The sequence below is a fragment of the Lepus europaeus genome, chromosome 1 (genome assembly GCF_033115175.1).
Source record: "Lepus europaeus isolate LE1 chromosome 1, mLepTim1.pri, whole genome shotgun sequence".
Classification (NCBI taxonomy): domain Eukaryota; kingdom Metazoa; phylum Chordata; class Mammalia; order Lagomorpha; family Leporidae; genus Lepus; species Lepus europaeus.
In genome coordinates, this window is record NC_084827.1 from 108,233,248 (window position 1) to 108,376,323 (window position 143,076).

Here is a 143,076-nt window from a genome sequence, read left to right on the forward strand (position 1 = left end):
CCATATGGCTTCAGATGTGATACTTATAGTCTGTATGTCTCATCTTCTTCATCTGCAAAGTAGTAATGGTTTCTGTATCGAGGGGTATTTTATAAAAATAGAATACTGTGGTATATATATGCAATGGAATATTACTCAGCCATAAAAAGGATGATATGTTGTCATTGGCAACAACATGGATAGAACTGAAGGTCTTTATGTTAGTGACATAAGCCAAGAACAGAATAACAAATATCACAGGATGTCACTCATATGGAATTTAAAAAAATAGGTGATTGAATAGAAATTAAAGATATAATTGGGGTGGGGCTGGCACTGTGGCTTAACGGGTAAAGCTGCCCTCTGCAGTGCTGGCATCCCATTTGGGCACCGGTTCAAGTTGTGTCTGCTCCACTTCCCATCCAGCTCTCTGCTTTGGCCTGGGAAAGCAGTGGAAGATGCCCCCCCCCCCCCCATGTGGGAGACCCAGAAGAAACTCCTGGCTCCTGACATCAGATAGGCACAGTTCTGGCCATTGCAGGCACTGGAGGAGTGAACCAGCAGATGGAAGATCTCTCTCTCTGCCTCTGTCTCTGCCTCTCTGTAACTCTGCCTTTCAAATTAAAAAAAAAAATCTATATTTAAAATAAATAAATAAAAAAGATATAATTGGGATTACCAGAGACTGGGGAGAAGTGAGAGGAGGGAAGGATTAGAAAAGATTAAAAGACAGGGAGTAGGTTATGGTTATATAGGAGTAAGTAGTTCTGGAGTTCTATTGCATTGTAGAGTGAAGATAGAAAATGTTAACAGAATATTTATCTACAAAAATTCTAGAGGATAAAATTTTTTAATGTTTTCACTATAAAAAATGTTAAATGCTTGCCCTGATTGAATGTTACACAATGTATACATGTAATAAATCATTACATAGTGCCCCGTAAATATGTACACTTTGGACTGTGAAAATTTATGTAATTAAGACATTTTAAAAAATGATCTGATGCATGCCTGATACTTTATACCGCTTATACATGAAAGCTAAAATTAATGCTGTTTCAACACATAAGGCTTGATTCCCTGATGTTGATAAGCTCAGTGTAAGCCTGTTGTTACCAAGTAACTTGATGGAGAATCTTAGTTTTCAACTAAGTTTTCCAAAAGTAGAAACCTACTAGGATTTTATTGGAGGTCATATCTTGGTAGTACTGAGCAGCTAATGCCTACAAATCAAACAGGACAAATAGAGAAAGCAATCACCATGGCCATCAGGGTTCAAACTGAATGTGGCTTTATAGAAAACTTGACTTTTTCAAACTAGAAGCATAATCTCCAAAAAAAATCTTCAGATATGATGTGGCAATATCTATTTTTCTGAGCTCTTGTTTTCCAAATTTCCATCTTTGTGCCTTTGCTCTACATTTTGACTTAGGCGGCAGTCGTTCACCTATGCTGCAGCTGGAGTTTCTGTAAACTGTGAGCTTTTCAAGGGGGAGCCTGATACACATTTAGTGCCCAAGAAATGTTTGCTGAGCCAAGGCTGTTAAGAAACATAAAGAGCCTAATTCTATTTAATGACATAAACATGCCAATTTGCTTGAATCATGAAATGATCTTTGTGCCACAGCTTCATTTCTATTTTAAAATTCTGGTGTATAATGGTGCTTACACACATTGCGTCAATTGACTTATTCATAAGGCTTTTGAAAAGAAATTTAGAAAATACGTTTATATCTTTTTCTTATGAATTATTTTAGTAGCAGCATACCTAGAAGGACTTTTGGTAAATACACACTGTTACCAAGTGTTGGATAAACTAGAGGTATATCATCACTTTTTGCTTTTTTTGGAATTTGTTTAAAAGGAGGGACTTCTCTCAACAGTATGTATCTGACTTTTAAAAGACTGTATGACTTTGGTGTGACTATTCCTAGCATGAAAAGTTTTAATTTGTGCCAGTAGGACATTCACTGAGACTTGAAAATCCAGGTATTTAATTTTGTGTTATATATTATTTTTACTAATTGCTGCTTAATTCAATGTCAGCTGCAGGTTGAATAACTGTTTTTGTTCTGCCTTAGAGAGTAAAAATCCACATTTTGCCTCAGGTAGTGATTCATTTTAAAGAACAGCCAAAGTAGTTTTTTCTACTTGTTCTAATTTTTGAATTTTTTCTATTTTCTGCATAGTATCATTAGTAGGATCCCAGTATTTGGGTGGGAGTGGTTCTTAAGCTTGGTGATATTTTGCTCTGACAACTATTTCAGAATACTTTTTGAGGGAAATCTGTGTTTTTTGTTTCTTTTCATTTACACTGTTTTGATTTCTCTGAAGGAAAAAGGATATCATATCTTTTAAATACCCTTTAATCAGCATTCACTAGTTGATCTACTATTCAGAAAATAGACTGAACTATTTTATTGTTCAGTCAGTAACTTTTTTTAAGATTTATGTATTTATTTGAAAGGCAGAATTACATAGAAAGGCAGAGAGGCAGAGAGAGAGAGAGGTCTCCCAACCACTGGTTCACTCCCCAGATGGCCTCAACGGTCAGAGCTGAGCCAATCTGAATCCAGGAGCCAGGAGCTTCTTCCAGGTCTCCCACATGGCTATAGGGGCCCAAGGACTTGGGCCATCTTCTACTGCTTTCCCAGGCCATAGTAGATAGCTGGATCAGAAGTGGAGCAGCAGGGACTCAAATTGGTACCCACGTGCGATGCCAGCACTGCAGGTGGCAGCTTTACCCTCTATGCCACAGTAAAAGTCCCAGTCAGTAACTTTCTAAAAAATTGAAAATAAATTCATTAGTGCTAAGGGAGAAAAAAAAAGTGTTATGTCCCACTGCTACAACAATAATAATGCTGAGTTCTTCCACATCTGCAGTCTTTCTCCTTAATACGATAAGTCTTGCCAAATTAGGCTAAATACTGTTCTCCAGTTTTAACAGCAAACATATAAAATAAGCAAAATTTTCATTGGTTTTACTTGACGTTTGTTCTTAGAGTACAGAAAGTAATTTTACAACAGGCACTTGATCAATTGTCAGCAGTCTTTTTTGTTTTGATTTTTGACAGGCAGAGTAGATAGTGAGAGAGAGAGACAGAGAGGAAGGTCTTCCTTTTTGCCATTGGTTCACCCTCCAATGGCCGCTGCGGCCAGCGCATCTCGCTGATCCGAAGCCAGGAGCCAGGTGCTTCTCCTGGTCTCCCATGCGGGTGCAGGGCCCAAGGACTTGGGCCATCCTCCACTGCCATCCCAGGCCATAGCAGAGAGCTGGCCTGGAAGAGGGGCAACCGGGATAGAATCCGGCGCCCCACCCGGGACTAGAACCCAGTGTGCTGGTGCCGCAAGGCGGAGGATTAGCCTGTTAAGCCACGGCGCCGGCCAATTGTCAGCAGTTTTAAAAGACTTATTGTTGTCTTGATTGGTGTTTCTGCTCTGGCTAGCTAAACGAGCCACCTGATAGCTAGATTTAGGGTCAGATTTTTGACTCCGAGACCCTTATGTGTTCCATTATACCATACCGCTATGGAATGGTGATCTATATTTAAAGCCAGGAGGTATCAAAGATGCTTTCTTATATGAATACTAATCCTAATGGCACACAAGTACAAAGTAACATGGAGAGCTTCTTGGGACCCACAAGCCATACAGTCATAGTGAAGGCCTTTACCATTAGCTATCCAACCCTAAATTAACAGGCCATAAGTCAATTTGGCCCTTATGGTTTGTACACAGTGCGGGAAGAAGATATGAACTTAGAGGCACTCCTCTCTGCATACAGGTCACATTTTTTGTACTTTATTCTCAGGTAATAGGAGTTGCTATGCATTTGAGGTTGTTTTCACTAGGCTATTCCACACTTTATCTTCTAAGAAGTGGAAACTGAGCCCCAAAGAAGTCATACTCTTTATGCTACTTGTTTATAGCTGATGCAGGATTAGACTCTAACTGTGACAATTCATTTTCTGAACAGGTACTGGGATACATATTTTGTTTTTTTTTTTATTTTTTTAAAGATTTATTTATTTATTTGAAAGAGTTACCCAGAGAGAGGAGAGGCAGAGGGAGACAGAGAGAGAAAGAGAGAGAGAGAAAGAAAGAGAGCTCTTCCATCCAATGGTTCACTCCCCAGATGACCGCAAAGGCCGGAGCTGTGCCAATACAAAAAGCCAGGAGCTTTTTCCAGGTCTCCCACATGGGTGCAGGGGCCCAAGGACTTGGGCCATCTTCTACTGCTTTCCCGGGCCATAGCAGAGAGCTGGACAGGAAGTGGAGCGGCCGAGTCTCGAACCAGCGCCCATATGGGATGCCAGCGCTTCAGGCCAGGGCATTAACCCACTTCGATACAGCACCGGCCCCTGAGATACATATTTTGTCTACAAAGAATGCTACATTCAGATGTAAGAAAACATAGAGTAAACCAACAATTACTGATAAATACATGGACCAGGTGCTATGAAATCAGGAACATCATTTAATGCCAGTGTGATCACAAACTATTTCTCAGAGAAAGAGTGGGTCAACCTTAAAACCCTGAGTAGGGCCGCACAACAGGCTAATCCTCTGCCTTGCGGCGCTGGCACACCGGGTTCTAGTCCCGGTCGGGGAGCCGGATCCTGTCCCGGTTGCCCCTCTTCCAGGCCAGCTCTCTGCTGTGGCCAGGGAGTGCAGTGGAGGATGGTCCAAGCGCTTGGACCCTGCACCCACATGGGAGACCAGGAGAAGCACCTGGCTCCTGGCTTCGGATCAGCGCGGTGCGCTGGCTGTGGTGCGCTGGCCGCGGCGGCCATTGGAGGGTGAACCAACGGCAAAGGAAGACCTTTCTCTCTGTCTCTCTCTCTCTCACTGTCTACTCTGCCTGTCAAAAATTAAAAAAAAAAAAAAAAAAAAAACCTGAGTAAATGATCTAGATGTCTGATACCTCAGTTTCCTCTGTTAAAACTACATTGTAGGCTTTGGGGGGACACTACAGGGAATGGGTATAAAGTATCTAACCCTACTATGGGACTCAATAAATCCTGGCTGAAGTTACTATAAATAGAATGGTATTATCCAACCACCTGACCTAGAATCATTTCTGTCAAGTATCAAAAATCAATATGGATCGTCCCTTTGAGATACAATGGGCTCATCTGGCCAACAGAAGTTGAGGGAGCTAGAAAGGGCCCTGTCTAGGAACTGGGTGACCCTGGTGGTAAAGGGAACAGAGGCAGGAGCTTCTGACTTTTCTGATACTTTGAACTATCATGTTCACGATGAATTGTTCCGCCGGATTCTAGGTAATCCACCAAGGCTCGGGAAATCTTATAATCGCCAGAGCAGAGGTTCCTGACCTGGCAGTCCAGGAATAGATGGCATGTATTTGTGTTTAGGTCTTTTTCCCCCCCTAGGGGAAACATTCTTTTTTTTTTTTTTCCTTTCATTAAATTTTCTCAAACTACAAATCATCAATCTGCAAAAAATATTAAGATCCACTGCACATGAAGCAAATCAAACCTTTAACTCAAAGTCATAGGCAACTCTGGCAGAAGGTATTCATACATAATTGGGGAACCCCACAATCATTATTTCTCCAACAAAAATATTTATTAGGTCAGAGTGCTCCCAGGGTTTTTGGCTTAAACAGACACCTGGACAAGAGAGGTCCATTTTGGCCAACTTGCACTTCTCACACTGGCATTCTACCAGCAGCATTTTTCACATTGGTCATGACCCGTGGAAACACCTTGCAGGATTTTACCTTGTAAAATCATTGCCAAATCCCTCTCTTCTTGGCTGCAGATACACTAATTTCTTGCCAAATGGGTTTAAGCAGAAATGGCCCTAGTATTTTGGAGGAACATATCTCTTTTTTTTCCCCAGAGAAATGCATATACATTTCAGAATTATTCTGAGTGATAAATATTCAAGAAGTATTTCTTTTATTCATTTGTAATTATTTGAGTGACCTAAGCATGATGGTTTATCTTCCAACAAATAATTACATTAAATACTGCTGCTGAAGGAGCATTGCCCCCACATGCATTTTCACTTTTTACTTTCAGTAAAAATAGTATGTGTTGTAGTTACCATCTGTGACTTGTTTGAGAAGATCCCACTGCGAGAGAGCCTAGCATACAAGAACTGAGTTTTAATCCTGACTTGCTAAGAGACTGAAAAAGTAGATAATCTGCCTCAGATTTGGTTTATTTAACTTCAAATTAGAGTAATATTTCCAAGATTCTTGTAAAGTCACTAGCACATAGATCTCAAGAAATTGAAGTCTTCACAAGCTAGGATGCAAAGAATGTGAGAGTTCAATGAATAAGAAGAAAGAAAAGAAGGGGAAGATTTAAAGGTGAACACAAAAATCTTATAGAAAGCAGTGCAAGGCTTTGAGAAAAATTGAGATTTGTTCAGATATTATGAAGGCTACCAGGAAAGCAATTTCCTTTAGAAGAGCAACTATTTTAAGTAGTGATTATTCTACATAGCAAAGCCTCTAGACTATCCTCAGTGTTTGATTAACATAATAGTGTGAGGATAAAACATCACAAATTGTTCAAAATCATGGCTTAATAAAATTGAAGATGACGAGGATTTAATATAGATTAACTTCGTTAAAAATTTATCCAGATATCGAGGAACAGTTGGGTAACTGAAGATAGTACCCAAAAGAATAAAAATTACATAGCATATTAATTTTTAACTGAATTCTTCTTTCTTGGATATTGGAACATAACCTGCATACTGTCCTCTGTCTGGCCCAGTAGACAATCTGGTTAATGATATTGTCAAGAACCTTTTGCCAGTTTAGCTTTTCTCACTTGTTTTCACAGATAAGTCACTCACTAGCATTTACATCATCCTGTTTGAACTGCTTTCCACCTCATCATTTAAATTTGATGAAGCAACCAGAAGTATCAGAATTTTCATTCTGGAAAAAGCTAAAGAAGAAAAGCTTTTGTCCTGAACAACCCAATCCAGACACTAATGTTTCCTGAGCCCTGAGCCCATTACTACTGAAATGAGCACTCTTAACTTTTCAGGTTCATTGTAATAGAATATTACCATAGTTTTTAGCATTTTGTGCTGGCTGGAAGAATTTGTTGGAAGATTGCAAAGTAGATTATTTTGTAATTTGACAAATCATGAAAAAAATCCCTCTCCTAGGCCACATTCTAATGCAAGTTGTTTAACATACCCCTTTGTCTATGCCACAACACAAAGGTGAAAAAAATCCTTGTTAATGACCTTTGCAGTTGAAGGTTGCTTTTACTTTTTTTCACTTTTACTACAAAATTAGCAAAAAATAAAGCCAGCATCCCAGTAAAAGTGAAAAATGGGACCCTAAATGTTTCTGATAGATGATAGATTCTCCGATAGAATGACTCATGCACTAAATGGGAAAAAGAAGTCTGAAGCCATTTGGATAAATTCGGAAGTCCTCACTCCCTTTCATTCATAGGCCTTTCACTAAAGGGACCACCTCATTATCATACAAAGAAATTCTTGCCATACCAGAGCTACTTTCCTTGAAGTTCTTGACTTTTCACAGTAGTGAGAGATAGATCTGCCTCTAACCCCTTAACCATAACCCACTTCTTCACTTTTTCCAGTTGTTGTGTAAATTCATGATTCACTCTAAGGACCTTACTGTTTGATTTACTGGGTTTCCTCTGATTGATAAAGGGCAAAACCAGAGGAATCATGTAAATGGCTCCAATTGCTTTTCTTATGTAGATGTTTTTCTTGTTTGCGATGTTTTTCTTTATCATCAAGAACATTAATTAGGGTTGTCAGTTAATATGTAGGATGCCCGGTTAAGTTAGAAGTTCAGATAAACAATTATGTATGAATAGTATGCTCCAAGTGTCATTTTAAAAAAAAAAAAAATCTGAAATTGTCCGCCTCAGCTCATCAGGCTAATCCTCCGCCTGCGGCGCCAACACCCCGGGGTTCTAGTCCCGGTTGGGGCACTGGGTACTAGTCCCAGTTACTCCTTTTCCAGTCTAGCTCTCTGTTGTGTCCAGGGAGGGCAGTGGAGGATGGCCCAAGTGCTTGGGTCCCTGTGAAGTAGGCAGGCATACAGGTTAAAACTGTTAAATTTGTGAACTGGAAGACCACGCCTTTGCCACGCCCCTGTGTGACCTCATGCCCCTACCTGATGCCTTTGCCACACCCCTGAGTGGCCTCATTCCCCTACCTGGCCACACCAGTGTGCCCACCAGCCAATCAGGTTAATTAACCACTTCCCTTTGGAGTGGGTTAAAAGCTGGGCCACAGCGTGGCCCGGCCTGCTCTTCTTCCCTGGCTTCTTGCCAGGACAGGGCTTGCTGTAGCCCTGCGCCTCCAGGGCGCATGGCCTTCAGGCCATGTGCTCTAGGCTTCCTGGCCTAGATGCTCATCCATGTGGCTGGTTTCTGGTGCTCAGTATGAACCCCCATTCACTTCTCTCCCCTAAATAAAGCTCTCACTCTCCTATGCATCTTTCTCACTAAATAAAAGCTTAAAATGTACCATGCTACCTTGTTTATCTGTGCCGGTATTTAGAATTCTATTCTAAATATTAGGCAAAACCCTTTTGGGCCTATTAATATCGGGAATTTAGTAATAAGCCCATGGTGAAATCGTAAGGCACCCCAAATTCCAGTAGCGCATGTGGCACTCCGGATAGCATTTCTATGGAACTTTAAGGGGCCACATTTCAGGGTAAATTTTAGGGGGTCTTGTCCGATTTCACCTGCACCTGCATGGGAGACCAGGAGGAAGCACCTGGCTCCTGGCTTCGGATCAGTGCAGTGCCAGCCATAGCAGCCATTTGGGGGAGTGAACCAACGGAAGAAAGACCTTTCTCTCTGTCTCTCTCTCACTGTCTATAACTCTCTCTCTCTGCCTCTCTCTCTCTCACTGTCTAAATCTGCCTGGCAAAAAAAAAAAATCTGAAATTGTAATTTGATTCAGTGTTCTATATTTTTAGTTGCTGTATCATTGCAGCCATAATGTGGTTCTCTGAAAATAAGGTAGCCTGCTCTTCAGAACTGAGAGTTGGCAATATTGTTAAAGCACATTTTCTGTAGTCCTTGCCTTGTGATAGATGACAAAACATTAGAAAATAGGGACAAATATAAGAAGAAAAATTGACTAAAAATGAGATGAAAATGAATTGGGTAATAAGAGCCCACTGAGTTACCTATGAAAGCTGCAAACATTTTAGGCCATCAAAAGACAGTGAAATATATAAGATTCCAAAACATAAGCAACATCTAGCTTCAGTCATTCTTCCAAAGACATTAACATGTATGCTTTATCCGTCTTCTTCATGTGGTATTTTTACCCAAACGCTGTTGCTTGTTGTCTCCTTATGCTTTCTGGTTTGATACTTTTCTCTTTGAGTTCACCACTCTTTTTTCTTTCCCATTAGACTAAGACTAGAAATGCACTAAATGAAAAAATGGGTCCAGGGGTGAATTTATGAACTCTATTGATAAGTGAAAACTAAGATAAATCAGTGTAGGACAAGCAGAGAATGTTGACTTTGAAAGGCAATGCAGTGTATTAAAGCCCGTGAGTGACGTTCTCTGGAGTAGTCCTGAACTGGAAGGCCCCCTGTTCATAATGCTTCCTTTTCTGCCTGCTGGTCATGTAGTGGAAACTGCTTAGCTGTTAGGATATTAAATTTAAACCAGGAGACATACAGAGAAATTGCTGGAGCTTAGACCTGGTAGCCACAGAACTCTAGAGAGGAGATCAGGAATTGCTATAGCCACGATCCTTTCAAAAGGCTGTGCTGAGCCCTGTATTTCCTAAGTTTTAGTCTTCAGCTCTATGTTAGATTGCATGCCACAGTCCAATATTTTTCCAGCAGAAGTCTTTTACTCAAATTAGTCCAGAATTGGTTTTTTGCAAACTGTGAGCAAAAACTGTATGACACTTGAGGTCAATTTTAGTTTTTATTTTGATTCTCATCCAATCAAATATCCCAGATATATCTTAAGTCATGAGCTGACAAGATGAACAAGAGTTGTACTGGCATGGAGATTTCAATCTAGCTAAGAAAACAGACATGACAAAAGTAAATGAAGTATTACTATGAAAGGATGTCATTTATTAACAAATAATTATTGATCACCTATTAATATAAGGCACTGTTCTAGGCCTTAGAACATCAGTAAAGAAAACAAAAATACCTTCCCTTGTACTTGTTATCAGGGGATGAAAATAGTATGTAGAAACATAGAAATAAATTTAAAAATACTATATATTTAGAAGGTTGTAAATACTATGAGAAAAATTGTTAAGGAAATCAGAAGGAATGGTATATCAAATGACCTAGAGGCCAGAAAGAAATGACAAGTTAGAGATATGAATTTTTTTTTTTTGACAGGCAGAGTGGACAGTGAGAGAGAGAGAGAGAGAGAGAAAGGTCTTCCTTTGCTGTTGGTTCACCCTCCAATGGCCGCCGCGGCCCGCACACTGCAGCCAGCGCACCGCGCTGATCCGAAGCCAGGAGCCATGTGCTTCTCCTGGTCTCCCATGGGGTGCAGGGCCCAAGCACTTGGGCCTTCCTCCACTGTTCTCCCTGGCCACAGTAGAGAGCTGGCCTGGAAGAGGGGCAACCAGGACAGAATCCGGTACCCCGACCGGGACTAGAACCCGGTGTGCCGGCGCCACAAGGCAGAGGATTAGCCTATTGAGCCGCGGCGCTGGCCGAGAAATGAATTTTTTTTTTTTTTTTGGCTATTTTGGTCCTCATTTTTTTTTTTTATTAAACTTTTATTTAATGAATATACATTTCCAAAGTATAGCTTATGGGTTACAATGGCTTCCCCCCTCCCATAACTTCCCTCCCGCCCGCAACCCTCCCCTTTCCCGCTCCCTTTCCCCTTCCATTCATGTAATGATTCATTTTCTATTCTCTTTATATACAGAAGATCAGTTTAGTATATATTAGGTAAAGATTTCAACATTTTGCCCATATAGCAACACAAAGTGAAAAAACTACCATTGGATTACTAATTATAGCATTAAATAGCAATGTACAGCACATTAAAGACAGAGATCCTACATAATTTTTTTTTCAAATTAATTAATTTTCTATGCCATTTCCATTTTAACACCAGGTTGTTTTTTTTTTTTCATTTCCAATTCTCTTTATATACAGAAGATCACTTCAGTATATAATTAGTAAAGACCTCATCAGTTTGTGCCCACACAGAAACGCAAAGTATAAAAATACTGTTTCAGTACTAGTTATAGCATCACTTGGCTTTAGACGACACATTAGGGACAGATCCCACATGGGGTGTAAGTACACAGTGACTCCTGTTGCTGATTTAACAATTTGACACTCCTGTTCATGGCGTCAGTAATCTCCCTAGGCTCTAGTCATGAGTTGCCAGGGCTATGGAAGCCTTTAGAGTTCGCTGACTTTGATCTTATTCCGATAGGGTCATAGTCAAAGTGGAAGTTCTCTCCTCCCTTCAGAGAAGGGTACCTCCTTCTTTGATGGCCCCGTTCTTTCCACTGGGATCTCACTCACAGAGATCATTCATTTAGGTCTTTTTTTTTTTTTTTCCATGATATCTTGGCTTTCCATGCCTGCTATACTCTCATGGGCTCTTCAGCCAGATCTGAATGCCTTGAGGGCTGATTCTGAGGCCAGAGTGTTGTTTAGGACATCTGCCATCCTATGAGTCTGCTGTGTATCCCACTTCCCATGTTGGATCTTTCTCTCCCTTTTTGATTCTATCAGTTAGTATTAGCAGATACTTGTCTTGTTTGTGTGATCTCTTTGACTCTTAGACCTATCAGAGCTATCAATTGTGAGCTGAAATTGATCACTTGGACTAGTGCGATGGCATTGGTACAAAATGAATTTTTATAACTGAAATATAAACCATAAGGCCAGTGGCTCAAAATGAGCATCAAGACCTTACATTGTTAAAGTCTTTATAAGTCATTCTGAGGATTTTCAATTTTATCCTAAAGCAATCTAAAGCCACTTAAGTGTTCAAACTATTGACTGACATGATCAGTTTTACATTTTAAATTTATCATTTTGCTTGTAACCTGAAAAACACATTGCAAACAAACAGCGGTGGGTTACTGAATAATTAGGAAGCTGTTGTCTTGTCCATGAGAGAAATGGTGGTGCCCTTAACTGGTTTGTTGTTCACAATAGGCAGTGGTAGAAGTGACAACATGGCTGCTAGCCAGGCTTAGATTTTTAGCTTCTCACATTTAGAACAAATTAATAGGAATGCAACTTTATCTTATATTCCTTGGGATTTGATGCTATATAAAGCCAATCTGAAATGTTTACCAATTTTTCATTGGCTTCATGGTTGCCAAGTTTAATTGTGTCTCATCTTTAGGAATAAAAGTATAATCTGTAAGTATTTAAGGAAGCATGGCAGCAATGAGATAGACATTGATTCTACTCCTCTGTATTTCTGTCTTCCTGGCCCCACAGTACCATTCTCAGATTCCGAGAGAAACAACATAAAGCACAATCAGACCAAGTATACACCACTTTATTGACAGGCTCTTCCCTACATCCTTGTGTTTGTTTTTTTTTTTTTCTCTAAGTCAGATGGTATAGATGATGTAGGAGAAAATTACATCTCCCTTTATCACTCCACTTTTTTAGTCTAGAATAAGGGTTACATGCTGGAAAGCAATGGGACGTTTGGCCTCCATATCATGTTAGGACATTTTATAATGCTCACATAGTATTTTTATTTTTTTAAGATTTATGTTACTTAGTTGGAAGGCACACTGACAGAGAAAGAAAGAGACAGAGTAAGAGATCTTCCATCAGCTGGTTCACTCCCCAGGTGATCACAAAAACCATGGTTGGGCCAGGCCAGGCCAAAGCTGCAGGAACCAGAAATTTCATCCATGTCTTCCTTGTGGGTGGCAGACATACAGGTACTCAAGCCGTCATCTATTGCTTCCTAGAAATATTAGGGGGAAGCTGAATCAGAAGTAGAGTAGGTAGGATGCAAGCCAACGTTCTGATAAGTGATAGGGGCATCGCTAGAGGTGACTTAACCTGCTGCACCCCAAAAACAGTGAAACCAGACAATTGTTATGGTTTATTGCTGCAAAAGCAATTTATCAGTTAATCATTTTGGTAAGTAAGATTATTTCCCCTCAATTATTTAGTTTAATTTCTAGCTTATACATTGACCTCACAGTAAGCAACCAATACTTCACTTCCATCTGAATATAGCTCAGGCTCTTTCGGTTCTAAAGTTAACCTTCAATTCCATTGAATCATGCCCTGCCAGTTCCAAATGTCATTAAAAAGGGTGTGGGGATGAGACATTTTTTAAATTCTCTATTACTCCATAAATTTCTCTTACCATTCTTGTAGACATGAAAAACAAAAAGTACTGTATGTCACCTTTTGTGATATTTGGACATGGCTCCCTATAACCCGATTGAGTGTCCTCTATTCTTAAGAAATTTACCTCTCCTAAGAATACTCCGGACTGTGGGATGGGGAAGTGGAGCTTAGGAGCATAATAATTTTTTACTATTCCCATTGTACTATCTTATTATAAAAATGTACTTTTTAAACATGGGTTCCCATCTTGTATTACTTTGTGTCTTGGAGTTTCTCCCTCATGAATTACTTTGCATCTTGTTTGAAGTGAACCATTTTAAAATTTATATCCTGTCCTACTTTTATTTCAAGACTTTACTTAAAATATCTTCTTTTCTCTTCGCTCTGCTCAGATATGCATGAACATTTTATGCATTTCACACTGCTTGAGATGGAAAAAATAATATGCTAATCGGAGGAGTGGTAAAATCAGATTCAGAATAGAGATTTTATTCCCAAAAGAGTGGACAATGATATATCAGTTATCACCATTGTTAATATAACAATCATGCAGAACATGTGAATTAATAATATCAGAATGTAGAACATCAATTTGGAGGGCTATGCTCAACTTCAAAGAGCCCAACAAGGTGGTTGTTTGCTTCTTGAGGTCAAGGAACATGTTCTGACTTCATTTAGTATCCTCTACTCCACCCAAGGAGTCAAGCATCCATATATGCTTAGACTTAGATGAATGAGTAAATTGAAATTTAGAATAAATAGGAGACATTTAATCCTGTACTTAATTTTGCTAGAAATCATAACACAGATGGCCAAAGAAAAGGTGTTGACTAGGAATTAAGTGCTGGATTAAAGAATTTTGTAAGGTGGATGTGTGACCCCACCAAGGCAAGTAAAATTTAGGGCAGGAGATGCTGAGAGGCAGGCTAGAAATTAGACAAGTAGTCCTCAAATTTGAGGATACGTCAACATCGCCTGATTTAATACTTCTGAAGTGGGGCCGGCGCCGTGGCTCACTAGGCTAATCCTCTGCCTGCAGCGCCGGCATCTCATATGGGCTCAGGGTTCTAGTCCCGGTTGCTCCTCTTCCAGTCCAGCTCTCTGTTGTGGCCCGGGAGGACAGTAGAGGATGGCCCAGGTGCTTGGGCTCCTGCACCCGCATGGGAGACCAGGAAGAAGCACCTGGCTCCTGGCTTCAGATCAGCCCAGTGCCGACCGTAGTGGCCATTTCGGGGCTGAACCAATGGAAGGAAGACCTTTCTGTTTCTCTCTCTCTCACTCTCTATATCTCTATCTGTCAAATAAATTAAAAAAAAAAATACTTCTGAAGCACGGAGTGTTGGGCTCCACATCCTCAGAATTTCTGTTGATTTGGGGTAGAAACTGAGAGATTTGCATTGCTAACCATCTGTCTCCCAGGTGATGCTGTTGCTGCTTATACAGGTAGCACACTTTGAACACAACATGTTAGTCCCTGGGGATCAGAGCAGGCAACTTGCTCTGTGATCTGCACAGAGAAGGATGATTTCAGAGATTTTTGACTAGTCCTGAAATAACGTTATTAAGTAAATCTTAGAGTAGTTGAGGATCTTTCTTCCTCTATATCTGTGGGACTGATGACCATACTCTGGCAAGAAAAGGGAAGAATGGCTTCAAGAACTCAGACAAGAGTTAAAATTGCCTCACATAGGTGTGGTAGAATATAGAGTGTGTAGAATTGTCTTAGTAATACTTTCAGCTAAGTTAACCTAATTTAGTAATGTAAGATCACATATATTAAAGCTAATTTATATATCACTTATCCATTAAAACATCCTTACACTGCAAAGAAAGTTTCTGAGCTTCAGCTGACTGTGCATATGTCAAGGTAAAACGGGAAAGTGGAGAAAGGGCAGCCCAAGGAGAGGGGAAAAGCATTCATCCAAAAGAAATGACTTAGAAAAAACCACATCCACTGACCATCCACAGCCCGCTCCCAGGCAAGTTGCCTTAGGAAGTTTCTGGAAAAGCAGCAACACTTCAACAATCGGTTAGCAAGGGGATGTTACCTTACTGCAATACTGAAGTGAAAACTACCTAAAATTCAAAACTGATTTCATATGCTTTGTTGTGCTCAATTTGGGGGTCTTGAATTTTAAAACTTGAATATGATGGAGACAGCACTGTTCTGTGGCAGGTAAAGCCACCACCTGCAATGCAGGCATCCCATATGGGTGCCAGTTCGAGACCTGGCTGCTCCACTTTCAATCCAGCTCTCTTCTATGGCCTGGGAAAGCAGTGGAAGATGGCCCAAGTGCTGGGGCCTCTGCACCCACACAGGAGACCCAGAAAAGGCTCCTAGCTCCTGGCTTTGGATCAGCTCAGTTCTGGCCGTTGTAGCCAATTGGGGACTGAACCAGTGGATGGAAGACCTCTCTCTTTCTCTCTCTCCTTTTCTATGTAACTCTGACTTTCATATAAATAAATAAATCTTTAAAATAAAAGAATAAAAAATAAATAAGAAAAACTTGAATATGAAGTTTCTGTCTACTTTTTTCCAGATAATCTTATATCAAGCAGTAATCATTTAGGATCTTAGATGAGTTGACATCTATTTTCTTTACAGAATTTCTTGAACTAAAATTTCCTCAAGTTGCCAAAAAGAAACAGTGGTATTTCATTCAAATGAACTGTGTCTAAAAACACTGAAACATTTTGGTAACCAAACACCAATTGGATTTTATTTTATTTTTGTGAACTTCAAAATCGAAAAAATTGTGCTTAATGATCTTATAAGGTAAAGCCATAGCTTGGCTCGTGTCTAAAGAATCCCATAAAAATTACTCTGGAGACCTTGGCTGCACATTCAGCGGTCACGTATTTCGGAGCTTCACTGCTCTCCTTCCTGTTACAGGTACATGCGACAGCACTGCAGCTATGAGTGGAATTTTAAAGAGGAAGTTTGAAGAAGTTGACGGCTCCTCACCCTGCTCCTCTGTGCGGGAATCGGATGATGAAGTTTCCAGCAGCGAAAGTGCTGACAGCGGGGACAGTGTCAATCCATCCACTTCTAATCATTTTACCCGTGAGTACTGAAACCGTATCTTATGCTCAATCGCTGCTTCTGCAGCGAAAAGAATTGTTTCATGTGGGTCAGTTTTATTTTTATTGCCTCTTTTGTCAATCAAACACAAAGAAAAAATAGCTAAAAATGACATGTTTTTAGAAGAACTCTGTGTATTCCTATTTAGATTACTTTAGGTAGTAGATTGATTATGTTAACCAATGTGATTTGATTAAGGTTGAATTTTTAATATTGTTATTTTTCTAAGGAGGAGCTCAGGGCTCTGGAATTGGTAGTGAAATACGAAGTAAATCCAAGTTCAAAAAAAAAAATCTTCTCATAAACTGAAAAAAAAAAACCTCTGGAGGAAACAAAGGCTATATTTAGGAGTAAGACGTCTCAGTTATGATGAGAAAGGACTTAGGCAAGCATTAAGAGTTGTGAAAGCAGCAAAACTCTCGTAAATGTGCAAGTGTATGTAGTCTACTGCCTCTTCCTTGCTCAGCCCTTTACTCTGTGTTCCCCAAGGATAACATGTAAGCCTAACAAGAGAAAAAATGCATGCTTTTTGTTTGATTCCTTTTCTGCCGCACTGTCACATCACCCATTCCTGTCAAGCAAGGTAATGTGAGATTTAAAGGACTGATGTGAGAAATTCTGAAAGCAATATAATCTATAACCCAAAGAAAACTCAACAGGAATACCTAAGTAGTACTTTTAAATTTATGTTCCTTTTTAAAAAAATAGTTTATTTTATTTATTTGAAAGAGTTACAGAGAGAGGTAAAGAAAGAGAGGTAGAGAGAGAGAGAGAGGTCTTTCATCTGCTAGTTCACCCCCTAAATGGCTGCAATGGGCAAAGCTGCGCCAATCCAAAGCCAGGAGCCAGGAGTTTCTTCCAGGTTGCCCATGTGGGTGCAGGGGCCCAAGCAGTTGGGCCATCCTGTGCTACTTTCCCAGGCACATTAGCAGAGAGCTGGATTGTAGGTGGAGCAGCCAGGACCTGAACTGGTGCCCATATGTGATGCTGGTGCTGTAGGCCAGGGCTTTAACCTGCTGTGCCACAGCGCCAGCCCCTATGGTTCTTAAACTTGAAGATTTTACTGTTACAATATCAAGATAGATAACTGGTCTTGGTTTTGTATTTTAATATTGATTATATAATACAGATTTTTTGGGGGGGATTTCCTTTTTTTTATTTTTTTTTATTATAAACACTTTTATTTAGTAAATATAATTTTCCAAAGTACAGTTTATGGATTACAATGGCTTCCCCCCCACCCCCCAAGTAATACAGAATTTTATTCTGGAAGTGTGGCAACTCAAAATCCAAATGTTTCAAGCATATTTCTAAGAAATTATAAAGAAACCAATAACTGTTGAACACAAAATAAATATATTAAAATCAACATCATTTCTTTAAACAAGCACAGCTAGTAGAAAATATAATGAAAAATAATTATAGCTGCCATAGAGGAAAACAAGTCATAAAAAATTCAGGGATGAGCTTCTTGGGTGGTATAGGTGGCCTGCTAACACACTTACATATTCCATGATGATGTGAAATGAGCTCGTAGTATTGATTCAAAAGAAGATATATGCCTACTCTTGTGGTCTTAATAGTAATAATGATAATAACAGCAGCAGCAGCATGTCATAGTATTTTGTGAAGATGAAGCAGAGAAAGTGAGATAATACATAGAAAAGAACTTTGTAAAATGTCAAATGCTGGTCTCAGATTATGCTAAAAACTGTGATCATAGCTAACATAGATATGTTATGCTATGCTATGCTCCAATAACTATAATGAGGGACCCTCAAAAATTCGTGGAAAATGCATGCCCTAAATGAACATTTGCATGGTTATCAGAATGTTTTATAACAAAATAAACTTATTTTTATAAATTTTTAAACATTGGCTTGTCAGCTTTGTTTTTACTTGAAAGGTAGAGAGGTAGCAACAGACAGAAAGAGTTCTTGGCAACCACTGATTCCTTCCCCAAATGTCCACAACAGCCAGGGCTGGGCCAGGCCAAAGCCAGGAACTCAAAACTCAATCTGAGTCTCCCACATGGGTGGCAAGAACCAAAGTACTTGAGTCACCTGCTGCCTCCCCAGGCATGCATTAAGAGGAAGATGGGATCAGAAATGGAGCCAAGATTTGAACCCATGCATACAACATGGGACGTGAGTTTCTCAAGCAGCATGTTAACTGCTGTACCAAATACCACCCCAAACTCTTCTTTTAATTCCAAGTTTTGAAAAAACATTTTGTTGTACCTGCTTTTATATTACCCCTGCATTTTATGACAATCCTGAAAGTAAATAACACCTCCCCTAGTTTACAGAGGAAACAATTGAAGCTCAAAGAGGCTAATCATCTTCCCTGTATCACATGGATTGGAGCCCAGATCGGTTGATCCCTCTTTCCACATAATATATGTCCTACTCCATCATCGTTGACTGTCCTATTATTTCATTCTGCCCCCAATTATATAATATTGGGTGTATCTTTAAAATATTATTTACTGCAAATTATAACAGAAGATTTGAATTATTGAAGTGGCAGTTTATGTTTCTGAGTAGAAAGATAAAGCCACTATACTTTCCACATTTATTTATAAGTATCTGAGTACATTTTCAACAAAATACTCCAGGTCAGTGTTATAGTGTAGTGGGTAAAGCCTTCTGGTTCCAGCTGCTCCTCTTCTCATCCAGCTCGCTGCTAATGGCCTGGGAAAGGCAGCCAAAGTCCTCGAGCCCCTGCATCCACATGGGAGATCAGGACAAAGCTGGTCGTGGCTTCAGCCTGGGCCAAGCCCCAGCCATTGCAGCCACTTGGGGAGTGAACCTCTCTCTGTCTCTCCCTCTCTCTCTGTAACTCTGCCTTTCAAATAAATAAATAAATCTTAAAAAAAAAAAAAAAAAAAAAAAAAAGGCCGGCGCCGTGGCTCAACAGGCTAATCCTCCGCCTTGCGGCGCCGGCACACCGGGTTCTAGTCCCGGTCGGGGCACCGGATTCTGTCCCGGTTGCCCCTCTTCCAGGCCAGCTCTCTGCTGTGGCCAGGGAGTGCAGTGGAGGATGGCCCAAGTCCTTGGGTCCTGCACCCCATGGGAGACCAGGATAAGCACCTGGCTCCTGCCATCGGAACAGCGAGGTGCGCCGGCCGCAGCGCGCTACCACGGCGGCCATTGGAGGGTGAACCAACGGCAAAAGGAAGACCTTTCTCTCTGTCTCTCTCTCACTGTCCACTCTGCCTGTCAAAAAAAAAAAAAAAAAGAAAAGAAAAGAAAAAAAAGAAAAAAACAAAAAACCTCAAGTGGATTTTCTTAGAAGGTGGTAAAATCCTCTGGAGAAATGAGCCAAAGAGAATAAAGGAATGTTTTTTAAAAGAAACCATACATGTTGAAAAGTCATTCCAGATATCAAATTTGAATAGAAAGAGATTTGGTTGGATTTTTTGTACAATGCTTTACCTAAGAAAACAGAAAAGTCTAACATGTTAATTATAAAAATTCAATATTATTGAGAAAATGAGCATTATAAAATAATGGAAAAGAGAATAATTATTTAATAAATGTTTGTAATGGTAGTAAATTTGAAAAAGAAGTAATTTAAACTCACATCTTATAACATATGCCAAAATATATTCCAAATGTATTAAATAAATATTCTTTTTTTAATCATGAGGAAAGTTTAATATTTTGTTAGACATTTGATGGGATCATTATGTAACCTTTGAATTAATAGGGGAAAACTCTCAGAGGAAGACACTTAACATATTTAATGATTTAAAAATGTTAAATTTCTCTGTTACAACAGAACATAACCCAGAGGAAAAGAAAAAATTCATATTGGAAAAAATATTTGTAATTAATATGCTACAGGGGTTTTTTTTAGATAGAGTATAAGATACACATGTCAATTTTGAAATAAGACCCACCTCCTCAAAGATAATTTACAAAGGAAGAAATAATTAACAAATGTTTGAAAACACTGAACAACATTAAGAATAAAAATGCAGATAGAAATAATACCACTGAGATTTTCTCCCTGTGAAATTAGTATTTCTTCCCCCAGTTAAACATTGATATTGAACTGGTGGTCAAGGTCACAGTACAAGTTGTGGCTTGCTACTAAAGGCAGTGAAATTTAGAGAGCACATTGGCAATATAACAGATATTTAAAAAGTTTTACGTCTGCATTTAAGACAATTTACCTGAAGGGAGAAATGCAGTAAAAATGCAGCTGGTTAAGGGTAGTACCAAAAAGCGGAGGTGGTATAGAGGGGAGGGGTGGGGAGATGAAATGTCCAAGAGTTAGTTGATAACTAGTTCGGTTCATTTATTTTTGTGGAAGTAACAAAGACTTCATGGTATAATATGTCTACTGTTTTTGAGATAATGTTAAGATTAGCAGAACACAAAATTTTATCTGTACTATCAGGTAAAAATCTTTGCATACACAGAGGCTAACAGTGGTGGAGTGTCCTCCAAGTAGAAAACAATTCTACTTGTTGAGAGATTAGGCTGATGGGTGAATTTTTATATTTATGAAACTTATTTTTGCTAATATTATATTTGTTCTCACAACAAATACATTTCATATATATATTTTTAATTTTATTCATTTGAGAGGCAGAGAGACAGAGTCAAAGAAACAGAGACGGTGATCTCCCAACCATTGCTTTACTCCCCGGATGCCTGCAATAGCCAGTAGTGGGCCTGCTGGAAGCCAGGAACCATGAACTCTGTCCAGGTCTCCCACATGAGTGGCAGGGACCCAGTTACTTGAACCATCACTTGCTGCCTCCAGATCCACATTAAAAAGAATTGGGAGTGGAGCCAGGACTCTAACCCCGGCACTCAAAGACACAGGCAATGCAAGTGGCTTCTTAACCACTACAGCAGACAGCACCCCAAATTTCAAATTTACACGTTTACAAATGGCAACTGCTGTTCACTTTATATTTATGTGTGCAGAGCAGCAGGTGGAAATGGCATGTTATGGTAACTTGTATAATACTTCAGCCAACTGATAGATGTTTTATTAGTTATGTCCAGAAGAGATTATTTTCCCATTGGAGAAAATAGGCTTATTTTATGATATCCAAGAAGTTATTGAAATGTTTCAGCTCATCATTTAATATCAGTGTTAATAGCAGTGCTTAGATTACTAAAATGCTGATTTAATTGCGTATTATTAAATAGAATCTGGCAAAGATTTTTCATGAATTTTAAAGATAACTAAATAGATTGTTTAATAAAAAGTGCCCTTTTCATTTGATAGTGTGCTTTGTTCATTATCTCTGCATAGTGGAGAGCAATATAAGGTGGCAGAAATAACATAGAATGAAAAAACAAAAATTCTACCTAGCTTTTAGCTATATAAAGGATTTGAGCATTTTAGTCAGTGTAACAAGGGTAGTTATAAAGGCTTCTTGACTCTAGAAATGTATTTGTTGGTCCAAATATTGGTATCCAAATTTTTAGAAAAAATTTTACTTATTTCATATACATAAAGGTATTGTCTTATCTGCAGTGATCTTATCAGATGTGACTCTATGGGCATGAACCTTCAGAAATGTTGTTGATAAATCCTATTTCTTTCATCTATATTTCTACTTTCAAAAGTAAAAATTATTATTTCTCTGAGTAGATTGAATATTGAAGACTATCACATTTCTGTAATGTTAGGAAACAATTTAGCTTCATGTTGAAATTCCACAGCATGCATTTTCCTTTACTTAAATCTCTCTCATCACAGGCTCATCTTTCAAATTGAAAATAGCCCAGGTACCCAATGCTTTGTAAGCACTAAGCTATTGTGCAACATGACTTTTTGTTGTTGATACAAACACAGAAATTGATAAGATTATTTGGTACATGTCAGCAGCTATGGTAGTAGAAAATTCCATGCTATACAAAGCTTCCTGCTAACATATTCATTTTGAGCACACCACATTATGATAATAAAAGCTTCGAAATGTAAATCAATAAGGGTATTGTGGCTGTTTCCTTGGACTTCTGAATTTTGCTAGGCAACTAGCGTACTTACCAGTAATCAACCAAGGTCATATCTTGTGCTTCCCTTGAGATAGGAGCAGCAGATTCTGTATTGCTGTGGAACGCTTTGTTTCACAAATCCCTATGGCTCTATAACCAATCAGCTTGTACTTGAGCTCTGTCAAAAGGAGAGAAACTCTGGAGGATGATTTTTTTCCTGTCCTCTCAAGGTTCTTGGCACTTCACATGAGTAATGAGAAGCTGTGTGATGAAACATGGTCCCAAAAGGAACACAGGATTTTTCCAGAAACATGATGTTTCTACAAATATATGTACAGTATTTAGGAAGTAAAAATATTTAAAAATAAAAGGAAAGATACTTTGTAAATTGCACATCAAAGCAGATAGTAGATGTCTTGCATATGGAAAGGATTTTCTGATTTGTAAAACAGCTTCACATTCTTGAGTTATTTAATATCCAAAAATTGTTGTGTGATTGGGAGGCATTATTATGTCCATATTATAAAAGTAGAAATTAACAATGTGAGATGCACTACAATTTGTCCAAGAGCTGAAATTTAGAACCTATGTCTCCACCCTTCCCTCCCTCCCCTTCTTCCTTCTTTTCCTTCCTTACATCATCTCCCTTTTCTCTCATTATACGAGACATAAATATGCCACCAAGTGCATCTGAGTCCGATCCTTTCACCAGCATTTCCTCCCACCGCCTCTACATTTCATAGTGCTGTTTATCGTAAAAAATCAATAAAAGCAATTCTATAAAATAATGAAAGTTTGCTGAAAATATGACTGGAACATGTCTGTTCTCTTTACCTAGCAATTAAAATACTTTGAAGATTTAGATTCAGTTTTGGAGTGGGCATTTGGTGTAGTAGTTGTTATGTTGCATGGAATGTTCACACCCCATATCAGAGTGTCTGGCTCGCCTTCAATTCCAAGTTCAGGCTGATATGCACCCTGGGATGCAGAAGGTACCTGGGTCCCCACTCCTCATGTGGGAGACCCAGATTGAGTTTTGAGGTCCTGGTTTTGGTCTGGCCCAGATTTTGATGTTGCAGGCATTTTGGAAGTGAACCAAGCAGGTAGATTTTGCTCTCTTCCTTTCTCTCTCTCACAAATAAATAAAAAATCAGAGTCAATTTCAACAAATTCAGTACACCTCATGTTGCACACTCTTTGCTCAAGCCTTTCAGACCCTCCAAGTAGAAAATATGGGGGATCTTCAAAAGTTCACAAAGCATGCATATTATAAAAAAACTGCATGAATTTAAGAAACTTTTTGCACCAAAATAAACATTTTTTAATTCCATCTTCCGTGAGTTTTTTTTTTTTTTGAAGTATTTCACACAACTTGGAGACACAGTGAGAGTTCACATCTACCCTGTATTGTGGTACTAGAGTGAGAATTTATTTTCTCAAAGACAAGAGTAGCAATCAAACTTAAATCAATGATTTAAAAAAAAAAATCAAGGAGCATTTAGGCAGAAGCTGAACACAGGAGTTTCAGAAGTCTTTCCTGAGCGGGAGATAGGACCCCTGACCCTCAAAAGCTCCTTCCTCTGTGATAATGTGATTCCAAGAACAAGGTTCTAAAATGGCATTGTAAGGTAAACACTGAGTAAGAGAAGGAAAGCAGTGTATATGAAGATAACTCTGAAAAGATACTGTTGAATTAAGAGATCCTCAGATCCTTTGTAGCCTTTATGTTGCAAAAGAATGAAGACCTTGGGTTTGTGAGTTGAGACCTGGAACCAGCTGCATATTACCTAGGATCATACAGATCTTGACAGGGCATGTCCAGATCTAAACACCAGATATGGACCAGTGAAATCATTAGGTGGGAAGCTTAGTTTGTTGTAAATAAGAGAGTGATGTTGGGATAATCATGAGTGGAGGGAGATAGGTATGAGCCAGTGACCTTTTTAGAAAGTTTTCACTTGAATGTGCTTTAAGATCTGTTGATTGACACGAAAGAATTATTATCAGATTATTTCATCTAAGAGATCATGAACTTCAGCTACTGCCTCTGACCTTACGCAGATTCATCCTTTGGGCTGAAATGTCTTTTCCTCTTTCTCCCAATCCTTGACTGTTTAAGTCCCATACCTTCTAAAAGGTTTATATTGAATATTTCTTTCTCCATGAAAACATTACTAAGTCACTCATGTGCATCTTTTTCACCAACTCCTCAGAATCTCGTGGTGTTTCACCAACATTTCAAAGCTTTTCAATGGTTTTCTTTCCTTCCATGCCAGTGTTTTCCACCACTAACTGATGTTAGGAGCCGTATGACAGCTCGTTGAAACCATTAGCCTCGTATTTCCTTGACCACTTCTATCCTAGATTCTTTCCTTTTATTTCATTCACATCATTTACCACCATTCCATTAGCTGCATTTGTCCACAGCATCATCCACACACTCTTCCAAACTAGAAGAGCTTCAACAATTTCAGTATTCCAAACTCAGATCTTGCACCACCCAAGTCTGTCTGACTGTTATCTCCGCTGAACCACTGAGGAGCCTCCTAGGTGCTCCCTCAGCTTCCCCTCTTGGGTGAGCTTCAGCCTCCTCTTCATGCAGAAGTTCTACAACCATTTGCAATCCTTCAGTCACTTTTAACTGGACTCATTACTACAGCCTCCAAAACCCTGTAGAGCCTTGTATGACTAAGACTTTGCTCTTCTGCTTTTTCTCCATCTCCAAACTCCAACCACATGAGTCTTTATTTGATTCTTTGAATGTAACTTTCTTAAGATCTTACCTGGAAAATCTTCCCATAACTGAATCCTTACATTTCAGATTTTAGTTTAAGTTTCAGCTCTTTACTTGGAGCTATCAATAGTGATTCTATCTAAAGCATGCAGGTCCCAAATCTCCTACCTCTCTCTCTCTCTCTTTCATATATATGTGAAAGTTTTGACAGGAAAAAGATAGGTATCTTGAAGCTGCTTTCAAATCACCCAGCAAAAAGAGAGGGAAATTTAGATTGAAAAAAAAGATGCTGATGGGTTGCTATAATACTCTCTACATTTTCTTAAAATATAAGTTTTCCATAATGTAATAAAAATATGTACATTCACTTTTTCCTAAATTACTGTGAAAAAATGGGCAACTAAAAATTTTTCAAAGAGTAAGGAAGGGAGTATATGTATGTGTACTTACGCTAATAATAGATCATAAAGTTTAAAATGCTGAAATAGTTAAAAACCCATGGAATCAGCTCAAGAGTCTGCACATGGAACAAATAGAAACAGACCCGCATTTAAATGGCAACTTGGTATGTGACAGAGGAGACATTGCAAATGAGTTGGGAAAGGAGGAACTGTTCCAATAAATGACTTTTTAACAAGATGATAAAATTAGATTCCTACCTCATACCATATGTGAAAATACAAGTGAATTCCCAATGAAGCAAAGATCTAAATGCATACACACACATACACACACACACAAGTCAAAATTGTATTGGGCAGGCATGTGGTGCAGCACTTAAGATGTTGCTTGGGACACGCGCATCCCATATCAGAATACTAGGGGTGTGAGTTCTGGCTCTGATTTTGACTCCAATTTACAACTTCCTGCTAATGCACACCCTTTTAAGCAGCAAGTGATGGCTCAAGTTGTTAGGTCCCTACCACCCACCTGGGAGACCTGGATTGAGTTCATGGGTCCTGGCGTGAGCCTGATTCAGCTCCAGCTTATGTAGGCATTTGGGAATTGAACCACCAGAAGGGATCTTGATCTTTCTTTCTGCTTCTATCTGCCTTTCTGTCTCTGTTTCTGGCTTTCTGCCTCCAAAATAAAAATTTTTAAAATAAGCTTAGAATTTGAATAGATAATACACAGAAAAAAAAAGACTAATATGTTATGGACAGATGTGCAACTCTGTTAGGGAATCAGGAAAACTGAAATTGAAAAGAGACAAAATTTCACATATATTGTATCATTATATTAGCAAAATCTTTAAGTTTGACAATGCCATGTGTTAACAAGCTTGTGCTGAAGCAAGAACTCTTCTCATGCCAGCTGAGCGAGCATTGGTTCAATTGCCTAGGCAACCCAGTCATGAAAAGTTAAGACAGACTAATTGTCTATCAGTATATGATTGCATAAATTATTGTTAGTTCATATAATGAAAAATTGGATGATAGGTTGAATGAAATAGCTAGGTTTACACGCATGTACTGTTAAGTGAAATATACAAGCTGCAAAACTCTGTAGTCTGATAACATGCATGTAATTAAATCACATAGTGGAACAACTCAGTTTTATAGAAATGAAGCTACACATAGGAATGGATGATACACAACAATGTGAAGATGTATACCTCTAGAGAGCTATGACTTTCTTTAGAAAATTTCAGTTAGAATATTCCTTTGTGCTCATGAAGTGCTCCAGAGCGAACATGTCGACATTTTAGCTATAGTTAGCTTTCAAGATAGTTTTTAAAAATCATTAACTACATAAATACTTATTTCTGAAATATTTAATTTCCAAGGAAGCTATACACACACACACTCTTTATTACAACCATCATCACTTATTTGTGCTCAATCCCATACATTGGGTACCTCCAATTTTTCTGTCCCTAGTACTTCAGTTGAACTTGATAAAAACGGGACCCACTGCAAATTCATTCAATTTGCTATAATGTAAAAAGCCACTACCAAGGAACCAGAAGATCCTCATTCTTGTTTTAGTTCTGTTACAATTAGGTCCAACTATGGTTAAATTATTTAAGCTATTTCATCACTTGAAAAATATGAAAAAATGCATGAATGAGAGAGACAGTGCACTTTCTTATTTTTATTTATTTTTTCAAAGGAATGATCTGAAGTAAATATGGCAAAATATTGATGCACATTAAGAATGGTAATGAGTACATGTTAATTTGTGAAGTTTGATGGATATTATAATTTTAAAATATAAGATTTAAATTTTAAAATATAAGCCTTAAATAAGTTTAAAATATATGTGGTCTAAAATTCCATAGATCACCCCAGTATCCCCATTATTTTCTCTTTAAGTAACTTTCCCTTTTTTCCTACCTAATACATATCACAGTTTGCAACTATTTTCTAGTACATTAGCTTACTTTTGTGATCTGTGTTGTTTACTGTTGTATTCCTATTAGAGAAAGGCATGAGAGCTCTGAAGCACAACATCAGAGACTCCTAGACCAAACTTGGTTCTTAACTAGAACTAAATTTAACAATTTATTTATCACCCTCCTCTGTGTGCAGTAATAACCAAATGACATTGTAAAATCTTTGAAATCATTCACATGTATTCACTGCCTAAGTCTTAAAGTATAGGGAGCCGTATCTTTCTCAGATGTTAGATTCTAGGCCCTATAGTGACATTTAGAAAAATTATCCATAGAAATTGCTTCTGCACTTATAAAATTCACTATAAACTATCACGTTATTGACATAGAAAGTCTCACATGACATTTTCTTCCCTGTAATGTGTTGAAACAGAATATTGGGTTTTTTTTTTTAAGATTTTTTTAATTTATTTGAGAGGTAGACTTATAGACAGAGAAAGGGAGAGACAGAGAGAAAGATCTTCCATCTGCTAGTTCATTCTCCTGGTGTTCATAACAACCATACCTGAGCTGATCTGAAGCCAGGAGCTTCTTCCAGGTGTCCCACAGGAGTGCAGGGGCCAAAGCACTTGGGCCATCCTCCATTGCTTTCCCAGTCCATAGCAGAGAGCTGGATCAGAAGGGGAGCAGCTGGGACACAAACCAGCACCCTTATAGGATGCCAGCGCTGCAGGCAAAGGCTTAGTCCACTAAGCCACAGCGTTAGCCCCAGAATATTGTTTCTTTAGTTGGCCATCAGTGATATGGTTGTCTTGTATTTGAACACTAAAGTAAAAGTATTTTGTTATGATTTTTCAGTCCCAAGTGCTTCAGTTGAACTTGATAAAATGGGACCCATGGCAAATTCGTTCATTTTGTTATAATTTAAAAAGCCACTACCAAGGAACTAGAAGATCCTCACTCTTGTTTTAATTTATTACAATTAGTCCAACTATGTTTAAATCATTTAAGCTATTTCATCACTTGAAAAATAGGAAAATTGCATGATTTTCAAGGTATTATAATTTACATAAGAATCAAGTATTCTCTGCTTTCTCCAAATAAAGTATGCCTCTCAGAATTCCTAATGCTTGAATTATTTTTAGTGTCATATTTGAGGACATCTTTGTGTTTTCAGTCTTTATGCTGTGTACTATTAATATATCAGACACTTATATAAATCCAATAGAATATTTCATCTTGTGCATTCAATTTATGGACACCACAAAAAAGTGAAAACGTATACATTTTTTAATGGATTTTGTTCCAGGTTAACTAAATTAAGCTAGTAATGAACTCAAAGCATAATATAGAACTGTGAAAAAGATGGTTTAATTATATGTGACTGAGTACAGATAAGTGGTGATGATTGTAATAAGGAGTTTGTGTGTATGTAGCTCCCCTGGCAATTACACATTTTAAAAATAAATGATTTTTAAAAACTATATTAAAAGGTATCTTTAGCTAAAATGTAGAATGTTCACTCTGGAACATCTCATGAGCATAAAGGAATATTATAACTGAAATTTTCTAAAGAAAGTCATAGAAGAATGAACTAGAATATATGTTTTATCAGAACCATTTTTAAAAACACATAACCATATATCAGGAAATGTACTTTACAAAACTAAATATCTCCTCTTATTTATGTGCTAATTGTTTTAATATTATGAGCTCAATCCTATTTATCAACAAAATATGCAAGTATTTAGTCCGTATATTTTGAGAAGCTATATCCATCCTAAAATATCTTTAGTGAAATGGATGAAATCCCACCGTTAACATTATCCCTTTGGGATGACTATAAAAATCCAACATAGAAAGCAATCTATCTAGTAGTTAAAAATGTAGTATGTGGAGTCAGATTACTACATTTTCTTAAAACATTATCTACTTAGAGGCAATGCAATATCTCTGCCCTTTCATTTACTCATCTAGAAGCACTAATAAATATAGTACCTGCATCATAAGCTGAAACAAGAAAATACAGGCAAAATGCTTTACATTGTAGTTTATATTTAGAAAATGCCCCAGAATGGTTAGCAGTGATGATCACGGTGATGATGATGATGATTCCAAGAAGCAACAATCCAAATTTTATTAATAGCTATTCTGAAAAACTAGACAGAGGGTGGGTCTCCAGACAAAAGAGACATATGACAGGTATATTTTTGGTAGAGTGGGAGAGAAGCCTGGAAAAGATCTAGATTAAGGATGCAAATTCAGCGATCATCAGATGCAGGCAGATCATGCAACTGTGAGCAGCCAGGTGTGTGACAAGAGGGAGTGAATCACAGCACTTAAAGAAGCAAGGCCCTTGAGAGTTTACTCTTGCCATTCTTGCTGGCATTAGTCCTAAAGAAATCATGAATTCAGAATAATCATCACAGCAGTAATAACTGGCATTTATTGAACTTTCATTAAGCATTCAACGAGACAGCACTGACATTTTATGAGCATTATCTTACTTAATTAGCACAACCTATGAGGTATCTGATGCTTGGAAAGATTTAATAGCTGTACGAAATCACAAAGCTAATAAGCGGTGGGACCAGCTTTTGATCCTCTGTTAGTCTGACTCCAGATCCTGTACTTTCATCCATTATATAATAATGTCTCCCAGGATGATTCCTGAAAACAGCATTATCAATCTTTCTTCCTCTAGCATCACCTGTCAAACTCCCAAAAACATCTCATAACATTATCACTTCATTCAGAAAATATAGTAAAGTTTAATGAACAAAACACACCTACATTCCATTTTCATTGAGAGAAGCTCAACAAATATTATGGGTTGGGTTCAAACTGAGTATGTTCTATTTGCTTAGTAACTCTCACACATACAACATTTTTTATTGGTATCATAAACGTTTGTATTCAAACGTCACGGCTGACAGAACTTTGGCCTCTAAGATTTTTCTGAAGCTAAATCACCCCAGTTGTTGTTCTGTTTGTTTGGTGTGAGTAGTATTTTCTTCCCATTGCTTCAGGGTGAGAGGAGAAAGCAAGTGTTTTGATGGAGGAGTAAGGCTGGGCATTGTCATACCTTGCAGCCAGGCTCACTCCTCTGCAGGAAGTGCTCCCGAGCTGTAGAGATGGAGGTGTTTTGGCAGCTGCCTTCCTCTTTATTGACCACATCAGGCTTTAAAAATATCCATGGGTTCATTAGCATCAGCCATTTGCAGAACTCTGTTGCAGACCATCTTAATGGAAACGTGAGAGCTTTTATGAGTGCACTCCAAGGTATGATTTGTGGGAAATAGGCACAGCAAGTGTTTGCTTCATGTCTTTTAGACTCATTCCCTTGAACTCGAGGCACCATCAGAGCATCAATAAAGCGTGACTTTTGTGTAAATACCAGAACAGAGGAATAAGTGTTGGCACAGATACTTCTGGAAAATTTTCTATAACATTTACCAAGAACAATTTGCTGGAATAAGCAGGTAGTAACCTGATGCTTGAAAGTCAGAGAGGGAGGGAGGGAGAAAGAGGGGATAATGCACTTATTGGACTAAAATATGTATTTATATGCTCAGGAAAAGAAAACAGTTGCAAACAGAGGAAGCATTGCAGAATACAGACCTGTCTTGGCTCACACACACACAACACACAGCAACTAAGTGGGTGATAATAATACAAATAATAAAACCAATTGCTATGGCTTCAGTTAGCCTCTCTCAAAGTTTCCAGTTAAGAGAGTGAGTCTGTGCATTCTAATCACATAATAAGGCTGAGTTTCTTTTCAAATGATAAAAAGTTTTAAAAAACTGTTTGCTCTTACACTTCATATACATTCATATATTTCATTCTCATTGCAGTTTTGTACAGTGGGGACTATTTTAATACTAATTCTCTAGGTGAGAAAACTGAACTTCCAGGAAGTTTGGTAATGTTCTCAGGATTCTGCTGTTAGCTGTGCAGTCAAGTTCAAAGCCAGGACAGCCTCACTCTTCCAGGTTCGAACTTCCTCATAAGCTTTTCTTTGGGAGACACAAAGTACCTACACAACAAAGCCTATGTTTTTTCTCTGGCATGCAATTCTTAACCCAGGCTTTATTTTAACATTTAAAGAATTTTATGTGGGTGTAATTTATTTTCTAAGTATAAAGTAAAATCATTATCAAACTATGTAATTAAAGAAAGTCTTCCTTATAAGTTTTTATTTATGCTACCAAAAAGTAAAAAACAATTATGATTTAGCATGTTTGCTCTGCCTTTAACTTTTTCTGTAAATATTACCTTTATGTTGTCTAGGTACTATATATATAAAATCGCAAGACACCAAAGGATTAAAGGCGTTTTGCAATATGAAAAGGTTTTCTTTAAAACATTTTTTCCTGTAGTTATTATTGGTAACCAATTAGTTCCTCAATTTTTAAAATTATATTATGTGTAGAGTAGCAAAATTAATTACTTCCCAATTTCTAAATAGTATAACAATGTATGTGTTTAAAATTGTGTGTGAAAAAGTTCTGTGTGACCTGCATTCATCTTGTCAAAAATTGAAGGACATTTGAATGAAAACATCAGTTATAACCACCAGAACAGAGAAATTCTACAAGAACTTACTTTGTACACATCAAATAGCTCCTTTCCTTTTGTCTTTGTGCTTATTTACCCTGAAAAGCACTGAAACAGTGCATCCATTTGGCCAGGAGGATGCTGGACAGGTCTTTTACTGGCTGGCAATAGCCTTTGTTAAATATCAAAAATATTGTTAGCTGGTTATTATGCATGGTCATATTAAGTTTAAAAATTTACAGTTAGGGGCCGGTGCTGCAGCTTAGCAGATAAAGCCACCGCCTTCAGTGCTGGCATCCCATTAAAAAAAATACTTACAGTTAGACTAATTTATTTATATAATATAAAACAATAAACACTCAAACTAATAATTTCCTATTTTATTTGATTTTGCTATTTTATATACTTGTGAGAATATTTGCATCCTTTATAACATCTCAATGGGGAAAAAAGTAAACAACACTATTGGGCATATCTTCCCAACAAATCAGGTTTGATTTGTTGTTTATTAGATTGTAAACTTAAGAAAACAAGGTGAGGAACCTGCATTGAGAGGTAGCAGGTAAAGCTCATACCTGCAATGCAAGCTCCCATATAGGTGCTGGTTTGTTTCTGGCTACTCCACTTCAGATCCAGCTCCTTGCAAATAGCCTGGGAAAAGCAGTGGAATACAGCCTAAGTGCTTGGACCCCTGCTACCCATGTAGGAGACCCAGATGAAGCTCCTGGCTCATGGCTTTACCCTAGCCCAGACCCAGACTAAGCTCCTGGCTCATGGCTTTGCCCTAGCCCAGCCCCAGCTGTTGCAGTTACCCTGGGGGTGAACCAGCTGATGGAAGAATCTCTCTCTGTCTCTCCCTCTCTCTCTCTGTAACTCTTCCTTTCAAATAAATAAATAAATCTTTAAGAAAAAACAAGGTGAATAATGCAAATTAAGGTTAATTGTTTTCACTTCTGTAGCTTTTACTTCCTGAATTGCACAAAAAACTAAATAAATATTCTTCCAGTATTCAAAAAATTACTACCCTGTTCAGCAAAGAAATCATTCACATCATTGATGAAACAAGTGATGTTTCAGTGTTTTCTTCATTTCATTTTCTATTTACTCACTCACTAAAATGAAAATGTCAACCAGTATTCACCATCCAAAGTAGGCTTGCTTGTCATTTGCAACCAGAAATTTGCTATGAAAACAAAAATTTGGCAAAAATAAATTGAGTCTGTAAAAATTAATCTATATGCATCTCACTTTTATGCAAATAAAATTTGTAATGAATATATGTACTGGGGGAGGGCACCAGTTGTTAAATGTTTGCCTGAATACTGCTGGGTTAGCTCTATCATGCTTATTTTAACCTAGCAGTTATTTCTGTTTGATTTGAAGTTTTTCTGTACCTTTTGCTTTTAAATGCCCAGGTTCAAGATTTTAGTGCTTCTTAACTAATGTTATGGCATGTTGTTAATTTTCATAAATATTAACTCATTGCAAATTCTTAAAATCATAAGAATTAGTGTTATAATTTAGATGTATTTTTATTCAATTTTTTATAAAGTTTATCGAGTTTTTCTTTCTCTTGTTTCTCTACTGTTTTCAATTTTCCTTTTCTGTAAGCTTTTGTCTGGTTTGTGCTCCATTAGTGCAGTTAGTTAGAATTTGAGTTTCAGGTCAGAATTTGAGTGCCAAGGTCAGGTTCACTTCAAGACTGACCATTTGATGAACTTCTTTCTCTTCCACTGGCACAGGCCAGCCCCAATTCTGAGTGAGCTGCAATATCTATTCTTTAATACCATAGAAACCTGCTAGAATATAGATAAGAAAGTGACAATGTGTCACCGTAACTGGAAAACTCAGTTCAAAGTAGGTGGTGCTCAATAATCTTTGTACACAGAACAAAGTCACGTAGGATAACAAAATGCTCCGTCCGTCAGTGATGGCAGGTCTTTTAGCCAGGCTATTCAAAAAGAAGCTTGAGACATTAAGTGTCTTTATTTTTCCTCTCTTGTAAATTGAAGTATATTGTTAGCATACCTGTCATGGTCATCAGCATTAGCTGATGTTACTGCCCACGGAAACAGGTTTGTCGTTTAATCGGGGTCTATAAAATCCACAAAATTAGGCATCCTTGCTATTGGGGAGTATCAGCAGCAGAAGACACTACGAACCAAGAACAGCTGGGACACACACATTCCCTTATTGTATATAATTAAGTAGCCAGCATCCGCAAATCTGTACTTCTTCCCATTGTCCAGAGCCCACAGGGAGCAATTCATACCGGCGGGAGGATTGCGGAGTGCTAGAAAGTAGCCTTCACTGGGGTGGGAAACGCTCTGAGTGAGTTACCAACAGCATTGATAAGAGGGACCATATTTCACACTGGGCATAAAGAATGATTTGATGATACGCTAGAAGCTGGAGAGGGTAGCATGTAGCAGGCTGAGCTGTTCTATCCTTACTGATGTGGTTACTGATGCGGTATGAATTTGGGAGGCTATTCAGACTGCTCTAACACATTAGGAATGCACTTTTATTTTCATTTACACACATCCTTACCATTCCTTCTTCAGGGATGGTTATGTATGGGGGCTTGAAAGTCAGCAAGTTCTCAGTCGCAAAGCCCAAGGTAGTGTAAGTGACTTCCTCTCTAAAAGCAGGTTTCCCAGGGACCCTGCAGTAGTGTTTGGTGTGTAAATTATAGGAGAACGGAAGTAAAATGCAGAAAGAGAGCAACAGAAAAGTGAATGAAAGCCATTTTTTTTCTAATTTATTCTTTACCTAAAATTGTTCCTAGAACAATACAGAGGAGATGAGGGATTTCCTAGAGCAGTCTTTGGTTTTGTTCCCAATTTCCCATTTATTGAGCTGTGATATGTAAAAATTACAAGATAGATGCTTTTTCCTATCTACACTGCTTTTTCTGAAAACTACAGTGATGGAATCATTGGACTCTTTTTGCCATCAGCAAATGTTTCATTATTAGTAGTGAGGCTAGAGAGAAGACAGGGCTTCTCAGTGAGTTGGATTGTTAGGACCCACCTGTGGTATTATTTTAACCTCATATTTTACCTCACAGTTGCTGGAAATTTCAGAAAAAGTGACAGGAATCTCAAGGGATAGCATGTCTTTAAAAAGTCATAAAATTCTACACATAAACACACACACACATACACACACATACATACAATGTAAGGCATTATCGAAAGAAGGGTTAGATGCTTAGAAATTCTTGCCTGACAATCCTGGAGTTTACTCACTGGCAAGTAACCTAGCATAAAGGAATTTTGACCTGGCATGTGCTCCTACTAGTTCAATTTGATGATACTGAATTTTTATTTATAAAACCACCTGAGGCAGGCGCCACGGCTCAATAGGCTAATCCTCCGCCTTGTGGCGCCGGCACACCAAGTTCTAGTCCCGGTCAGGGCGCCGGATTCTGTCCCGGTTGCCCCTCTTCCAGGCCAGCTCTCTGCTGTGGCCCGGGAGTGCAGTGGAGGATGACCCAAGTGCTTGGGCCCCCACCCCGTGGGAGACCAGGAGAAGCACCTGGCTCCTGCCTTCGGATCAGCGCAGTACGCCAGCAATGGTGGCCATTGGAGGGTGAACCAACAGCAAAGGAATACCTTTCTCTCTGTCTCTCTCTCTCACTGTCCACTCTGCTTGTCAACAAACAAACAAACAAACAAAAAAAAAAACAAACACCACCTGAGTCATAAGGATTCTTTAACATTTCTAAATGTAACCTGCCAAGGATACAGAGTTTAAAGAATCCTTCAAACTTACTAGGTAAGTCATTCATTAAATTATTAATTAGGTTTACAATACTATTCACATTGGAGGAACAGACTCTTAGCAAGAATAAGTCTTGCTAAATTAAAGAAAAATTCTCAAGTGAAATGTATATAAATGAAGAAGACACCTGAAAGAAATGCATTTCTCCTCTTATTTCTAGGGAATTTGTTTTTACAAAAGCAAAAATATTTAGTTGCAAAATTTTAAATTGTAGAAATAAAGGCAGGCAGCATTTTGGTTAAAATACTTATATGGTTTCTATAAAGATTACAGGATAATACTTAGTATAAAACTATACATTTTTACACAGCTTTTGCTTTTAATCAATTTCATATAGGTGCCTAAGGGGGAAAAAATGAAACAAGAATGGGGCGCAGGCATTTGTTTGGCTTCATGGTTAAGCCCATTCTTGGGGATGCCTGCACCTTGTATCCAAATGCCTTGTTTATTTGAGTGCCTGGGTGGAATCCTGGCTACTCAGCTTCCAATCCAGCTTCTTACTAATGTGCACTCTATGAGGCAGCACATGATTTCCCAAGTACTTTTTCCTTACTCCCCTGCAAGGAGACTCAGAGGGAGTTCCTGGCTCATGGCTTAGGCCTGGCCCAGCCCTGAGTGTTGCAGGCATTTAGAGAGAGAACCAGTTGGTGGAAGATTTCTCTCTTTTCTGTCTTTGCCTTTCAAATAAAGTAAAAAAATAATGTTATTTAAGAAAAGGAAAAAAGCAGCATTATCTGGAAAGTCAGTGTCTCTTCCTCTACCTTTTTCTCTGTCTCCTTGCCTCCCAAACAAATAAATAAGTAAGTAGAAAGTGAATAATCTATTTTTTGAAATTTATAAAGATGCTATTATAATAAACAATATTCACTTAAAATTATTACAATTGCAAAACAGCTCTTTTCTATGTATTTTCCCAATTAAAAGATAATGTAGGGAATAATAATTGTATGATTAAAAGTTTAAAAATATTGAAAAGCCATCACTCTAAAGTATGCTTTAGTTAGAAATTAGGAAATGTCCAACAGGATTGCCAAGGTAGATCATCTAGCACTTCTTAGCATCCCTTATATGTTTCTGTCACCTCCAAATAGATTACTTTGTTAAAAATCAATGGTACATCAATGTTTGTTGTGTTGAATTATTTAGATGATTAATTAAGGGGAAAAAATTTTGTTTAAATATCATCCCAGGATTTGTGAAATATTGCAATTATGCTTTTGAAAAATTGTGACTGATTTTCCAATCTACTCAGTAACGTAAGCCCATAGTTGGTAATATTTGTATTAGAAGTCTCTATGCAGTGGCTGGAATCATAAATTTGGTGATTGTCAGTTCTCCTCCTTCAGTGGATACTTTCTTATCTGCAACCAAAACGTCAGCGTTTCCTATTTACTAACTGGCATCAAGCTGTGTTTTTAATCCTCAAATTGTATTTTTCTCCTTATATATTATAATACAGTTTTATCCTTATATATATTTGGGAGCCTCTTCCTAGTCTGCATTTCCTCAAAATTACTCTTTAAGATAGAAATGACCACCACGTAAGCAACCTGGCTTCTCTTCCATTATTTTCATGTCTTTCCCCATTGTGAAAGAGCATAGGATATGGTCACGTTAAGATATGGTTTAGGCTAAAAGTTGGAATTCAAATTTAGCAGGTAATAAGTCTTGGTATGCAGTCCTGGACTGTTGGTAGTCCTTGGTGCTATGCTGAGTCTTGTGTGACCACTGCTGCCCTGGACAACTTTGATCACAGTTTTTCTTCCCAAGGATTACTATCGATGTGCTGCTCCCCTCCTTCATTCTTTTTCAAAAATACCCCTGATGCCACTTCTGGCTTCCTTTTCTGGTTTTCCATCTCACTTTCTTCCCAGCAGGCACAATTTCCCTCAAATATTCTTCCATTTGAAATGCTAGGAATAGGAGACAGCAGGAAACAAAATGTGGCCTGGACTTCAAGGTCCTCCTAGTTTTGTTGATAGGAGAAGGAGACACAAACAATTCCTAGTAGAGCATAAAATGAGACAGTAGAAATAAGGAAACCTGTGGGCGGCTGCATGGGGCAGAATATTGCTTAGTTCAAGGTGTTATGATCTGGAAATTTCTTCCAAAAGACGAGATGTTTGAGCTACTTTGTTTTTATTTAATTGCAAAAAATAATGTGTCTTCATGAAAGAGAATTTAATTCAAGTTCCTATCATTGTCCCCCTGTGCCATTTCTTGTTCTTGATAAAGTTTGTGCTACTGGAAAAAATAGTCTATTTGAAGCAGTCTCCCCACAATCTGGTCTTTATACACGCATGCATGTGTGCCTGTGCGTGCATCCACACACATCCCATTCACACGCATGGTGTATCTTCCTCTATTGCCTTGGCCTTATTTACTCATTGCCCCTTATTATTTTCATTTCCCACTTGATATTCCCACCCATGTGTGCTGTTAAATGTTGCTGCCCATGAGAATGTTTATTTTGCTCTTCAGAGCCTTCAGCTGCACCGCTTAGAGAATTTTCCTCAGATCATTTAACACAGTCCCCTACTTTCACAGATCTTGAAAGACACTCAGAGCTTTTCCCTTTGTGCTGATCTCTCTATTCTGTTTTGAAACAACTTCTTTCTAATAGGCATCTTTCTATATTTCTGCCACATTAAAAAATAATTACTGAAATGATGATGACAGGAAAAAAATCTCAAGTTTTTCCTTGCAGATAAATATTTTTATATTTCCTTCATTCATAAGCAAATTTCTTGCCATGTTGTTATATGGCTAAGCCTCCCTATTCCTCATTTGGCTTGAAGATCTTTTAACTTGTTAGTTCTGGATTTATACATTTTTGTAATGTTCAGAATATCCATGTTTTTAAAACTAATAGATTTTAAAAAGAATACCTACTTAAATATCTTTTTCTTTGGCATATGTATTAGTTTGACTTCTATAACAAAATAATAGTAGTAGCTTTAGCTACATTTTAGAATACAAGTATAGCTTATGCTTAAGCACATTATGCAGCTAAAGCACATAGACCTTTGTTTCTTTCAACACAGGGGCTAATTGTAGGCAATCTGATGGTGATATGGCTCCCCGTGGTTTGGGGAGCCACATTGCTTCTATTTTGTTGATCTATCATCCTTAACACAGTTTCCATCTTGTGTTTGAATTTGGCTACTTGAGATCTTTCCACCATGTTCCTGTCCTGCTTGTGGGCAGGGGATAAGAAAGAAATGGCGTGGCCTGGCATTGTGATATAGCAGGCAAAGCCACCATCTGCAATGCCAGCATCCCATATGAGCACCAGTTCAAGACCCAGCTGCTCCACTTCTTTTTTTTAAAAGTTTTTATTTAATGAATGCATTTTTCATAGGTACAACTTTAGGAATATAATGGTTCTTTTCCCCATACCTACCCTCCCACCTGCTGCTCCACCTATGATCCAGTTCCCTGCTAATGGCTTCGGAACAACATTAGAAGATGGAGTGAGTGCTGGGCCTATGCATCCATGTGGGAGACTAGAAAGAAGCTCCTGGCTTCTGGCTCCTGGCGTCAGCCTGGCCCAGCCTTGGCATTGTGGCCATCTGAAGAATGATCCAGCCAATGGAAGATCTCTGTCTCTCCCTGTCTCTCTGTAACTCTGACTTTCAAATAAATAAATAAATCTTTAGAAAAAGAAAAGAAAGAGGTGTAATAAAAGACCTTTTAAAAAAAAAAAAGGTCCAGATGTTGCCATTTACTATTTTTATTTGCACTTTTTGGTCAAAAGTTAGTCAGATGATTCCATGTAACTGCAAGGGAGGCTGGATAACTATCTTTAAAAAAATACTTGTTTATTGGAAAGGCAGAGAATACAGAATACATGTATGTGCAAGTGAGAGAGAGGGAGAGATAAAATGAGAGAGATCTTCGATCCATTGGTATACTTCCTAAGTAGCCACAACACCCAGGTCTGGGCCAGCCCAAAGCCAGGAACTTCATCCTGGTCTCCTACATGGACAGCAGAGGGCCACGTACTTGGGTCATCTTCTCCTGCCTTCCAGGATGCGCATTAGCAGAAAACTTACTAAGAAATGGAGCAGCCAGGACTCAAACTGGAACTCTGTTATGGGACGCTAATGTCACAAGTAGAGGCTTAACCTGCTGTACCACAATGCTGACCCCAGGCTGGGTCACCATCTTAAAGCTGTATTGCTAGAGAAGAGAGGTGATGATTTTGGAGAGAAAACTACTAATGTCTACTACAGTCTACATTCACACATACCACTTTCTTCTCCTTTAACCCAGATGTGAGGTGTTTAGGAATTTCTACTCCATGTTTCAGAGGAATCTGTATTCCCTGGTCATTTGACATAAATAGGCTTAATAGGACATTTGTATACTTTTGTACACTCCAAGGCAGCACTGTCTTCAGCTCTCAGATATTCCATTGGTGAGCAGTCACTGATTGTCTCCTTCTCCCATCCCTGTGTTTCTACTTCTTGGATTCGATCTAGAGGTGGCTGTCGTCTAGGTTTTTTTGTCTCCTATGGTTGCTTTTTTTTTTCAGCTCCTCTTCCATCTCCTTTTAGAGCGATCACAAATGAAGCTGCTCTTGCCTGTTCTCTTCTCTCCCCAAAGCTGTCTCTCATCTGGCTTGCCTTCTCATCACAGCAGGTGGAGCCTACCTGCTTCATTTTCCCAGCGTCCGTGGCGCTCTCGCCTCCTGTCCCCCAGGCCTACAAAACAGAGTAAAAGACCCCTCAGGAACCTCGAACTATCACCCCAGCTGCATTATTTTGTGTCTTCTTTCATCCTTGTCCCCAAAGAAGGCTCAGACAAAGCATCCTAAAATTTGAGGGTGAGGAGGAAGGAAAGTAGTCCTTATTTTATGTAATTTTAGAATTTTAATAAAGGAATATCACTACATATTTTTATTTAGTTTAAGCTTTCTGATAAACATGCAGAAGCTAAAGGTGAAACAGTCTCTCTGATCACACATACCCAGAATTTGGATTCTTAAACACTGCACCCCATCCTGGTTACCCTGACTTCCTGAACAGAATGGACAAAAGCTTCGATGCCTGTTTTATACAACCGCCAAAGAAACCGCTTCCACCAGGACAGCCCTGTTTTTGTTCTGAAACATTCCCCAACGCCAGTCTTTTTTCTTTGATGTAAGCTCACAATTTTCTCACTTTTAGGGATTTGAAATTACTATCAGTGTCCTGCAGGCTTATCCATTTTAAGGGACCGTGGTACCTACACAGTCCCTTGCTGGTCGGCTGCTCTCATCCATTGTTAAGCTGGCACCTCATAAATTTCCCCTGAGAGGTCCTTCTTCTGCACAAAAGCTGCACGGTTTTTCTTCTCTTCGCTAAGAAGCCTTCTTTTCATCCCACAGCCCAGGCCGACAGGAACACAAAACACACTGAGGTCCTCACCTTTCCTTCCCCTGCCTCTGCCTGGTTCCTCCTCCTTCCTCTCCATCACCTCACCCTTTATTTATTCTTCCCATCCAGTAGTCCCAGCGGCCTTCAGTGGGAGTCTGCCAGGAGCCAGGTGTCGTATTTCTCATCTCTTCAACCCAGCGAGGCCGATATTCTCATTTTACAGAGAGTAAACCTGCATGGAGAAGCTATGAAGTCTGAAAAAGGGAGAAACAAAACCATGGTTGCAGCAAGATTGAAACACACACACATACCCAACACGCTGCCCTTCTGACACGTCTGTCATGTTGTCCTTGGAGAAACCATGCAGAGAAACTGAAAATGCACTGTCCAGAAGATAGGATTTCAGATTCTACACTCCACTGTTTTGATGTGTTTTGGGCAAGCCACTAAACTCCTGAGCACATCCTTGTCTTAAAAATGGGGCCATGGATCCAGTCTTTCATTCAACAACTACTTACAAGCACCTGCTCTATGCCTGTCATAGTTCTAGGCATTAGTGGTACAGAGTAAAATAGACCCTGTTTTCAGGGAACCAACATTTTAATGGGCAGACTGGCAACACATACATAACAAATGCTCTGAAATGAAATAATGAAGACAGTGAAAGAAAAGAGGGTAAGCAAAGCCTTTTCCAGCCAAGGTGAAACTTAAACACAGTCCTGAATCAAGTAAGGAAGGGACATATGTGGACATCACAGATGAGAACTTTCCTGGCAGGAACAAGTGTTTGGCCTGGTGGCTGAGATGCTGATGGGGATACTTCCATCCCATATTGGGGTGCCTGGATTTGGGTCTTGCATCTGCTCCCTATTCTTGCCTCCTGCCAATGCAGACCTTAAGAGGCAGCAGGTGATGGGTCCCTGCCACCCACATGGGGAATATAGATTGAGTTCCAGGCTCTTGGCTTCTCCTTGGCTCTATGAGCATTTGGGGAGTGAACAAGTGAATGGGAGATATCTCTCTCTCTCTCTCTCTCTCTCCTTTTCTCTCTCTCTCTACCCCTCCTCTCTTTTTCTCCCACCTTCCCTATCTGCCTCTCAAATAAATAAAATAAATTTTTAAAAATTTAAGCTTAAAAAGAATATTCTTGGATTCTTGGCAAAAGGAAAAGCCTAAGTATCAAGGGTTAACTTTAATAATAATTAACTCAGAGGTTTATAAAATTAAGTTACAGTATATATGGATTGTTGTGTTGAAGGTATTTAAACACCTTTCCCCCTTTGAATTATTGCTGATCCCTCAGTCTGTCTTTGTCCAAAGTAAGGGATACGTGCTTGAGAGCTGAACACAGCTAGAGCTAAGGCCTCGTTGCTGTGATATGCAGTTTCCTTCAGCTCACACTCCCTGTGGCTGCCTCGTGTCCTGCCACGTCTCACTACCACGGCTTTCTTCTCTTCACCCAGTGGCCCAGAGACATCACCCCAGTGGGGACCAATCTCATTCACAGGTGAAAACAGTTGATTCTTATACTCTTTTTAAACATAAATTACCTACGTTCTTCCCAAACTCAGGGCAATCCACGTGACTGACTTTAGCTTTCCATCCTTCAATCCCATCCCACGCCATGATCACAATGAGCCAAATTCTTTCTTCATGTATTTGTGCTTCCTTCACTGTGGTGCCTCCTTCCCTTCCATGTGCCATAGGCTGCCTATTCTGGCTGTATGATTTCATTTACCTTAGAAGAGGTTAGTGTTTCCTTTGAACTTCCTCACTTCCCATTTTAACTGACTGATTACCTTAGGTATTCCATTAGTGACTCCTTCCTACCTGATATTTGATTGCCACAGAGACTTTGTAGGGAGCTGCAGAACTGGACCTGAGCCCCCTCAATTTTCTCCCTCTCTCCTGGCCTGAGAAGGCCTTTTCCGCTAAAGCGTGCCCAGCCCCCTCACGTCTCTTTAACAGGTGCAGTAATTTTCCTGCCTTTCTATTTCATTTCTCTATTGTCTACTCTTGGTAGTTTGTTATTCTTTTCTTTGTTTTCCTTTTCATTACTTGAAACCCTTTGCCATTTCTGTGGAAGCTCTTTTGTGCTGACTGCTGTGTCTATTATAACCTCAGGTGGCTTTCCTGAGGTCTTTTCTCTCTCATTCTAAGCCATTGAAGGCTTATACTGAGGCTACTTATACTGAGGAATGGCTTGTAGCAGTCTGCTAGAAATGGGCTTTTCTGCTTCTGTTAAAAGAATGCACTGTTACTCCCTTTGTCTTTGAGATCTCCCTTTTTCCTTCACACTGCATTGATTGAACTACATGCAAACGATATTTTTGATTACCTTGCTACCTGAAAGAAAACACTCTGTCCAGTGAACAACACTTTTTTCTCTTACCACGTGACCCGATTTTTGACAAGTGACTCTCCCATCTGTAAACGTGATTGAACGTGTCTTATTTGCTCATCATCACCCAGAGACAGAGTCAGAGCAATCGCCCACCAGAGGACACAGCCATTCAGACCCGTTCTTCAGTACGTCGGTTCTCTCCCCAGCACCCTTTGCTACATATCCCAGCTAAGTGCACAGGAGCTGTTCATCTTTCAAAATGTTTACTAAAACAAGCAAAAATTCCTTTTGAAGCAATTCTTGAATTCCTAAAGAGGTTGGGTAGTTTTTACCCCTAGCCACAAAATTATTCCAGTAGTCCTACTCTGGTATTATTTTATATCAAAGCTTGGGGTTTTTTAATTATTATTATTCATCCTTAGTATATCCCTAATACAGATGATTCCTGAGGAATGGGCTCCAGAGATCTCTTAGGTACCACCATATACAAATACACACTTCTTTGTTAGATCTACTGTATTGTTGATATACCACTTTATGCCTTTTTCTTCTGTTAACCAGTGTGCCACACCTTGTCAATTTCTTTCTGTGCTTGTTGTCTCCAAACTTTTTCTTTATAGACTTGTGGTTCTCAAAGTATGATCCCCCAAATGGAGGCATCAGCGTCACATGGGAACTATCAGAAATGCTAGCCCAAAGATCTGTGTTTTCAACAAGTCCTCCAGGTGTCCTTATAGTGGAACCAGATGGTACAGGCTCCTTATCTCTTCCTCAAATCTGTATTCAATGCTTCTACATTGGTAACTTGAAATTGGTCAGGGTAGGAACATTTACACCATATAGATTGACAAGCACTACAAACTAGTGTTTTTATTTTTGTTTTTTTTTTTTTTTTTATCTTCAGATTCATTTACTAAACATTTCTTAGCCCAACATTGCTGTTAGGTGATTGTGATATAAAATTGAGAACATTTTGCTAGATGGTCTCTGACATTCACCTGCTCGGGGGAAACAGTCTTTGTTCTGCTTCTTCAGGCTCCCACAAAGATGTCCTATTGATGGCCTCCCTGTTTCATGTCTCAGCTGCCATCATGTTTGCCTCTATACCTCATTACATAACACACAAAAGGAGGCTCTACAGCTCTGGATCTACCCCAATCCATTTCACTTAGAGCTGTGCTTTCTCATGGCCTGGTCCATGTGTCTCAAGAAAAGCTCCCATGATTTTTCTCAAAAGTATCATTAGTTTGGAGAATACATTTGGGATACTCTTTTTCCCTTAGACGTGGATAAAGCATTGCAGCTTCCTGACTTATCCAAGGTCATTTGGCCACTTGTCAGGTTAGGAGAGAGGCCAGAAATCAGAGGCAAAGTAAAATCTCCCTCTGGGATCATTCATGAAATATCCTCTCCAAATAAGAAATCAACTCAGAAATCAAATTAGCAAGTATGAGACCCCAGAACCCTCGGATTACTGTGTTTGTGAAAACCTGAATAATGGCGTAGTGTTAATCCTTTTCCAACAGCCTCTCTTTCTCCTGTTAAGGCTTCGTCTTTATTTATCGTCAGTTTGCAGTCTTCCCTTGGCTGATCCCTCTCATTTCTGCCTGCCCTGACTACTGCATTCAGCCAGCCATTCCTTCTCTCAGATCTAGAGGACCCCTCGCTGATTTCCTGTCGTTCAGTTCTAACCACTTAAAAGAAAGGTTGCAGCGTTTTCTTTTGTACTCAGGTGAATTTGATTGTTTAAAACAAGCCTTCTTTAAAAGACTCTCAACAGACTATACAAAGGCTTAATCATTGTATCCGAATGTAGACTAAAATAAGACCTAGGGTGCATTATCCAAGGGTGCCTGTTCTTTGATTTCTGAAGAAACAAAAAAGCTCCTTTTTTGTCTCCTTTTCTGCCTGAAAAATTAAATTCTAGCATTCTTGATGAACAATGCATTAATCCTAAATATGTGTGTGTGTGTATTGAATTGATCTTTTTGTTTCTACTAAGACAGTATTTAGAACTGCAGTCTTTATTTCTTCTCCATCTAAATTTTTCTGCCTTCTTCCAAGTTTAATCTACCTCCCCTGCTTTATTTTCTTTCCCTCTTCGCCTGATGGTGTTACCAATTTGTAATGCTTTCTCTTTGATCACTTTGAAACCCACTATATATTTTTTTTTCAAATACCCCATAGCATGAACGGCAGTGAGTGTGGACACTTTTTGGGTACCCAGGAGAGCCTTCCAGGGATCTTGTCCCTTTAGCTGGGTAACAACGGCTTCTCCAGCCTTAGTCTCCAGGATCCTGTCCACAATCACCCTGACACACTCTATACCTACTTCTCTCCCAGTTATCAAATGAAAGACAGTGTAGTCATTTTGCACTTGCTCTGTGCATGGGTATGTCCGTCACACACAGGGAATGTCAATAGCTTTTTAGGAGGTAGTGACCTTGTGCAGCTGTCCTCTAGTGGAAGCTTTATCAGAAATTCTTTTATTTCTCATATCACAAAATTGATGACATTCAACACTTTAATCAACTCTTTGATTCCTCAGAACTGGTGGAGCAAAAGCCTAGCGCCTTCATCTGTTCCACAAACATTAAAAGCTTACCAGGAGACATAAAGAGACATGTGAATGCCCTAGGGAGACTAATTATTTGTTCAACATTTTCTTGTTAAGACCAGGGTTTTCAGTTGTATGTATACCTTTTCTGTGATCTTCGAAATGAGATTTATTACCTGCACTAAACATTATATAACGTAATAACTTTAATGTAATTGCCTTGCTATTGCAATTTTCTGAACCAGATAACTTCTGAGGAGGGATATTAGAGAGTTTTAAACTTAAATGATAAAATAAATCACTTGTCCCTGGTAAACAGCAGTTATCCCATGCTTTATGTGCTTTCGGGATTTCAGCTCCCAAGGACTGTGACTTTAGGGAGACGACTAGGGGCAGGAGCCAACATGTGTACAGCAAAATGGCTCTTGCAACTTGGAAAGGCCACTTGATTGTGCACTATACGATGAGTGCACTCAACAGAGACCAGTGGTGCCAGGGAAGCCTTTTTGAGTTGTCATTTCTGGAAGCTGTTTACTTTGGGGGGAATAAGAGCAGTTTACAAGTTAGCCATCATCTCTGCAAATCCGAGTTTACTGATACATATTTTATGTATTCAGATGATATTCTGTAACTCCTTACAAATGCCCCTACGGGAACTCCCAGCAACAGCCAGCTGTCCTATCCATATAAATTAGGGATATTAAGAAAAAGCAAGATATGCTTCATGTCACAACAGACATCAAACTAGCAGAAGATGCGAAAGTGGAAACAGATAAGTTACACAGATCAGTGTTGAGATAATTAAAATATGTCGCTTTATGAAAATGATATGGCCAGAATTTATTCTGTAAATCAGTGTTGAACTATAGCCATTGCAGGCAAAATCCATCTCATGACCAGCTGTTTAAATAAAGCTTTATTGGGACATGACCACTCATTCATTCACATATTATTCATGACTGCTTTTGCACTGTAACAGCGGAGTTTAATAATTGCAAGAGACTGTAAGTTGTACAAAGCCAGAATGTTTAATATCTGGCCCTTTAAAGAAAAGGTTCATTGGCCCCTGCAATAAAATATGTATGAACCTGTTCAAAACAATGGGCTCACATACTGGTGGCCTTGAAAGCATTGAATCAAGACTTGTTTATAGCATTTCCACAATTTCTGTGCTGCATGACCAGGTCATAAATGATAATAATAAAATATAACCATCATCACACTAGAGATAATAGAAAACAATCAAGCATGTTGTGAGTACTTAGAGTACAACATAAGTATTAATTCTGAATTTAGTGGGAAAATGTTCTTCTATTTTCTTATCAGTGTCACTGGTGTCATTCTAATAAGAAACAAAAGTGAAGTAAGAAAAACCAAAGGTTCCCTCTCCCCATTAAAGCTCATCTCTGCTATGAGTCTTTAGAGCCTTTATAAATCTAAATCTGGAAATCAATAAATCTAGCCATTTATGTTTCAGTAGATTCTAATCAGAATATTTTATTTTGACTCATGAAACAATTTGATTAAATGAATATTTTTTCATGAGATATTTCTAATAATTATAGCATGCCTCATGATTCAGCTATGTCTTTATTTTGTTCCTGTTTCTTTTTTTTTTTTTTTATCAGAAGTTTGTACTATCAAAGTTAGTTTCCATAGCATGGACTAAATGACTTAGCAGGTATCAATTTATGTTTCCTGTCTGCAATATGGAAACCACTGAGGTCATTTGTAAGGCTGTGCCAAGAATTAATATAATCTGAGAAACACCTAGAACTGTGGTTGACATATGCAAAAAGTATCTTCCTCCCCTTTTATTTATATATTCCATGTTACTTGAACATTTTCTCATATCATACTTAATACAAATCTTCACCTTATTAAACTTAGCAAACGATCCACCTGAGTAAGCCATACTCCAACTGTGCAGTTAAGGTTGTTTAATATCTCTGATGGCATTCATCCCAGTTGTTATCTGATGACACCAACTCAAGTGATTTCAACCTAGGGACATCCTATTTTAAAAGAATTAATAGTGTAATAACATTATTTTAAAAAGGCAGCCAAGACTGTCTTTCATTGTTTCTTTCATCAATTAAGTCACCTGTATCTGTGTTGGGACATGGATCATTAGCCTGCAGGCGTCTGCTGATTTTGAGTCTGTGTCGTTAGAAGGAACATAATAGCCTGTCTTGAATCCTCAAATTCTGCCGTAGATAGTATTTGATCTTGTTATTTTTCTAGAATTCCTTATGAACCTTCCTAGAAAACATTTAGGTGCTTTTTAATATCAAAAATAAAGCAATCTCTTCTGAGAAATGTGGCTTTAGGTTAGCTTTGTTCAGTATTTTTATGTGTTTCTTTCTTTTCCACATAATAACTTCAATTCCTCCATTCATGGCTTTCTGTGGCTCCCTACTGAATGCAGAATAGCATCCAGTCTCTGATCCTGAGGTTTAAACTTAAAACCAAACTGGACTACTTACTTATTCCAAGTTGAATGCTAGGTCTATGTCGTATTCCTTTATTCATTCCCTCAATGCTGAGAACTGTGCTTAGCATATAGTAGGTGATGAATAAATGTGTTAAATATAAGTGGTGACTGAGGTACAAACAGAAGCATCTCTGCAATCACTTGCTATGTGTGGCTGCTTGACTGTGTTCTGCCCCTTACAAGCTCTGTGTACTTCCCCAAACTGTTGAAAGCCTCCTCCCACTTCCACATTCCTGCTCTACAGAGCCTGTCCTGGTCCTTCAGTAGCAAGATTAATTTCTTCATTGGGTTATCATAGCACTCCCTAATAACCAGCTCATTCATTCTACAAATACTTATTTGTAGAATATTTTGGTAAATTATTATTTGAAAAACAGACTGAGTAACTTGACTGTGTGCCAGGCAATGTTCTCTGTACTCACGATACCGTGGGGAACAAGACTCACAAGATCCTCTTCCTACAACCTTGTTCTTTGTTGGGCAACATGGATGATAAACAGACAAACATGTACCACCAAGTCGTGATGGGACTCTAAAGAAAAATAGAGGGAAAGGAAGGAGAGAATAATGGATGGGTAATTATTCTAGACAGGGAAATTAGAGAGGACCTCTCAGAGGTAAAGGCCTGGATTACATAAGGAAGAACCCCAGCACCTGTGCCAGGTGCTGAGAACATAGAGTGAAGCATATTCCTTGCTCACAACGTATCTTGCAAACCCCACCTGTAAGTGACAAGAGCTACACTCTAGCATCTGCAAAGCACTGTGGTACACCTGCAAAGGAAAGCCTGCTATGTTAGCACTGGTATGATTGCCTTATGTGCTTTGGTACCCATGCTGTATTGTAATGTCGTTGTGTAAGGAGCATGTGTTCACATCGGTAAATCCCGGAGTGCTAAACTGCTCCTGGGGGGTTGAAGGCCCAGCACGCTGTTGAACCCAGCCAGTGCCACGCGGAGAATCCTCTCAGACTTACTCTGGACCTGGGGGAGGAGCCAGCCTGGGGCTCCTGCCCTGGTGTTCTCGACCAGCCGAGAGAGCTGATTGCTCTCCTCCTGTGAATTGCTGTACATACTGAGAAGCCCCGCAGCAGCACATCTGATGACTGGGAGAGCTGCCAAAGCCCAGAGGCCAGGCTGGGCCCCTGATGTGCCTGTGAGGTCACCCTCCTCCTTGATGTTGGAGAAGCCTACTGTGATCATGGTGCAGACGAGTGGACAGAGCCTGGACAGACTCATTCTTTGCTCTCCATAGCTAGCAAACATACACCCCGGCACTACACAGGATGATTCATCTTGATCGCAAGAGCCTGCCCCCATCTTCCACCCAGGAAAAGGGATCTTCAATAGAAGGTTGGCATTTGCAGAGAGCAAATGAGAAAGAAAAAGAATAATTTGTCTCCAAGTGTGAGTATTGTATCAGAGACTATTCGTGCACAGTGGACAAACACCAATTCTGATTACCCAAGTTTATTTATTATATTATTTACATATGAGATGATGAGAATGTTCATGAACACAGGAAAAATGCCAATTTTGATTCCCTGATTTTACTTACGATATTATTTACATGTTGTCTAGCCTCTAGCCAGTATATTATGGCATATTAAGACTGGTCAAGGGCCGGCGCTGCGGCTCACTAGGCTAATCCTCCGCCTGCAGCACCGGCACTCCGGGTTCTAGTCCTGGTTGGGGCACTGGATTCTGTTCTGGTTGCTCCTCTTCCAGGCTAGCTCTCTGCTGTGGCCCGGGAAGGCAGTGGAGGATGGCCCAAGTGCTTGGGCCCTGCACCCGCATGGGAGACCAGGATGAAGCACCTGGCTCCTGGCTTCAGATCGGCGCAGTGCGCCAGCCGTAGCAGCCATTTGGGGAGTGAACCAACGGAAGCAAGACCTTTCTCTATGTCTTTCTCTAACTCTGCCTGTCAAAAAAAAAAAAAAAAAAAACTGGTCAAGATTTCTGTAGTCACTGTTAAGGGAATAGTAGGCATGTAGACGCTGTAGTCCTGGTCCAGTGCAGCTGACCAGCATCACAGGTCAAATTCACAGGATTCTGTGAAACTGAAACTCTGTCCTGCATGATGAAACCTGCGAACTTCCTGCATCTCCCGGCTCTGTGCTTCTTTCTCTCTTTCCCTTCTCAGTTGCTCCCCTGAGAGTTGCAATGTCACTTCCATTATGCAGAGTCCTTCAGCTCCCTCCAGCTTCTGTCCTCAAACACCATAAGCATTAATTAGATCATTAGCTAAAAATCCCTTTTGTTTCTGCCAGTGCTGGAGTGGAGCAGATTTGCTTTTTGAATAGTGGCTTGAGACCGAGGGCAGTTACTGGGCATCCATCTCAACTGTTGTGGAGTAGAACCAACAAACATATTCATAATGCCACAGGTATTGCCACCTGCTTAGGTTTGAGCTAGGACAGGTTTTGCTTGCTTGTTTTTAGTTAAAATATCTGATATTGGTACAAGGAATGGCAGAACATATTGCTGTATCAAAACAGGCAAGAAACAGAGCTGGGACACTAGGTCAACAAGGCCATAGCAGGAATTCATAAAATAACTTGGAATTAACAGAACAACTTGAAGTCCACAAAAAAAAGAGCCAAACAACTATTGCTGTCCCTAGCAAAGCTGAGTTCTAACAAGGAAATAGAAAGTGATTTCTGAACCAAGAATGCAGCTACATCAAACTGTGAGGTTTTTTTAAAAAGATTTATTTTATTTATTTCAAAGGCAGAGTTAGAGAGAAGACACACACACACAGAGAGAAAGAAAGAGAGAGAGAGACAGAGAGAGAAAGAGAATCTTCCATCTACTTGTTCACTTCCCAAATAGCCTCAGCAACCAAGGCTAGAACATGCTGAATCTAAGAGCGTGGGACTCCATCTGGGTCTCCCACGTGGATGGCAGGAGCCCAGGCACTTGAGCTGTCTTCTGCTTTTTTCCACACACATTAGCAGGGAGCTGGATCAGGAGTGGCGGGGCTTGAACCGACGTTCATAGGGGATACCAGTGTCACAGGAGGAGTGTTGGCTTAACCCACTGTGCCACAATGCCAGCCCCATCAAGCTGTTAAATAGACATTTCTTTGAAACACTACAGCCCTGAGATGGAAGAACAGATTACTTGTATATATACCTAGCATTGCTTATGGAGATGGAGATGCTAATATTTTCCCAGGCTCATTCTCACTGGCCTAGAATTAAATGGGATTAATACATTGGTTGTGATTGGGATAGGAAAGGAATGACACATTTGTAATCATTATTGAATGATTTCTACTCTTGAACACACTTTCTGGATATCTATGGATAAGTATTGATTCTTATGCTTAATAGCATTTTAAATCACATGGTAATAAGTACCAGGATATGAGATGACTCATTTATAGTAATGCCATTTTGTAAATAAATTAAACAATTTTATTGTTTTAATTTCATAAAACAATAGTAGTGTTTATTGAAATACAAAAAAGTATTCATAATCTTTGAAAGTACGCTCTTTGTGATGTTCATTGTTTAAAAGTTGGGAAGTTCAAAACAGTGTAAAGAATCAGATTTTTTTTCTTTTTTTTCTTGTTTTTGACAGATTTTTTAAAACTATAATTTTTTTTTTTTTTTTGGCAGGCAGAGTGGACAGTGAGAGAGAGACAGAGAGAAAGGTCTTCCTTTACCGTTGGTTCACCCTCCAATGGCCGCTGCAGCTGGCGCACCGCGCTGATCCGAAGCCAGGAGCCAGGTGCTTCTGCTGGTCTCCCATGGGGTGCAGGGCCCAAGGACCTGGGCCATCCTCCTCTGCACTCCCGGGCCATAGCAGAGAGCTGGCCTGGAAGAGGGGCAACCAGGACAGAATCCGGCGCCCCAACCGGGACTAGAACCCGGTGTGCCGGCGCCGCAAGGCGGAGGATTAGCCTATTGAGCCGCAGCACCAGCCTTAAACCTATAATTTTATCACTCCAGAGTACCAATATTAGCATTGTGGTATATTGTCCTGGTATTTGAAAGAATATATTTTTGTGTAATTACAATATATTATTAAACATTTTTCCTAATATGGCCTGTTTTTCACAAAACACTACCCATGATATTTTCTAATATTGTTGAAATATCCATAAAGTTATATAAATACTATTTGCTACAAAAATAGCCCATGATAATTAGAGAGCCATTTTATTCAACTATTTATATGATCTCAAGCATTTATATGATTTTTCATTTTGTCATCACTATGTAAAATTTAATGAGGAACATATGTTAACATAAATAATTTTCTAATTTTCTAATTATGTCCTTAATAATGATCCCTAGATTTAGCATTATTTGTTCAAAAATGCTGAAAATTTTCTAGGATTCTTGGTATGTATGAAGAAATTGTTTTTGGAAATATTGTAATAATCGGTAGACCATACAGTAGTTGCAGAAAAGTATCCATCTCCTTGTATTCCTGCCACAACCGAAGACTACTACAATTTTATATTATTTGCTAATTAAGCTAGAGAAAACGGTAGTTATTACTTTGATTTTTAACTCTTAGATTTACTGGTGAAATTGAGCCTTCTTTTATATAGATGTATATGTATATATATTAAGATTTATTTATTTTATTTGAAAATAGAGTTGCAGACAGGCAGAGGCAAGAATCTTCCATCCACTGGTTCACTTCCCAGATGGCTGCAATACCTTGAGCTGTGCTGACCTGAAGCCAGAAGCCAGGAACCAGAAGCTTCTTCCAGTTATCTTATGCAGGTGCAGAGCCCAAGCACTTGGTCCATCTTCTACTGCTTTCCCAGGCCATAGCAGAGAGCTGGATTGGAAGTGGAGCAGCCAAGACTTGAACCGGCAACAATATGGGATGCCAGCACTGCAGGCAGCGATTTAACCCGCTAAGCTACAGCACTGGCCCCTTCTTTTATGTATTTTAAACATTCAAATATCATACTTTGGTTAATTTTCTATCCATAAACTGTTCATCAATCGTTAGAAAAATCTCCTATGAACAAAAACAAATTTCAGTTGGTTCTGATCATTCATGATAGTTAACGCTCTGTCAAGTCACAGGGACGCTGGCTTAGTGAACGCTGGACTCTGCCTCTGAAGAAATATAGAACAAGGCTCCTGAAAAGCTCTAGTCATAATATTTTCACTCACCCATAAGTACAAAACCTTATTTTGTTGCTTTCTGTGCACACTTTCTTTATACATATTGCTAATCAACATTGAGCTCATGAGCAAAACAACTCAACTCGTGGCTAAACAAAGACATCTAACATACATATCTTCTTCATGTGACATATCACAGACTCCCTGCACTAAGGACTACTAGACAGCACTTAAACACTACACATGGAGGACTTTAGAAATAGCAAAATTGGGGCTGGCGCTGTGGCATAGCTGGTAAAGCTGCCACCTGCAGTGCTGGCATCCCATATGGGCACCAGTTCGAGTTCCAGCTGCTCCACTTTCGATCCAGCTCTCTGCTATGGCTTGAGAAAGCAGTAGAAGGTGGCCCAAGTCCTTGGGCCCCTGCACCTGGGTGGGAGACCTGGAAAAAGCTCCTGGCTCCTGGCTCCTGGCTTCCGATCGGCCCAGCTTCGGCCATTGCAGCCATTTGGGGAATGAACCAGCAGATGGAAGACCTCTCTCTCTCCTCTCTCTCTCTCTCTCTGCCTCTACCTCTGCCTCTCTGTAACTCTGACTTTCAAGTAAATAAATAAAGCTTTAAAAAGAAATAAAAAGCAGCAAAAGCCAAGATAAAGGTCAAAGATGCACATAATATAGCTCTTAATGAGCCAGATAAATGACACTGTTGGAGTAGGAGAGTTCTATCAAGAACGTAGAAGTCACTTGGTCCAGATTCCACTGGGAAAATGTACCTGGGTTCACTACAGTTGTTGACAGTTCTGTGATGTCAGTGAATGAGTATTGATTTTAGGTTAAAAAATAATTTCAATCTATTGATAATGAGCATTGACTATGTCTTCATCTCTTACTGATCTGGCCACAAGGTAAATGGTGATTTAAGAGTACTTAAAAGAGATCATGGAAAAATGAAATTAAAATAGTTCATTTTGATGTGAAAAAATTGCAATCCATACAAAGTTTTTTCATGGTATATATTTTTTATGAACTTTATTTTTTTTATGAACTTTCTCAAGTAGTCCAATCCAGCTCCCAGCTAATGTAACTGGGAAGACAGTGGATGATGACCCAAGTGCTTGGCCCCTACCACCCACGTGAGAGACCAGGATGGAATTCTGGGCTCCTGACTTCAGCCTGGCCCAACCCTGGCTGTTTTAGCCATTTGGGGAATGAAACAGCAGACGGAAAAGCTCTCTCTCTCTCTCTCTCTCTCTCTCTCCACCTCTCTTTCTGTCACTCTGCCTTTCAAATACATATATTTTAAAATAAAAAGACACAGGGACTTGCATTGTAGCATATCAGATAAAGATGCCACTTACAACACCAGCATCCCATATGGGCACCGGTTCATGTCCCAGCTACTCTACTTCTGTTCCAGCTCCCAGAGAATGGCCTGGGAAAGCAGCAGAAGATGGTCCACATGTTTGGGCTCCTGCCACCCACATGGGAGTCCCAGATAAAGTTCCAGGCTCCTGGCCTCAGCCTGGCCCAGCGCTGGCTGTTGAAGCCATCTGGAGAGTAAACCATCAGATGAAAGATATCTCTCTCTTTCTCTCTCTCTCTCTCTCTTTCTGTCCCATATATATATATATATATATATATATATATATATATATATATATCTGACTTTCAAAATAAATAAAATAAATCTTTAAAACAAATAAATAAAAAGATTCACATGTCTCATACTGGAATGCCTGGGTTTAATACCTGCCTCTAGCACTTGACTCCAACATCCTGCCAATGCAGGCTCAGGGAGGCAGTAATGAAGGCCCGAATAATTGGGTTCCTGCCTCCTACATAGCAGACCTGGACTGACTTCCTGTCTGCCAGCCTTGGCCCTGAAGTCATGGCAGGCATTTGAGAAGTGAGCCATCAGATGAGAGCATGCTGTCTTGCGTCCACGTGCCCTCTCTCTCAAATAACAAAAAAAGAAAATAGCAGAATAAAACATTTTAATTGTAGCACCCTTACCTAGTCACTATCAATAAATAGTTAACATTGCTTTCTCAGGCACTCTACTGCTTTATATAAATGTCTTATGTGGATTTCAATCTTATGATTGATTGATTACTTAAACAATTATATAGTACTAACCATTGGCTTAGCTCTGCTTAAAGCTTTACAAATGTTAACTTATGTAATACAACAGTGCAATGTAGTCATTATTACTATTAAAACATGTTACACATGAGGCATTCAGGGCATAGAGAGATTGAGTAATTAATCCAAGATTACACAGCAAGTATAGGCACAGGATTTGAAACAAGTGCTCTGTGTCCAGAGTTCGTGCTTGTAATCATTACTATGTAATTTACTTATTTATTTATTTATGAGACAGAGAGGGAAAGAGAGAGGGAGCTTTATCCAGTGATTCACTCCCTAAGGTTCTCAATGACTGAAGCTATGTTATGAAGGCAATCCAGGTCTCCTACATGGGAGGCAGGATCCCAATCACTTGAGCCAACACCACTGCCTCCTAGGGTCTATTTTGCCAGGAAATTGGATCAGGAGCTGGAGATGAGAATCCTGGTTCAGCACTGACATATGGAATGCAGCCGTCTTAACTACTAGGCTAACCACCTGCTGCCACAATCATTACTTCACAAGATCCTTAGTAGATTCCAGGTAAGGAAGCAAGGCCTCGGTAGCTGACCTAATGTGGTGATGAACCTACTGGGGTGAGAACTATGGAGAGTTCAACGCCTGTGTCATTATGGCTTAGCTCCATGATGCTTCTAACTGCTCCTACAACACGGGCAATGTGCTCTCTTTTTTCTTAATAGTGCAGCTAAGTTATCACTGTCTAATTCCAGAGTTTATCTGGGCCCTGAGAGCAGTTGTTCATGGTGTACAAGCAGGGAGAAAAAAGAGTATTAGGCCATTCCAGAAATCAGAAAAGGAAGCAGTGTAGTGTGGAGATGAACAGCGTGAGCTATGGACTGACATTTGTCTGCAGTTACGTCAGGCTAGTCCATTACCAGCTATGAGGTTTTGGTAAATTATTTCACCTCTCTCAGCCCCAGTTTCATTTATAAAATTTCTATGGTTCTGCCTGTCTAAACCATTATCATGTAACTGCGAGGATTCAATGATACCAACCAAGGTATAAGAAAGGGCTTTAGCACATGATAAGTCTACAAATAAAACACCATGGCTGAAGCAACACTTTACGATTATTCAGGTTTGTTTTTTCAATAGTTCCACCTCCAGTGTATAAGAGGTTTCAAACTTTTGTGGTTACACACTTGTATCATGAATTTTGAGTACATATATCAATATCCTTACTTATGTGTAAATAATATTAATGTATTGCTGTAGTAATTCACAGATGGCATGCAGTTTTAAATAAGGTCACTATGGCAGTTCATTAAGGCCAAGTTTACTTTTCTTCCATACCGCTTACTGTCCTGGGGCACCCCTGAAGCCCTCAGATGTTCCTTCTCTGAAGAGCTCTTTATTCAAAGCTGTAAATCACCTCCTCTAGTCTTTATTCCAAGGGGTTACTAGAGACATGAGGGTAAGGAAGTAAAGTAACAGTTCATTACCATCTAGGAACTATTGTGTCCCCTCAACTGTCCCAAGATTATTGACATACTCAAAAAATGTGCTGTGTTGGGGCCGGGTTTGTGTAGTGGATTAAATCACCACCTGCAACACTGGCATCCCATATGGGTGCTCATCCATGTCCCAGCTGCTCCACTCCTATTGAGCTCCCTGCTAATGTACCTGGGAAAGCAGAAGAAGATGGTCTACATGCTTGGGACCCTGCCACCCACACAGGAGAACTGAATGGAGTTGTTGGCTCCTAACTTTTGCCTGACCCAGCCTGACTGGTGAGGCCATTTGGGGAGAGAGCCAGAAGTTGGAAGGTCTCTCTCCATAATTTTGTCTTTCAATTAAAAGAACATATTTTAAACAAACAAAAACATCCCATGTTATCCCACTTGAGTCCTTAATCAAAGAACGAATCTGGAGGCCAAGATATATCTGCCTCAGGTTAATTTACACTTTTCAATTTTTTTCTTTTTTCCAACTTTAAAGTCCAGTGGACCTTTTGGTAAGTGAATTGGTCCCTGGCAGGGGAAAATTTTGTATATGTAAGTGACTTTCAATTTAAAGACCTTGGCTACTGTACATGAGAGGGAAGTCAGAGGAGCTGGCAGAGAACACTGGAAACTAAGGTTTGGAATTTCAGTTTGCTCCAAATGATAAACAAAATATGGAACTTGTTGAGAAGCGATGCTCTTTCAGGATAGAAGAGGTTGAATCCTGACTTTATGCAATGCAACACAGTCATTATTCAGCTCCTTGTTTCCTCTCTTTTATCTCAAAAAACATAAACTCCTAAAAAAATAAAAAGAAAAGAGACTGTTTTATTCCTTGCCTTCTTCTTTATGCAGTCCAAGCCTGAGGTTAGAGTTAACATGAGAAAAAATGTTTCTAGTGACAAATGGCCCATATGTCATGCACTAGTGTAGATAGAAGGTGATCATAAATCCTTAGGGACTGTTTTTGTGCATCCAGTAGAACCTATGTACCTCATGGATGTGATAGCAGAGCTACAGCTAATGCCACTCCTTGGAGCTGCCAATATCATTCTGGAGATCTTTGGATAGATTTTCTCTCTTGCAAGATACTTGCAAAGGGAAATATCTGTGAGCTGTGAAGAGACCTAGAGGAAAAATACTATACTTCACAGAAATAAAAAATGCTTCATTAAGCATTCTTTAGGAAATACTTTAGTTTGTAGATCTCTGCAGGGGAAGATTGTTTTGTCCAGTGTCTTGAATATTGCTTTCACCTACCACATGGTGGAGCTCATAAAATTACCATTTTGCAAGGATTACAGCATTTAATAAGAGGAGCAGTGGCACTGATAAAAATCATAACCAAAATTTATATTGGGATCATATATTTTAACTAGATACTAGCTATGGAAATTCAAACAAATATCATTCGTTTGATTTAGAATGAAAAATACCTTTCAAGAAGAGATTTTATTTCTTAGTTTTCTGGGAAATTGAAAAGTGATTATATTCTTTATAGTTTTAATAATATTTAAGGTACTGTTTTCTTTAGATTCGCTCTGTGCTATACTGTCATGTAGAACTCCAATAAATATTGTTAGTTGGAGTTGCATGCTGAGAGAGAGAGAGAGAATTGCAGAAAGTGACTCTTTTTTCATGGGTATTTGAGAATATTCTTTAATAAAAGAATGACTGGATGATGCAGTAGGGAGAATATTTCAGATTCTTAGTCTATAAACTCCACACATTTGCTCCCCAAATAAACGTATGTCACATTTCTACAGTATGCCAGATACTATTCTAGCCAGTTGTGATACATGAGTAAATAAAACAAAAATCCTGTTGGGAGACACTCCTTCATGGATTTTGTGCAGTCCTACATATTTTTCTGGGGATACCAGGAATGCACCACCCTGACTCCTCATTAGCTGAGCCATTTCCCAGTGTTCTGTTTGTAGTAAGCCACCTTGAGAGATGAGGTCATGTCTGCCTCAGGAACAAATAACAGGCATGGCTGCTCACTGCTTGCTATAAAGCCATGGGTCACATTGTTCATTAGGCCTTTGGTGCGAAACAGACCTACTGTGTGTGTTGTGTCTGTTGCACATCTCCTACAATGGCCCTGTAGAAACATTTTGCCAATACTGCTTACTGAGCTTCACATAGTATTTTGTCTTTGACCCAAGAGCCTGTTGTCTTTTGCCCCCAGCTGTGAACACATTAATAGGATAATTTTCTAGTTTTAGAGGTAAGATCAATCCCAGACATGACAAATCCCTGCCCCATGCAACTTATATATTCCAGGCCACATTATTTCATTTTTGTCATTTCAAAAAAAGTTTTACTTATTTATTTGTTTGTTTGTTTTATTAGGAAGGCAAAGTTACAGAGAATGAGAGACACAGAGAGACAGTGATCTGCCATCTGCTGTTTCACTCCCTAAATGGCCACAATGGCTGGGGCTGGGCCAGGAGACAAGAGGTTCACCTGGGTCTCCCACGTGAGTCCAGCACTTAGGCCAACCTCTGCTGCTTTCCCAGGTCTTTGGCAGGGAACAGGATCAGAAGTGAAGTGGCCAGGACTCCAACCAGTGCCCATATAGGATGCTAGCATTGTAGGCAGTGGCTTAACCTACTAAGCTACAATGCTGGCCCCATTTTTGTCATTCTCTTATGTTTCAGAAAAACTCTAAGTTCTCCTTGCTTATTTCTCTAGCCCTTGTCTCAGGGTCTCATCAAACAGGACATTTCCTTAAGTCTCATCACCACTCACCACTACTAAGAAAAAGAAAAATGACCTGCCTTAGAACATGGCTATATATCAGAAAATTCCATAAGAAATTATTAAGTCTTAAGCAAAATAATTTTTTTACAGGACAGTCACTGCTTTGAGGCACAGCTAACAATTTAAATACTCAGGGGCAAAAACATTCTGTAGATCCATCACTAATGGACTGCTACAGGCAGAAAGTTCAGTAACGCTTTTTGCTGGAGGTCAACACCAATTAGTGAGACATTATCAGCAGGATTTCTCTTTCAAAATCATTTTATAATATTCAGGTACCTCTTCTCCCTACCGGCTTCCTGCATTTTAGAGATAGGGTTACAAGCTCATTATTGATGGGTTGTTTAGAGATTTATTAGAGTGCCAGGGTTGCTTTGCTATATCTTCTGATATGTAAAATATAGCATATTTCAAATGGTTTCTAGTGCAAAAGTTATGTGTGCCCTCCAGCCTTGAGAGCAATGTGTCCTCTCTTCAAAATATATTTTTAAAAAATCATCCCAGGAAAATAGGTAAAGTAACTACAAATTACTGAGGAAAAAAGACATGTTGATCATGAAGCTTCAGGGGAAAACTGCCAAATGTCATCTTATCTGAAATAAGAAAATATCTTTAGGAGATTTAAATGCCTCCTGATTTAGCCCATTGTTGAATTATGCATTGATTTAGTTTAATTAAACATCACTTATCAAGTGAGTGCTAGGGCCCAGCACTGTGTTGTATCCTGTGGGCTCCACAGTGAGCTAAAGGCATGCCTTGTCCCCTAAGTGCTGAGTAGTGGAAGAGAAAAATAAAACTCACTTATATCTCTATCATCAGTACCAAGGCAGGAAAACTTTGGAAATGTGGAGCAAGAGCACTTATCTCATCCCCTGGGTTCTGTGCAAGGCTTTCGGGAGGTGACATTTGAGCCAAATCCCAATTTTATTTTTCTACTCACTGTCAGGCAATAATTCTGTGCCAGACGCTGGGCTCAAACAGTTCCCTGGCTCATAGTTTGGAGAAGTGTTAGACACTGACTTAGTCCATCTGGGCTACTGTGAGAACATCCCATAAACTGAGTGCCTTAGAAATAGCAGCAGTGTGCTTCTCACAGCTGTGGAGGCTCTGGAGTCTGGTTTATAAGGGCACTTGTTTCACTCATGAGGATGCCACGCTCATTACCTAATCGCCTCCCAGTGGCCTCACCTCCTAATGCCATAACCTGGAAGTGAGGAGCTCAACGTGCATTTTTTTTAAAAAAAAATTATTTAATTGAGAGAGGCAGAATTTCAGAGGATGAGACAGAGAGAGAGGTCTTCCATCCACTGGTTCACTCCACAAATGGCTGAAACAGCCAGAGCTGAAACTGTCCAAAGCCAGGAGCCAAGAGCGACTACAGGGTCTCCCACGTGGGTGCAGGGGCCCAAGCGCTTGGGTCATATTCCACTGCCTTCACAGGCCATTAGCAGGGAGCTGGATGAGAAGTGGAGCACCCTGGACTCCGATATGGGATACTAGTGCCGGAGGTCAAGACAACCTACTACGCCACACACCAGCCCCTCAACATGGATTTTTGAAGGACACAAACGTTCAAGTGGTAGCAGGCACCTGCTCAGTCAAAAATGTTGGATATTTATAGAAAGATTATTGGATTTTTCTTTTTCTTTCATTTGTAACCTTCTTAGATCATTCATTGATATTCAGGAGAAAGAAACTAGCCCAGTAAGCCCCACAGCCCCTCTCCTGGCTGCCCTTCATCGCTCTTTTCTCTTTTTTCTTTTCTTATTTTATTTTTTTTTCCTTTCTTTCCTTTTCTTTTCTTTTCTTTTCTCCACCTTTCTTTTTTTTTAATAGCAGATGTTTAACATGCATTATACTGCCGTTGTTCAGCAGGGAAATGGGCAAATGTTATAAACAATAGATGTTCAGCTCCCAACTCTGCAATTGAACCACTTTCCTAAATTCAGAATTTCTAACATGTAAAGTCAGTAAAACAGCATGGATTTATTGCCTCCTTTTTTATATTTTTAGCAATTTAGATTTTAGCAGGGGATAAGTATAGAAAAAGCTTTTTTTTTTTAAGACTTAATGATAATATAAATAAAGTCATACTTCCAGATTTCATCCTTCCTGGCAGAGTTCAAAGTTCAGCTGCATGGCGTTTGACCCAGTCTTGCTCTGCAGAATAACTTCCAAGAGACTCAGAAGAGATTTACGGCTTTGTTGCTGTTGAGGACTTGTTTTCTTGTTGTTTTTAAGTGATGTTCTAACCTGGATTTTCATGATGTATTAGGCTTGACAGGGCTATGTTGTTGGGCCAGATGAAATACTGTTTGGGAAGTCACTGAGCAGGTGGAAAATGCTATTTAATCCTTCTTACAGGCCAGATTCATGGTAGTATTGAGAAAATGTAAAAAGCAGCAAAACAGGTTAGGAGAGCTGAAGAATAGCAAATGTCTCCTTGTGTCGTTGTGTGAGAACTCTTTGTGTAGTTTTATTTTGTATTGAGATATTTCCATGTCCCCAGAATACTTTTCCAGTGGTGGTAATGAATTGTATTGCCCTCTTGGTTGTAGCAGTGTGGATGTTCTGCTGAGGAGCCATATGGTTCCCATTTATTTTACTGTGTCTTTGACATCAGCAGAATTGCTGAGACAGCAGAGGAAAGTGCTTACACTTTGGACTTCTGCCAGAGGTGCGATCATTTATGTTGATTAGAGACTACCTTTTTTCCCAATAAGAAATGATATGATCTTAAGCTATTATCCATGTTGAGATTTTACTAAAACTAGAATATTGGTTTATATATTTTGGAAATAATTGTTACTTTAGTGGCAGTGCAATTTGCTTTTTAAGTATGAAGTTTTGGTGTTTAATTGCACATATGAGAGATTGCAGAAGCAAGCTGGGAAGTAGAAGGTACTTATTTTAGCACTGGTAATAAAGGAACGCACTTTTTATTTGGTTTAACGGCACCGCCAAGATAGTACTCTGCATATGTAATGCTTTCCATCTGTGATTCATAAGGTGTTTTACAAAGGTAATTATTTCTTATAATATTCCTGTGAGGTAGATAAACATAATTCTGAAAATACTAAAGGAGAAATAGAAATGTACGTGGTTATTAATATAATTTAAATAATGGACCCTAGCAAGTATTAGAATTCAGATTTTTAATTGATTATATTATTTGACAAACTATTTTCCAGATGTCAGGAGAGGAAATATTTTCTCTCATTCATTAGAAATGTGGCATGCTGAAAATGAAGAAGCATCCTTTTGGAAGGAGAAGACAAATAGACACTTCAATAATATATGTTCCATTCGTAAATGTTAACTTTGGCTCTGTGGAAGTCTTAAAGAGCCCCTGGAAACTTGTAATGTGATCTAAAGAAATATAGATTGTGCAAAATGAGAGAGGAGTCAGTGACATTGGTCAAAATTCTGTAGGATGATTCTTACCAGCGATAATGTCAGGTGCTTTGCTGAGTATAGAGATAATACAGGAAAAGAAATTTCCCAGTTTTTGGTCTGCTTTGGGCAGAGCTGAACAGAATGCAGTACCTAGACTTGGCAAAATATTTTAATATTATATTATGCTTCAAATATTTTGCTCAAGGATTTTAATGTATAAACTTTATTTTAGTGATACATCTTGTAAAGACACAATTGAGCCAGAAGGGAAGCTGCATATGTCAAATGTAGAAACAGAATGCCAGAATTCATGATGCCTAATAGCATAGACTGATGCAAAGGGAAAATCAAATATGTAAACTGGGATGGAGTGAGTGCTGTGGCCTAGCAGTTAAGCTGTCCCAGGGGACCCCTGCATCCCATCACAGAGTACCAGGGTTTGAGTCCCATCTCTGATTCTGATCCAACTGCCTGCTAATGGATACATCGAGAGGCAGCAGATGATGACTCAACTACTTGGCTCCCTGTCACCCATGTGGGAGACCCAAAAGGAGTTCTGGGATCCTGGCTTCGGGTTGGCCCAGCCCTGGTTGTGGCAGGCATTTGAGGCATGCACCAGCAGATGTAGGATCTCTCTCTCTCTCTCTGTCTCTCTGTTTCTCTGTCTCTCTCTCTCACACACACACACTTCCTGTGTCACTGTGCCTTTCAAATATGTGAAAATACATAAATAAAAATTGTAAAATAAACAAATTAGATGAAGATTAGTAGATACTCAGTGGTACAATTTTTGTCTGTAATTAATCTAAACTTGCTTTAGTTTAATAATTCCCCAAAAAGTAAAGCATTTTAATGTTCAGCCATTCTGCAGTCACATTTTCAGTGGGATGTCAATTCTATGTAAAGGAGAGGGTCAGTCCTGTAAATCACATATAAAGCACTTAATTTCTTTTATTTCTGCTCTCTTAAGTTCACGATTTTTTGCTTTAAAAAGTTTGTCTATTTGTTTATTTATTTATTTATTACTTTTGTCCTAAAATAGAACAAAATGTTAACTAGTTTTTTTGTTTGTTTGTTTCTTTGGATTATTCACAAGAATTAGAGTAGTAAAGCAGGCATCTTTAGTAAATAGAAATGTGTGGATGAAAAATAGCTAGTTCTGAAAAGTGATCACCTTTTTTGAGTTAATTTAAATGATTTATGGCATCCAGTCCGGAAAGGCAAAGTTTGCATTTAATTTTTATATGAAGCTTTGGGAATTTATATCAAAATCTTGGGCAGTAAACTTTTTTTTTTTCCCCAGAAGGGAATTTCAAGTAGCTGGTAGTCTGTTGAACCACGCCTGTAAAGTCAAATTCAGCTTGCGCAGTGCTGCTGACCAGTCTGGGCTGTGCCTGCTAGGCGGGAGGGAGCTGTTCTCCATGCAGGTCTCAGACTTGCTTATGAGGGTGTAGCTGACAGACTGAATGGATGACGACGTGACATGCATGTTCATGATCCAAAACAAAGCTGTAGTCATCTCCCCTCCAGGGTCATCTTTTCCATATGATTTCTGCTCTTGCTGTTTTGTTCTTGTTGTTTACATGCATATGTAGTATTTGTACATAGCTTGATAAAATACTTTGTGTAGTGTTATATGAAGGAATTTGTTTTTGTTTTTCTGTTGTTTTTGATAAACTAGTGACGCATGGAAGATTCTCATCTTTAATTATTTCACTCAGAAACTGCAATCCACAAAGGACTGTATTAGTCTCATGGGTAATCCAATGTGAATATTTTCAGTTTAATATTCAAATGGAAAATACTGTGGCTAAATGGTTAAATTTCCTAATCTTGTCTGTGAATTGTGAACCTAGATTACCTCAACTAGAGAACTGAAATCAAAGTGACTATTTCTTACATGTATTTATCATATTTTTAGAGATTTTGTTGTTGTTGTTGTTGAAAGGTAGAGTGACAAAGAGGTAGACACAGAGAGAGAAAATCTTCCATGTGTTGTTTCATTCCCCAGATGCCCACAACAGGCAAGAAGGTTAGGCTAAAGCAGGAACCAGAAACTCCATTTGGGTGGCAGGAACCAAAATCCTTAGGCCATCATCTTCCTCCCAGGTGCATTAGCAGGAACCTCCTTCAGAAGCACAGAGAAGCTGGGACATGAATTAGGCACCTGGCATGGGAAGCAGGTGTCCCAGGTGGCAGATTATCATATTTTCTACAGTCTTGCTGCTTCACTAGTATATAAATTAGTAGGTTGGTTTGAGATGGGGAAGGTTGGCATTCAGGGGCTGAGGAGACAGATGCACTAAAATTTTTAAAGTATTTAGAGCTATCGTTGATATTATAGGGAACCAAACACATCTGTCAGAAAATAGTCTTGGATTTAAACTCATGCGCATCACTTAAGTAGGAGCTACTTTTTTCTTGATTTTTTATTTTTAAATGCTCTGTCATATGGGCCCAGTTTAAAAAAAAAAAGCTTCTGATTCACTGTCCATTTGGTGGATCTGATCCTTTCTCAACATGTACTGCCTCTGTCTCAGTGCAGATTTTCTTAGAAAGGCAAAGAACTTCTACTCCAAAACATGGATAGGTAATAAACAGTTGCTTATATTTTGCCCAGTATTTGGGGCAGTATCTTTCTTTTATTTATGATTGCTTATAAATTGATCATTTATTTATGATTGCTTTTATTGTATGATTTTATACTTTTCATAACTGAATATAAAATTATATAATACTGATTTGGCCATTATGCATAAATCAGTTGAAATTATACCCTGAACATTATTTGGATTTTGTTTATGATTAAAAAGAGAATATTCCCAATAACTACTTATTTTCCTTTTGCCTTTTATTCAGCCATACCTGAGATAGTGCCTTAGCATAAGTCTTTTGGAGTTTCCTCTACCGAAATGGTATATGACTGCTCTACACTTCTTACTTGAACAAAATGACTTGAAAGAGATGACTAGGGAAAGGATATCAAGAAACCTGAGAATGTGACTCAGAGGAATCAAAGGAGACAAGGGAATGAGGAAAGATTGCTGTTGACATAAAACTATGCCTTTTAAAGGAATTAATCCTGTGATTTTTGGCTGCTAGAGTCATTTTCACTTCATCTTGTGAGTAAGACTTGAGACCATGTGAATGACCGTCCTGATCAAGAAAGACCAACCTTGACGATCACATCAGTTTAGAGAAGACCATAGAAAATGTGCTGAAGTCATTTCCAAAAGTTAAATTAACCTTAATAGCATTGACCATTGAAAATTGATTTTCTGGCTGGCGCTATGGCTCACTAGGCTAATCCTCCACCTAGCGGTGCCGGCACACCGGGTTCTAGTCCCGGTCGGGGTGCCAGATTCTGTCCTGGTTGCTCCTCTTTCAGGTCAGCTCTCTTCTATGGCCCGGGGAGTGCAGTGGAGGATGGCCCAAGTGCTTGGGCCCTGCACCCCATGGGAGACCAGGAAAAGCACCTGGCTCCTGCTTCGGATCAGCGCAGTGCACCGGCTGCAGCACGCCGGCCACGGCGGCCATTGGAGGGTGAACCAACGGCAAAGGAAGACCTTTCTCTTTGTCTCTCTCTCTCACTGTCCACTCTGCCTTTCAAAAATAAAAAAATAAAATAAAATAAATAAATAAAATTAAAAATTAAAAAAAGAAAATTGATTTTGTATCAAAAAGTGAGAAACAACACAACACATACTTTCAGTCAGAGCCTCTAGTTAATTTGGACTTCATAGTTTAAAAGCATAAATTTTTATAGCTCAGAATTTACCAAGAAAAGTAAGTTAATTTCAACAATCTAACTTGATCCCACTAAATTTCCCCAAATCAATGAAAAATAAACTCAAAGTATAGAATAGCTGATTACCTGACATTTTTCTTTTACTCGTAGTGTGTAGGAAAGAGAAATGGATTATTATTGATCCAAACAGAGGAATTAGTATTTTCCACAATTCTCCCTTTGTTTGACATAAACCTGGATCATGAACTTTCAAACTCCATGCCAAATTCAGTGCCAAAAAAAATAACTGTTTGCTACTTTCTGTGTTCCTAGCTACAGCAGGGCTTAGCTCATAACACTGAAAAGAAAAAGTGTGTCTAAAGGAGACGAGCAGCTCACTGCACAGCATTGGCTCTAAAGTGGTTGCTCCGTGGTGGAACTGCTGTCCAGAACCTAGTGTTCAGGTTGAGAGGCCCAGACGGGAGACTGTCACCATGCATTCAGAACCCACCACACACTGATGGAATGACATTCACAAAGGGCTAAAGTGTAAATCAGAAAGTAACTTGATTATTTGCAGTAAGAAACAAAATTGACAAGTCAGCCAGATAATCATATAGGCTTGAAGGTATATTCCAACTCTTATGAACACATTAGTTTGTAAAAGTAGAAATGAAGCGATGTGAGCTGAGTTTTCTTAGAAAATTAACATGACCAGTTAATATGATTCCACTTTGATATACTCATCCCCTTTATGGGATCAGAATATCCAGAATATTGATCTGATCAGAACACTTGCTCTCCTAGATGCTACTGGAAGTATACCATATAATTCTTAGTTTTTGGTTTCCATTTTTAATCTACTGTGTTCCTGAATTCTTTCACTATATATTTATAGTAAAAGTTATTTTATTTATCCACATTTTTGTCTTGGCATTGTGAATTAGTCATTGTGTGTTCTCTTCTCCATAATTTTTTTGAAGATGTATTTTTATTTATTTGAAAGGTAGAGCTACAGAGAGAGAGGGAGAGAGACAGAGATCTTCCATTCACTGATTCACTCCCCAAATGGCCACAGCTTCCAGGGTTGGGCCAGGCTGAAGCCAGGAGCCTGGAATTCCATCCAGTTCTCCTACATGAGCACAAGGGCCCAAGCACTTAAGCCATATTCTACTGCTTTCCCAGGCACATTAGCAACAAGCTGGATTGGAAGTGGAGCAGCCAGGACTTGAACCAGTGCTCATGTGAGGTGCCAGCGTTGCAGGTGTGGCTTAACCCACTGTGCCACATATTAGCCCCTCTATTCATTTTCAAGGCAATTTTAGAATGGATAGCTTCAGGAAATAGCTAATGTCAGTCACTCTGTGATGTTTATTCACATACAAAGATCATATCTCTACAATCTATGATCATGTTTCTGTAACACAGATATGACCCATGTGCTGACCATCCTGGTCTTCCTAGGAGTTGTGTCCTGGACTGTCTATATGTCTATTATTCTTGCATTCAAACATTCATTTCAGGGATACTCACAGTGGAAGGGATGAAAGAAAAGGAGCTGAAAGACCCTACACAATTGGTATGGAGCGTGAGAACAGACTAATCATTTTTCAAAGTAGTAATGAAAGATACACCCTCCTCTCTCTTTTTCATGCTTTGACCTCAAAGGAGTAAAGCCAACTCTAAACTCTGTAGAGATACAAAGTAGAGTTCAATCCTTCTGCAAAGGGCACAATTACTAGGTAGGTCTAGGCGGAGGTTTTAGGATTCCCCCAGGCAGATGTGCTGAGTGTATTTATCTGCTCTTTCCAGGCTTGAGGAACACAGACTATTTTGTCCTGACTTCATTTTGTGATGTTAGTCAAATTGCGGCCCAGAGGCAAGAGCTAGTTCATAATGGTCCATTCTCGTGTTCTGATGCAACCATCAGAAAAGGGATGTGGGTAACTTCTAGGTTCAGGAAAGTCACACTTGAAATGTCCTTCATTCAGGAGATCATGTAGTATTTCAAAGCCTTTCTTTTAAATATATTCCATAGGCTTTTGGATCACTGTCTTTTTATATCACACATATGCTAAAATGAGCATAAGAACATGTTTGAGGTAGAAACCTTAGGAGATCAGAGGAAGCACCATTCCTAGCATGATGACAATGTTAGCCCCACCAAGGGCACAGCTGCAGGGCCCCTATTCTCTGCCTCAATTGTTATTGAAGCCTTAGGAAATTATCTCTGAACTTTAACTTTGGTGAAAGGATCATTTCCAGGAAAGTATAATGCCATAGATTCTCCCAGAGGGATGAAGAAGTCTTATAATATGAAACTACAAATATAGATCTATATAAATTATTTGGATTATTTAGATATAGTGTCATTAAATCACTTAAAATAAGTAATAGAATTATCAGAGAAGTTTATATTAATTGATTTTAAAAGAATATATTAAAACTCTTTTCAAAATCTGGAAATTTGTAGCCTTGGAAGATAATGTGTTAAGGGCATCATTTTTATGGTATCAGAGCAGGAAAGATGAGACATCACCACCCAAAGGTTCTAGCATGCTATGAGGTAGTGATGGATGGGCTTGTCAGAACTGGTAGCACATTACTGGGCAGACTGTTGAATATTGCTTTCTATGGTGCTCTTTTACATTTTGACAAATTCTTCTCTGTTTTTAGATGATTTAAACATCCTGTTGTGAAGTAGATCAGAGCTTTTAAATCGCAGTGGAAAATTGTCTTTGTTGCCAGGAGTACAAGTGTGTTGCTGTGAATGTAAATGTAAATAAACGGAAAGATTACCTACGTGTTTGGAAGCATTTGCAATTTCTTCTAGAGAAGTAAAATGATGAAGCGGGAAAGTTGAAGTTTCGCCCTCATGTCATAATTCTCTTAATCATGAGTCTTCTGTGTCTGTTTCTCATCAAAGGAATGGAGGTCACAGGGATTACCATTCCATTTTTCACTAAAGGATCCCGAAAGTGCCAAGCACATAATAGAGCTTCATTCTATTTTATGGAGTAAATGAATCCATGAAATGAAATTAATCATATCAGCCTGTCTATATTTGGTTTGAATACTTTGGATGGGAATGAGACTAATGAACTTGAGCTCCCTTAAATAGAAATTCTTTGATAAGTCCAAATGATACCATAGTCACTTTTCCTTTGTTGCGTGAGTACAGCCTTCCAAATCAAATTCATTGTTGAAGTCAGCAAGAGTTGACATCTTCCAGAAATTGTGTGTTACTAATTTCAGCCTAGATCACCTGTCCTAGAATGGCTTGAGCTCTCCACTATGACATGGTAGTGAAAAGCCAGACCTCTGGGATAATGAATCCCAGTTTTACCACTCGTTGCATGACCTTGGCCATGCTAGTTAGCCTTTGGTAACTTTGGTAAAAATAGGAACATGGGGAATATCAATGCAAGAAGTTGTATGGAAATGAAATCATGTAACATTATTTTTCTGGTATGACATGTAGGAAGCACTTAATAAATATGCACTTGTACTTTTTTGTATCCATTGGTTTCTTAGTTCATTTTTTTTCTTTCTGTTTTTCTAGTAGAGCAGGTATATAAATTTCCTGGGGTTGCCATAGAAATACACCACAAACTAGGTGGGTTAGAACAAGAGAAATGTCTTCCTTCACAGTTCTGGAGACTAGAAAACCAAAATCAAAGTTTTGGCAGGGCCATGCTGCCTCTGATACCTGTAGGGAAGGATTCTGTTGATGTTGCTCCAGGAAGCCCTTGGCTTGGAGCAGCATAATTCCAGGCTCTCATCTGTCTTCATATGGTACTCTCCTTGGCTCTCGTCACATTGTATTCCTTCTATGCATGTCTGCATGCTGACTGAACCATTTTATAATGACGGTTCAGGCTTCAACATGCTCATATTTGGGAGTGGAGAGTTACAACTGAACTCATGATAGCATGATCCTAGGTCTTCCTCCTCAAATACATGTGACTTTCCTTACCCGATATGGAAGTATTGTATAATTCGGCACCAGATTGAGAGCTTTTAGTTTCCAGTTTAACTCTGCCACTAGATAGCTGTAACTAACAAAGCACCCAAACTCCCCAAGCTGAGTTACTTCAGTGTCAGATAAAAGGATCAGGCTGGACCGTGTGTACCGTGTCTTCCATCTCCAGAAGATTGTGTTTATAATGTGTGACTGTCTTTTTATTGACTATGATGTATATTTCAACTTCCTTGATGCTCTGGGTACCTTAATGTCCCGTGACTAGTAATAAAGATTTCTGAGCAGCATTGCATAAAAATAAGTAAGTATGGTAATGAAAATACAACTAGCTTGATTGAGTAATTCCAGAGTATTATACACATATCAAAGCATCATATTGTATACCATAAATATATATAATTTTATCTATCAATTAAAAACAAATAACTGTGGGGTCAGCACCGTGGCTCACTTGGCTAATCCTCCACCTGCAGCACCGGCATCTCATATGGGCGCCGGGTTCTAGTCCCAGCTGCTCTTCTTCCAGTCCAGCTCTCTGCTGTGGCACAGGAAGGCAGTGGAGGGTGGCCCAAGTGCTTGAGCACCCCTGCACCCACATGGGAGACCAGGAAGAAGCACCTAGCTGCTGGCTTCGGATCAGTGCAGCGCCGGGCATAGCAGCCATCTGGGGAGTAAACCAATGGAAGGAAGCTTTCTCTGTCTCTCTCTCTCTCTGTAACTCTACCTGTCAAATAAAAAAAAATGTTAAAAAATAAATAACTGTTATTCCATAAAATCTGTTCTCTTTATATTAACAAAATTAAAAAGAAATATTAAAAAGCATTCTGATATCTCTCATGGTATTTTCAATTGTCTCAATGAATACATGGATTATAACCCACAGTCTTCGAGTCTCTTAATTGAGGGTACTGGTTATTAAATAAGAATTTTGTTAGATTTGATTATTATTAAATTATCTAAATTAATGCCAAGGACCTTTCTGTGCATTTTTATCTTTCTGGAATTTTCCAAAATTCATAAATACATTTTTATGCCAACATCCTACATATACAAACAAGATCCAAAGGTATGAGGGCTTGTATTACATGTTATTTCTGATTATACTATGACACAACTTGTGTGAAAGTCATATATAAGACCAAAATTCAAAGGATTAAGGGAATGAGAATTTAAATTCTGCCACTGATGCACTGACTATTGGCAGCTTTCCTGAAGGTGTGCTGAGACTACCGTCATAGAAGTATTTCAATGTCTACTCCTCCACAGCTAGAAAAAAGGTTTAAAACACAAGTGAATAATCGTTTAAAATGCCAGTTTAACAGCCAGGCGACAACAATTGTAGAGCCTCCTGGCCAAAGATCACTAAGTGGCATTTTCCTGGCCTCATGTTCACTGAATTGTTTCTCTTTCAGCTTCCTCCATTCTCAAAAGGGAGAAGCGGCTGAGGACAAAGAATGTGCATTTTAGTTGCGTCACGGTGTACTACTTCACCAGGAGGCAAGGCTTCACGAGCGTGCCCAGTCAGGGTGGCAGCACCCTGGGGATGTCCAGCCGCCACAACAGCGTGCGCCAGTACACGCTTGGCGAATTTGCACGCGAGCAGGAGCGGCTGCACCGGGAGATGCTGAGAGAACACCTCAGGGAGGAGAAATTGAACTCTTTGAAACTAAAGGTAAAAATCATAAAAAAGAAAACTCGCTTTTTCTGAAACTCTCTATCTTTACAGCATTTTGATGAAGTCAATCATTGATATTTGCAGACCGAACTGGCCATTTTACATAACATACTGCCCCAATAAGTCCTTTTCTTTTTTAAAAGCAAAACATTATAGTGTCCCCACTGAAAGTGAAGTGAGAAACATACCTGACATTGCTTCCTCATTCCACACGTTTACTATTGAGTGTTATAAGATCATGCACCTGTGCCTGGGCCGGGGCTAGCAGGTGACCTAAAGTAGCTATGATCCCCTCTCTACAGGAACTTGCAGGTTAATAGGAAAGAAAAAGACCAACCAGGTTGTCAAAATAAATTCGTACCTTTGTTCAATGCTGTTGAGGACAGTAACAAGACGTAATGAGAGTGTGTAACTGGATGTTGATATGGCACAGGAGAACAGGGACACTTAAGGAAGAGAAGTGCAAACCTGGACCAAGACTGGCAAGGGTGTCAGGTATCAGTAAAACATGGCTGCACTGTGAGCTCACAAGGGCGTATGCAGCTGGAACAAGGGTTTAGGAAGAGTGAAGTAGCACCAAGGAGACAAGGGTGGGCATTGTAAACTACCGCTGTGATAGCTTTTCCTCTTTATCCAACGCCACCCATAGGAGACGCCGGCATGGCAGGTGATGGCTTAACCTGTTACACCACAATGCTGGCCCCTCTTCTTGCTTTTTTATGATGGGTTTGCATGTAATTTAATTTACTAATAATTCTCAATTTTGCTTCTGAAATCCACACTCTGTCTTTTAACCTAGTACAAACAATTTTGTCCGTTATCCAGAGAAAAGTCATTCTCCAAATTCAAATATTAGTAGAACAATAGTAATGGATGCCAGTCACCAAGAGATTCTTATCTGACAGGTATTTTTTTTTAAATATTTATTTTAATCCTCACAAACACCCATTGGAAAAAGTTAACTAATATTTTAAAGATTTATTTATGGGTCTGGTGCTGTGGTGTATTGGGTAAAGCTGCTGTCTGCAGTGCCAGCATCCCATATGTGCCCTGGTTTGAGTCCTAGCTGCTCCACTTCTGGTCCAGCTCTCTGCTGCCGCGGACCGGCTCTCGCGTAGACACCAGACCCGAGGGAGAACGGGGGACGAAAGCACAGGAGGAACAGAAATCGGCTAGGGGAATGACAGACAGACACACACTTTTTGAGTATGTTGTGGCTGCAGTTGTCTGCCTGCAGTTGTCTGTCTGCAGTTTATTGACGGGAAAACCAGAGTTTATATAGGGAAGCTTACATTGCTGAAGACAAAAGAAATTCCAAGATTACAAAAACTTGTTAAGGCTAATGGGGTTACATGATTAACTTTACAAGAGACACAGGGAGACATTGTGGTGATGATTCGCAGTCCTACTTTTAAGAAAAGGTAAAGGTCAGGTTACTAGTTAACCTCTCATTAGGAGAACCTGGGACAGGGGAGTTATCAGATGGTGGTGCTTGTTAGCCTAAGTCCATATATCACCTATGTAAGATTGAGTGTAGCTTTCTCATCCCCATGCTGCTTAAACTTGATAACCCAGAACCTAAATCACACCTCAGCTCTCTAAAGCTAACACCTCAGCTCCCTTTGTTTTATCTTGTCTAGGGTGTGCTGTTTTTTGTCAGTGTTTAATGCCTCCTCGTAAATTGCCCTAATGACTGGTGGGCCAAAGTCTAAAGTGTTTTTTGTTGATTTTTGTGAAATGCTTATTGGCACTACTTGACTCCTTTGTTTCTAATCATGGTGCACTTGTCCTAACGCACTACGTGGCATAACTACTAAATACAAAATCACTATTAATGTTGAGGCACATTGCCTTATTAACCAGCAGTAATTAGGCCTTTCACTTCTCGTTACGTGCGTGAGCCGAGAACCTTTACGACCCTGGGCTTCACAGAAGCCGCCGAGGCCACACCCCACAGGGTTCTCGCCTCGTCCCTGCAGCTGTGAACTCCTGACGCAACAAAAGTTTGCTACGCGGGTGTCACAACAGCTGTGGGTCCAGCACTCTGCTATGGCCTGGGAAAGTAGAAGATGATCCAAGTCCTTGGGCCACTGCACCCATGTGGTCCATTATAGCTGACCAGCATCACAAGCTCCTGGCTCATGGCTTCAGATCGGCCCAGCTCTGGCCATTGCAAACAGTTGGGGAGTGAACCAGTGGATGAAAAAGTTTCTCTCTCTCTCTCTCTCTGCCTCTGCCTCTGCCTCTGCCTCTGCCTCTCTGTAACTCTGACTTTCAAGTAAATAAATAAATCTTAAAAAAAAAAGTCAACTGTGGATAAGGAATATATACTTTAAAAAAATTATTTATTGGCCAGCGCCGTGGCTCACTAGGCTAATCCTCTGCCTGCAGCACCAGCACCCCAGGTTCTAGTCCCGGTTGGGGCGCCGGATTCTGTCCCAGTTGCTCCTCTTTCAGTCCAGCTCTCTGCTGTGGCCCGGGAGTGCAGTGGAGGATGGCCCAGGTACTTGGGCCCTGCACCTGCATGGGAGACCAGGAGGAAGCACCTGGCTCCTGGCTTCGGATCAGCGCAGCGCGCCGGCCGCAACATGCCGGCCATAGGCGGCCATTTGGAGAGTGAATCAACAGAAGGAAGACTTTCTCTCTGTCTCTCTCTCTCTCTCTGTCTAACTCTGCCTGTCAAAAAATATATTTATTTATTTGAGAGACAGAGTTACAGGCAGAGAGATGGAGAGACAGAGAAGTGTTCCACCTGCTGGTTCACTCCACAAATGTCCAAAATGGCCAGAGTGGGCCAATCCGAAGCCAGGAGCCAGGAGCTTCTTTCAGATCTCCCACATGGGTTCAGGGGCTAAAGGACTCAGGCCATCTTCCACTGCCTTCCCAGGCACATTAGCAGCAAGCTGGATCAGAAGTGGAGCAGCTGGGACTGGAACTGACACTGATATGGGATGCTGGCTCTGCAGGCAGTGACCTCAGGTTAAATTATTATTATTATTATTATTATTATTTTTGGACAGGCAGAGTTAGACAGTGAGAGAGAGAGAGACAGAGAGAAAGGTCTTCCTTTTTCCGTTGGTTCACCCCCCAAGTAGCCGCCACGGCCAGCGCGTTGCAGCCGGAGCTCTATGCCGATCCGAAGCCAGGAGCCAGGCGCCTCCTTCTGGTCTCCCATGCAGGTGCAGGGCCCAAGCACCTGGGCCATCCTCCACTGCCTTCCCGGGCCACAGCAGAGAGCTGGACTGAAAGAGGAGCAACCGGGACAGAATCTGGCACCCTGACTGGGACTAGAACCCAGGGTGCCGGCGCCACAGGTGGAGGGTTAGCCTAGTGAGCCGTGGAGCCGGCCAGGTTAAATTATTAAAATATGTCTACAACTGAGGAAAAAGGCACAAAGATGTTAAATAACTGCCTCACTTAAAGAAAAAAACAATTACTTCCTATTCTTTCCATTGATTGAACCCTACAGGTATTGGAAAAGACAATCTTTGTACCTATAGGGATTTATCCTTTGCTGAGGTTTGATAGTGTGTGCAGAGGTTTGTAACAGCTAGGAGACTGTAATGCCATCTGAGCACAAAAAGATTTACTGTGGTGAACTTTGAGTCACATCAGGTATGTGGTGAATGTTAGCACAGAAACCACAAACCCACAGCAACCTTCCTTATCGCACAGGATCTGTTTTGATGGGGGTGATTTGTATCCTGTTCCATCCACACTGCTTTGTTTTAACAGGCTGAACAAGAAAGGAAACGAACTGAAAGTGCGTTCATGTCTGCTACTGATTCATTTTTTACAACTGTGCTTAAGGTTGGAAGCTGAAAAGCAATCATCTGAGTTGATGTAATATCTCAGTGTGTTTTGTATAAGTGGAAGCTTATAGTTTTCCCCTTTGGTAAAGATAAAAACAAAAGGCATTTGATGATCATCATTACTTCCAAATGGATAGAAAGCTAAAGGGTAATGGGTTCTGAGGTGATCAAACCCTGTCTTCACTGTAGTAAAAGTATTAAGGATTGCTAACGTGAAGTTAAGGATCACAGCAATGGGTGGTGGGCATTGCGGTGCTGTGGGTTAAGCTGCTGCTTTGGATGCCTACATCCTTTATCGGAGTGCGTGATTCAAGTCCCAGATACTCTGCATTTCCAATCCAACTTCTTGCTAATATCTCTGGGAGGCAGTGGGTGATGACCTAAGTGCTCGAGTTCCTGTCACTCACTTGGGAGACCCAGATGGAGTTCAGGGCTCCTGGCTTCACCTTGTTCCAACCCTGGCTATTGAGAGCATTTGGAGAGCAAACCAGTGGGTAGAAGATTCTCTCTCTCTTTTTCTCTCTCTCTCCCCCTTCTCTACCTTCTCTGCCTTTCAAATAAGTTAATTAATCTCTTTAAAAACAGATCACAGCAATGTGGACCCGTTTTATAAAGTTAATTTATAAAATTAATTAATGAATTAGTGATGAAATCTCCTTGGGGCAAAGGGGATGTGTTAACTGCAATTCCTGTGGCATTATTAACTTTTCTGATTTTAAAAATATCATTGACTATACCTGCCTAGTGTTGGTTATCTAAAATCTAAAGTGAACTACCCCAAACATTAGCTATCCAAAACTTTCACTGATACTTGAAATTTCTCTGTCAATATGAGATTTGTTTTGAATTATAAATACCTTTGGAGTAAGTTTCAAAATAACTATAGATAAGTAAATTCCATTACTTTGGCTTGGGCAGCAAGAGGGTCACTGGCACCAAAGAGGAGCCAAAAGAGAGAAGCAGTGATTGCTAAGGACAAGCATTGCCTTCCTTCCTTCCTTGATTTTGCCTGAATTCGTCCTCTCTGAGCAGCAATGACTTGCCTATTGATTCAGGACAGAGGGAAGGCAGCATCTGACAGTTTTCCTGAGCCTTCATTATGGGGAGCAAGGAAAGCTCCTTGGGCAATTCCCTGGACTGGTACTGGATAGTTTTCCTTCTACTTCTTTGAAAGCCAGCATCCTGAGAAGAGTAGGGAGAAGTTTCTCTTACCCTGTGCCTCTGTGTCTTTCCAGGGTGTTTCTGATGAGTTCCAAAAAGAGAAGCCTTGTATACTATGGCATCTCCCCCAGGAGGACTTTCATAGAAAAGTATGAGCAAAAAGCAATATACATAGACATATTTGTGGGTGTTTTCTTATATTAAACTTTTCAGAAACAAACTAAGAGTAGAAATTTAGGTGTTGATGATAAAATTGCTTTTTATTTAGGAATTCATTTCCTTGACTTACTGGTTAGGCTTCTCATAATATAGGATACAATTGGATTTGTAGAACAAACATAATTCCATTTGAGAAGGTTCACGTGTGCCTTTGGTAGTGTTGGTATTTCAAACACTGTCTATTAACGACTAATAGAGAAAGCTGATTGAATAAAATGTATGCCTCTGGAATAAATAACTAGCTTTGTGTTTCTAAATTACACCCCATGGTTCTTTTTCTCTGTCAAGACCATTCAAACATGTCACACTCTTTAGTCATCAATGGACTCATCTTAATACTATATCCTTTCCAAATTAAGTGCTCAGATATCATCTTCACCCCAATTGTTGAACAATCTCATTATTCTTTATTCCTATAACATGAATCTATAAATGAATTAAGCAGCCATTTGTATGTTCCAAAGAACATTGGTGTTCTACTTGCCTATAAGTTCTATCATACTGGAATCTACTACTTTGTTCTAGGCAATTTAGTTTATCTTTCACAGCTTAGATTTGACTTTTTCTCAATGTTTTTTCAACCAAGTGTTCTTTTCCTTTCTGAGATAGAGGTTCTGTCTCCACTCTGATTACCATTGCCAGTCACTATCTGAAATTATGCACTAGTCTCAATTTCTCAGTCATGATTCTTGAGTAATGCTTAGTTGTTTGCTTTTCTTTCCAAATTAAAAACAAAGCCGAAAGGTATTTTTTAAATGATTAACCTTAAAATTTTTGTTCATATCTCATTCACCCTAAATATCAGAATTATGGCTATGCTTCATTTAGTAAGCTACCCATGCAATATTATAACTCTCTCCTTCACCTCCAGCTCTGCCATTTGTATCTCTTCAAAAATCTTGTGATTCTCCTTCCAGGTAAAAAACTTAAATATTTGGATTTGTTTGTAACTACTTCTCCATACTATATTTGTTTGTTCCATGTGTCAGAACTGCTGGTCATGATATTTTTGAGCTCCACTTAACCCCACAAAGCTTTTCTGTTAGTTGTGTGGAGACTACTGCAGAGCAAAGTCAGAGTCAGAGCTTTCAGAATGTATCCCTAAATGGAAACCTGTCATCAACGCCCACAGGAAGACTTTGGTGTGCCAAACACCTGCACTGCCACAAACAAAACCTAGCTCAACAAAAATACAGAAAATATTCCTAACCAAAATAATGGAGACTTATAAGGTGGGCTTCAGCCCCAGGCATGTGCAACACATTTAAATATATGTTCTTTCAAATTATTACTAGTATTTAAGTTGAAGTGGAACAGTCAAATCCTTACACTTTTCCCATGCAAGAAACATTGATCTTTTAAATCAGGGAAGTCAACTACAATGATTCACTGATTAAAATGTCCGGGGGTGGGGGGCGGCATTGGAGGGGCTTCCCACAGGTATACCAGAGCCATCTTGCTTAAGTTGCCCAATGAAGTGAATTGTGTACATCACAATAAAACTTGACAAACATGACAGATTAGACCTTTTTTATTTCAAAAATATCAATTGTTAAATATTTGCTGGCATTCAGCTGGATACATCTGGCATATTAGCTGCCACAGATAGATGCAATGTAACTCTAAGCCAGCAGGAAGGATAAAGAAACTTAGATGTTTATGTGTCTGATACAAGGTACTTGCAGAAGACTGTGGAAAATAGAATTAAAATTTGTTTAATGTGGTGTCAAAAATTCTGGAATTTATACTTTTTTTCATAATACACATTTTCTATGAATTTTTAAAATTTCCTCATATTTTGTTATCCTTTCTGAAGACATTTGTGGACTCACTGTGATTTCATGTTACTGAAATTCTTATAGCTTAACAAAACACCCAAACATTGCTTGTTCTTCAAGGGCATAGTCAAATTGGTTCCAAATTGCCACCTGCAATTAACAGCTAATGAGCTGGAGAATTATACGCCAAGATTTGGCTGAATATCAAAGTAATATGAATGTTTGCCTTGAGTTTGCCCAAGGCTTTAAGGATGAGGTCATTAGTCCAATTCATACTGCAAAGCCAGGAATTCTTTTAATTAAACATATATCCTATACTTGCCAGCCAATAATTACACATCTCTGGTGACCCAGAATACAATGCTTTTTCAAGTAGCACATTCCATGTATGCAACTTCAATTGTTAGAGAGCTCTCCCTTATATTGAGCAACCTGCTGCCACCCAATGCCACCTTTTGACCCAAATACTGCCCTTCCTTGTCTTACAAATTCCAGGTGATTGAAAGCATTGTTGATGGACATGCAAGTATTTCAAGATAGCTTATTGGATCTGTGTGTTTCAGTTCTATAGGATTAAGCATCCCTAATTCTTTCCACTAGTCCTGCTACAGAATAGTTTTCTGGGACTTTTTTTTGCCCTGGTTTCTTTCCTCTAGATACAATGCTATTTATTTTATTTTTTAAAAATATTTTATTTGTTCATTTAAGAGGTAGAGTTACAGACAGAGAGAGGGAGAGACAGAGAGAAAGGTCTTCCATCCATTGGTTCACTCCCCAAATGGCCACAACAGCAGGAGCTGAGCTGATTCGAAACCAGGAGCAGGAGCTTCTTCTGGATTTCCCACGTGGGTGCAGGGGTCCAAACACTTGGGTCATCTTCCACTACTTTCCAAGGCCATAAGCAGAAAGCTGGATTGGAAGAGGAGCAGTCGGGACAGGAGCCGGTGCCCATATGGAATGTCAATGCCACAGGCGGAGGCTTAGCCTACTGTACCACTGCATGATCCCTACAATGCTGTTTATTAATGTCCACCACATCATATGGTAATTGAGCTGGACCTGGTATTCCAGGTCAGGAAAGTGTTACCTTACCCTTTCCCAAATTGTAGATGCTCTTCCCTATGGGTATGCACTATGGCTCCATGGTATTTTGGACCTTGCTCCACTTATCTGTTCTTATGAAGACAGTAGTAAGTAAAAAAAAAAAAAAAAAAAAAAAAGCAAGCAAACAAACATGCAAGCAAAATGCACACAAACAAATAAAACATAAGTCTTTTAAGCCAAGTCAGCAATGATGTAAATCAAAATATTAAAATATCTCTAGGGCATCTCTTTAATGGTAGATATGGCCAATAGTTACATTTAATTTTATTAAACATAATATCATCACCTGCATGTATAATGAGCCTGCCTTGTATGTCCTCAGCAGCGGTGTGAATTTTTTTTAAGGATTTTACTTATTTATTTGAGAGGTAGAGTTACAGACAGTGAGAGGGAGAGACAGAGAGAAAGGTCTTCCATCCACTGGTTCATTCCCCAAATGGCCGCAATGGCCTGAGCTGCGCTGATCTGAAGCCAGGAGCCATGAGCCAGGAACTTCTTCCAGGTCTCCCATGCGGGTGCAGGGGCTCAAGCACTTGGGCCATCTTCTACTGCTTCCCAGACCATAGCAGAGAGCTGGGTTGGAAGAGGAGCAGCCTGGACTAGAACCAGCACCCATATGGGATGCCAGCACTGCAGAGAGGGGATTAACCCACTGCACCACAGCGCCTTCCCCAAGAGGTCTGAATTTAAAACTGCACATCATAAGAGAGTGCCAGGTTCAGAATGTGCTCTCAAAGAAGTGAGTCTCAAGAAGAATAGGAGCACCCACTGAGAATCATTGCCCAGGTGGGCACTGCTGCCACATCCCTCATTCATGGCCTCGTTGGAGGTACAAAAGGAATCGAGTAACTCTGTCCCGAGAGATATTTTCTCTGTCTCCATGTATCCAACCATACCCTAATTAACTAGATTCATCTGAAGAACATAAGAAATTCTCTGAGAACCTAAGAATAGGTCTTCTTGGGACTGGAATACTGGTGTTTCACTTCTGTTGCATGGAATGTGTGGTCAGGACTAGGACAGATGGCCCAGAAGGCAGGACTCTGTGCACCTGATTCCCACTTGTATCTTTTCTGTGTGGAGCCCTTGCATGGAGTTTCATTTTGAACATGGACATTTTCTCTCTAGTGAACCTAAGCATTTGTCGAGTAATCACTGCTTTCTTTTATGTGTACTAAGACCATCTGTCTAAACAATTCTTCCCAGAATATTATTATCCAGAATTAGCTTTTTAAAAAAACACAATTCATTCTCACTTTAGTTATCTTTTAATCCCTTTCCTCATGTCTCTTCACAGATGTTGCACTAAACAATCATAACTTGAAACTTTTTATTGCTTTAAAGTATGAATTGTTTGGGCCTGCAGATTCTTACATAAGAACGGAGTAGTACTCTTTCACAATCTCCCCACCCTCACCTTTCTTTTTTGTTTGTTTGTTTTTGCTTTCAATACTTTCTAACATATCTGTTTTCTGGTTTCTGATTTGAAAGATGATTTCTTGAAAGAGACTATGAGATTAGAATAGGAAGTAAATAATTCTGTCTTGTGTCTTTGTACCTTTACTTCCTTTTTATCTCTTATCCTGTCTTCCTCCCTGCTAGTCTATAGCTGGCACCTATACTTTGTCACACCTGCCATACTACATCAGATTTATTATGTGATCGTCTCCACTGCTGGCTGAAAGCTTCTTAAATGGCAGAATCGTTGTACATCTATAAACCCCAATTCCAAATACAGTGCCTTGAACTATGCCATAGTGATTAAGAATATTCATTCACTTATTTTGCAAATATTTATTTGCTAAATACTTACTTAAATATTTATTTTATAGAAATATTTAATTCCATATTATTCTAAGCATATTTACTTAAAAATTACTGTAGAGATACCATGTCATCATGGTATACCAAGACAGACATGGTCTATGCTCTCAACATGTTCACAGTGTGATGGGGAGACATACGTGGAAACAAGCTCCAAAAGCAATATATTGACAAAATTAAACGTCAAACTAAGCTGACTAAATACAAGCCAGCATAAATGAGTTAAATGGATAAAATTAATAAATTAACACGTTAGTTGAACTAGCTCTTAACAGCATCTCCTGTTGGCATGCCCATTACAAAAGCTTCCTCCACAAGCCCACAAAATATGTACCCAAAAGGAAAGGAAATGCTAACTGTGGAGATACCATATTTTTGACTTGCTTTTGTTTTCTTCTTTTCTGAGCTCTTGTTCTCTGTGTCTGAATCATTTCCTTTATTTCTGAATGAGCTAATTATAAGGAAGCATGTGTACTGTTCTTTGGTCACCTATCCTATAGCACTGAGATTAGCTCTTGGAGTGTGGCTGCAACCTTTTCCTTTTCATTTCCGCTTCTATATAATTTTTCCACTATTACCCTAAAGATTTTTAATCCAAGCCAGTTTTGCAAGCCTGGCGCATGCTTTGGAGTCAAATGACCCTGTGTTGATTCTCAGTAACATCACTAATTAGCTATTTAGCTAGACTTTGGCAAATTACTTTATCTAAACTCCAGTATTCTCAACTACAGAAAATACTTACTTCATGAGATTCTTGCACAAATTAGGTGAGATAATTATATAAAGTATGGGACTCAATGTCTAGTATTCGATATATGGTAGCTTGGGTCATTTTCAACATCATCATCTTAAGCATAATAGGCAGTAATCAGAGTTTGTGGAATTGAATTAGTTTTCTACATTCCTATTTCCATTCTCATTTTCACATGTGTTAATAATGTTAGAATGATCAGGAGACTGTATTGCTAAGTGTCCTTGTTAACTGCTGAAAACATTTTCATTTTTGTTTTATTTTCCATTTTAGTCCAATATTTTAGTATTGTTTCCCTATCATAATTATTTATATTGAATTAGTTATGTATCAGGCACTTAATGACACCAAAAATTTCCTTTTGGTGAAATTGATAGTGAAATTCATCAGCATGATATGGAGGAATAAAAGATGGAATGATGATTTTCATCTCAGCCCCTTATATTTGTCACCAAGCTTATGCCCTACCCCTCAAGTGTGTTTAGATAGACAAAATGCTGTATTCTGTTAGACTTTGGGAATTGTTTACTAGTACTTGCCAGAGAATACAAATTTGCAAAATTAAGATGTTTCAAATTTTTTTAGAATAGTTACAAGGTTTTATTTGTGCAATGATTCCAGACAAGTTTACATAATGCCTCAAGACCTAAGTCCTAGCGTAAGTTCCATAATAGGAACAAAGCAAGCATAAACATGCAAGCATACACAGATCTTGACCTTGAAATTCTTACAGTACAATATAGATAAATACATTCAAATATAGGATAAATTTCAGGTAAGATACTGACCATAAAGGAAAGCATATGTGAGGTCATTACACAACACCTTTAAGGTGGTTACGGTCAAGAGGGCTGTTTTCTGAAGGGCTGCTATTTATTTCCTTTTAGTTCTTTGCTTACGGACCAAGCCAAGGAATGATACCATGTATGTTCAAACATCTGGATAATTTGCTTGATAAATGAATCGTGCTCTATCCCACATCAGGCTGTTGAAACTTTTGTAGCTCATTCTGCAATGCCTTCTTACTCCACTGTTCATTGAATTGCTCCTCCATCTTCAGATTTAAGCTTCCAGCTAAAAGCCTTCCCTCCTCATCCCACCACTATCCCACCCGTGCATAGACACCCTTCCTACGTACTCGGAAATGTCCTTGATCGCCCTAAACTAGGAAATTCTTATGAACTGGATTGAAATTACTAGACTCTATCTCTATACTCCAATTCATGGAGATCAAGAATGTCTTTTACACCAGTGCACTTAGTGCCTAATACAATACAAGCATAGTAGATTATTTGATAAATATTAGATATATAAAAGCATATGTAACTTTCCTGGTTGTTAAGGGAACAATCTGTATAGTCAAATATCTAGAACCATGGTTTAGTGCATACCCTTGCTACTTAGCATCTTAGGAAAGTCCTGTGCCTCCGTTTCTTCATCAGTTAAACGGGTATACTAATAGTGTTTACCTCGTGAGAGTTTTGTTATGCTAAATGATCTAAAGAAGTAAAATGCTTTAAATGGAGCCCTACACATGGATTCAGAAACTGTTATTAATATTGTTATGTTTTCATAACTCTTTCTACCACCTCTTTCTTACCTCCACCTCCAGTTTCTCTCTTTCATACATACATACACAGAAACAAAAGCAAGACTGTGGGTCAGGATTATTTGATAGTATCCTGAAACAATAGTTTTGGCAAACTTTGAGCTTTTAGCAAGATAATATATTTTTGAAGATCAGTAAACTAGAAATGGTCCAAATTCTCAACTGAAAATGTCTACTTTAAACGAGAGCATTCATTTGAATTACTGCATGCTGTTTTATAAATGGAAGAGCTCCTTAAACACATTGTGTTTAAGTCTGCTAGGTTCCCAGCATTGTGCTAGTCATCATAGAAAACTTTCTGACCTTTGAGAGATACTGAGAAAAGCAGACTGAAACAGGAGTCAGGGAATTCTGTAGGTACGTTGTGAAGGGGTCACAATTAATCTGAGATGCATTAATGCATAAAATGGTAGGCTGCATTTGATGTGCTAAGATCTGAAAATTGTAGTCATGGTGCTCTAAAAATTCTCAAGTTTTTAAATATTTGGCAAAATCTTTTGTTGACTCAGATTTCATGTATTATCTCATAGCATCTTTTTAAATAAAAATCAAACCCTATTGATATAAAGTGAAGATTTTATTGTCATTGTACTGTTATAAATTGTGTAAGATAGCATAAATATGACAGAACACTGAGAGTAAGTGGGAAGGAATTACTAGAGTGGATCATGCTGACAGAGTCCTGGGTGTTCTGTATGTGCCATCAAGTCAAAATCCTGATGACGTTCACATAGTTAAGCCAAGAACTCATGAAAACAAATCTCAGTGCTATGGAGTGACAAGATGGGAAAGGGAATACTTCCTGTTTATTAATATAACGTTACCTGTTACAGAGGACTAAATATATTTTAGCCAATCATACCCTTTAATTTCTTAGAAAATCAGATCATTACAGATAGAAATATGCAGCTTGTTAGCAAATAAGAATTAGTAAAAGTGACAACCACAACCACAACCAAAGTAACATCCTAGGGCCAGCACTGTGGCGTAATGGGTAAGCCTCCAACTGCAGTGCCAGATATAAGGGCACCAGTTCGTGTCTTGGCTGATCCTCTTCTGATTCAGCTCTCTGCTATGGCCTGAGAAAGCAGTAGAAGATGGCCCAACACTTGGGTCCCTGCACCCATGTGAGAGACCTGGAAGAAGCTCCTGGTTCCAGCCTTCAGATCGGCTAAGCTCCGGTCATTGTGGCCATCTGGAGAGTGAGCCATCAGATGGAAGACCTTTCTCTCTGTCTCTCTTTCTCTATGTCTGTAACTCCACCTCTCAGAGAAATAAATAAAATCTTTTAAAAAAAAATAACATCCTAGTAGAAATGCCAAGGAATGAAATAAATTGAAAATCACACCAACAAACAGAACCTCAATTAAAGAGAATACCCATCTTTGCAAGATCATGGATTTAAACTCTGAAATGTTTAATTATATATAAGCAGATAATAATATAATTAAGTAGTTTTTGAAACTTTTATTTAATAAATATAAATTTCCAAAGTACAACTTAAGGATTACAATGGCTTTCCCCCCCATAACTTCCCTCCCACCGCAACCCTCCCCTCTCCCGCTCCCTCTCTCATTCCATTCACATCAAGACTCATTTTCAATTCTCTTTATATATAGAAGATCAATTTAGCATATATTAAGTAAAAATTTCAACAGTTTGCACCCACACAGAAACACAAAGTGTAGTTTTTTTAAATGAATTTTGAAGACCTTTTGTAAAATATTTTAACATACACTTGCTATTGTGTTGTTTGGTTTATGAAAATTTCTCTACTTGAAAGCAAAGTCCAATCTTGCATTTTGTTCTTTAAAACATTCAGTATTGTCTGATTAAAGGGTTTTGTTCAATAATCATTGTTATCTAAATGTTTGACTTTCTCCTATAAAGGTGAGAAAATAATGTCTGATGTTACCAGAGTATTTACTTATTTATTTGAAAGGCAGAGTTACAGAGAGGCAGAAGCAGAGAGAGAGAGAGAGAGAGGTCTTCCATACACTGATTCACTCCCCAGATGGTCACAATGGCTGGAGCTGGGCTGATCCAAAACCAGGAGCCAGGAGCTTCTTCCAGGTCTCCCACACAGGTGCAGGGGCCCAAGGACTTGGGCCATCTTCCACTGCTTTCTCAGGCCACAGCAGAGAGCTGGATCAGAAGTGAAGCAGCCAGGATTCAAACAGGCACCCATATGGGATGTCGGCACTGCCTGCAGCAGCTTTACCTGCTACGCCACAGCTCCAGCCCCACCAGAGCATTTTAAATGTGCTAAACTGTTGTTAGTATCACCAAGCATGGTAGTAATTACAACTAATGAAATTTATGGAGGAATAAACTTTAAGTACCATCTGTATTTATGTATTCCTGTGCTGTTCTTTGGAATAGATTTGTTGTTCAAATTCAGAGAGAGAATATCCCTCTCTAAATGCTTTTTTTTGTGAAGAAAACATTATATATGGTGGTATAAGAGTAAGAAATGAAATACTATTCAGGGCTTACTGATAGATGAGATTAATTTAGAAAAGAAATATAGACACAGAATAGTCCTGGGTACATGAGGCATGGTTGTCCACATGAGCTGTAATGTGGAAGGTATTGCTTTGGGCGAAGGTTCACATGAGCTCCTTTGAGAACCACAATTTATTGTTTCCATTGTGTTTGGTGGGCACGTGCCAGCATTGCCCTCTCTCTGTGTTACTGAGAGCACGCTGACCTGACTGATTATTTCATATCAAGCCCTCATTCTTGGAATGCCCTGTAGAATAATTGTGTTTGCAATCCCAATAGCGCAGTGAGTACATGTGTATTTCCTGGTGCATGATTTTTCTGGAGCCCAAAAGACAAGCTTGTTATTTCAAGGACATGTGTGCTGAGTTGGTGGTGATAGCTTTTACTAAGATGCTATCACGTCTGAACAAGGACACATTTATGAGCTCATTATCATGACCGAGGTCATGGTCGGCATCTGTACCCAGACTAAAGCTTTACTGTAGCTCCTAACATTAGGAAATGAAGAGTTCTAATGACAGTCTTCTGTTATCACTACATTTAAAAGCCTGTCATATTGACACCTTTATACTCCTTGTGACTTCTAAGGAAAAAAATAAAAGGGATTTAACTCACACTTATTGACTATGGGCACACAACCATGTGTTACAATTCATCCTCACCAAGTATTTTGACACAGGGACTTTGTCCCCTGCCGAAGCGAAGACTCTTACCTGCTGCTTTGTGTTCTAGATGACTAAGAATGGCACTGTAGAATCTGAAGAAGCTAGCACTCTTACAGTGGATGACATTTCTGATGATGATATTGATTTAGACAACACAGAAGTAGACGAGTACTTCTTCCTACAACCCCTGCCAACAAAAAAACGAAGAGCACTACTGCGAGCCTCTGGAGTGAAAAAGATTGATGTGGAAGAAAAGCACGAGCTGCGAGCCATCCGCCTGTCGCGAGAGGACTGCGGCTGTGACTGCCGGGTATTCTGTGATCCAGAAACGTGTACCTGCAGCCTGGCAGGCATTAAGTGCCAGGTAAGGATTTGGATTTCAGGGCCTCTTGAGAGAAGTCATGACCCACCACCACAGGTAACACCTTTCCTACATGTAGAAGAAAATGTTGTAGTAAAGGAAGGGGCATAATTCAAAAAGAAAGAAACACTAGTTCAAGGACATTCCTGGGTATATACATTAGCTCTAACGTGAAAGACAACCCAAACAGCAGTTGAATGAATTGAAGTTAATTCCTCTTGCATTTGTGTATTCCTTACCAGCTTAGTTTTGCATTTTTCCAAAATTCAGAGAGATCATAACATCTGACATTTGAGTTTGCATTTTCTGATCCATTCATGAGGCATTAAATAGGTGTTTTGGACTGGTGGGAAAGTTACTGGATGGGAAATTAAGAAAATGGAACTGTTCCTGCTACTTGCTGACTAAGTGAAATTGGCAAATCAGGTAAACCCTCTAAGTTCAATTTCCTCATTTCCAAAATGAAGAAGCTAGACTAAGTCAGAGTTGTGAAACTATCAGCTTACAAATCAAATCCAACCTGCCGCATGTTTTTGTAAAGTTTTAGCAGAGCACAACCAAGTTTTTTAGCAGAGCACAACCAAGTGTGTGTGTTTGCTTGCTTTTTGTTTTTTGCTTATGTATTGACTAGGATTGATGACTGATTCCATGCTTCTGCCACAGAGTTCAGCAGTTGCCATAGAGACCATTGGCCCACAAAATCTAAAATATTTACTCTCTTTTCCTTTGGGGGAGAAAAAAAAGCTCACCACAGTTACACAGTTACTATCTGGTGCTAAGGCTTCCACTACAGATGCAAGAACACAGAGTCCATATGATTTTGGTCTCACTGTGGCAACCAAGGTTTAATAGAGAAATACAGGAGAAAAATATGCAGAGAGAACTTTTGCAGCTCTGCAATTCCCTTGTAAAGAGTGAAGAGCCTGCGTTACTCCAAGGAAGAAACTAAAACTTGAGTTTATACTGGAAGTGCTATAAAATATCCCTACTAGCCTCACCTGATTGATTATGCTTTTAAAAGCTTAAAGGTTAAGGCCGGCACCGTGGCTTAACAGGCTAATCCTCTGCCTTGCGGCGCTGGCACACCGGGTTCTAGTCCCGGTTGGGGCGCCGGATTCTATCCCGGTTGCCCCTCTTCCAGGCCAGCTCTCTGCTATGGCCCGGGAGTGCAGTGGAGGATGGCCCAAGTCCTTGGGCCCTGCACCCGCATGGGAGACCATGAGAAGCACCTGGCTCCTGGCTTCGGATCAGCGAGATGCGCTGGCCACAGCGGGCATTGGAGGGTGAACCAACGGCAAAAAAGGAAGACCTTTCTCTCTGTCTCTCTCTCTCTCACTATCCACTCTGCCTGTCAAAAAAAAAAAAAAAAAACTGTTTAAAAGCTTAAAGGTTAAACTAATTAAAAGGAAAAAAATAGTTTGCCAACTCCTGGACTAGATAATCATGCATCTATGAGAGGTAAAATGCCTATGAAAAAAAGTGCATGGATTGAAAATATTTTTTGCACAAAAATAGATTGGTCTTTTTTTAAGATTTATTTTATTTATTTGAAAAACAGAGTTACAGAGAGAGGGAGAAAATGAGAGAGAGAGAAAGAGAGAGGGAGAGGGAGAGGGAGAGAGAGAGAGAGAGAGAGAGAGAGAGAGAGAGAGAGAAATATCTTCCATTTACTGATTCAATCCCCAAATGGCTGCAATGGCCAGGGCTGGGTAGGCCAAGTGGAGCAGCTAGGTCTCAAACCATTGCCCAAATGGTAAACCAGTGCTGCAGGCAGTGGGCTAACCCATGATGCCACAGTACTGACTCCTAAATGTATCTTTTTAATGCCATTTGTCAATGAAGTTTTGAAGGTACCACTATGTAATTTCACAGTGCCCTATGATTGGATAGGTGCTATTATTTTATGTAGAAACTAGGATTTTTCTTTTTCATTATTTTTCTTTTTATTTATTTATTTATTGAAAGGCAGAGTTACAGAGAGGGAAAGGCAGAGGCAGAGAGAAAGAGGTCTTCCATCCTTGGTTCACTCCCCAAATGGCGACAACTGCTAGGGCTGGGCCAGGAGCCAGGGGCTTCTTCTGGAACTCCTATATGGATGCAGGGGACCAAGGACCTGGGCCATCCTTTGCTGTTTTGCCAGGCACATTAGCAGGGGCTGGATCAAAATTGGAGCAGCTGGGACTCAAACTGGCTCCCATCTGGGATGCCATTTTTGCAGATGGTGGCTTAACTCATTAAATCAGGTAAAACAAGAAGACAGTTCCCACAAACAGACCAATTAATTGCTTAAGATGGATTGGCAGAAAAGAGATGGCTCAAATTAGAAAACAGTTACAGGGGTGAACATCTGGTCTAGCAGTTAAGATACCTGCATCCCACATCAGAGTGCCTTGTTTCAAGTCTGTCTCTGCTCTTGATTCTAGCTTCCTGCTGATGCACAGTGGGAAGCAGTGGTGATAGCTCAAATAATTAGATCTCTGACACCTACGTAAGAGACATGGATTGAGTTTCTAGCCCCTGGCTTTGGCCTGGCCCAGTCCCTGCTGTTGCAGGCATTTGGAAAGTGAACTAATGAATGATCTCTGTAATTCTGTGTCTTGGTCTCTCTCTCTCTCTCTCTCTCTCTCCTCTCTCCTCTCTCTTCTCTCCTCTCTCTCTCTCAAATAAATTAAAGAAATAAATAAAACTTTAAAGGAAAAATAAACTACAGATTCTGGCCCTGATATCTGCTCTTTTAATTGTGAGCAGGATAGCTGTATTAGAGTCAGCCTTCTCTTCTGTAGCAGAGGAAGTTCCCTGTTCTTGACTTAGGTGGCAAACAAGGCGAGATTTTTTTGTTGTTGTTTCCTGTACTTTGGTCTGCATATAGATTAATATCTGGAGTCTGAAACTGTTGGCAGAATCTTCAGAACACCTTTGATTTGCCCACAGTTTCACTTATCATCTGAATGAAGAGGTAAGAACACTTGCTGAATCACCCAGCCTCTTGAACAGTTAGGTCTCAGATGTTCCTAAAATACATGCCCTTCTCTTGAGAAACTTGTAGTCTATGGAATGGGATAGGAAGGAAGAGGTCCGGGTCACATGCACCCATGGATCAAGGATCCAAGAGAATGAGGAGGTAAACCAAGAAGAACAAATCATGAGGGTGCTGCATACTAAGTGATACCAAGCTGGGCACCTCAAGCAGAGAAGCTAATTTTATATTAAACAAATGGGAAAATGCACCACTAGCATGAGAAAGTCATATAAGATTAAAAATAGCAGGTGGTGAGCAATACAATGAATTTGGTTTTCTAAAATTGGCCCTATGTGAGCAGCACTGTGGTGCAGTGAGTTAAGCCACCATCTGTGATACCAGCACCCATATGGGCATCAATTCTAGTCCTGACTGCTCCATTTCTGATCCAGCTATCTGCTAATGCACCTGGGAAAATCAGTGGACAATGGCCCAAATCCTTGGGCCCCTGCATCCATGTGGGAGACCTGAAAGAAGCTACTGGTTCCTGGCTATGGCCTGGCCCAGCCCTGGCCATTGCCACCATTTGGGGAATGAACCAATGGATGGAAGATCACTCTCTCTCCCCCCTCCCCTCTATCTGCCTCTCTGTCTTTCTCTCTCTCTCTCTCTCTCTCTCTCTCTCTCTGTGTGTGTGTGTGTGTGTGTGACTCTGACTTCCAAGTAAATAAATACACTCTTCTTTTTAAAAAAAAATTTTTTTAATTTAAAAATATCAGGCCTGTGAAACACTGTTCACAATATCCAAGATGTGGAATCGATGAAAATATTCAATGACAGATGAATAGATAAAGCAAATGTGGTATGCAATGGAATATTATTCAACCATAAAAAAGAATGAAATTCTATTCTTTGAAACCATGTGTATGGAACCAGAGAACACTAGATTCAATGAAAGAAGACAGGATAGAAAGAAAACATCACAGAGTCTCGTTTATATGTGGAAGCTAAAAGCTGATCTCACAGGAGCAGAGAACACTTGGTGACCAGGAAGCACAGATGTGGAAAGGATGGCTAGTATGTGAAAGGGTACCACTGGATAGGTGGAACAACTTCTGGTGTTCTATAGCACAGCAGGATAATTATGGCTGAAAGCAGTTAATTCAATATTTCACAAAGGCCAGTAGAGGAGGTCTTGAATGTTCTCAGTACAAATCACATATGAGGTGATATCTGCCCATGACCCTGATCCAATCATTTCACAATGTGTTGTGTATTGAAATGCCACACTGTATCCCATAAATTACTATGTGCCAGCTAAAAATACTGAAATAAAATAACAAAATAAAGCAGAAGAAAAGGAGTATGTAGAAAAAACAGAAGCACTGAAAAATGGAAACAAAATTAAAGGCCTGGGGAGAAAAGAAAAATGGAAAATGGAGAAAGGAAAAAAGCACCAGCAGGGATCAATGAACTGAAAATATCCACTTACCCCCATAAAGCCCATTTTCACTTAGAGTTTAGGCTTGAAAACTAGTTAAGTCTTATGTTTTAAACCTTCACTTCCCCTTTTCAGTTCTATTTGCAGTTTGATTGTCATTTGCTCTGGCATAAGTGGATTACCTAATTCAAAGGGGTTGCTGAAAGGTACTGGATTTTTATTTGGTTTGTAATAGTTCCATGGTGCTAATCTCTGTTCTTCCTCCCAAGGTGGATCGTATGTCTTTCCCGTGTGGCTGCACTAAAGAAGGATGTAGTAACACAGCAGGTAGAATTGAATTTAATCCTATCCGTGTCCGGACTCACTTTTTGCACACAATAATGAAACTTGAACTGGAGAAAAACCGAGAACAGCAAATCCCCACGCTGAACGGCTGCCACGGTGAGATAAGTGCTCACAGTAGTTCCATGGGCCCAGTCGCCCACTCTGTAGAATATTCTATTGCAGACAATTTTGAGATTGAAACTGAGCCCCAGGCTGCAGTACTGCACCTGCAGTCTGCTGAGGAATTAGATTGCCAAGGAGAGGAGGAAGAAGAGGAGGAGGACGGGAGCAGCTTTTGCAGTGGAGTCACCGATTCTAGCACGCAAAGTCTGGCACCTAGTGAGTCAGATGAGGAGGAAGAGGAGGAAGAAGAGGAGGAGGAAGAAGAGGAAGAGGATGATGATGACAAGGGAGACAGCTTTGTGGAAGGTCTGGGCACCCATGCAGAGGTTGTCCCTCTTCCTTCAGTTCTTTGTTATTCTGATGGCACTGCTGTTCATGAAAGCCACGCAAAAAACGCTTCTTTTTATGCCAATTCTTCGACTCTGTATTACCAAATAGATAGCCACATTCCAGGAACTCCTAACCAGATCTCTGAGAACTACTCTGAAAGAGATACTGTCAAAAATGGTACCCTCTCGCTGGTGCCTTACACAATGACCCCAGAGCAATTCGTTGACTATGCCCGTCAAGCAGAAGAGGCCTACGGGGCCTCCCACTTCCCAGCTGCCAACCCGTCTGTGATTGTTTGCTGCTCCTCTTCTGAAAATGATAGCGGTGTGCCCTGTAATAGCTTATATCCCGAACACAGGTCCAATCATCCTCAAGTGGAATTTCACTCATACTTGAAAGGCCCCTCCCAGGAAGGGTTTGTCTCCACGTTGAATGGTGACAGTCACATTTCAGAGCACCCTGCTGAAAATTCTTTGAGCCTTGCCGAAAAGAGCAGATTGCACGAAGAATGCATCAAGTCACCCGTGGTTGAGACTGTCCCTGTGTAGTAGCTGAAACTATTCTAGGACCAGATCTTCTCCTATTTAAAGCACTGAATTGAATTGGACTTCCTGGGCTCAACATTGTTTTTACTGAAGACCAAGAAAACTTGGACTGTGGTTCATCTTCCAGACTGTATTTTGTTTTCTCCTTTCTAGCTACATGACTGTGGCATTGCACAAATACAGTCTCTATAAGGATTTTAAAAGATTTCAGACTGTTTTGATAGAAAATGCTAAATTTTAAAAATGCATATCTCACAGTTGCCTCTCTGTCAAACTGTGTGAAACCTGCCAAGCTGTGTAGATCAAAGCTCCAAGTTTTAGATTATCGGGCCTGTGCAAGATTGTTATCTAAGACTGGGAAATATGATTTAGAGTCCTAATTTTCGATATATCTGAAGATGATGGGGACTTTTTAATGTAAAAGTAATTATTATAAGACAAAGATTTAATTGTCCCATGTGTATTTTATTTATGGTAGTTTAGAAGTCACGTTTTTATGAAAATGAACAGCAGCATGTTCATCCAAACTGAAGATGCATAGCTAGGACCACAAGAGCATGCCCACTTGGATTGCATCTCAATCCATTCACGTTTTTATGATCATCACTGATCAGATTTGCAAATACTTTCCTAAGGGTGAAATAGGCCTATTTTTGCTAGTTTGGACAAATAAATGAGTCTATATGTGCAGGTCCTTACACAGTTTTCTCTAAAGTTAAGAGTTAGGACAATCCTCTGGCGAGGGCCTTCTTCACTGCCCTCCCTCAGTGGACTCCAGAGATGGAGGTAGAAGGAATTGCCTTTCTTTTGTAAACAGCAGCATCTCGGTTCTTACCTTGGACAGCACCTTTAAGCTCTACCCCCTCCATCAAAATGCACTTTAGTGCCCCTTCACGGTACCTCGTGTGGGGTGGGGACTGACAACACTTTGAGATGAAAAAATTTTTAAATACTTTTTAAAAAGATCTGTAATTATTGTAAGGTTCACACATTTAATATATGATCCCATGGAGGAAAAATGACCTGTTTTCTTTTGCCCCTCTGAGGACCTGAGTATGTGAGGAGGAGGCTGAGGAAACATGTCAGAGACACACCCTGAGCATGTAGTCCTTGCTCCCGCCTGATCAACCTGTCCACACAAAACACGTGTGTAATGAGATTGCCACTTAGCGATGAGCTGATTGAAGGGGAGGCCTCCACCCAAATGCTCAAGTAGGCCTTCCTTTTCAGAAGCATTTTGATTTGTCTTGCCTGGGACAATTAGCAGAAAAATCCAGAATGCATTGCATACTTTCTAATTACCTCATGTTCTCTTTGGAAAGGGAACAGATAGAAATAAAACATGCACTCCCCACCTTCAGATTATCCATATTTGGTTCATCAGAGGACTTCTTTAAATTAGTTTAGGTAACTTAATAGTGTGCTCTACCATTTTATAATGCAATATGACTATGCGAAACCTGTTTCACATTTTGATCTTCTATTGTTATGTCATTTCAAGTGTTTTATGATAATTAGAAATGTGGACACATGTTGCTACTCAGTGACTGCATAGCTACTCATTTTTTATGTCTTTTAGACGAGTATTTAGAAATATGGATATAAATGTACTGTAGATCTCAGTTCTTTTCAAAAATGATATTTTATTTAATTGAACTTAAAAATGCTTGATCTAAAGAAAGGTCTCCAATGGAAAATTTCCTTCAAAAACTTGATTTGAGGAAAACATGTTTACTTGGCAGCTCTTCCATGGTGCAGTTGGTTCCTATTCCTTCTCTAGCCCACCACTCAGCTGAATTTATGGCAATTCATACTAACATTAAAAGAGCTTTTGGTTTATCTTTATGTCGGTACTCATAACTAGGATAGTGATGTTCCCTTTGAATGATCCACTCTTTGGACTAATTGGAGTTATTCTCATATCTCGGTAGTGTTTGCTGGGGTATTTGTAAAGTTATGGTATTCAGTACTAGATGTCCAAAAAAATTTTCTCAGCCAATACAATCTAAAGAACACGGGCCCAAAAAGAAAATGACAAGTGGCTATTGTTGGTTGATGCAAGCATAGGAAAGAATCACATGTTCCATATTTGCTGGACCCTTAAAAGCTCTGGGAGATCTACATGGGAAACACTTTGAGGTTATTCTTGGAACACATAGTGTAGAGAGTGGGGTGGAGCCAACTCCAGCTGGGACAGAGCTGACGGATAGAATGACAGTCCAGTTTCTGAATTGATATTTTAATTTTAGTTCAGCTTTATTTTCTCAAGAAGATTTGAAGCCTACTTTTTTGTTTGGCCAGGTTTCTGTAATATAACATTTTTTCCCGAAAAGATGCTTTAAAAACAGAGCTTTCCTTGCCCCTCCTTTATGTCTTATTGGGAAGAAAGTCACTGCCCTGCTAAGAATTAACCTTCCAACCATAAAAACTTTCATTCCAAAGTGTCATATACCTTTGTAACTCCTGAACATTTCCTATAAATTACATATATAGGCTACATATTTTAAAAACTCACACACACACAAGCACACAATACGTGCACACCAAAGTAAAGAATGATAGATTTTAGTTATTGACTAGTAATGAATACTGACCTTTTCCTACCCTAGTATCTGGTTGGGTTTTATGATCTAAAAGTATGATCTAGAAAAGAGGATAATTTTTAAAGCTATAGTTTGAAAATACTGAATCAAAATTGCAAATAATACTAATGATAGAATCACTTCATTGCTACTTCCTTTCCCAGAAAAGCTAAGATAGCACAATGTTCCCTCTGACTTTTATTCCCCAGTAATAGCCCCTCTATTAACAAAAACTGCCTGCATGATAGGAAAGTACTACAGTTACTCTAAGCTTTTAAAAAGGGGGATCAGGCTAGATGCAGCTAGTTGGGGTACTTCTGATCTTTACACCAAAACACAATATCCTGACTTGCAGCTGTTGTGTTGCCCCCATAGTTTAACTAACCAAATTATAGTTTTTTGACACACAACATTTTAGTCATTTAATGTCAATTGCAAAGCTTAGTATGTTCCAGTTTCTGCTGTTTTAGCACCAGCCCTATACCTTTAAATGGGGCTTAATTCCCAGTTATAATTCTGGCCAAATTGATTTGCAAGTCAAGTGGCTGGAGCAGCTTTCGTCTCCTTTGTCATTCTTGATTTCCTTTGAGAGGAAGAAGTCAATGAAAGAGTTTTACTTAAGTCCCCCCACCACCAATATTTTGATCATCAATTATTAAGACGCTTGTCACATGTCTTTTGGTTGATTGAATAATATAACTACTTTTTGAAAGCCAGTCTCTTTTTGTGTATTTTTCCCAGTGTTCCAGCCACATTATCAACTGTTAAAATCTTGATAATCATGTCTGTTACAGCAGTACTGTTCTCACTCAAATAAAACTGCAAGTCCTAGAAACACTGGCTATGAATTAATGAAGAAGTAGAGATTGTGTTAAGTGATTATGTTCTTTAAAATTTTATACTCTGACAGATGAGTTCTAGGCAAAGTTCTTTGCCTAATGGCAAATATATTGTGATTTATTTCCATAAATTGCTCTATCATTTATTCTTTGGCTTAAAAATTTTATATTGTTGTACAAATTTATATCCTTTTGGTCTTGATATTCAAAATTTATTGAGTATAAATTATTTCTTTCCATGATATTTATTGAATACCTGCTATGTTGTAACAATTACTCTGGGTAGCAAAAAGTATAAGATGAAACATTCCCAAGTCTAAGAGGTGATGATGGTGATGATGATAATAATGCAGGGTCGCATGGAATAATCAAGCTTATTCATGTCCTTTAATCTGTGATTTTATAACATGACATAGATTATTGTCTAGTTATATGCAAGCTGCAGCTAAAAGGATGCTTCTTTTCCCTAAACTAACGAAACTCACTGAATCCTCCTTCTTCCTTCTTCCCTCATCTTAAATGACAGAATTAACTCAAGGCTCAGCTAAGACTGAAACAAGTGAAAAAGAGACTTTCAGCTAACTTTCTTCAATGTTGAACCTACATAAGTAAGGCTAAATTTATACCAGCAAATGCTTACCAGACCAAAGTGGGTTTGATTCATGCATAATGCAGGAAATAATTTAAAAGAACTTTTGAAACAACTGTGGAAAATAATCACTTTTCTTTCTATTCATTAATAGCCTAGCAAAATAGCAAAATCCTCTTCCAAGTTCCAAAGGCATCGCCTAGCAGAAGGTGGAAAATAGAGATCATTAGTTCCTCTCACTTTTAGCTGGAGTTATAAACCACCAAATTAGTCATTAGAAAAGTGTCATCCTCAGAAGTCAACAAGAGACTTTTTAAAACTTGCCATGGAGGCCTCTATTTCTGCAAATATAAGTTCGTGTTTCGCCTTAAAATGGCATCTGCTTGTTATTCTCTTTAGAAAAAAAAAAACAATTTACAGTGTCTTTATGGTCAATGTGTAAAACGCAGAGGAAGCACCTTGCAGCTGTCAAAGGCAAGATTTGACTGTTTTGAAACTCTGTCTTCTATCTTTACCACAACCAGCACCAAAAGCTTGAACCCTCAGTCACTCTTAGTTCTAAGATAAAACTTCAACACCTGATTCCATTCTTTTTCTGAGATCTGCTAACTTGTGCTGGAGTAACTTAAATGCCTAAACCAAATGCCACAGCTTTGTTCAAATAGCACAGCTCATCAGATGTTTTCTGTAGCATTAAAGAATCTAATTGGCTTAATTGACTGAATGCCAGCAATTTGAAAACTCACTAGAAATATAGCAGCATCAGGGTGTGGGTGAAGGTGGAGAATAAGCTTAATAAGTGGCAGTGTCCCCTGGGAACTATGAAAGCGTTCCAGCAGAGCTAGGCTAGGTCTTATTAAACCACCAAGTTCACATATGGCACCCTGAAACCCAGAAGGGGCAGTTCCAGCACGGACACACAGCCCAGCTGGTGCCCACATCTCCTGGCCAACATTCACATCAGTTACATTTTACTATCTCTAGGGCATGTGATGCTTTAGAAAACAAAAACAGACTTACAGCATTTAAATTAACTATCTTTAAAGAAATGCAAATGTGTTTTATAGTAAAATGACTGACAAATGACTTGCATTGTTATCAAAAGTAAGGAATACAGAAATAAAAGAGCTCTTCTTTCATATTTTGCTACCAAATCTATACATTATGTGACTCATTGCAACAGTCACTACTAAGCTTTACCTAGACTCCTCTCCTGGCTTTTCAAGATAGACCCACTTTATAAATCATTGAAGAGTTCTGTTTTATGCTTTCCCTTTTTAAAACTTATAAAGGAACATATTTATTTAACAAATGGTTTTGCAGATTCAAGGGCACGGCACTGGCATTGTCTCAGTTCTGGTGATGACCTTCTTGCTGGCTGAGTCCAAAGGTACCACATGGTATCACGAGGCAAGAGACAGAGAGTGTATGTGTCTCTATCTCTGTTTATTTCTTTATTATCACAAAATCGACCCCACACTTGTTATCCCTTGGGTTTTACTAACTACATGCAGTCTGGCCAGCACTGAGTTTCAAATTCTGAGAGTGATGCTTGAGATACAGGGGATGGCAGGCTGGAGATTGTGCATAACCATATTCAAAGCCTAAACTGGTGTCTTTTCAGTTCATTTTTTATGTAGATTTTTGAAAATTTTTATTAGAAGATTGCTTGGAGTTTTAGTAAATACAAATACTTATTGTAGCTATGGAGAATGAAGTAACTCAAAGATTTAAGTCATGTTGGTATCTATTTTCTTATAAAGGATAATTGTGTTTTATTTGATCCTTTTCACTTAAATGTAATTCAAAACAAGTCATCTCTGCCGTGTCATTTTATTTCATATTTCACAAAAGTTTCTGTAGAACTGAAGTTTCAAAGGAATATGATAGAATAGTATTTTGGACAATCTGCATTCGATATGCTAATGATGTAATTTCTCTCTTCGAATTATTCATTTCCATGGTGATAAGGAAGTCGGTCCAATAACTCACTTCAGGGACATGTGAGAACATTTAAATATTTTAAAGACAACGTATATTCATTTAAAAAGACTTAGGATAAGGCAAATTTATGGCAGAAATTAGCCTTGCCCTTATCTAAGTTAATTTATATGACCTAATTGATTGCTCTCTGTTGTAATTTTGGAGTAAATTCGTTGTTACAGAACTTTTTTCTTTCTCTGTTACCCTTCTCTCAATAGTTTTAGCAGTCTTAGGGTTATCTTAAATGTTTTTTATTAATAAGTATTTGAAAGAAATTTGACTTAGGAAATCTGTGTTTAAAAATGATCTAGGTGCTTCTGTCTCCAGAGATCTTCATCACTTTTTTCTGCCACACTGGGTAAGGCTCCCTACTCCTTGCCTGGGAGGTCTGGGGTGAGGTCTGGGACAAGGTCTCATAATGTGGTTTTGCTATTGTCTCTACATAGACAAAGTATTGGGGGGAAAAACACAGAGTTTGAAAATTCTAATTTTGTAGCACATTTTATCCAATTTATTTTGCCCTTCTTTTCCATGTTCTCAACCCACTTCCCCCACTAGCCATTAAAAGAGCCATCTATCTTCAAAACAAATTCAAAGAAAGAAAAAGGAAATAATAAAATCCAAATCCAAATTCTTCTAAAAAGGAGAAACTGATACATCGAAACACAGGAAAGAAATTGTTGTCTTCTTAAAATTCGATTAATCTTTGAGTGATTTCATGGTACCCAGATGAAATTGCAGCTTGATAGATTTTAAGATTTAGTACTTGGCAAAGTCATTTTGTTTGTAGCAGCATCAAATGGGATCTGCTGTCAAAGGTTACTGGCTGAACGCTGATTCATTAGGTATCCATCATGCCAACCGCCTCTCTCAGAGCAATTTAATCATTTCAGAGACACTCACAATTGCCAACTGTGTGTGAATAAAGGGAAGTTTGAGATTCTTCTGTATTCTTCAAATTTTATAGTCCTGAGACTCAGAGAGTACTCCAGGGGTCATGAGGCTCATCCATCTACCTCCAGGGAGGACTGTCAATCAGACATGCCCAACAGGATAGAGACCCAGCTATTCTTCACAGCTCTAGGGAAGGTTGTTTCCTTGGCAACACAATGTAGCTCTCTCAGGTCTTCTCACAATGAGAAAAAGTCTTGGCCAGTCTATATGAGAGAGGCACTGGGCAACAGTTATAGCAATTTGGGCCATTGTACTGGAGTTTTCCCTACATTGGACTAGAGTTGGGTTTTCCCCTACCTTGGCTATTATATTAAATCCGAAGAAATTAGATTTGTAAAGAAAGATGTGAGTACTGAGACAGTGCTCCATAACATGACCTATTTTTGACAAATACAGCCATAGTGAGTTTTTGTTTTTCATTGCTGTTATGTCAGGAGGTAATAACAGGACAAGTGACTGTTTCAGATCCCAGAGACAAACATCAAAAATAGGATCAAGGCACTCAACTTTTCAAGTGTTCAATTTTCTCAGAAGTTACAATTACACAAAGTAAACATTTTCTTCAGTGTTGTTTCTAAATATCTCCTCACCAATCTATCTTTTTTCTAAAATGACAAATAAGAATCTGAACTCTTTCCACTCCTTCTGGGGAAGATGAGATTAGCTGTGCAGATACTAATGTGGACTAAAATGACTGCAGAGGGTCCCAGCCTTTGTCCTCACGTTACTCGGACAATGGCTGATTGCTTTCTCAAGGATCAGGAAAATGATCGAAAAGTTGTCATCTTGTTAAGGCCTGAAACAAAAATAGTCTTGGATGATGGTGATTTTTTTTTTTATTGTTTCTAATCACCTGACCCAAGCACTACCTGCAGCTTTCAAAGCCTTTCCTGTTTCCTTAGAGTTGACTGACTCCAAGGCAGAATGAGCCAGAAGATGAGGAGCATACCTGAAATCAATGTTTTCATTCTCCACAGGATTTGTTTCAATCTAGGTGCAGCTGTTTATTTCCCAAATGCCAATGCTGTTGTGAAGTGACAGCCACATCAGTGTGGCTACTCCCCACAAATACCACTAGGGGGAAATGATCCTTTTTGTTTAAAAAATAAATGCTGTAGAATGCTCATGTAAAGAATGTAATACAATTTGGCCCATGTTTTAATTGACTGTAGCCACCTCTATGGAAATAAGTCTGAGGTGTAGTTTGTGAAACATGTTTCAAAAGTGTTTGATGTATAATAAATGCTAGACATTTACAGTACATAACTAGTAAAAAAATATTTTAAACCTGTAGATTACAACTCTGTTCCTAAGAACCTCAGCCTTTATTGTGTCTTAGTAAAGTTGATCTGCTTTCTTTTCAGTTTATTGCATTTCTGGTGTAATAGCCTCTTAAGATAGAACTATTAATACATACGTACTGGTTAATGCCTGTTAATGCGTAAAATGGCACTTTGTTATTTCAATGTGTTTTCCCTCAGTGTCACAGGGTATATCAATTTGATAGGAAAGGTCATTTGACATTAATCAAAATTACATTTTTCCCCATCAAAAAGATATGTGTATAATTGGTTGCTTAGATAAATGTCACATTTTTCATTACCATTACCTTGATCATAGTCTTAAAACATCATCTGTGTCTCCACATTCCAGCTTCCATAGAAATTTGGTACATTTGCAAGTCATGGTGAAATCTGGTGAGCTGAATGTATTGGTAGATTAAATGATCCAGAGAACTCAAATGTCATCCTTCTATGTTGAGCCATTCAAACACTAGGAATGGTCCTTACGCAAGGGAAGTCTTCTGGGAGTATCTGTTTTTATTCTGTGTTTTTGTTTGTTTGTCGCTAGCAAAAATGAAAAAGTATCTTTAAAAACTCAGAAAAGCTACTGCATTGTGTTTTTGACACAATGATTGGTTTTATCTTTCAACTAATTTTTATTATTACCTTTATTCAATATCAACTGTAATTCAATAGACACTCTATTACAGTTATATTCAAGCAAATGAGTTACAAATGTTTAAAGAAGAAAATTAAACTACAGTACATACATACAGTCATTTTACACTCGATGTCATGTGTGTAGAACACTTTCTAGATTGGTTTCTCTTGTGTGTAAGTTACAACATCAAAGATGCCAAAGGGTATATGAAATAAGCTACAATAATATTCAACAGAACTTAACCTGGACCTTATGTTGTAATAATTTATTCATATTAGCTATAGTCTTCTGTATTTATATTTTCAGTATTTATTATGAATGACATGGAAATTTGTGTATTTATTGTGGCTTTTTATTGCAGTGTGTAAATATATATATTACAAATAAGCATTTTTAAGTCCTATCCTTAAGTTTCTTTTATTAGTGGCCCTTGTATTATGCTGTACTTTTTCTTAATATACTGTACAATATCTTGTCCATTTGTTTGCAGCAGAGTAAAACTGGTTTCTAAGTTGTAGCTACTGTTGCATTTTTGTTACATTTTGTGTAAATCCTTGGTTTTTACATCCTGAGCTGCAGTCTCTCATTCTGTCTGTCACAGCACACACAAGGATGCCCCCCTCCCTTGTGTAGCAGATAACATTCTTGAAATCTGTGTGTGAAGCCAGTTCCTGGGAATGGCTCATTACATTATCATTTCAAAGATGTGCTAACTTTATTATGATGGATCCCTAAGTGGAGATGCTTGCAACACTTTTCTTTCTCAGCTCTTCAACCCCTTCATCAAGTAATGATGTGTAAACAAACAGGAGAGCCAACGGGGACTCTCTATGTAAATGAAATTTGGGAGGATATTTTTACAAAGACAAATAGGATCTCTACTAAGTCGTATCCTTTAATTCAACTGCTTTCTAGTATTTTTGTTTTTCCTTTGCTTAAAGCAGAATCTGTGTGATTTGATGTTCAGAGTATACAAAGGTACTTCACAAACTCTGTGGAAAATGCAATTAAAAGATAAGTATTTTGGTGCAAAAAAAAAAAATTTGAAATCCATGATACTTGTATTTGCTTATCTTTTTATTTTAAATTATTATTTGTTTATTTGAAAGATGGCCAAATCGTCCATCTGCTGGTTTACTCCCCAAATTCTGCAACAGCCAATTCCGGGCCCGGTGGAAGCCAGGAACTGGGAATTAATCTGAGCCTTTCATGTGGGTGGCAGAGATCCACCTACCTGAGCCATCACGTGCTGCTTTCCAGGGCACACATTACCAGGAATGCTGAAATTGGAAGTGGAACCAGGACCCAAACCCTGCAATATGTGGTGTGGGCATCGCAAGCAGCATCCTAACCACTGGACCACCTATCTCTTTGAAGATGTTGACTTAGCCAAAACTTAATTTTTATTGGCAGTGGAATGAAAAGAAGCTACATCCTTCTTAAAGTCCTGTTATTTGCAAGATACTGTCCTAAAACAACTTGTTTCTTATACCTGAAGACTAGATCCATATTTATGAAAGTTTAATAATATGAAATTGTGTGATTACCCTAAAACTCAGATTGAGCATGTTACTCACTTAAAAATCATCTGTAGAGTTCCTTCCTTACTGCCAAATAACATCTAAACTTTTGAATGCCTCACTAGGACTTCTAAGATCTGGATACGACAAACTTCCCTGGCCTTTTTACTCTTCAAATCAACTCCCTTTATACCATCCCCTCCCATCACGTCCTCCCCTACCCACATAACACATTACTTAAATTTCGCCTACTATTCCATTTTCCCCAGCTTCTGTTCAGTTCACCGCTACTGCTGAGGATATGCACCCAACTACACGCAAACCCCTCGTGACAATACAATTCTAAAGACCATCTACTTCCAGAAGAGACTATAGCTTGCCTTTCTAACTATCCTGGAAATTAATTACCAGCTCTTAAAAAAAAAAGATTTATTTATTGAAAGTCAAAGTTACAGAGAGGCAGAGGCAGAGAGAGGTCTTCCATCTGGTGGTTCACTCCCTAGATGGCCGCAATGGCCAGAGCTGCACTGCTTTGAAGCCAGGAGCCAGGAGCTTCTTCCAGGTCTCCCACATGGGTGCAGGGATCCAAGCACTTGGGCCATCTTCTAATGCTATCCTAGGTCATACCAGAGGGCTGGATGGGAAGTGGAACAGCAAGGACTCAAACTGGTGCCCATATGGGATGCCAGCGCTGCAGGTAGCAGCTTTAACCGCTATGTCACAGAGCTGGCTGTATTACCTGATCTTTTATGCCCAAGGCAAACATTTATTAGAAGCCCTTCAATTCTCACTGCACACACTAATTTATGGACCTCCTCCTTCCTTGGGGCTCCCTCGGATCTGAAAACTAATCTAACTACTACGTGGTCGCAGCATACCTCTTAGGGCCTGAAATATAGCAGTTGCTTAATATACACTCTCTGGCACATGTGAAGTGAAAAAAGGAGTGTGGCAAAGTATACAGCTGTAAAGAGCTCAGATGAGAGGGAGATGCCTGGCTTAAAGGAGGAAGAATTTTCAGCAGATGAGGGCATCCCATGGTCCACACTATGGAACAATTTGAGGACCAAGTCACTCTTTTCTATGTAGAGCAGAAAGATCTTATAAAGACTACATGATTACTTTTACAGACCAATGACCAATCAGATGAAAGAATGAATTCAGATAGTTGCAGAACTGTAAAGACCCATCCAAAGTGTCTGATTTGTGTCTTCAGGAATAGGGAAAGCCTGAGGATATTAGCTAGGAAAGCGCAACCAAATAAGAGTGACAATCCTGCTAAGAATGGGATATCCGCGTGGCTGCAGTACACCGATAGCTTGGCAGCACGGAAATGCTGCAGGAACAGTCTTCCTTGAGGCTATTGTGATCACCATTAGTAGATACAGGACCTACCCAGCTTCAGACACTACTAAGGAATGAGGGGGCAGTGAGGAAAAGTAAGGTACGTTGTTCTAGACAAGCAAGGATATGGGGGTTGAGGTCACTAGGACACGTAAGAGGGCAGTGCTCTGAAGGCCTTTTAACACATGAGTGATTAAAGGCAACAGCGTTACAAGCTCAATTCTCATGTGGAATATGGTGAAGGACTTATAGGCATCAGTAATTGCAATTAGGATGTAACACAGAGGAATACATAAGTTCATTTTGAGAGGGTTGAATTGATGGTACACTCAATTAAAACATAAATGGGCAGGAAGAGCTAGAGTCTAAAGCTTAAAGATGCAGACTTGGAGTGAATGAGGGTTTAGAGGGGAGAATAGACTTAAAAAGGTGTAACAGAGAGGGTGAAGACTATTTTTTTAAAAAAAGATTTATTCATTTTACTTGAAAGTCAGAGTTACATAGAGAGAGGAGAAGAGGCAGAGAGAGAGAGTGATCTTCCATCCACTGGTTCACTCCCCAATTGTCCACAGCTGCCGGAGCTGTGCCAATCTGAAGCCAGGAGCCAGGAGCTTCCTCCGGGTCTTCCACGTGGGTACAGGGGCCCAAGGACTTGGGCCATCTTCTACTGCTTCCCCAGGCCATAGCAGAGAACCGAACCAGAAGTGGAACAGCCAGGTCTTGAACTGGTGCCCATATGGGATGCCGGCACTGCAGGCGACTGCTTTACCCACTGCACCACAGCTCCAGCCCTGCCTGGTGAAGGCTTTAAAAAAGTGTTTCAGGGCCAGTATTGAGGGTCAGTGGGTTGAGCCGTTGTCTTCGATCTCAGCATCTATATTAGAGCTAGTTTAGTCCTGGCTGCTCTGCTTCCCATCTAGCTCCCTAATAATGTACCTGGGAAAGCAGTGGATTGTGGCTCAGGCACTTGGGCCTGTACCACCCAAGTGGGAGAATTGGATGGAGTTCGAGGTCCTGGCTTCAACCTTGCCCAGCAATGGCCGTTGTGGCCACTGGGGAGATAATCAGTCAATGGACAAGCTCTCCATCTGTCCCTCTCTCTTGCAGTCTGCCTTTCAAATAAAGTCTTAAAAAAGAAGAAAAAGCTAATGTCTCAGATTCTAGATGGAGTTGAGCATGCAGGATTTTTATTAGAGATAATTACTTGTGGAGAATGGGAAGAGGCAAATTAGGAAAAGAGAGAAATCAAGCTGTGGTGTAGGTCTACCAAAGCTCCAGCCAGACCAACCCCACAGGGTGCACTGGCACAGAAGGGCTCCTGTGAGCTGTCCCTTGGTGGACTGAAACATGTAGATCTTTGCAGCCACCCCACAACTGGTCACTGGATGGGAACTTCTCCATTAAGTGAATGTTCTTGGATGAGTCGGCTCTCTGTCACTCAGAGGACACAAAGAAAACACCTGGAAGAAGCTAAGAACTGGAGGATGTTTGCTGACAGCACTCTGAGAAACTGGAATAAGTCCTCCCTTGAAAGGGGATCCCTGAAGGTGGAACGGCTCTGTCTTCCACACCCATCCCTCAGATACACTTCTTCATTTATGCTTCAGGAAACATGGGTTTTTGGACCCAGCAGTTAAGATGTGGGTTAAGATGCCTGTGTCTCATACCACAGTGCCTGAGTTAAATTCCTGGCTCTAGCTCCTGATTCCAGCTTCCCATCAATGCAGACCTGGAAGGCAGTGTTGATGACTCAAATAGTCAGGTTCTTGCCACCCACATAGGAGACCTGGATTGAGTTCCTGCCTTCAGGCCGAGTCAGGTTCTGGCTGTTGCAGCCACTTGGGAAGAGTCTCTCTCTCTCTCTCTCTCTCTCTCTCTCTCTCTCTCTCTCTCTGTGTGTGTGTGTGTTTCCCCAACTTCTTCAAAAATATAAATAAATAAATTTCCAAGAATAGCCCATCCAGGTTTCTGGCCAAACTCTCTTCCTGGAGAAAAATTAGAAGAACTTGGTTAGTAGACTAAACTACATACCCTAACACTCCAGCTGATCATAGAATCACAACTGATATGGTCATCTTTTGAGTTTCACTGTTAATTCTACATTCTTTTCAGCTTCAATCAATTCTGCTGGACTCGATGGTTCATGTGGTGGTACAATCCAGATTCAACAGGCAGCTTAGTGTATGTTTCTTCCTGCGTCCATTATAGGGGTTTTGAAGAGTTCATTGAAAATTCACATTATTTTTAATTTCACTTTTCCATTGAACTTTATGAAGCCTCTACATAAGAGCAGACCTCTCTCTTCCTAATGATCACCTCTACCAAATGTAGACCTTTCTCTTACCTAAAATTCCCAAGTAGCAGAAGTAGCTTAGGTTCTCAGGGACTTTTTCATCTCAGATAAAAGTGTGACCCTTTGGTAACTAAGACCATAGAGTTGTGGGGTAAGAAACTTTGTGCAATGTTTGAAGTGAGACCTAACAAGCTTCCAGCCCATGAATCCTGGATACTTAGTATCCCTGGATACTTAGTACCTGTGGGGGATTGGTTACAAGACCGTCAAGTATATCAAAATCCCCTCTGATTATGTCTCTTACGTAAAATGCATAGTATTTGCATATAGGCTACACAGTGTACCCATATGCTTTAAATCCTATCTAGAATATTTGTGGTACCTAATACAACACAAATGTTATATAAATGGTTGTTATACTATATTGTTTAGAGAATAAACAAAAGAGAAGTCTGTACACACTCCATATTGACAGTTTATATGCATACATACTTATGTACACTCCATATATATTATATATACATATATATTTCCATCTGTAGTTGTTTCAATTTGTGGATGCAGAAGCTGTGCATAGAGAGGGATTTCTGTATTACTATTAAGAAGGCTTCTGACTCAGTGTAAATTGCATCCTGGAGAGTAGTCCCATCCTTGCAGAGTATCACCAACATTTCAACTGCACCATCAGCAGGCCAATCCACACTCTGTTGCACAGTGTTCTGGAGCCTATGGTATGATCAGTGGATCTCATGGCCATGCACTAAGTCCCTCACCTTTCCTGTAAATTAGTTCACTGGCTCTGATACGAAGTTATGTGGTCTCTCATATGCTAGACATAGTAAACACTGTAAGACCTTACAAAATGGTGTTAGCTGAGACCCTGTGCATAGGAAAGACAGAAATCATACTTGGGATATATGTCTATTTTTATATTTAAAAAAAAATCCATGGGGCCCGCTTTGGCACAACAGGTTAACACCCTAGCCTGAAGCGCCAGCATCCCATGTGGGCGCTGGTTCAAGACCCGGCTGCTCCACTTCCGATCCAGCTCTCTACTATGGCCTGGGAAAGCAGTGGAAGGTGGCTCAAGTACTTAGGCCCCTGCACCTGTGTGGGAGACCTGGAAGAAGCTCCTCGCTTCTGGCTTCAGATTGGCACAGCTTCGGCAGTTGCGGCCATCTGGGGAGTGAATCATCGGATGGAAGATCTCTCTCTCTCTCTCTCTCTCTCTCTCTCTCAATCCCTGCCTCTCCTCTCTCTGTGTAACTCTGACTTTCAAATAAATAAATTAATTAAAAAACAAAAACAAAAAATGTGGCTCTTTCTTGAACAGAAAGAGCCCAAGGAACCGACCTGCCACCAGGTGTCTGTTTAGACCATGGAAGAATACTGCCACCCCAAAGAGTTCTGCACCAGTCCTTATGGCTGGAATCTGTATAAATATGGCAGCTGATGGAGCTTTGTTAACCATGATAACTGGTATGTTATGCACATATGCCCAGGCATAGTCTCTGTGTCTCCTACTGTCACTCAATTCATGTGCTTACCACAGCAGCACTGGGGTGCCTATTACAGGCACCCCAGCTGGCCAGGTTATTCCATCTATGTCAACACTTTCCAAAACCAACATAATGTGAGCTGTGTAAGTAATTTTTAATTTTCTCATAACCACATGAAAAAGTAAAAAATGAGGCCGGCGCCGCGGCTCACTAGGCTAATCCTCCGCCTTGCGGCGCCAGCACACCGGGTTCTAGTCCCGGTCGGGGCACCGATCCTGTCCCGGTTGCCCCTCTTCCAGGCCAGCTCTCTGCTGTGTGCAGTGGAGGATGGCCCAAGTCCTTGGGCCCTGCACCCCATGGGAGACCAGGATTAGCACCTGGCTCCTGCCATCGGATCAGCGCGGTGCGCCGGCCTCAGCGCGCCTACCGCGGCGGCCATTGGAGGGTGAACCAACGGCAAAGGAAGACCTTTCTCTCTGTCTCTCTCTCTCACTGTCCACTCTGCCTGTCAAAAAGTAAAAAAAAAAAAAAAAAAAAAAAAAGTAAAAAATGAAATTAATTTTAATAATGTATTTTAATTAACCTAATATATAAAAATTTACAATAATTCATATGGAAATAGCATTTTGCACTCTTGTACTACTCTTTGAAATGTAGTCTATATTTTGTAAGTACAGCATTGTTTCAATTGAGACTACAGTAGTAGATAGCACAGGTTCATAATATTGTTATTGTTTTCTGCTGTGGTGGGTGCGCCTCTTGCAGGTGTTAACAGGTGATGCAAAGATCTTCATGTTATGTCCACTCTCACATTCTGCTACCCAGAACTCTTCCTCCTCAATCTTTGGATCTCCTTTCAGGTCCGTAACTAATCTACCAAGCCATTCACCTCCACCCACCCACGAGTCCATAGAAATTCCCACAAAGCAACTTCTCCTTCCAGAAAAAGAGAATGACCAGGTGTGCCACCAATGCTTTGCCATTTTAAGGGGTTTCCCTAGCCTCTGCCTGGCAAACTAACCCTGGGTAAGGCTATAGTGTAGCTGCCATCTAATTTTGCCTTACATTGCATTTATTTCATAAATTGGCCCATCCAGAGGCCATATTTGTGTATGTTTTTCCTTCTCTATCAGTTTTCCACAAGGCTTCTCCATAGAAGAGAGGGATGAGCTGAGGGAGAGGGGCTGGTGCACTGGTGGTGAATGACATGGAAGGTAGGGCTACCTGCCAGTACAGTTTCCCTGTTTATTCCAGTCTTATTCATGCTCAATTCCAGCTTTCTGCTTCTCGAATCCATTGTACGATGGATTATTGCTATCCTTGCCTCTTGACTTCATGGATTTATTAGAACCCAGTTCATGATGCATGGCTGCAGAGGCGTGGTCACTTAGTGATTCTAGGAGACCTCAGTAATACATCAGGACTTGTTTTTCAAAAATCACATAAATTACTGCTGCAAATGGCAATGCCCTGATCCCAGGACCTGTGTTGTGACTGTTCCACTGAAGCTTGTCAACACAGCATCATAAAATATCATAACGACTTCTGGATCACATGACCTAAGCAGCAGGGATTGGAGCAAAACCACTAACTGCTCCTATACAGACCTTTCTTGCTCCGTGCTCCACTCAAAGCTAGCGACATTTCACATCATCTAGTATATTATTCCTGGATGCAGAGCACGCTCTATGTAGCACCTAAAGAGGCCTGCCAGATATGTTGTGCTTTCCTCTTCATCTGGGAGCTACAGTATGTAATAGTTCATTCTTACAGTGAAGAAGACGTCCTGGGACTCCACACACCACAAGATTCCTAACGATTATTCTGGTGTGGCAGGCCCCTGAATCCTCAAAGGGCTTGTCTCTGGTCCTTACATGGTGCATTGTTTAACCAGCACACTGAAAATCATTTGTCCTTCCAGTCTGATAAGCATAATGTGATAAAGAAGTGGTATTTTGGGGACTGCTCTTAGTTGAGATTTCTTTGTACTGTGTTATGACAGAACACAAAATTAAATATATATTGTTGCCAATTTCTTGTGCATGCAAAAACTTTCTGGTCCTTGTTTTCTAATTGTAAACCAAACCATGTACCTGAGTTTTCTCAATGTGCTCTAGCAAAGCTACTACACCTGGCACAGTAGCTGCAATTGACACTACCACTTGATTGAATTTGCAATAATCCATTCTCTTTCTCCAGGATCTGTCTCTGCTCTGCAAGGGCAAGTCACTGCACTAGGTGACTTAGATGAGGATGATAGAGACCACCACCTCTACATCCTTTAGGTCCTTAAGCTTACCACTATTTCCAGTAATCCCCGTGAAACAAAAACTTGTGTTTTATTTCTTAGCTTGATTTGATTTGATGGGGTGTGGGGGGTTCAGAGACTTCCATTTGGGTTTCCCCACTGTTATAGCCTTTTGCTCACCACTTAAAGATCCAACTTGGGAATAACATGCATACCAAATGGGTTAACCTCAATTAGGTACTTGGAGCCACAGTAAATGAACACAGACCCAGATGACTTGCTTTAAACCAAACTTTTGCCAGGACTGTTACCTTGTTCTTACATGCCTACATTTTAAATGGTAGGGGGAGGGGAAAGCATGGCGAAGCTGCTGTTCTTCAGGTATCAATGTCAACTCAGACTTAGTGTCATAATCCCTTGAGAGTTTGGGTGTTCCTTTTTCCTTGCACATGTCCCAAAGTAAGTGGCTGTAGTCCCTTTCAGGAAGGATTGAGAGGATTATTAATACATACACTTTGATGATACATGTGGTTATGGCCTCTTTGGTCAATGTATTATCAGACCTGGAAAGTGGGAAAAATATAACACATCTATTCTTAGACTCCTGGTATTTATTTTTCTAGTGGTGGTATAAATTGAGGAGTATCCTGGTTGGCTGCACATCTGTTTTGTCCCCACAGATGCTGCATCCTATTAACCATTACCATTACTGCCTGGGGGTCGAGCCCCCTTGGCTGCCACTTCTACTCTACTGCTCATTACAATAATTGCATCCACTTAAAATTTAGCATTTATGTGCCACCGGCCGTCCTCTGCTGTTTTAGAGTCTTGTCATCTCTACTGGACTCTCAGTGCTCCACACACACTGTGTGATAGGGTACACATTATTAGCCAAGTAGCTAATGACACACTTCAAAGCTTCAACTTATCCTTTTTTGGTAGCAATCCTGGTATCAAATGTCAGATTTGGTTTCTAGAAACTCTGAAACGGAGTTTGATTTGGAGGTTATTTGTTGGGTTTCAACACCTGTGAGAAGGAGGAAGCAATTGAACAGAGAGACAAGTTGATGTAGGCCTAACAGAGCCTTAGCCCAATCTGCAGGGAGCTCCAGAGGCCTAGGACTCATTGGAGATGTCCCCTAGTGAGCCAGAACAGTCAGTTCCATATAGCCCCACATGATAAGTTAAAGCTGCATTTCAGTAGCCAATGAAAGTTCTGCTTTTTAAAAAAGATTTATCCTTATTCCTTTGAAAGGCACAGTTACACACACACACACACAGAGAGAGAGAGAGAGATCTTGCATCACTCCCCCAAGTGGCCTCAAAGGCTAGGGCTAGGCCAGGCTAAAGCCAGGAGCCAGGAGCTTCCTCTGGTCTCCCACCTGGGTACAGGGGCCCAAGGACTTGGGACATCTTCCACTGCTTTCCCAAGCACATTAGCAAGGAACTAGATCAGAAGCAAAGCAGCTGGGACTCAAACCAGCACCCTTATTGGATTCCAGTGTCACAGTCCTATCTACTATGCCACAAAAGTTCTGCTTTTGAGAAAGGCGTTTCTCTGCAGTCAGGGTCAACCCTGAAAAAGAAATAAGGTATCTGGGAGGGGCAGCTCCTAGTCCACCACAGCCTTTAAAAAAAAAAAAAAAAATCCCTGTTTCAAAAGAAGGAAATAAACATGATTTTGTATCCATGAGAAGTTAGTGAAAAATTAAGAGATAAATGGAAAGTCTTAAAATTAGGTCTAAAGAAAGTACATACACATTTAGCCTTGGAAGATGCATCCTTCATGAGAATAAGACCTCACATGGAGTACTGAGTTCAAATCTGATTACTAAGTTTAAGAGGACTATAACCTACTGGGAAGTGTTAGAGGAAAGTAATCAGAATACTAAAGTCTGTAAAAACCACAACAGAAGAGGACTAGTTAAAAGAACTGATGTTGACATGTTGGCACAGATTTCTTCACTACCTGAGGAGCTTGAAATCATTCCCTGTGGGGGTTGGTACTGTGGCATAGTGGGTAAAGCCACTGCCTGCAGTGCCGGCATCCCATATGGGCGCTGGTTCAAGTCCTGGCTTCTCCACTTCTGATCTAGCTCTCTCTGTGGCCTGGGAAAGCAGTAGAAGATGGCCCAAGTCTTTGGGCCCCTGTACCTATGTGAGAGACCTGGAGGAGGCTCCTGGCTCCTGGCTTCGGATCGGCACAGCTCTAGCTGTTGTAGCCAACTGGGGAGTAAACCAGTGGATAGAAGACCTCTCTCTCTCTCTGCTTCTCCTCTCCGTGTGTAAATCTGACATTCAAATAAACAAATCTTTAAAAAAAAAAATCATCCCCTGTGGACTCAAGAGATGAAAGTAAAGAAAGCAGAAGGGACTGTAGTTTATGGAGGATAATTTTAGTGATTAAGTGAAAAAGTAGAGTACGTATAAGTTAGGCAACTTCTTAGAGTTCATACTGGCCAGACATAAGACCATGGAGATTGGCAAGAAGGGAGAATTAATGTGAAGCCATTGCCTGATGGTGTGTGCCATATTTACCACTTGGTGACTGACTTGGTGTATTAAAAGGGAGAGTCTCAGAGCAAGAATGAGAATGGATAAGGGAGAAGTACTAGACAAAAAGCAGAGAAACCAATGAACAATATGCTTGATCAAGGTCTGTGGGCGGCTCATTGTGTTTGCAGTACCTGGCATTGTACCTGACTATGAGAGAATCTCAACAAATATCAGCTGAATAGATGCCCAAGGGCAGAATCAATGGTTATCTCAATTAACACAATGGTTGTGGGAATACAAGGGTCAACACTTTTAATAGACATGTAAAGGCTGAATGGGAAGAAGGTGTCAAAGATAATAGATTGATCTGTTGATGTGCTTTTAATGGTATATGGGGAAATTCAAAAAGCTTATGGCAAAAATGAACGACACGATATATGTATTTCAGTGCATGAAGATAAGGCCTTACTAATTGGATGGTAAGGATGGAATGAGCTACCTTGAGGTTCATTGAGCAGCTATTGCTGTGGGCAGAGATGCCATGCGTAGTATGCATACCATAATATGCATTTTCCATGAACTTATTGAAGTACCCTCATACTTGTTTCTACTGAAAACAATGAAGGAGGAGTGATTGGTGGACCAGAGAAGAGACTGAATTTGAAAGTCCCACCAATAATCTGCTAGTGAAAGTTTCTCGGCAAAGTCTCCACTCACAGGCTTTCTCACAGATGCTTCCTAGGCACACATTCCCGATCATAGCACCACCATATCAGCATGGAATGGCCTCCGTTTCTTTGTCAAGTTCTGTCTGGTAAAGCAAAGCAGCAAGCCAATTACTGAGATCATTCAGATGAAAATTTTACTTTTGCCTGAATTAGCCAGAGAATTGAAGCATAAATGGACCTTTTCACTTGACTGATTGAGATAATTGCTTCACTTTTCTAGGGGAGACCTATAGCTGTGAGGCTGTCTTTGGTCACCAAAACATGTTTGTGATATGCATTATTGACTTTCTTGAAACAGCTATGCTTGGCCAGATGCCACACTTGAACACTTGCCCTCACCTTTTTAGGTACACTTGCCTTCGTCTTTTTTAGGTATGTGAAACAATGCAGAAAAATACCATCCCTGGAAAATTCAATGCTTGAATTCTTTCATTTTTGGCCACCCCTAAAACATGTCAGCTCAGCTATCCAAACAAGGCAGAGTGGCATTTAGGGGAGTCTTGGAGGAGGTGGCAGGGCAGGAGATTGGTTCAGTGAATAAAATGCAAAAAGTGAGAATTAGCTCCAGGTGCATGGGAATAAATGGCTTTTCCTGAAAGACTTGGGTAGGTGGACTTGAAAGAAACATGTAATTTACATTTATTATCAGAGAGCTGAGAGGAATTAATAAAGAGACCTGAGTAGGGACAGCAATTAAAGCAGCAGCAGGGCTCAGATCAGAGCCTTTAGCCTGGTCCTGTGTAATAGAAGCTTTTCTAACAGCATGGGACATGGGGAAAGAAGGAATCTAAAGAAATAGCACAGCATCTGAGCTTTTCTGCAGGGTTTGCTATCTGGTGGCCTGCTATGTCAGCCTGGGAGTATACAGGCAAAGCACAGTCAGCACTGACCTAGAAATTTCACTGAAGAGCAGGATGTCCATTAGAAAAACCTTCACAAACCTTAAGTCTGTGAGAGAAGGTTGTCATGCAAACATGTCTGTAATTACTTTGCGAGGGCTCCCCTTACTGGCCAACCTGCAGAACCGCCTAGGAGATAAGGAGGAAATGGGAGGAGGTTTCATTTAGGGAGCCTACTAATTTCTTCTATACTCTCTGCATTGAAGAAAAAAAATGTTACTAAAATAAATTTTATCTTCTAAGTAACAAAGGAAGAAAAATCTCATCCCTGGCATTTTTAAAATTCAACAAAACTGTTGATTTTTGTTTATTTATCTTCAGTGGTTATTTAGAGTCCAATGTTAGGTCTCCTGATTATAATATGATGGTGTTAAGCTTTAATTTTTTACACTTTATATCACATAAAATTTCAAAAGCTGTTTGAGGTGGTGAATTACACACTCACATACCTCCACACACACCAGGATTGTCATATCAAAATAAATTGCATTTTTAAAGAGATTATAGGCTTACAATGAGGAGGCTGTCATCTAAAACAATCTTGAACTTCTTTTTGCATTGTTTTGAATACTGATTTAATTGTGGCAAATATTAATATTTTAAAAGAATAATTGACATTTTGTAACACTGACAACTCATTCAGAATCAACTACTTTTAAAAATGGATGAACTCGTAAAGTTTAAGCCATTATATCTCTCCCAAAGTCACCCCCCCCCCGCCGAGATAACCACAAAAAATCTGAAGAATGTCAAATAATGTACTAAGTATGTAACACTCAGCTTTCCCGTGGCCTATGTAAGTTGCTACTTATCTAAATGTAAGAATTGAAGGGCAGATGTTTTATCTGGTGGTTAAGAAGCCCCCATCCCATCTTGGAGTGCTTGTGTTTAGTGTTCATCTCCAGCTCCTCACTTCACCTTCCTGCCAGTGCAGACCCTGGGAAGCAGTGTAATGGCCCAAGCAATTATGATCCTGCCACCCATGTGGGAGACTCAAACTTTGGGTGTCTGGTCTAGCTTTGGCTGTTGTGAACTCTTGGGGAATGAAGCAGAAGATAGGAACTCTCTCTTTCTGTCTTCCTCCTCTTTCTGCCTCTCAAATAAATAATTATAAGGATTGAGCATTTTATCCTAAAAATGTTTTTTAAGTATCTCTGTCTATATAGGCATTGTGAAATATTTTCATGTGTATTTTGTCATGAAGAAGTTTGAGAACACCAATTGACTGCTAGTACCAGACTATTTTTGGTTTTAATGTAAATCAAAACAAAAGAAATCTTATTAAAAAGACAAATGATATTGACATGGAAAAAGTCACACCATTACCTGATTTGTTATTTAAGCTAACTGCAAATATAGGGCATTCTTAAATTAATAGTTGGCAATGAAATAGGTAATTCTCTTCAAGTTTTTCTCTTTCCATTTTAGTCTTTCATCTAAAATAATTTTTTTGTTTATTTGAGGAACACAGAGAGAAAGTGATTTCCATCCACTGATTCACTCCCCAAGTGCCTGCAACAGCTGGGGCTGGGCCAGACCAAAGCCAGGAGATGGGAACTCTATCCATGGCTCCCGAATGCTTGGCAGGAAACTAAACTGCTTCCTAGGATGGGCATTTGCAGGATACTGGAACCAAGAGTGGATCCAGGGCCTGAGCCCAGGGACTCTCATATGAGATGCTCACATCTTAAGCAGTGTCTTAACCGCCGTGCCAAATACTGTCCCTGCTTTTATTTTCAAATATGCAGGTATTGGTGAGGAAAATGTTAATTATGCTATCGTAACAAACAACACCAAAACCTGAATGGTTTAAAAGGCAATCACACTCCAGAGCGCGGTCCATGTCAGTGGAGGAGGTGTTCTGCTGTGCTGAGACTGATAGTGACTCTGCTGTATGAGGCTCTGTTGTCAGGAGAACGGTGTTCGGCGTGTGCTGTTTCTTAAAGGTCCCTAATTGGAAGTAACAAGTGCCAATTCCACTCATATTGCAGTGGCCAAAGTCAGCCACATGGACAGAAACAGAACTGGGTTTTATGTTCTATTGTTTCAATTGATCAATTCCCTACAAATAAGGTTTACTCTTTTATGGGTAAAAATGCTTGAGAGAACAAACATGGGTACAGGGCACCAATAACTACCACATTCGCACTAAATGAGGAACTTTATCTTGATGCAGGAAAACAGACAGCACTTCTGGGCTGAGAATCAAATACAGTGACAGGATAAGTGAAATTTATATATATATTTTAAAATATATATTTATAATTATATATTTATAGATATTTATAAAATATAAAATTTTATAGTATATATTTTATTATATATAACTTATATTATATATTTTATTATATTTTATAAGTAATTATAAAATATATTTATGAATATTGTAAATTATATTTATATATATTATAAAACTATATTTAAAATATATATAATTTAACTAAAAGCCTAGCATCCCATTTGCTGGTTATGTTTAATGTCTGAATGTCTTTCGAAGTTGTACTTTCTACTGAAATAAATTGTGCTTAAATTGCACTCTTCGGGGATTTCACAGTGATTGATTGATTCGCCTGTTTAAGGCTACTCAGGATGGATGTGAGGAGTTGGGGGAAAGGCGTGAGAGCAGCTGCTTTCGGCGGCTCAGCCTCAATCTTGAACGTTGCCATGGTGACAGCTGCCAGTGGGAACCCACGGGGAGCTCAGTCGGAGCACTGGCTGCCAGAGCTTCCTATCAAAGAGTGCCATCCCCCGCCTTTCAGAAATAAGCATAATGAACTCTTTAGCCGGGGTGTTTCTGCTTGCTAACCTAAGGGACAGTTTATTCTTGCTTGAACTGTCAATTGCCACATGTCTGCTCACACAGATCAACTCTATGGCCTCTTTCCTCTTGTACTCTCCCTCTCATTATCTGCATATTCTACCTTACTCTCTCCTCCTTTTGGTAAATATACAATTAAACATCTATTAATAGAGCAGCCTCAATTCATAAATTCAGAGATAATGGAAAATCCTAATAAATGAATAAATGAGTGAGTCTTCTAAAACAGTGCTACTCAATAGAATTTTCTGTGAATGGAAATGGCCTTTGTCCACGCTGCTCACTACTGTAACCTCTAGCTGCCAGTGGCTTTGCCACTTGAAAGGTGGCCAATGCAACTAAGTAACTATATTTTTAAATTGATTTAATTTTAGTTCATTTGAATTTTAAATAGCTGCATGTGGCTAGGACTACGGTATTCTAGGGCTCTAGAATCATATTTAAGCCCAGGGAGTTGTACAGCTACAGCTGGCCAGGGAGGAATCACATTTAGCAGCCTCCTCTCATTTGAAGTAGCGTGTTTATGATCTGCTCTCAAGCATATCATTATTATTGCTGCATAAGTTGGGTCTTGGCCTGCGCTAACTGGCTCTTGTAAATTTAATTATGTAGCTAAAGAGGAGGAAAAAAGGAGGCACAATAACCTGGATTGTTACAGGTAATAATCCTCTAGAAGCAAAAGTTAAAGGGGAAAGATGTGACTGTTACTGAGCAGAATATTAATCATATCGCCTTGATTCTGTTAAAGGACCTGACCATAAGTAGAAGTCATTGGTTCTAGTCCCAGAGTTCGTGCTAGTTAATTGTAGTCCTTAAATAGGCTTTTTGTTTGTTTTGTCCAAGATTCCTCTTTTGTGTAAAAGGGACATAGTTATATTTACTGTTTGCTTATTCATAAGACAGGGGCTTTATATAATTCTCATGTATTCCTTGTAACAAATCTCTAAATTAGGAATTATAATGCATACAAACAAGGAATACTGAAGTGTAGGAGGGTTAAATGGCTAAGATCTCCCAGCTAAAACTTGGATGAATCAACATCCAATCAAACTCACATTTATCTATCACCAAGACTAAGTTCTTCAAACTCAATCTCATTAGAATGTTTCTAAAAGTCCCTTCCAACTCTTAATTATTGCTGAAGTGAGTGCCATGTATTTAAATATAATCGAAGGGGCCGGCACTGTGGCATAGCCAGTAAAGTCACCGCCTGCGACGCCAGCATCACATATGGGTGCTGGTTTGAGTCCCAGCTGCTCCACTTCAGATCCAGCTCCCTGTTCTGGCATGGGAAAAGCATCCAAAGATGGCCCAAGTGTTTGGTCCCCTGCTATCCATGTGGGAGGCCCAAATGAAGTTCCTGGCTCCTGGTTTCAACCTGGCCCAGTGTTGGCTGTTGTGGTTATCTAGGAAGTGAACCAGTGATTGAAAGATCTCTCTCGTTGTCATCAATCCCTTTCTCTCTGTAGCTCTGACTTGCAAAATAAATAAATAAATCTTTATAAATAAACAAATAAATAAAATGAATTTTATAGCAATGAAAAATAGAGTTCTTAACTATACTCATGTTTTAGAAACATGATTACAACTCTATTAGACATTTCTTAACCTGGACTCATTTTAAAATGCCTTTTTGCTTTTGACTCTCCCCATTAAAATTATTTTATAACTTTTAAAAAATACTGATGCTACGAATTCTTCCCAAATGAATGGAATCAGAATTTCTAGGATGCAGCCTAGAGACACTTTTTTTTCTTTGTGAATGAGTGGTTTACTCTTTTTAAAAGAAAAAAAAATGTTTATTTATTTGAAAGGCAAAGTTACAGAGAACAGAGGAAGAGAGAGAGAGAGAAAGGTCTTCCATCCACTGGTTCACTCCCCAGACGGCCTCAGTGGCTGGAGCTGTGCTGATCCAAAGCCAGGAGCCAGCTTCTTTCAGGTCTCCCATGTGGGTGCAGGGGCTCAAGGACTTGGACCATTCTTCACTGCTTTCCCAGGCCATAGCAGAGAGCTGGATTGGAAGTGGAGTAGCCAGGACTTGAACCAGCGCCCTTATGGGATGCCTGTACTGCAGGCGGCAGCTTTACCCACTATGCCACAGTGCCAGCCCCTAGAGACCACTTGTTTATAAGTCTCTTAAGTGATCCCATTGTGCAGGTAGGTCATGCCAAGGGCCAGCTGCCTAGGCTCTGGATGCCAGTGCCCGCTTCGTGCACAAACATACCTCAGCATGGCAGCATCTCTCCTTGGATCGGCCTGGGCTGGGGACCAGGGTTCTTGCCAATGGTGTGGACGGAAACTCTACCCAAGGCAACTCAGGCTGACACCTGGTATTCAATAAAGGGGCTAGTGGGCTGGTGTCAAAAAAAAAAAAAAAAAAAAAAAAAAAAGACGGAGGCTCTGGCAGCGGTAGCCGGCTGTGGGGTGTGGAGTGTCCCTGCACCCCTCGGGTCCGACCCTTTCAGCGTTCTGCACCCGCGCCAGCCTACCTCGCTCCTCGGCACCATGACCACCACCACCACCTTCAAGGGTGTCGACCCCAACAGCAGGAACAGCTCCCGGGTTTTACGGTCTCCAGGTGGTGGTTCCAACTTTTCATTAGGCTTTGTTGAACCAACAGAACAACCAGTGAGGAAGAACAAAATGGCCTCCAGCATCTTTGGGACCCCTGAAGAAACCCCCCCTTCCTGGGCCAAGTCTGGTGGTGGCAGGGAGGATCCGGAGCCATCGAGGCTGCAGAGAAGGAACTCCTGGGAAGCCAGCTCGGGAGACTTCTTCCATCTGAAGGGAGAAGGTGCTATTCATGAAAATGTGGACACAGACGTGCAAGCCAGCCTGGGGCACAGTGAAGAGAAGCCTGTGCCTGCTGCGCTGGTGCCCAGCCCTGTGGCCCTGGCCCCGGCCCCATCCAGGAGAAACCCTCCTGGTGGCAAGTCCAGCCTCATCTTGGGTTAGCTCCACCTGTCCTCAACTCTGGTGTTGTTTTTTTTTTTTTTTTCTCCATGCTTGTGAACTGCACAACTTGAGCCTGACTGTACATTTTTTGCATTTGTTTCATTAAAAAAGAAGCACTTTATGTAAAAAAAAAAAAACAACAACTTCCACCACTGCCTTGGTGGAAGTTGCAGAACCTTGCCACTGCCAAGCCACCAACGATAACTTAAGGAACCTGTCTCCAGGAGAAAGCCCTCAACATCTTCATTGATCTATTTCTCATGTTGGGGGAAACTGCCAGGTGGGATGGGAAAGCCATCTCAGGCAAATAAGCCTCTCCTCCCCAAGACTCACTGGTCGCTACGCAAGAGAAACGTGTTTCCTACCTCACGGGACTCAGAAGCCTCTGCCACATGCAAAAACAGAAGAAAAGCAGTGCAAAGAGGGAAATTATCTGGCGGGAGAAGGAAGGACTTTCCAGCCCTGCTTCAAGTTCTTTTCCAGGAGCAGGAGTGCTACAGCAAGGCATTTCCTTCCATGGTGATGACCATGTTTCTGTGTTTCTGTGTGCGACACATCCTTAAGTATCTTTTGTAAGGCTGGATGAGTGGTGACAAATTTTTTCAATTTCTGTTTGCTATGGAAGGTCTTTATTTCACCTTCATTCATAAGTGAGAGCTTTGCAGTGTACAGTATTCTGGGTCGACAGATTTTTTTCGATTAAGACTTGGAATACATCTCGCCATTCTCTCCTAGCCTGTAGGGTTTCTGATGAGAAGTCTGCTGTGAGTTTAATTGGAGATCCTCTGGAAGTAATCTGGCGTTTTTCTCGTGCACATTTTAGAATCTTTTCTTTGTTTTACTGCAGAGAGTTTGACTATAATATATCATGGTGAGGGTCTTTCCTGTCATGTCTATTAGAAGCTCTTTATGCTTCCTGTTCTTGGACATCCCTTTCTTTCTCCAAATTGTGGCAGTTTTCTGTAACTATTTCACTAACTAGGCCTGCTAGTCCATTCTCTCTGTCCACAGCCTCAGGAATTCCAAAGACCTGTATGTTGGGTCATTTGATAGTATCCCATAAATCTCTGACACTGTTTATTAGTTTTCTTCTTTTTTCTTCTTTTTTTTTTTGTTCTGAATGTAAAATTTCCAGACATTTGTTCCAATCAGCTATTTTTTCTTCTTCTTCACCAAGTCTCTTCTTAAGGCTTTCCACCACATTTTTATTCGTTCTATTGAATTCTTCATTTCCAATATTCCATTTTGATTTCTCTTTAAAATCTCAATTTTGTAGGAAAAATTTTCATTCATGTGATGTGTGGATTTCTTTAGTTCATTAATTTGCTTCTAAATAATCCTATGATCAATTTTTTGAATTCCGTTTCTGCCATTTCTTCAGTCTACTCATTTTCACATTCTAGGATTGAAATATTATATTCTTTTGGAGGTGTCATGTTGTCTTCCTTATTCTTTTTTCTTTAATTGATGCATTTATTATTAGGCATTTGTGGTGATATTTGTTTTTTTTCCCCTGTGATGGCTTTTATCTTTGAACTATTCCTCTGTGGCTTAGTGGAGTGTCTGCTCTTTCAGTGAATACCCACAGGTGTGTGCCAGGTGTGGTCAGGGAGCTCTGATCAGTACTCCAGAGTGAGGGGAGTGTCTAAGGTGACAACCAAGTTGGGTGTGGTAAATTTCCTCTCTCTCTCTCTCTCTCTCTCTCTCTCTCTTTAATCAGAGGGGAGGTTTGTTCAGCTATGTTGGCATAGTCTCATGCTCACTTCTTCTCCTTAAAGGAGACCAATGCCTGGGTACTAGCCCCAGTGGGTACAATTTTCATCCATGCTGCCACAAGAACCACACAAAGGATACCCACAGTCCTCAGTGTGAACACAGATCCTGTGGCAATGACCCTCACCAGAGAATCAGGGAGCCCCAAGCATGTGGAGCCACCCACAGTGATTGCCCAAACTCTCAGCCACATCCTGAGGAGACTCAAGTGTCTCCTCTCTGCTGGTTGCTGAGCACACAGACATGAGCTGGCACAGATATTGCTTACGTCCATAATGGTGCCTGCCCTCTCTCAGTTAGTTACAGGACATGGGTCCTGGATGGTTGGGGAGAGAGAATCATGCCCCCCTTTTTTATCCTCTCTAGGTTGGCAGGTACATTGTCCCCAGCAGGGCTCCAAGCTGGACTCCCCCCCAGGCTCTTCCCACAGCTTTATTGCCAGTGGCTTGGACTACTGCAGTCTGGTCACATCTCACTCCAAAGCTGGTGCTGAAGCTCTCAGCTGCCTGGGTCCTGAGTTGTGCTTGCCCATATTCTCCATGTAGGTCCACAGTATCCCTCTAATACTGTGGAGTTTCCTCTGTTGTTTTCTCCCTAACTCTTCCCTGAGACTGTGCTCTCTCCACTTTTTTTTAAACTATCTTCCCCTAGACTAGAGCAGTAAGCTCCCTCCTTCACTATTTCTCTACCTTGACTCTCCAGTGAGTCAAAAATCTTGAGATGGAAGATTAACCTAGTTGTTCAGGTAAGCCCAGTGTAATCAGAAAGGTGCTTTAAAGAGGGAGACAAAAGTGCCTGTCATTAGAAGGAGATGTGATGATGGAACCAGAAGCTGGAGGAGTGCACTTTGAAGATGCAGGAAAGTCACGAGTCAATCAATGCAGGTGGCCTCTAGCAGCCAATAAAAGGAACAAAACTGATTCCCATTGTCTCCTAAAGCCCTCAGAACAGATACTGCTCTGCCAACTTCTGATCTCTAGAACTCTAAAATAAGGCTTGTGTTGTTTTCATGCATTAAGTTGGTGGTAGTTTGTTGCAGCAGTGATAGGAAATTAATACAATGACCTATGAAACAGAGCATATCCCCAAATAAAACATATTACGTAGAAACCAACTTCAACATCTCTCATTATTGTAAACGAACCTAGAGCATCAAGACAAACTAAATTATTCAATTTTACTCAGGGTCTTAAGGAAAATCCAGAACAAAAGTGAAATTCCCTTCCTTTGGTTCTATCTCTTTATCTTGACATTCAAAGTATTCTTCCTCAATCTAGCTGAACCTTCTCTACATAATCCCATTATTCCCATATCCCTACCTGTATGGAAAAGCAAGATACAGGACACATTTCCCCGTCTGAATGAGCCCCATCATACATATTTCACTATCTTGGTACATATACTTATGTGGAAAGACTTTTAAAAGCTCATGGAAAAATGGAATTAAAAGAAAAATTTATTTTGGTGCAAGAAATTTTAAGATCCTTACATAATTTTTTTCCACAATGCACATTTTGCATAAGTTTTTCAGTTCCTGAATGTTAACTTCAGTTCTCCTACAACAGGTGGCCACTGACCTTGGAACTCTCGTGACGTCAGTACTACTGTTTAAAGTTTATGATGCAGATAAGCATTTTCCACAGTGCCACTTGGGACGCCCACATACCACATCCACGTCCGAGTCCACTGTATGATTTGAGTCTTGGTTACCTTACTTTTGATCCAGCTTCCTGCTAATGTGCCCTGGATACAGCCGATGATAGTACTTGGGTCCTTGCCACACATGTGGTAGAGTCAGCTAGAGTTCTGGGCTCCTGATTTTGGCTTGCCTGGCCCAGCACTGTTGCAAGCATTTGAAGAGAGAAACAATAGATGGAAGATCTCTCTCTCTCTTTCTCTCTCTCTGTTTTTCTCTGTCTCACTCTTTCTTTCCTTCCCTTCACTATAACCTTATCAACATTTGTTCATTTTCATTTTTTTTACTGTAGACATGCCAGTAGGTATGAAGTGGTATCTCATCGTGGTTTTCATTTGTATTTCTCTAATAGATAATGATACCACCATCTTTTAATGTACTTTATCAGCTATTTATGTATCTTTTCTTAAAAACTGTCCACTTAAATTCTTGGCCATCTGCTCCATTTCTGATCCAGCTCCCTGTTAATATGCCTGGGAAAGCAGTGGTAGATGGGCCCTGTACCCATGTGGGAGACCTGGAAGAAGCTCCTAGCTCCTGGCTTAGGCTACACCCAGCTCTAGCCATCACGGCCATTTGGGGAGTGAACCAGTGAATGGAAGATAACTCTCTCTCTCTCTCTCTCTCTCTGTCTCTCTCTTCTTCTCTCTATATATGATGCTGCCTTTCAAATAAAATAAATAAATGGTTTTTTTAAAAAAAATCCTTTGCCCATTTTTAAAAAATCAAGTTTTCAAAATTACTGTAAAGAACATAGCCTTTTAATTTATTTTTATTTTTTTAACTTTTATTTAATGAATGTAAATTTCCAAAGTATAGCTTATGGATTACAATGGCTTTTTATTTAAGAACCTAAAAATGAGGGCACTTACCAGGTCTTGTTCCATTTTCCTAGATGTGTTTCCATAGTTCAGATCATCCAACCCATTAATACATCCCCTTCCTTACAGCATCCAAACTTAGGATGTCAACAGGAAAAAAGTGGAAAAACAACTCTCAGCTCCAAGGAGATTTCTGAGAAGGGTCAGCTGCTTCCTCCACCTTGCCACTCAGACCTCTGACAGTCCTTGCTTAACTATTCAATCCATGGCACCCAGATATATTTTTAACTCTGTTATTTTGTTCTTTATTTTTCATAATACTCATTATTTGATATTTCTCATTTGCTTGTTGATCTCTTCCCTTAGGGAATATGAATTCCATGAGGCCAGGGCATTTCCAGAAAGAGTTTTATGCTGAATGCTGACATAGTACCTGTTATGTAGCAGACGGGGCTGAGCTTCAATTTCCAGAGCTCTCAGTCCTTATGAAATGGCATTGGTCAAAGGAAGATGTGTGATGTCAGTGAGATCTTTGTAGAAAAAAAGTCTTCTGAAATTACATTCCTTTATTTGTTTTCTGTTTTTAAGAAAATCTGCAAAACTACAAGCACATCCAATAGTAATATCAGAAGCAATTCTATATTCCAGAAACAAATTTAATCAAAGAATATGGCAAAATAGTTTAAAGTTAATCACATTATGTCAGATATTTCTTCGTGCCAGAGTAAATAAAGCATAACAACTACTTCTTGTTCAATTTTAGCAAATCTCAAGCTCGTTGTGTGCACTGTAGTATTTTTGCTGTCACATATAGAAAACATAGCATCTAGGGTCAGCATTATGGCACAGTGGGTAAAGTTGTACTTGCAACACCAGTACCCCCTATCAAAATACCAATTTGAGCCCTAGCTGCTATGCTTTCAATCCAGCTGACTGTTAATGTGCCTGGGAAAGCATCAGATGATAGCTCAAATACTTGTGCCCCTTATACCCATGTGGGAGATCCAGATGGAGTTCCTGATTCCTGGCTCTGGCTTGGTCCAGCCCTGGATTTGAGAACATTTGGGAAATGGACTAGGGTACAGAAGACCTAGCTTTCTCTCTCCCTTTATCTTTCTGTGCATCACTCTGCCTTTCAAATAAATAAATAAAACTTTCTAAGAAACATAAAATAGAGAGTCTGATTCTAAATTGCTCCCAGGAAATAGCATTTCAGCAGCACTTTGCTAGTTATACTTACCTAAATTCAAATCCTGGCTTTGCCACCCACTACCTTGGCCAACTTGCATGGCTTATCTGAGCTCCTCTCCCATCCTTGGGAAACTGGGAACATTAATTCAAATCTATAGAACTTTTTAGAAGGGATATCAATACAAGACTATATCTAGCAGGTACTTCCAATAATAGGTGATCAATAAATGTCAGGTTGTTAGTGGTTGCATAGGGACCTAGTGGAAGCAGAGGAGGCATGTTTATTTCACCCCAGCTTCCCCACAACAGCACCTGCTGCCTGACTGAGAAAGGGCAGGCACCATTTTGAGTCTAGGCAGGAGCTGCGGATAAATAGATAAATAAATAAATAAATGTCAGGTGCTTTTTCTCCCTTCAAATATCTCCTTTAGCTACAACTTTGTTATGGATATGTGGGAGGGAGAGCTATTATATAGAAGAGTAGCATAAGAAAGACACTGAGAAAAGTAAATAAGGATCCCCATTTAGTTAGATACCAGTTCATGAAGGTGTTTAGGATCATGAGTGACTTGAGGATTCAACATCATTTCAGAATCTTCCCAATTTCCCCTTTCCAACGGTATTGGTTTTCCAAACTAAGTTGGATGAATATGTTATTTGGGAATAAACATTCTGGAACCCACTCTAGACCTCTAGGCAGAAGCCTCTGGATCCACGTCTTAACATACTCCTCAAGGATCTTGGAGGTTGACCATACAGAAAAAAGGATGCTCTTATTTCTTTTCCAGAAAGACTTAAGACATCTTGAAGTTGAATATTTGACAGTAAGGGGGTGTAGTGGGTAGAGCTGCCGCCTGTGATACTGACATCCTCTATGAGCTCCAGTTCAAGTCCAAGACTGTTGTTTTGATTCAAAATGAAAAATGCACAATGCACTTGCTAGTTTATTATTTTTTTCCCAAAACTATCTTTTAGTTGGTTGCTTGTCTTCCAGTAACTGTAGCAAATTGTTAGATGGTTAATATGCTTTTAGATTTTTACAGCAGAGCGACAGTTTAAATAGACCTTTCTTAAGTTCTGGAAATAGAAGGTCATAAGGAAGGAAAGGGTCACTAAGAGGTAAGAAAAGAAGAAACAAAAGAATTCTGCATTTCCCCAGTGCAGTGTTTGCCATAAGAACAATGTTTTACTTCTTCCCTTGCTTTTCCCACACCCCTCTCCAATGGCCTGAATTCCCCAAGAGCTTTCACAGCAGGCCAGCTCCATCTCAACCATAACACCCACCTCTGCTTAACAACCAAACCCCCTGTTCCCCCAACACAGTGCAAAAATCGCAGCTCCATACGAGGGTACTGCAAAAAGTTCATGGAAAATTGAATTAAAAGATGGTTATTGGCCGGCGCCGTGGCTCACTAGGCTAATCCTCAGCCTGCGGTGCTGGCACACCGGGTTCTAGTCCCAGTCGGGGCACCGGATTCCATCCTGGTTGCCCCTTTTCCAGTCCAGCTCTCTGCTGTGGCCCAGGAAGGCAGTGGAGGATGGCCCAAGTCCTTGGGCCCTGCACCCCATGGGAGACCAGGAGAAGCACCTGGCTCCTGGCTTCGGATTGGCACAGCACGCCGGCTGCAACGACCCGGCCGTAGCAGCTACTTGGGGGGTGAACCAACGGCAAAAGGAAGACCTTTCTCTCTGTCTCTCTCTCTCGCTGTCCACTCTGCCTGTCAAAAAAAAAAAAAAAAAGGTTATTTTGGTACAAATATACTTTGAAATTTATTTCCACAAAGCACATTTTCCTTGGATATTTTGAAAGAAGAATACATAGGAAGAATGCCTTGATCTCTTTCAAAACCCTCTTATAGAGGGTTATGTACCTTGTTTTAAGGATGCTCTCATCCAAGATACAGGGAATAACTTAGAGAATACTAGGTAACATAAACGAAACAAAGAAGAAAAATGACAATGAGATCTGATTATGGGAAGAATATTAGGGTTTATAACCTTATGTGACTTTTCAAAATAATAAACAAGGGCCCATGCCATGGTTCACTAGGTTACTCCTCTGCCTGCAGTGCTGGCATCCCATATGGGCACTGGGTTCTAGTCCTGGTTGCCCCTCTTCCAGTCCAGCTCTCTGCTGTGGCCCAGGAGGGCAGTGGAGGATGGCCCAAGAGCTTGGCCCCCTGCACCCACATGGGAGACCAGGAGAAGCACCTGGCTCCTGGCTTTGAATCGGTGCAGCAGCAGCCGTAGCGGCCATTTGGGGAGTGAACCAATAGAAGGAAGACCTTTCTCTCTGTCTCTCTCTCTCACTGTCTATAACTCTACCTCTCAAATAAATAATAATAATATTAATAATAAGAAAAAAGTCTTGAGGAAGACTACTGCTTATACAAGTTGTATCAACATTTGTTTGGGCTGGCGCTGCAGCTCAATAGGCTAATCATCCACCTGTGGCGCCGGCACACCGGGTTCTAGTCCCGGTCGGGGCGCCGGATTCTGACCCGGTTGCTCCTCTTTCAGTCCAGCTCTCTGCTGTGGCCCGGGAGTACAGTGGAGGATGGCCTAAGTGCTTGGGATCTGCACCCCATGGGAGACCAGGAGAAGCACCTGGCTCCTGGCTTCAGATGAGTGCGATGCGCCAGCCGCAGCAGCCATTAGAGGGTGAACCAACGGTAAAGGAAGACCTTTCTCTCTGTCTCTCTCTCTCACTGTCCACTCTGCCTGTCAAAAAAAAAAAAAAAAAAAAAAACAACAAACAAACAAAAAAAAAACACATTTGTTTGAAATATAAAAGTACCTATCAAGTCCTGAAAGACTCAAATCCCTTGCATTAGGAATCCCTATCCTCTTAAATAGGTATTATTGAAAGTAATTTAAGTTACAAAAAGAATCTCAATAGTATCCAGTTTCCAGAAACATGTCAGGTAACAGAGATGGATCCAATCCTTTATTTAAATTAAAATTGTATGGAAAATTACATGGGGTATTTGGTCTAGTAGCTGAGATGCTATTGAAGATAATACATACATGTACAACATTAGAGTTCCTGATTTTGATTCCCAGCTCTGGCTCCTGACTCCAGCTTCCCACTAACACAAACCCTGGGATGCAGCAGTGATGGCTGAAGTAGTTGGGCTCCTGTCACTCACCTGGGAGACCTGGATTGTGTTCCTGGCTCCTGGCTCAGCCCTAACCCAGTCTCTGCTGTTGTGGGAGTATACCAGTAGATGGGATGGGAGTGGTTTGTCTGTAAGTACATCTGTCTGTCTCTCTCTCTTTCTCTCTCTTTGTAGCTCTCTCTCTCTGCATATCAAATAAAAAATTTAAATAAAACATAAAGGTCATATCAGAGTATTTTCATTACACCAAGGAAAAAGTGGGGATAATAAAATAGAAAATCATATCTATTTTGTTGTTTTTAGTTTGTTATAGCTGTTGCTTTCTTTTGTTTTATTTGTGTGTAATTCAGATTTGTTATGAAATTTGCAAAAGTGGTGTGATGGATTCCATGTTTGCATGCTCCTCCCCCACAAAATTCATTTCTGGAAATCTTAACTCCCAGTGTGATGGTCTTAGGAATTGGGACTTCATGGATCTGATTGGGTTGTGCAGGAGGAGACTTCATGAATGAGATTTGTGTCCTTATAAAGAGACCCCAGAGCAATCTTTTGACCTCTTTGTGCCATGTGAAGCTGAACCCGATCTGCTCATTAATATTTCTGAAATTAATAAGCTGTGAGGGTTCTTGCCACATATTCAGAGAAGAATTCTGAATATTGGCTCAAATAGACCAGGCAGCATGGTAAGTTTTTAAGCTTTTTATTTAGTGAGAGAAATGCATGGGAGATTAAGAGCTTTAATCTAAGGGAGAAAGAAAAATCCGGAAATTAAGTTGGGGTCCATACCGAGCAGAGAGCAGGCCAAGAGCCACATGCAGCATGGGCAGCTCGAAGGTGCCCCAAAGGTGTGGGCAACAAGGCAATAATGGTGAAAGAAGGACCACCCCCTTGTTCCAGGGCTTTTATCCACATCCAAAGGGGAGGGGTCATGTAGCCTGATAGGCGGGCATACAGGTGGGGTCAGGTAGGGGAATGAGATCACACAGGGGCGTGGTCTTCCAGCTCACAAATCTCATCAAGTTTATCCTATCTGCCTGCCTACATCAAAGCTACAGTCAAGTCAGCAGAAGGTCTGCAACTCAGCAGAGGGCCCTTCCCAGGACACAATAACACTGGCACCCCGATCTTAGAGTCCCAGCCTCCAGAACTATGAGAAATAAATTTTTGCCTCCATCCTCAATCTACATGTTTTATTTTAGTAGCCTGAACCAAGAAGTAGAGAAAAATTTCCACATGCCCTTTACTGAGAACCCTCAAATATTACATTTTATCACTTTTGCTTTCCTTCTCAAGCATTTTTTGTTCTGAATCTTGAGGCCGGCCAGTAGGGCTGGGAGTCTGTGGGCCCCTTCAGACATAGGTAGAACGCCCTTCACAAGCAAACCATCAGCTGTGGCTGGAAAGCCTGTCTCCACGCCAACTGGCATCTCCCCCACTAACAGCTTCTTGTGCTGCTTGTGTGACCTTGCGGCCTTAAATCCCAGCTTCAAATTAATTGCTTATCTTCCACCCAGAGCTAGCAGAGGAAGGGGCTGAGCCCCAAAGGAGACAGATAGCCTCCAGGAGACCCCTCCCCCACTATCTCCTTGAGCCCCAAGCCAATCAACATACCTATGTGAAACCTCCATGCAATGGGCACCCCCACAGAATGACCCAATGAAAAAAAAACAGTAATGCCTTAAAAGCCAGGGACACTTCATCAAAGCCAGTGTCCCACTCAGGCACTCTGCCTGGTCTCCTCTCTGACCAGATGCTTTCTCTATCACTCGCCAATCAAATAAAAGTTTCTGCCTCTTTGCAAATTGTTTCCCAGCTTTTTATTTCTTTACTAAGCTGAGGAAAAGAACGAGACTCGCTCCAGCAACTGCCCTCCCCTTGGTGACCAGTAACAAACCATTTGAGCAAATGCTGCAGAAATGATGCCCCTCCACCACTCAGTCCTTCAGTGTTCCCCAGTGAGTGGGACCCACTGTGCTAGCGGGGTGAGTTCACAAGCCCTCTTTGGCACAAAGCCCAGAGGCTCAGAGCACGTCTCCTCTGGCTTTCAGAGGAGCATTAGTTTCAAAGGTTGGAACATCTTGGGAATATGGAACAGCCTCTGTACTCCCTGCAAACAAGAAGGCAGTAATTGTCCACCCTCTCTCAAGGTCGTTGTTTTTCTAATGCTCTCACAAATTCAAAGCTGCTCCAGTATCAGAAAAAGAAAAATGCAGTTCCCCTCCCACCTTAGCTGCTGACCTAATTTAGCTGAACACACCCTATCAAATATTTATTAAACAGCAGTTCACGGAAGCACTATAGCAAATGGGTACACTAGGGCAATGCCCACTGGACAGGTTTCCAGTTCATCAAGGAGCACAGCTCTGAATTAAGAGAGCGGCTGGTGCTCTGAAAGGAGTAAGTGCAACATGAACTTGACAACTTGGACAAATATTCTATATAATAGCAGGACCTATAAAAAGGAGTTAAAAAGCACAGCTGGGACTGGGTGTTGTGGAGCGATGGGTTAAGCCACACTTGGAACGCCTACATCCCTTCTCGGAATGCTTGCTTTCCGTCCTAGTTACTCCGTGCTTCTGACCCAACTTCCTGATGCTGCTACTGGGAGGCGGCTGATGACAACCCAAGTACTTGGGTTCCTCCCAACCATGTGGGAAATCTGAATGGAGTTCCCGATTTTTGTCTTCAGCCTGGCCCAGCCCCAGCTATTGGGGGCCTTTGTGGAGTGAACAAACAAATGGAAGATCTCTCTCTGTGACTCTCCTTCTCTCTCTGTCACTCTGATTTTCAAATATATCAGGAAGTATATCTCTTTTCAAAGCAGAAATATCACAAACATAGTGTAAGACGAACTTTCTCTCATCTTCCTATGTAGGTATGAAAATAGGATTCTTTCACTTTGATTGTTTTGCGAATGTTGAACCATCCCTGCATACCGGGGATGAATCCCACTTGGTCTGGGTGGATGATCTTTCTGATGTGTTGTTGCATTCTATTGGCCAGAATTTTATTGAGGATTTTTGCATCTATGTTCATCAGGGATATTGGTCTGTAATTCTCTTTCAATGTTGCGTCTCTTTCTGGCTTAGGAATTAAGGTGATGGTGGCTTCATAGAAAGAATTTGGGAGGATTCCCTCTTTTTCGATTGCTCTGAATAGTTTGAGAAGAATTGGAGTTAGTTCTTCTCTAAATATCTGGTAGAACTCAGCAGTGAATCCATCTGGTCCTGGGCTTTTCTTTGTTGGGAGGGCCTTTATTACTGTTTCAATTTCTGTGTCAGTTATTGGTCTGCTTGTGGTTCCTCTTTTAACTTTTGCTATTGTTCGTTTTCTTGACAACCAAAGACAGATCCAAATGCTGTGGAGGCTGAAGTTTATACAATGTGGGGATTTCAAAGACAATAAAATGTAAAATTTTGAACACAAAATCACATGCAATAAGTTGTTACTTATGATGAGAATTTAAATCTCAACAAATAAATTTGAAAAGTTGTGAAGTATCATGCCACAAAATCAATTAAAATAATAATTGCTTTGTTAATTAACTGTATGATTCATAATACTTTTTCCTGCATTTTTTAGCTGAATACTCTCCTCATATGACAATCATTTCTATATAGAGAATAGTAAAATAATTCCATCTTGCCTCTGTTAAAATTGAATAAAATTTCAATGTATAATAAATAATTTGACTCTCTTATTAGGACCACTTTTAAGCAATTGTTTAAGCTTTTCCTAATAATTGTTTACCCTCTTGACAGTGCAGGCAAAGTTGTCCTGTGATTTACAACAGGGGAGAGGGTAATGATATGTTGTGTCAAGTGTATAACCTTGGGCTGGAGTGAGTGTAGAACAAGAGGATCTTGGGACCTGAGGGAGGAGGAAGGACACTGAAAATGGACAAGAACATAAGACAGGAAGCAGAAGCAGAGGGAAGTGAAAGCATGCTGAAACCTTTACACTGAGCACTGCCATACACTGGTAACCCCCGCCCTTCTCCCTTCACAAAATAGATTTCTATACCAATGGATGGGCATGTTTCCCCTGTTGAGAGAAACTGACCCGAAAAATAAGTAATAAGTGAGCAAGAATGGGTGATAAACATGGTGAGCACCATGGTGTTCAGGTTTAATTTAGGTTAACTGTGGAAAGAGTAAACACAGATGGTGGAGGTTAGTTTATCTGCTGCTGCACTTAAAAAAAAAATAAAGACCAGAAATATAAATGCCATCAAAAATGTTGACTCTCCTCAAACCAAAATTTTTGGTTTCATATTTAAGGCCATGCCCATTTAGAAGAAAAACACATTCATTTGGGTTTTGTGGTTTAGGAAAAGGACTGCCGGAGAGGTGGTGAAAGCCACAGTGGAGCATTCCTGGACAATCCTTTGCAGGCTCAGGGAGCTCTCCATGTAGGCAGCTCCTGCTCCCTGATAGTCAAAATAGCAACATGACCACAAATAATTCAAAGGCTGAAACATTTTCTTCCCACCAGTTCAAACTCTCCTGCTTCTATCAAATGGCTCTGGCAATCCTGCCTTTGCTACAAAGCCTCTCCTAAACTGAAACACTGGCAACTCCCTTTGAACTTACTTTATATAAACACACAAGTCCCATGGTTCCCTTATTGCTCCCTTTAATGCACTTCTCTCTGATTGAAACACAATGCAAATCCTTTTATGCTATGTTCGTTCAATGCCTGTTGCTTTGGCTGTAGAGGCTTCATAACCTGTAGGCCCTTCTAACTTATTGTAAGTTTCACATCCAATTCATAAAGCATTATGCTTAGCAAAGCCTCTTATACAAATATCTTTTTAATCACTAATGATTTAGGATACATTAGAGACAACAAAGATATTTTAGAGAAAATAAAATAAAATAATGGTAAACAAAGCACACCATCTTTGGGGTACGTGTGCCCACCTCCTCATCTTTGTAGTGTAATGTCAACTAATTGATGCAGTAGGAATGATGACACATGTTGGAGTGGGAGTTGAAACAGAAGTGACTACTGGATTTTAAGGTGGTAGCTAGGTAAAAATTTGATGATGAATTATACCTGAGTATATGCATAGGCTTGGAGTATCTCATCACAAAATACTTTCTCCTGCAAAGAGCAAAATGGTGGCCCTATGAGGCAGGAACCTGGCAGGCATCGACTTGAGCAAGTTATCAAAGTTGTCATCTCTAGTGTGAGGATGGATTCATACTGAAGGACTCCTGTTGTAATATTCTGGGTACAATATTATTTCTGTGCTATTCCTGGTAATAATGTATTGCCTGGGGGCTGGTGCAGTGGCATAGTAGGTTAAGCCTCCACCTGAAGCACCAGCATCCCATGTGGGTGCACCGATTCGAGTTCCGGCTGTTCAACTTCCAATCCAGCTCCCTGCTAATGTGCCTGGGAAAGCAGTGAACGATGGCCCAAGTGCTAGGGCCCCTGCACCCACATGGGAGACCTGAAAGAAACTCCTGGCTCCTGGCTTCAGATCGGCACAGCTTCAGACTTTGAGGCCATTTGGGGATTGAATCAGCAGATAGAAAATCCCAATCTCTCTCAATCTCTCTCTCTCTCTCTCTCTCTCTCTCTCTCTCTCTCTCCCTTTCAAATAAAATAAATAAATCATAAAAAAGGAAAGTGTGGCCTGAGTATGCACCCAAGGAAGTATCAGATGGATCCAGACTAATTCACGTTCTTTGTACTCCCAAACTGTGGCTACATGAAAGTGGAAGAAACTGCTGCTAATTGAGGGAGACAAGAAACATGTCAACCAAGTGCAATGCATGATCTCGGTTTGGGTCCTAGAGCAAGAAGGGACAAGAGACATTCGTGTGACTATTAGAAATATTAGAATGAGATATTTGGAATGAATCAGATGCTAGTGCTGAATTCATGTTAAAAGTTGATTTTAGAGGACACACATCAAAATATTGAGTGTTTGGTTCCAGACCCTGTAATAGAGCAAATAAGGTAATAAAGCAAGTCACGTGATGTTTTTGGTTTCTCGGTGTGTAAATTGTTATGCTTAAGTTATATTTTTGTCTCTTACATGTGCAATAGCATTATGCATTTAAAAAACAATGTAAATATCTTAGCTTTGCTTAAAATTCTAACAATCATCTGAGTCTTCAGAGAGTCAGAATTTTCTGCATGTGGAGGGTCTCACCTTACTTTTGATGGATGCTGACTAATCATTGTGATTGCCAAAGGTTGAGGTGGCTGTGGCAATTTCTTAAAATAAGGAAATAATAAGATTTGGCACATTGGCTGACACTTCTTTTAATGAAAGATTTCACTGTGGCATACAATGTTGTTTGATATAATTTTATTTACAGGAGAACTTCTTTTAAAATTGGAGTCAGGGTGGGCATTTGTTGCAGCAGATAAGATACCATTTGAGACCCCAGCATCCCATGTCAAAGTGTGTAGGATCAAATCCAAGCTCTGCTGTTGATTCCAGCTTCCTGCTAATGCACGGCCTATGAGACAGCAGGTGATGCTTTGAGTACATGGGTCCCTGTGACCCACATGGGAGACCGAGCTTGGGTCCTCAGCTTCTGACTTTGACCTGATCCACATTTGGCTGTTGTAGGAATCTGGAAAATTAACCTGTGGAAGGGCAATCTCTCTCAATTTGTCTGTCTCTCTGCATTTCAGATAAATAAAATACATTTTTTAAAATTAGTCCTCAATTAAGTTTATGTAACAAATCCTTTGGTGTCATTTCAACAATATTCACAACATCTTCACCAGAAGATTCCAGTGCAAGAAACCATTTTATTTTTTCTTCTGTAAGAAGCAACTTCTCCTGCATTAAAGTTTTATCACGAGATTACAGCAATTCAGACACATGCTCAGGTTCCTCTTCTAAGTCTAGTTCTTGCTACTTTCAACACAGCTGATGTTCCTTTCTCCATTGAAGTCATCCATGAGAGTTGGAATTAATTTCCAGATAACTGTTAATCTTGACATCTTTGTCATCTCCCATGAATCACGAACATTAGTGGCAGCTAAAATGGTAAATCCTTTCTAGAAGATTTTCAATTTAACTTTCATGGATACATCAGAGAAATCATCATGTATGACACTATGGACTCAGGAAAAATATTTCTTCAATAATAAGACTGTTAGGTCAAAGTTAAACTTTGAATCTTTATGTTGCAGATGGATGTTGTGTTGGAAGCCATGAAAACTGGGGCCTGCACTGTGGTACAGCAGATTAGGCCAGCACTTGTGATGTTGGCATCCCATATCAAAGTGCCTGTTTGAATTCTGGCTGCTTTCTTCCCATCCAGCTCACTGCTGATGAGCCTGGGAAGGCAGCAGAGGATGGCCCAAACACATGAGCCCCTGTCACCCACATGGCAGACCCAGATAAGAGTTCCTAGTTTCTGGCTGCAGCGTGGGCCCTGATAGTGGAGGGCAGTTGGGGAGTGAACCAGCAGATGAAAGATGCCCCTGTCTCTGTCTTCTGCCCCTCTTCCTCTTTCTCCGTCACTTTGCCTTTCAAATAAATAAATAAATAAATAAATAAATAAATAAATAAATCCTTAAAAGCAAAAGAAGGCATAAAAACTAATTTTATTGTAAATCTTCATCACAGTTCTGGGGTGACCTGCTGCACTGCTAATAAGCAGTAATATTTAGAAAGGAATCTCATCTTCCCCATTGCCCTCCTGAGCAATGGATATTTACAGTGGGCTTAAAATATGCAGGAAATCACGTTGTAAACAGACTGTGGTCATTCAGGTTCCATCTGATGTAGCACAGGCAGAGCAGAATTATTAGAATCCGTAAGGGCTCTGGGATTTTCAGAATGGTAAATGGCAATGGCTTCTACTTAAAGTCACCAGCTGCATTAGCCTGTAACAAAAGAGTCAGCTTGTCTTCTGAAGCTTTGAACCCAGCCACTGACTTCTCTCTGGTGGTGTTGTGGAGCGTCCTCAATGGCATCCTCTTCTAATAGAAGGCTGATTCATTTACATTGCAAATCTGTTTAGTGTAGTCACCTCTACCATTATCTTAGCTAGATCTTCTGGACAATTTGCTGCAGCTTCTACATCACTTAGCACTTCACCTTGCACTTTTACGTGGTAGCAATGGCTTCTTAAATTTCTTTTTTTTTCTTTTTTCTTTTTTGACAGGCAGAGTGGATAGTGAGAGAGACAGAGAGAAAGGTCTTCCTCTTTGCCGCTGGTTAACCCTCCAACGGCCGCTGCAGCCAGCGCATTGTGCTGATCCGAAGCCAGGAGCCAGGTGCTTCTCCTGGTCTCCCATGCGGGTGCAGGGCCCAAGCACTTGGGCCATCCTCCACTGCACTCCCAGGCCATAGCAGAGAGCTGGCCTGGAAGAGGGGCAACCGGGATAGAATCCGGCGCCCCAACCGGGACTAGAAGCCGGTGTGCCGGCGCCGCAAGGCGGAGGATTAGCCTGTTAAGCCACAGCGCCAGCCATGGCTTCTTAAATTTCATGAATTAGCTTCTGATACCGTCACACTTTGTTCTGCTGTTTCATCTACCTTGGCTTTCATCAAAACTTCATGAATTAATGATTTCCAGCTTTTGATTGAAGTTGAGGGATGAATAACTTCCTTTCACTTGAATACTTAGTGATCATTGTAGGGTTATTAATTGACCTATTTTCAATATTGTTGTGTCTCAGGGATTACAGAGGTTTAAGGTGAGAGAGAGAAATAGGAGAATAATCAGTGGGGCATCAGAGCACACACATCACTTATCAGTCAAGTTCACCATCTCATGTGGGTGCATTTCTTGGCACCAAAAACAACTACGATAGCAGCATCAAAGATCACTGATCACAGATCACCGTTATATAGTAAAAATGAAAACTTCTGAAGTATTGTGAGAATTACCAAAATGTGATGCAGAGATACACAGTGAGCATATATGTTTGAAAAAAATGGCCTCAATAGACTTGCAAAAGACAGAAGGTCACTATAAATCTTCAATTTGTAAATCTTGCAGTATCTGCAAGGGCAACAAAGCAAAATACAATAAAACAAGGCATTCCTGTATTACATGGGACAGTACTTTTGTGTAAAATACACTATGAAGTATTTACAAATCATAGAATATGATGTCTGCAATGCGACCTCAAAATTATTCAGAAATAATAAATTGTGTGCACACTTCCATGCAACATTTATTCAAAGCCTATTAGAGATGCTGTAACTGTGCACTCACGCTGGGAACTACCGACTTTGGAAACATTGACTTCCTCTTTCATTGTAAGGGGTGATTAAAAATGTAAAGGATGCTCAGAAAAAAATACCTACAACTTTTACAAAGTGACAATTAAAATGGACACAGACATCTAACATAGATTTCAAACATTATGGAAATGAAGAAACAAAAGTCAAAATACAGTAGTATAAAAGTAAAGGATTTGGGGGGAATAATGTGAGTCCAGTAAGTCTATGAAGCAATAAGAAAGATGGTGAGGGGAAGAAATGCCTGGAAATATAACTTGGAGCCAAATCATGAAAACCATTATATTCTACACTGAAGACATTGGACTGAAGAGTCGGAAGTCATTGTAAAGCTCCTAGTGGACAAAGATGTGTCCAAATCTGCATATTATGATTCAAAAGCAGTTTAAGCCTAAAAGTTGTTCATGAAAGAGAAACAAGTTATCTCTTAAAAACTTTAAAATCTATTATCTTCAATTAAAATAGATAAATATATTCAATTAAAAATCTTTTCTAGGGGCTGGCACTGCACAGCGGGTTAAAAAGCCTTGGTCTGCAGCACTGGCATCCCATATGGGCACACTGGTTTCAGCCCTGGCTGCACCACTTCCAATCCAGCTCCCTGATAATTGCTCCTGGGAAAGCAGCAGCAGATGGTCTAAAAACTTAGGCCCTTGCACCCACATGGGAAACCTGGAAGAAGCTCCTAGCTCCTGGCTCTGGACCAACTCAGCTCCAGCCCTTGTGGTCATTTGGCGAGTGAACCAACAGATAGAACTTTCTCTCGATCTCTTTCTTACCTCTCTTTGTAACTCTGTCTTTCAAATAAATAAAATAAATTTTTCTGAAAAATATTTTCTAAAATAAGTTAAGGGGGCTGATGCTGTGGCATAGCAGGTAAAGCCACCACCTGCAGTGCTGGCATCCCATATGGGTGTTGGTTCAAGTTCCTGCTGCTCCACTTCTGATCCAGCTCTCTGCTATGGCCTGGGAAAGCAGTAGAAGATGGACCAAGTCCTTGGACCCCTATATCCATATGGGAGACCTGGAAGAAGCTCTTGGCTCTTGGCTTTGGATTGGCGCAGCTCCAGCTGTTGCAGCCATTTGGGGAATGAAACAGAAGATGGAAGACCTCTCTCTATCTCTCTCTCTCTGCCTCTCTATAACTCTACCTCACAAATAAAGTAAATAAATCTTTAAAAAAGTTAAGAATAGAGAATGTAAAAATTCTTCATACTCAGAATCTGCAAGTACCCAAAGATCACACAGGTGTAGCACTTTAAGAGTGGATGTGATTTTTAAGAATAGCAATGCTGCCTAGTATTTCTCAAAAAATATAAAAATGTTAATTTATGCTTTTTAATATGACAGAGAAGAGCCATTTTTAAATTTAAACTGGAATTTTGCCTCCCCTGAGAAGACATTAGGAGAAAAGAAAAATCAACATGGATAAGAAGTGAAGAGCTTAAAGTTCTCAATAAAATTATGTGCTGAAACAAAATCAGTGTTTAAATCTTCTAAAAATTATTTCTGAGTGGCCTGTTAGTGGTTGCAGCACACATGTGTTTAGTAGCAATCTATAATTCACCAGTTGTTGGAAGTTGGAGAAGAGTTGAATGAGATACACAAAAGCTATATAAATATCAGTCTGGGGGCAGGGCAGCTCAAAGGGGTATCCTAAATTGCAAAACAATGAGGGGGGCATACTGGGAAAAAATAACAACAGAAAGTAGGCAAATAGAGAAAAGCAAAAAGGTAAAAAAATAGGTCCTTTGAGGGAAAATAATAAAAGTGGTAATTAGGTAGGAAAGAGAGAAATCTAAAAAACCCAAAACTTATCACCAGCATCAGGCGTAAAAGAGGCATATCACTAACAATTTCACAAAAATTAAAAATATGACAAAATGATGTTTTAGACAAATTTATGCCACTAAAACCATAACTTAGAGAAAACAATTTCCTTGAAAAATATAATTTACTAAATTCAATAAAAGAAAAGTTGGAATAAAGAGTTCTAAATTGACCTTCACACACACACACACACACACACTCAGGCCTGAGAGGTTTCATTAGTAAATCCTATCATTGAAGGAAGAAATAATATTTATATCATACATTGTTTTTCTGAAAATAAAGGCAAAGGAAACAACTTCCCAATAGTTACATGAGACCAACATACTCTTGATCATAAAACCTGACAAAGCGTTACAAGAAAATTCCCAGTTAGTATGTTTTATGACCATAATCACAAAAGTCACTAACAAAATACTGGCAAACTAAATCAATCAAAAATAGAAAGGCCATTGTAACTAAGGCTCTTGCTAGGGAAACTAGGTAAAGACAGAAATAAAAGGCACTCAGATTAGAAAGGAAGGAGTATGGACATCACTAGGTAATTCCTGAAATGATGAAATGCAACATGACCATGTGACCCAGCAATTCCAAGTACTGCAGAGTACTGAAAACAGATGTCCAAACAAAACCTTATATACAAATCTTTTTCTGTATGTGCAACAGAATTATTCAAACAGCCAAAAGGTGAAAACACACTGACTGTGCTTCAGCTAATAGGTGGATAAACAAATGTCATAGCCATCAAGAGGATGTTATTTGGTAAGAGAGGGGATGAAATTTTGATACACAGTGCAGTATTTTGAAATACATTGTTTTTAAGTGAAATAAGCCACCTACAGAGCATCACATATTGTACATCTCCACTTGAATAAAAGGCTCAAAATAGGGGAATCTACAGAGAAAGAAGAGTACCCATTTTAAAGTCTATTATGTAAATAGATTAATCTTTCATGCCAGGTGCAGTTTATTCCAGGTATGCTAGGTTGATTTAACATGTGAAAATCAATGCAATTCACAGTATAAACAGAAAAGGATGAAAATCATATCAACTCAGTTGAAGCAGAAAACATATTTGACAAAACTCAACACTCATTCATGACAAAAACTCTCAAACCATGAACAGAATAGAATTTCTCTAACCTAATAAATATCAAAACTACAGTTTCTACCACACTTAATGACAAAACATGAATACTTTCTCCTTAAGAACAGGAACATGGCAAGGATGTTCAGTCTCACAACTTGTGTTCACCATTGTGTGGGAAGTACATCAAATGTATAAGAAACAGAAAAGCATAAATATTGGAAAGAAAAAACTAAACTGACAAATTCAAAACAATCCTTTAAAAAGAATAAATTTGGGCAATTTGTACTACAGGATTTCAAAGCCCACTGTAGAACTGTGACAACCAATACAATGTGCTATTGCTATAGGAAAGAAACGTAGATGAA

The 143,076-nt window shown here is 39.9% G+C and overlaps 2 protein-coding genes across 2 annotated transcripts; both read left to right on the top strand.

The window, feature by feature from the left end:
- Positions 1 to 16,201: 16,201 nt before the first annotated feature.
- CSRNP3 (cysteine and serine rich nuclear protein 3) lies at positions 16,202 to 94,274 on the top strand. The gene is made up of 4 exons (XM_062200136.1): positions 16,202 to 16,379; positions 72,498 to 72,757; positions 88,256 to 88,552; positions 93,219 to 94,274. Exons 1-4 carry the CDS (start codon positions 16,232 to 16,234, stop codon positions 94,272 to 94,274), a joined length of 1,761 nt encoding a protein of 586 aa, XP_062056120.1. The 5' UTR covers positions 16,202 to 16,231.
- Positions 94,275 to 121,434: 27,160 nt separating this feature from the next.
- Positions 121,435 to 121,962, top strand: LOC133766470 (jupiter microtubule associated homolog 1-like). Its single transcript, XM_062200148.1, has one exon. The coding sequence runs from the start codon at positions 121,513 to 121,515 to the stop codon at positions 121,960 to 121,962; it is 450 nt and encodes a 149-aa protein (XP_062056132.1). The 5' UTR covers positions 121,435 to 121,512.
- Positions 121,963 to 143,076: the final 21,114 nt, after the last annotated feature.

Coding starts and splice junctions, on each gene's coding strand:
- CSRNP3 (XM_062200136.1), top strand. CDS start 16,232: ATGAGTGGAATTTTAAAGAGGAAGTTTGAAGAAGTTGACGGCTCCTCA. Junction 16,380..72,497: donor CACTTCTAATCATTTTACCC/GTGAGTACTGAA, acceptor TTTCTCTTTCAG/CTTCCTCCATTCTCAAAAGG. Junction 72,758..88,255: donor TGAACTCTTTGAAACTAAAG/GTAAAAATCATA, acceptor TTTGTGTTCTAG/ATGACTAAGAATGGCACTGT.
- LOC133766470 (XM_062200148.1), top strand. CDS start 121,513: ATGACCACCACCACCACCTTCAAGGGTGTCGACCCCAACAGCAGGAAC.